This window comes from Heterocephalus glaber, unplaced genomic scaffold (assembly GCF_053883595.1).
Source record: "Heterocephalus glaber isolate CG9 unplaced genomic scaffold, H.glaber_assembly_v1.0 deba00001004, whole genome shotgun sequence".
Lineage (NCBI taxonomy): Eukaryota > Metazoa > Chordata > Mammalia > Rodentia > Bathyergidae > Heterocephalus > Heterocephalus glaber.
The window spans coordinates 9,877,464-10,000,000 of NW_028258179.1; the positions used below are offsets into that span (position 1 = coordinate 9,877,464).

The 122,537-nt window shown below is 52.4% G+C and overlaps 1 protein-coding gene, 2 long non-coding RNA genes and 1 pseudogene across 5 annotated transcripts; 2 read left to right on the forward strand and 2 right to left on the reverse strand.

Moving 5' to 3' along the window:
• Positions 1–31,636: 31,636 nt before the first annotated feature.
• Positions 31,637–48,019, reverse strand: LOC110346417 (uncharacterized). Its single transcript, XR_002390459.2, has 3 exons — positions 47,693–48,019; positions 33,145–33,276; positions 31,637–32,007 (listed from the first exon to the last, which is right to left on the reverse strand). It is a non-coding gene; the product is annotated as an uncharacterized LOC110346417 (long non-coding RNA).
• A 10,695-nt stretch (positions 48,020–58,714) lies between these two features.
• On the reverse strand, positions 58,715–72,144 carry LOC110346420 (uncharacterized). Of its 2 annotated transcripts, none has more exons than XR_002390463.2 (3): positions 65,170–72,144; positions 61,934–62,063; positions 58,715–60,047 (listed from the first exon to the last, which is right to left on the reverse strand). It is a non-coding gene; the product is annotated as an uncharacterized LOC110346420 (long non-coding RNA). The 2 variants fall into 2 exon arrangements; XR_015450620.1 differs by lacking the exon at positions 58,715–60,047 and adding an exon at positions 60,112–61,726.
• A 142-nt stretch (positions 72,145–72,286) lies between these two features.
• Twist2 (twist family bHLH transcription factor 2) lies at positions 72,287–116,511 on the forward strand. 2 transcript variants are annotated; one of them, XM_021247384.2, is made up of 2 exons: positions 72,287–72,762; positions 115,888–116,511. In XM_021247384.2, exons 1-2 carry the CDS (start codon positions 72,428–72,430, stop codon positions 116,153–116,155), a joined length of 603 nt encoding a protein of 200 aa, XP_021103043.1. In that variant the 5' UTR covers positions 72,287–72,427; the 3' UTR covers positions 116,156–116,511. The 2 variants fall into 2 exon arrangements, with proteins under 2 accessions (XP_021103043.1, XP_004868472.1); XM_004868415.3 differs by having other exon boundaries at positions 72,290–72,944.
• Positions 88,040–105,241, forward strand: LOC101702645 (ubiquitin-like modifier-activating enzyme 1 pseudogene; annotated as a pseudogene).
• Positions 116,512–122,537: the final 6,026 nt, after the last annotated feature.

Below are 122,537 nucleotides of genomic sequence, written 5' to 3' on the forward strand. Positions count from 1 at the left end.
GAGTGCTGTCCAGGTTACTCGGGTAAAAGTCCTTACTAAGTCAGCCCCGCATCTGCAGAGTGACGGAGAAGGAGGGAGAAGCCTTCGGCATGGGGTTTTGATTACTGTCCAACAACAAGCAAGGGCATCGTGAGCTAGGAAACTTGTTTTGAACCAAAAGCCCCAAGACGACTGGAAAGAACAGTGAGTGATTTACTATTGATACAGGTCAGCCTTTTGCTGCCAGTAACGTGGCCCTTGTCTGCTCTGAAGAGTGCCACTCCCTGCAGGTCCACCTCCTCTTGCCATGCCCCATTTCCCTTGTACTTTTTACAAATACTCAAGTGTCCAGAGGGAAGTTTTCTTTTTCATCTCTAGGGCTTGAACCCAGCGCCTTCACACTGAGCTATATCTCCTAACCACTTTTTATTTTGCGAGAGGCTCTCACTAAGTTGCTAAGATGCCCAGGCTGGACTTGAACTTATGATCCTCCTGGCTCAGCCTCCCAGAATGCTGGGATTACAATCCTGTGCGCTCTGAGCCTTCTCCTGCCTAGGTTGCTGCTGGTATGAAAATACGCAGAAACGTCTTAACCTGTTCTGGGTGTTTCCTTCAGATCGCTACAGCAGAAAGCATGGGCATTATGGGCCCAGGGGGCTCCTGTACCTGCCAGGGGTTTGCTGGTGGAGGCCCGCCGTGTCCTCGGAGGGTGAGGCGTGTCAGCCACAGACTTCTGTCCCAGCTGTGGATGAGTGTCCTGGGCTCCATCAGACTCTCTCGCCAGCTGGAGGGCATCCTGGCTTCCGCCCGCCTTTGTGTCCACGTACCAGCGATGTGGGGAGTGGCTCTGGGACGCGTGACAGCCCCACAGCAGCAACACTCAGTTTCCCTGTGTCCTCATCCTCACCTTCTTGGTACTCAGTGGACGGCAGAGCGTCTGGCTGACCAGCTCCTTCTCCTCAGCTGAGAGGCACCAGCGAGGTGACTTCCGGGTGAATTGGCACACGTTGAGGTGTCTGTGGCAGCAACACCTGGCTGTGACCTGATTTCCGGAGATAAAAAACAATGCTCCCTGGAGACCTGAAAAACCCATATCTGATACGAAAATTTCTCTGGATCCGGCCAAGAGCAGACGGGAGTTGGTCTGTGAACCTGAAGCTGGACACAAAATATTCAACCTAAAGAATGTGAAAAAAATAGAAAGCAGTGAACAGAGTCCGGACCTTGGGCAATAAATCTGTGAACCACCGTTCCCAGGAACTACGCTGGCTTCCCATCGCACGCGTCCCTGTGGCCTGTGGGCTCCAAGCACAGCACAGTGTGTGGCCTTGTCTCTGCAGACGCGGCAGAGAGGTGCAGCTCGGGCGCCATTTGCAGAATTGCTTATCAGGGTGAAGCTGTCTGAATTCCCCAACCCAGGGAAATGGTCACATGACTCCTGGACATCCATGTGGTGGAACAGATTACAACTATTTTTATTTTTGGTGAATAATTAATGACACTAGAAAATTCTTCTGACATAGTACAGTGGTCCCTTGACTTACACACTCAATTTATTCCCGAGGGCTGGCTGTCACTCAGGTTGGTCAGTGAGGGCTCAGGCTCCTCTACAGCCTTCAAAGTCTGCTGTACATGGGCAGATCTCAGTGTCCTTAGAGAGACCCTGGCCCAGGATTTCTCAGTGAACCCCACACAGGAGAGGATGCTGTCATGTTCCATCCAGAACTCTGTAAGGGTTAGATCTGTCTGTATCTGAGACCATCTGGAAGCACAAGCGGCTGGCATTCAGTCATAACTCAAGACTGTTCATAAGTTAAAACTGAAATTCTGATCATAACCCAGGTTGTTTGTATGTCAGGTCGGTCATAATTCGAGAGTCCACTGTACTAAGATAGGAAAATCTTATAATTATATACAACATGATCTCACCTTTTCTTATATTTTATGCTTTCATTCACTCATTCATTCAACCAAAGATGATTATTAATGGGTGTTGCTGTCAAGATCACTGCTGAAGCTGCTGGATGAGTGTGTGTCCATGCAGCACGCATCTCTGCCCCAGGACTTACATTATAGACAAGGGAGATGGAAAACAGAATTAAGAAGTTGAGTGTTGTGTTAGCTGACAAGTACTCTGGGTAAGAGAGGACAAAGGCAAGGGATGTGAGTAGCGTCTTAGTTTGTTCCTGCTGCTATAATGAAATACTGGACTGGTGGCTTACCAGCAGCAGACATTTCTTACGGTTCTGGGGGCTGGGAAGAGCAAGCTCGAGGTGGCAGCATCTGGTGTCTGTGAGGGGTTCTTGCTGTGCCCTCATCTGGCAGAGGGCAGAGGGCAGAGGGCAGAGGCCAGCCTCGTTCCCTGAGCTCTTTTACAAGGCACGAGTCCTCCTTGGGGACAGAGCCTGCGGCCTGATCGCCACCTAAAGATGCATCTCTCAACGCTGCTGCCCTGGGAGAAAGTCTTAACACGGGTTTCAGAGGGACACAAATATTCAGACCATGGCAGACAGTTTCCAGGGGGACTTTCAATAGGATTATTATGAGGTTCATGGAAATATTGAGCAAAGATTTAAATGGCGTGAGAGACCAAGCCATGTGGATATTTGAGGGAACGAAGATCATTTTAGAAAGAACAGGAGCCCAAAGGGTGCTGAGCCCAGAGCGAGACCGCTGTCTGAAGACCAGCAAGGAGACCAGCGGCCTGCGGCAGGGAATGAGGCAAACATGGTGGGATGGAGGCCTGGGGACCCGGCACAGGCAGGGCTTGTTATCGGCAGGGAGGTCACCTGATGACCTTGGATGACCTTGACCTTCACTCTCACGCAGCGTGGTTTTGACACAGCCGTGACATGACCTGACTCAGGTTTTAAAGAATCTCCCTGGCGGCTGTGTTAAGACCAGTGGGGCAAGACTGCACAGTGCGTGTGTGCGCGTGGTGCACCTGCCTGTCTGCCATGTGACTAGGCCAGGGACAAAGCAGTCACCCTCATGAGGAGCCTCGGACCTCTGCATGAAATGAGCACTTCGCTGATTATTTTAGACGGTGTGGGCATTGGTGCTGAGAAACCCCACGACCAATTATGAAGCAGTGGAAACCTTGAGGGTCCAGAGTCTGCAGAACTCGATACTTGACAGGATACATAAAATTTCAGTGTTTTAATCTTTAAATTAAGACCCTGTTGTAGGGGAGAAGGCAGCGGGGAGAGGTTTCTGGCCCTCGTGGGAGGATGCGGACCGTGGTTACCCGCAGGCAGCCGTTCTGTCTCCGGCTCACAGCCCTGTCGCCGGCCTCAAGTGAGGGCAGAGTGAGCTGCTCCAGTCTGGCACAGGGTGGAAGCCCTACGTTTTCACCGGGGTGGCCTCGTTGTTGAGGGGAGCAGCATGCGAGAACAGTCTCCCTGCTTCTCATGGCGTGTCAGCCACACAGTTTCCTAGCTGAAGCAAACTGTGGCTCTTATCACTCCACGGGGTTCGGAATTGAAGTTAATCTCTTCCAGGCTCCCTAACCTAACACATACACCCGTGAGAGTCTGCACCAAGTCCTCCCTGTGAGTTTGAACCTGAGGAAGAGGTGGGGAAAGACCTCAGGATCCCCCAGGGAAGGCGGAATAAAGCTCAGTCCTTTGCTGTGGCCACCGCCGCCCTTCCTGTGTTCACTGCTGAGGATGCGAGGCAGGTCTTCCCAGCCTCACATGAGCTCGTCCGTGCCTCAGTGGCCCCTGTGGCCCGTAGGCCCAGCCTCCCGGGCCGTGTGTCCTGTGGTTCCAGGGCTCTGCCCACGACAGCCGGCTCAGGCCAACCACAGCGGCAGGCTGTCCAGCAGGCGCCCAGTGGACTTGCACCCGGAGGACCCTCAGAGGCCATTTGAGTGGCAGGTCACAAACTGAGTTTTACTTACAAGTCAGCACCAATTATAGATGATCCACCTGTGATTCTGAGCAAGACACTTTGTTTGATTTTCATTTCTGGGACCAGGACTCAAAGGCCACCCAGGGGCCTCATCAGGAGCCAGGTGAACGTTGATTGCCCTCCTGGTGTGGCCAGCTGGGCCCTGGGGCTTCGAAGCCTCACCAGCCCCTCGGGCTGAAGGCCAGGCGGCATGCTGCAGTGTGGGTGCCCGGCCTCGCCGTGGAGCGCAGTGCTGAAGAGGACATTGCCCCAGGGCCTCCGTAGGTGGCAGCCAGAGGGGGGCTACCCACCCCCCACCAGCGGCCAGCGTCAGGCCGGGAAGCCACGGCAGGAGCTCCTCCTCCTCAGTGCTGATCGCCCAAGATTTCACCTCCGCTCAGCACCTGCCTGTGTCGCCGTATGAGGGACACTGTCTGCTTGGTGCTGACCCCAGGCCACCATGGGCGAATGCACAGAGCAGGCCCATGTGTGGGAAGGTGTGCTCTGTCCAGGAGGGCAGCACGCCGTGCTCAGGGACTGCTGGGGCACAGGTGGTTCACACAGCAGCCACACCAGGCACGACACTGCTCTGCGAAAACGGAAGCTCCAAGCCTTCCAGGCGGGGTGGCTCCCCCGCCGCTTCACGGGTCAGTGTGCCAACCAGTAGCGTCAAACAGAGGCATACATCCCACGTCCTGTACATTACCATGAGAACAGTCGAAGTTCATTAATTCAGTGATGGCTACTCCTCCACCAAAGTGTATTTAAACATTGGGAACTTTAAGCTATGTAGCAGATGACAGTTCTAAGTATGAGAGACAGTCTTTGGTAATTATTATTTAGGGCCACTCAGAGTCACAACAAATTTGTTAAACAACCTGACTTTAAAAAGAGAGTGAGATGCTGGGCACTCGCCTGTAATCCCAGAACTCAAGAGGCTGAGGCAGGAGAATTGCCTCAAGTTCTAGGTCAGCCTGGGGGTGGGTACTGAACTTCTGCTCTCGATGCTGGGTAATAACTGCTGGGTGCAGCCTGCATGGAGACGACACGGGCACATTTCCTTCCTGCCGTGCTTCTGGGGGTGCTCCGCTGCCTTGTGCCGTGACCACAGAAGCCCATGTAAACAAAGCCACTTCGTCTCTGCTCTGTTTGGAAGACCCCACGCCATTTCTCCCCAAATGTCGTCCTTGTGCCGATCTGACATCTGCCCATGCTGACACAGAGGGGTTAAAGGAGCTGGCCCGATGGTGGCAGGGTGGCTGCCGCATGGCCCGGGCTCTGCTGAGAACCCTGCCCCTTTCCTAGTCACCTACATTTCTGATCCTCTCCCTATGTCTATATGGCTCTGGATTTGTAGGCAAAACTTGGCTGGGCTTCTCTGTCCACGCTACCTCGGAGCGATGCTGAAGACAGGTGCTCAAAGCTTATTTTGCAGGAGCTGGGCGCTCATGTCACCCCCAAGTCATGGCGGATTTTCCCTCCAGGTTTTGTGTTTTATTAGCCCATAATGATTGCATTCCTCACGGGAGTTGGTGCTATTTGCATATGATCTATCTCCCTACTTGGGAAACACTGTATCACATTCCAGTGACCCCACACACCCATGTTTACCGCAGCACAACCTGCAATAGTAAGTCTTGGAAGCAGCCTCTATGTCCATCAGCAGATGAATGGACAAGGCAAATGTGCTATTTACACACAGTGGAGCACTACTCTGCCATAAAGAAGGATGACCTTGAGGCATGTGTAGGAAAATGGCTGCACCTTGCGACCATAATGTTAAATGAAGCAAATCAGGCATGCGAGCTTAAATATCGCATGGCTCCTCTTATATGAGAAACATAAATTATAAGTAAAGAGTGAAATAAGAGATAACAGGAAGCAGGGAGACAGATCTTTCTCAGTGGAAAAGGAGATGAGGCGAAGGGAGGGCGGAAGGAGGAAAAGGGGATGAAAAGGAGTGAAGACGTTATGTGCATGGCCAACTCCACTCAAGGCAGGCAGGTGGACATTGTCTGCTGCAAGCCTGTGCTAATAAAAATTAAGAAATGTGAACGGAACAACAGAAAAGGGGCTGGGGCTGCAGTTCAGCGGGAAGCCTGGGTTCCGTCCCCACGGCCACATGCACAAAAGACCCCCTGGCCCCACCCCGAGCGGGCCAGGACCTGCCTGCAGGCCCGGCGGGGATTCTTCCGGGTCTCACTGCCTTGGCCTCCGCAGGCTCCCAGCTCCAGCGGTCACCTCCTCTCACTGGGCGGCACAGCGCCCAGGTGCGAGCTGCTGCCTGGGCCTTGGCAGGGAGGGAGCCGCTCTGGCCCTTGCTTCCGGCGGGTGTCTGTGTGTCTCGTCCTCTCTCTGGCTGAGCCTGAGTCGCTTCTTCCCAGGTGTAGGCAATTTGTACTCCTGTCTCCTGCGCTTGCAGTCACCGGGCTTCCTGCCCCTCTACACTTCTAGTTTTCAGGGAATTTGCAGAACCTGCCATTGTTTTTTCCTTGCCGAATCTCTCTTCTGCTGGGCAGGCCCGATGCTGCCTGGCTCGGCCAAGCCTGCTCGTCCCGCTGCCCCGGCTTCGAGCCACATGGCTGGTGCTCCAGCTGGCCTCCCCTCTCAAGTCTCCTTGCTCTTCATCCCTCCCAGTGTCTGCTTCATCTCTGATTTGCAGTCTTCATTTCTATAAGTTCATTTTTTATCTTTTCTATCTTGTCCATCCTCTACTTAACACAATCTTTCCTTTGTTTCTCGAACGAAGGGAACACAGCTCTGGTAACCATTACCATCCCTGTCTACTACCTGCACAAGCCCTGTTACTTCCGAGTCCGTTTTGAGCCGTTGCGTTTCCCCCGTCGCTGGGAGGAAATCTGCAGTGCGGCGCGGCATCTCTGATGGATGCCACCCACCATGAATGATGAGCAAATGCCACCAGGAAAAGCAGTAGCACTGTGAGTCCAGAGGAGGGAGGACGCCAGGCCAGGCGCAGGGAGCCCTTGGGCGCCGAGTGGGAGTGGGAAGCTGCACAACGCCAGGGGCCCCTCCCCAGCGCGGTCTGGCCTGGGGATGAGTTAGGCCAGGATGGCCTAGATTTCCTAAGGCACGCCGGGCACAGGAAGCCTCGTGGACACGGAGACACCGAGACGCTGCTGAACGGAGATGTGGATCTGAGTGGGATCAGCACAAGGCAGGAGGCGACCTCAGGAAGGGGCTCCAGGTGGTGGATCTGTCCCAGGGCTGCCGTGGTGCAGTTCGGCAGAGGGTGGCTTCAGCAGGAAGGGATTGTCTCCATCCTGGAAGCTGGCGGTCAAAGGGCAAGGGTCAGGGCTGGCTCCTGCGCCCCACAGCGTCGCCTGTCTCTGCCTTGGCCATCATGTGGCTCCTCCCTGCGCCTGTCTCCACACAGTCGTACATGGACACTTGTCACGTGGGATGAAGACCCACCCCACTCCAGGGCGATGTGGTCCTCACTAATGACATCTGCAAAGACCCGGTTTTCAAACAAGGTCACGGTCTGAGAGCCCATGGTCAGGGCTTCAGCAATGAGTTGGGGGCACGTGGGTGGGGTCCATGCCCCGGCCTCCCCCGGGCTGCCCTGTGGATCCCCCGCCTTGAGGGAGCCACCCACTGCAGGGGTCAGGCGGAGACAGAGGGGACAGAGGCGGTATTGTGCAGGGTAGGGGTCGCGGGGCTGCTGTCCCCCTCCACCGCTGAACCCGCATGGGCACAGGCCTCCTTCTGCAGCAAACAGCTCTGGGTGTGAGGTTTCCGCCCTGACCTCCGTCCTGCTCCTAATCCCTCTAAGAGAGGCCAAGGACGTGGGGATTTTCACAGGTTTTACAAATAGACCCTTTGGCTTCCACAAGCCACTTCCTTCTCCCGAGCAAATGAGACAGCATGATGAATGGCCTCGCACCTTGCTCCAGAAAGACGACCACAGCTCAGCCACCGACCACCGGGTGCACATAATGCTGCTCATTCACCTCTGCGCCCGCCCGAGCTGCCAGCTTCTCAGGTGACACAGCCCGGCCTGACCACTTCATTAGCGCTCATTACAGGCAAGAGGAATTTCACCTCTGACCTCCAGCTCCACCCACCAGGGCTGTGCTGCCAAATTCTAACTTCAGCCCTGGAAACTGCTAACCACCGCCAAAGGGAGCCACACCCAGCCCTTTTGCAATTACGAATTCTTTAAAAGACCCCAAAAAGGGCCAGGGATTTAGCTCAGTGGTTTTGCCACCTGCTGCGCAAGCGCAAGGACCTGAGTTCGATCCCCAGTAACAAAAACTAAACTAAAATAAAAGACCTTGAATAGTTTCAGGAGAATCACAGCCAATCAAGCAGGGGTATGCGGGGCCTTTGGGCTAAAAAGCATCAAACTCGGTGACCACAGCTGCAGTGCACCCTCCTGACCCATCCCAGCAGCCTCCCACTGCCCCCAGGGCTTGGCTTTGTGTCTTGGGCCCTTCGTCCTCTGTGTCCAGTCTGTGTCTTGGGAGTTTCACAGCACAGTGACCAAGTTAGCCATGGCCTAGAAAGGTCTGTGCCTCCCCTACTGCCACCCTGGCCTGCAGGGTCTGGGAAGCCAGGGGAGAGGGGTCTCCAGTGTCTCCTAGGAAAGGCCAAGAGTTCCCATTTCCGGGGTACAAAAAGGAGCAGGGAGAGTGATGTCGGAGAGCAAAAGGTGACCAGGGGAGATTCGGGAAGATTTCCCAGAGGAGGTGACCTTGAGAATAATTGCAGTGATCAGGGACTTATGGGAAGAAATTGGATAAACATGAGCCAGACCACTAGTCTAGAGGTACTCAGGCTGAGGATTTGCCCAGGGGCTCAGCGGGCTTCATGCACACCTAGGGCATGCAAGGCGGAGTGTGGGTCTGGCCCTGGCCTTGTGGGCCCTGAGATGGAGGAAGATGGTAAGCACCTAGGGGTGACGAGCAGTTTTGTGGCTCACCAAGAGCAGTGGGGTGCAGACCCCCTCCCCAGGCCGGGGCCAGGAGGGCACCTTCAGAGGAAAGGGGAGCAGATGCAGGAGGCAGAGGGGAGACCCGGCGGAGCGAGGCTGGGACAGGCAAGGCCAGGGCGGCCCTCTCCTGCACCGTGCTCAGCGGCGTCGGGCGCTGGGACTCTGCAGGGCAGCAGCGTTGCCACCTGTCCCCAGCTGAGGTCGCCCTGGTGGTGAGGACAAAGGCCAGCAGGGACAGCCGGCACTGGGCTTGTCCATGCTCCGTGGACTGCAGGACCTGCAGTGAGAGGGCCGGGCACTGGGAGGAGCAGCCGGATACACCCGGAAGCATCCAGAAGATCTTGGGGAGGCTGACAGGACCGGAAGTGACTGGGTGTAGAGCAAGCAGAAGTCGAGGTGCTTCCCGGTTTCCGCTCAGGTAGCTGGGACACCTGCATCGTTGGAGTCACCAGAGCCATGGGCTCCGGGGGTGCGAGATACCTTCATCCACCTGGTCCTAGTGGAGAAGCCACGTTGATGGAGGGGCAGAGTGCAGGACACCCGTTCTGATGGCCCGGACTTTACAGGACTGAGGTGGGTGGCAGGTGAGGGAGGAGCGGCTGTGGCCACCAGAACTCACTCCTGGCTTGGCTTCCGACTCCTGGAAACCCGGGAGAAATCAGACCCAGAGGAAAGGCACTGACCAGCGGGCAAGAGCGTGTGTGGGAGTGAGGGGAGGTTGCCCTACCTGTCGGCCTCGGAGCCCCGAGGCTGCTGTCAAAGGCTGGCTGCGCTGAGGTCACCATTTGTGCCTGAGAAGCCAGCTCGCCCAGGGCCTGCACCCTGGGTCTGCACCTGCAGCTCTCACTTGCTCTGTTCCAAGCCCCCAGCGGAAGTCCTGAGGCTCCGACACCTGGATGTGAGCCTGAGCCCTGGCTCCAGCTCCATGCTGGGGCTGGGACCAAGTCCTTGCTGCCTGCCTGCCGGGAGCTGGGCCCGCCCCCACCAGGCACCCGGGGAGCCATCCTGAAGTCAGCACCCGCCTCCCGGCATGGGGGACAGGTGCCTACCCACTGGGGAGGTCGTCACCCCTTTTTGTGCCCTCTTAGGCAATGTGTTTCTCCAGTGGCCTCCTGCAGGAGCAGGCGAGAAGGCGGGGAAGGGGTGTGGCAGGCCAGGGAAGCCTTCGGTTCCCAACCAAGGCTTCACTTCCCTGAGGCCAGCACACCCAGCCTTGGGGTCCCTGAAGCGGAAGGCCCCGCCTAGTCTCTGGCTGACCCCGGGACCATGCCGGGGCTCCTCTGTAGCCAGCGGTTCTGCTCCACACCCAATCTGCATTTTGCTGAATGGATTGGGAGTTGAGGGGGCTCCTGTTTGGGTGCCAGGCCTCTGAGTACCCCTCTGAAGTGCTAGGGCAAGGAAGAACCCGGGAGGAGAGAGGGGTTAGGGCGGGACACGGGCCCAGGAGCAGGGGCCATGTGGACATAGTGGGACTCGGAAGGGCAAGGCTCCACCCTCACTGTGTGGCCGGAGACCCTTAGATGGGTGCAGAGACTCGCTGGCCACTTGCAGGCTCCCATGCTGCAGCAGAGCAGGGGCCTGTGGTCCCAGATTCTTATGAGCTCCAGTTTGGAGGCTCAGGCCTTGGGACGAGGAAGGGGTCTTTGGGTTCCCTTCATGGCCCATTTCAGGAATTGGAGGCTCAGCATTATCGTGGCTGTACCCTAGGACCCCTGAAATCATGCAGCTCTAATTTTACCCAGAGTCCCAGGCCCACTCGAGCCTGTGCCCCGCTTTGCAAACCCTGATTCAGCACCTGCTGCCGTGCCATGAAGGGACCGGGTCAGGCGGGCTGGAGACGGAAGGCGACACAGTGTGGCCTGTTGCTTGTGGAGGGCACAAGCCCAGAGAGCATCTGTTCATGGACCTTGCTGGTGACAGGGGCAGGGTGTAGCTCGGGCTGCAGACCAGGCAGATGGCCTGAGCTGGGACCTGGGCCCATGGAGCTGTGTGGCCTGAGGTGGCTCCCAGACTTAGTCACCATCTGGAAATGTGGACCTGATTGTGGGGCAGGAGCTACGAGGACAAACCAGCGGGATGTGGTCCATGGTATCCTCCTGGGTCTTTCAGAAGATGCATCCTGCCGTAAATAGTTTCCAAAAGCACACTTTCTCCACACCCCAAGCAACCTTCATCCTTCTGGTCCACTGGTGCATCTTTTCCGAGCCTTCAGGATGCAGAGCTCTGTGGTTTCCCATCCACTGGTCTTGGGTCAGAAATGTGGGCTGGCAGGTGCGTGCTCGGTCTCCCCGAAGAGTGGGGAGGGTTTGACCTCAAAGCATTTCCAGGCAGCACAGAGTGAAGACTTCGTTTCTGCTGCTTGCTTCTTTCACTTTGTAGAAGGAACTCATTTGAGGCTAATCTGAATGCGTGTTATCTGTGTTCCTTTTCCAGAGAGAGTAAAGGAGAAGCTACAGAATCCAGGACATGCTCCTGCCTCTACAAATGCAGAGAAGCATTTCTTGTAGAACACCAGCTGTCTTTGTTGCCGGAAAAAGAATTCCCGAGGGAGTTTTAACAGTTTGTGTCTTTAAAGGAATTGGTCCATTTCATCTAAGATGCTGATTTCTTGGCGTATTTTCATGATATTCCTGCATTCTCGTCTTATCTTTACACCGCGTGGATCCGGGTTGGTTTCAGGACTCGCGGTGGTATTGTTTCGTGTGTATCTCACAACAGTGCGTATTCTGTGGATGCACTGAGAATGCAGTGGAGTTGAGGCGATCGCAGTGTTGTTCTGTCCTCCCCATCACTGCTGATTCTGGGCCATGTAAGTCCTCTCAGTTGCTGACCAGGGCACTGAAATCTCTTTGGTCATCTTGGATTTGGCTATTTCTCTTTGCAGGTTTATATGCTTTGGCTTCTGGTGTCTTGAAGCTCTGTAAGATGCATAGACATTTAGGATTTTGTCCTTTTGATGAAAATACCCTTTTATCAATATGAAGTGACGTCGTTGATAATCTGTGCTTTAGAATCTGCTTTGTCTGGTGTTGATGTTACCATTCCAGCATTAGGGCTGATCAGTAAGCACGGGATACCTTTTCCTGAGAATTCGCCATTCATGTATTTGTGTCTTTATACATACAAGGCCTTATTGTAAGCAACACAGACTTTTTTATTTTCTTGTGGTACTGGGGGTCAAGTCCAGGGGTGTTGTACCACTGAGCTACAACCCTGGCCCTGTTTTGAGAGAGTTTATTGTTAAGTTGTTAACCCAGGCTGACCTCGAACTGAACATCCCCCTGCCTCATGGGCTCACTCTTTATCCAGTCTGATCACATTTTCTTTTTAGTTGAAGAATTTGAGCAGTTTATATCTAATGTGACTCCTGATATAGTTGTTTTCCTGTCATCCTGAGTTTTTTTTCCTGTTTGTTCTACCAGTTCTTTAACCCACAACTAGGTTAATTGAATAGTTCTTGTGATTCAGTTTTATTCCCTCACAGGGCTTATAAGCTATAACTGTCTTGTTATCTTAGTAGTTGCCTTAGTGTTGAATGCCTTAAATACCAGGAAGGGGCTGCAGTTTACCTTCAGATGGCATTGTGGAAACCTGGGTACAGCCTAAAACCTTCTAATGGCACGCTTCCATTTCTTCATTCCTGGTCTTGGTGCTGATGCTCATTCACTTTACTTACACGTATGTTGCAAATCTTATACTGTTGCTATTTTATTTACACAGTCCATTCTATTTTAAGTATATATGTGATACAAAATTTCATATATTTATCCACATGGTTACCGTTTCTAGTGCTTTCTATTCCCTTGTGAGGATCCGTATTTCCCTTTGGTGTCAGTTTTCTTCTGATGGATTCCCTTAGACGTTGCTTGTTGTGTGAGTTTATTGGTGATAAATCCAGCTTTTACTTTTCTACCTTATTTGGGGAAGATATCATCATTGGAGGCAAACTTTAAGGTTGGCAGCTTTTTGGGGTTTGTAATTTGAACACGTGCTACCGTCTTCTTGCCTGGATTGTTTCTGATGAGAAACGCTCTCACGTCATTGCTGCTCTGGCTGTAGACTGTGGCTTCGCTCAGCCATGTTGAAGGTTTTCCTGCCTGGCTCTGCAGTGAGTGCCTTGATTGCTCCGGGCCGCAACAGCCTTCTCTTCTGCAGGACTGAGACCCACTGAGCTTCTCGGGGTGGCCGTTCACAGTTTTCATCAAGTTTGGGAAGTTTCTGACCATTATATAAAATATTTTAAAGTATATTTTTATATATTTTCAAATACATTATTATATTTGTACATAATAGTATACACCTAACACTCCTCTGTCCTTTCTTTCAAGAACTCCAATTGCACATGTGTTAGGCCATTATATCAGACTCACTGGTCCTCTTCAAATTCTCTTTTCCTCTGTGTTTTATTTGAATAGTTTCTATTACTACGTATTCACTGTCATTAATGTTTCCTTCTACAATATGTAATGTGCTATTAATCCAACTTGGGTGTTTTGGGTTTCAGACATTCTAGTTTTCATCTCTAGAAGTTCACTTCGTCCTTTTGCTATTTTCCACATCTTTGCTTAACTTTCGAACATATGGAATACAGTTATGGTAACTTTTAATTTCTTTGTCTGCTAATTCTAACATCTGCTCGAGCTCTGGCTCCATTTGATTGATTGACTTTTCTCCTTGTTACAGGCCACATTTTTCTGTTTCTTTGCCTGCCTGGTGACTTTGATTGGACGCCAGACACTGTGAACTTCGTCCTGGCTGGTGCTGGTGTCTTTACATTCCTGCAAATATCCTTGAGCTTTGCTCTGGGATGTCCCTGAGAATCAAGCGTGCCTTGAGTCTGCTCTGTGATTTGTTAGGCAGGAACAGAGCCTCGTGGGGCCTAGGGGTACTTACTCCCCACTGCTGAGGCAAATACTGAGCCCTGCATGTGGTGCCCATGGCATCCAGTTTCCTGGTGAGAGCAGTGGTCTTTTCAAGGCCCCTGGGCACTGCTCCCTCTGGTCCTTTAAGGTGATTCTCTCCTTGGTCTTGGGCAGATTCCGCACAAGTGGTGTGAGCATCTGCACACCTCCGAGGTCCTTTCTCCCCTGGGCTCTGCCCTACAGCTGCAGCTTCATTGGTGTCCCCAGACTTCAGCTCTCTTCCCTACTCCAGGGGCTGGGGCTCAGCCTGGGCTCCCCTCCTGGTGTTGTGTCCCCAAAGCTCCAGGCAGTAGTGGGGCCACTCTGGGGCTTTCCCTGCTTCTTTACCATCTCACAGGGATCACTTCCTTCAGGTCCTGATCCAGCGATTTAACACCTGGTTTCATGCTTTTGGGTCTGCTTTTTGTTTGTTTCCATCTCAAGAGGAAGGGTAAAACTGGTCCCTTTTATTCCATCTTGGCCAGAAGGAAGGTGACAAGTCCAAGATCTTTAGTTGTGTTTAGATTTTTCTTGGTCCCCCTGGATCTTTCTGGTTTTTATTTGTTTGTTCTTTGTTTTTGAGACAGGGTCTTGCTGTATGATTCAGGCTGGCCTTGAACTCACTAGGTAGCCAAAGATGGCTTCCAACTCTCGGCGATCCTCCTGCCTCTGCCTTCTAAGTGCTGGGATTACAGGTATGCACCACCACGCCTGGCTAGGTCTATCTTTCTCACTTCAAGCGAAGTGCCTGAGACAGTACTAAGCACTCAGTGGGTGCTGAATGTAGGTAAATTACATGAACCTAGGGGTTTTTTTTGTGGAGTAACAGTGGAAGTAGAAGAATTTTTACAGCATAAGGAACGTGATTGTATCTTCTACACTCATTTATACAGGGCTCTTGTTTTTCATAGTTGATAATCTTTTATTTATTTGATACTAGGTATTGAACCCAGGGCCTTCACCCTGAGCTACATCTGCAGACCTTTTTATTTTGAGACAGGGTCTCACTAAGTTACCCAGGCAGAACTCAAATTTGTGGTAATCCTGCCTCAGCCTCCAGAGTGCTGGGATTATATGTGTATGGCACCATGCCTGACTCCCTGATAATTTTAAGGCAAAGGAACCTGCTGAATCCAATCTCACAGCACTCTTAAAGTTTTACAACTTTGCCTTGCATAACTACATCGATGGTGAACCTTTTAGAGCTTTCCATTATATAAATAGCCTGTGGCGGCACGTGTGCCATAGGTTTGCCACCCCAGTGTCTAGGCGTTTAAAAAGTGTTTGCTTGAGGAATAATTCAGCAGACATTTACGCAAGTCTGTGATAAACTTGGGTTGACGCATGAACACAGCGAGCTTGTCTTTGGTCTCGGCAGCATTCTGCTTTCCTCCTCTACTCCAGCGTGGTGTCAGGAGCTGCCCACAGGACAGGAGCTGTTGAACTTCGCAGCAGGCACGGCAGCAGTAGCTTTCCCATGGCACGTCGAGGTCTTGTTCAAGAAAAGGTAAGGGACAGGAAAATTAAAGCAGAAATGTGAGCTACCATTGAAAATCATGCACAAATAAAATTATAGCGCCAGTCAATTGGAGAACAGAATTAAGTCATTGGAAAACAGACTCAAGTCTCCTCAGTTGCAAACCTAGTGTCCTGAGGACGCCCCTCTGCTCACTATGTCATCCTAATTCATGACAGTGGGGCCACTGGTGCAGCATGCGTGGAAGGTGCCCAGCCTGCAGGTCAGCTTGCTGTGTCCAAAGCCCACAGCCCACAGCTGCCACCGCCTGGTGGCCAGGGCTTCAGAGCAGCTCGGGTCTAGGAGGTCAGGGGCCAGGGAAGCAGGTCTCGGCCTGGCGGGTTGCACCTGCCAGAGGATACAGCAGCTCATTTCTGGCCAGAGGACGGCCAGATGACTCCCTGGCTGGACAAGGCAGAGACACCAAGACAGAGGTGTGGACGGCCCGGGGGAGACGCCGTTCCACTCTTGTCCTCTTTCGTGGTAATTTCGAGTAACAGAATCTGCTCACCAGCACAGCATCTTGGTCACCTGCAGACTGCTCTCGGTGATATGAAGTGCCAGAAAGCCCCGGCAATGGGGCTTTTAGGTGATTTTAGGCAAAGGACTTCTGCATCTCCTTGGAGCTACCTTTAAATAAATCCTTTTTTCCTTGTTACCAAAATAAATGGCCTCCTTTGATTTGGTGGGCAGTGAGCAATGAACCTTCGGGGCCAGGAAGGGTTTCAGAGCCTCCCTCTGGGTCTGGGAGTGTGGCAGCCCCAAGTGTGGCCTCCGGCCCCTTTGATTTCGAAGCCCTGGAGCTTCCTGACCCACATTCCTTTGCAGGTAATCGGTACCTGACCCGAAAATAGCTCAGTCACTTTCTTTGCTCAGTGATCCCACTTCTGGTTTTGCTCTCCGAGCAGGGGGGAGGTGCTGAGCCCCAGAGAGAGGCCTCCCTCAACTCAGGCCAGAGCGAGCCAAGCTGGAAGGGAAGGTCCTGGGCTGACCCTGCATGCCAGAGATCCGCTGTGCGCATTGCCCTCTTGTGGTCACCACAGCAGATGCGCGACTTCAAAGGCCAGTGGCGGGGATCAGAGCGGAGCAGGGTGGAAATGTGTTCTCCATTAGGAAAACCAGGGCAGACCCGCTCTCCTCCTCCCGGGCGCACTCACGCTACCACGAGCAATCAGCGTGCTCGCCTCTGTTGTATGGAAATGATGGAGACACTAGATGTATTTTTTAATTTCAAAACTACAGATCTTGATTCCAAAATTACAAGACACCCACGCTGCAGAGTCTCTGAGGTCATCTTACTCAAATCTCTCTTTTGTAAAAATTAGAAGACTGGAACCCAGAGAGGTGGAGGGACTTGCCGAAGATCACACAGCAAATTGCTGGTGAGCTCTGGGTAACCAGCTCTGTCGCATGCTGCTGGAAGAGGTCTTGGCAGCAGGCGGCTTTGCCATACAGTGGACATATCAGGGGACTGAAGGGCACTGGGGGGAGGGACCAGGGCCACGTGGGCGCTCGGAGCTGGGCTCTGGTGGCCCTGCAGTCCACATGCCACTGCGTGTCTGTGCCCTCTTTCTGTCTCCTGCCACAGTGCAGGGTCGGACCCTGGTGGGAGAGATGAGGGTACAGCCAGGCAGCAACAGCGGGGTTGTTGACAGCTGGGCTCTGTCCTTCTCCCGGGGCCAGCGCAGGCTGCTCTGCGGGCCCCGGGGCCAGCGCATGAGTTTCCCTCGTTATTCACTTTGGAGTAAGAATGTTATTTAGATTTATTCTGGTGAAGTGTATAGAACAGGAAGTTTGCCTTCGCAGCCTGGTTCTGGAGCCTCTCTTCAGTGGCATTGGGCACACTCTGCCATCGCCACTGCCTGCCTGAGAACCCTTCTGAAGCCTTCCCAGAGGGAAACGGTCCCCGTCAGCACTCACTCCCCATGCCCACCCTGGCACCCACCATGCCGCCTCATCTTTCTGTGCTGGGCTTATTTCCCTGAGAGCAGGGTCCTCGTCCATGTTACAGCACGGGCCAGGATGGCCCTCCTTTTTAAGGCCAGGTAATATTTCATCACAGGGACAGAGTGCATCTTGTCTGTCCTGCATCCGTGCTGGATGCTGGGTTGTTCAGAAAGCACACTTGGTTCCACTGAGTCCTGGCAGCCCACACCGGGCACCTGGGTCCCAGCGAGCCCCTCTCCATAATGGTTCAACAGCAGAGTCTGCCACTTTGCCACAGGTGGCCTGGTGTCCTGGGGAGCCAGGCTTCCAGTGAGTTCGGGCTCCTTCAGCAGCCAGTGGCTGTCACCAGGGTCCCCAGGGATCCCTTCCTCCCGACTCAAGCTGCTCAAGCTGCAGCCCCGAGTCATGCTGTTGGAAATTAGGGGTTGAATTCAGAAGGCTCAACAACATGCAAAGCAACATCTTTCCAGTTGATCTGAAAACAGAAAATGTGCTGGTTTCCCAGAAAGAAAGCTGTGAAGTTAGCAGTTACCCAATGCAGTGGACAGAAACACCCATGGGGGAGTGTGTGACCCCAAGTGGTTCCTGGGAAGCTGTCATGCAGGTCCGGACCCTGAGTGGCCACAGGAGCTGCATGGTCCCTGCTCTCATGGCTCTCTGGTCTTTAAAGCTCTGTAAAAAAAGCAAAACCCCAGCTATCCCCTTGCTGGGTATCTTCTGCAAACAGCTACAGTCATCATACTACTGAAAGACTTGCATACCAATGTTTATAGCAGCATAATTCGTAATAGCTAAATCCTGGAGGCAGCCTGTATACTCATCAAGAGATGATTGGATAAACAAAATGTGGTAGCTATATATAGTGGAATATTACTTGGCTACAAAGAAGGACAAATCTGGGAAATTTGTGGGAAATGGATGCACCTGGAACACATGATGTTGAGTGAAATAGATCAGACATGAAGGCTTAAGTGCCGTATGGTATCCCTCATTCGAGTGAGGTGAAGTACAAACAAAGAAAGGATAAAATAGAAAGGGGCAGGGGGACAGATCTCGTCCAGTAGGGAAAGGGTCCAAGGAGACAAGGAGGGGGTGAAGGGAGAGGAGGGAATGAGAGGAACAGAGATCGGCCACAGACAGGAGCCTCATAACCCAAGTCGACGTGAACACTGTAAGCCATAACTTATGCTAGAACAGTCAGTACCAACAGATATGCGGGAGGCGGTTGGGAGCCAGGGAAGGGAAGGGAGAGGGGATAAAACCCCTGTAATATGTACCTGTGACTACTCCCCAAGATGACCGAGCTGCGTGAATTACAAACGTACTAGTAAAGTAAAATAAGCTTAAAAAAAGCACACAGAACCCACTGTGTGTTACCACGCGCTTACTTCACTGGTCTCCAAAGCCCCTCACCTTTCACCTCCCGCTTCCTCCCAGTGAGGAGCCTGGTGCCAAAGTGCGGACTTTAAAGACTAAAGTTAATCATTAGGTGCAATGAAGGCCAAGGACGGGGCTTTTAAGCATCACGAATGTCAGTTGTTTGCTTCAGCTTTTGCTCCAAATCCCTGGAATCCAGAGGCAGACACTGACACCTACGTGTGCTTCCGGCAATAGCCTCAGGCCACCGTGGCCTCCTCTTCTAATCCAGAAGACAGAGGACACGGCCTGAGCCCCCTGCACCCTTTCACACTCCCTTGGCCTTAGGGCACAGCCCCTAGGTAGAGGCTTCCCCGGCTCTGATCTTATCCAGAAGCTGCCAGGCCCTGTGCCGCTGAGTGCAGCTGGCGGTGGTAGGACGTCCACACCGCTGTCCGGCCTGCGACCCGAACCAGCAGCTTCAGGTCCCCGACATCCAGCAGGCAAAGCCCCAGAAGGTTACCTAACGTTCAGTCCAGTGCCTCAAATAGCAAACAAGGGAGATGAGAAAAAGTCACCCGAAGTCAAATCCTCAACAATGAAACCCGAAGCCGCTATTTTCTTTTTATGAACTCCAGCAACTTACTTCGGAAAATGAAAGTGCCATAAAGGAAATGTTTCCACCGGGAACTGGGGCGTCCTGGTGGAAGCGGACACAGAAACCCTCTGGCTGGAGAGGCTTAAGGTTTTCAGTATGGTTTACGCTACGTGTGGCTTAATTAAGGTGGGACTTTTTTTTTCAAATCAATGTATAGTTTTTCTGCCTAAGTGGTATTCTGCTTAAGTATTTTAAAACTAATTTTAAAACTTTTAAAATGTGCTCTGGTAGCAGTGCCGTAATTTCTAATAAACTTGATATAGACCATTTTGTAGTTAATGGAATTCTTTTTTAAAATTACTTTTTAATTTTCACTTTTTAATAATTGCAGATTGCTAAACAGATGCTTAAATGAATTTCTTCTTTGTAGGCGCTAAGAAGGTACCAAAGCCTCACCAAGCAATTTCACATTTAATTAAAAAATAAAAAGTAATTTGAAGCTATGCAGGAAAAGATACCACTTAACTCGTATAGCTCTCTTTTTTGGTGTGGTAACTGAGTAAAGTTTAAGTATTCCAAACTCTTAAATGAAAATTTTAAAATAAATAAAACTTATGAGAAAATTGGCATCTGAAATCAACATCAGTACAATTTTGTTTTCATTATCTTGCCTTAAAAATAAAACCAAACCCAACCTCTGGGTTTATTGAAAGCTCTTTTTACCCCTTGTATTTTGGTAGAAATATTGGTAATTCCATGCGTAGCTTCCTGAAAAGATTTCCTACGAGACAAAGGAGGTGGTTAGGAATTCAATCTTTTCATTTTTCAGAGTGGCATTTCTGACACAGCGTGGTGGTATTTTTGATGAAAATGACTATCTTAGGCCTCTGAATGTCCCTGAATTTGTTCTAGATAAAGGAAAAGGACAAAAATCTTTTCCATCTGTAGTTTTCTTAAATTGTAAGACCTTTTTATAAGTCTGCATTCAGTTGGCAACAGAAATAGTATTCTCTAAACATTTCTAGAATTGAGGTTTTTTTCTGTAATTATGAAAAAAGTATAATTTTTACACATCTGTATACCCATATTTACACAGAGACACAAACACAAGCTTCATAAAAGTAGAGCATTGTTCTAAAATACATGTCCACAGTGTTTAAACAATGAATTTGTTTGGCCTATTAACTTGTTATATAAAAAAAGCTTCATAAAAAATTGGGCTCGGTATTTTTGCTTCTTTCCTAAGCCACATGACTGGAAGTATATTGTATAATTAGAAAACAATAAAGTGGAAAGTGGGAAGAGCTAATTTGAGTCAATAGTCCACATTTACTGTTTAAGTGAAGAAACTTACAAATCCCACCTCTTTTTTTCTAGAGGTGGGGGCAGATTGAGACAGGCCCTCCATATGTGGTCCAGGCTGGCCTTGAACTCACTGTGTAGCCCAAGCTGGCCTCGAACTTGCAATGATCCTCCTGCCTCGGCCTCCTGGCTGCTGGGATTACAGGTGTGCACAGCATGCCCAGCTACCCAGCCTTTCCCAGCCTCAATCTTGCAGGTGCGTGGCCTGGACACTTGGAGGAGGGTTGGTGTCCATCGCCAGGCCCCTGAAGGCCGGGAGGCCTGCTCAGGCCCTGGGTGTTATCTCTCCGCTCTGTGATTTCCTGGAGCTGCAGAGAGAAGCAGGCTGTGCAGTCTTTGGCTCCATCGTACGCGCACACCCAACAGATTCGACAGGGCCACACCTGGCCACCCCTGCCCCAGATGCATCTGGAAATCCCTCCCGGCGTCTGCTCTGTGTTTGCAGGGCCGCGAGCCTGTGCAGGTCTCTATGTGTCATGACCTGAGCAGCCTGCACTGCCCTGACAGCAGAGCCGCAGGGGTGTAGGGTCCCCCAGCCAGGGGCAGGACCCAGGACCAAGGCCACAGCTTCTGGGCCATTAGCGGGTGCCCTCACTCCTGTGACCCCTGCTGACACCTCCTCACTGCTGGACGTCACAGCGAGCTTCCTGAGGGCCGATGAAGGGTGTGCTCTTGAAATAATTAAGGAAAAAAGTCCCTGCTTAGTAACAAACAAAATCCATCATTATTCAATGCAGAGGAATTTCGTGTTGCTATAACAAAACACCAGTCATAATCGCAAGGCTTTATTCTGGTTGTGGGAAATTTTTTTTGGACGAAGCAATTTCTCTGTACAAGGAAACATTGTATCTTTGTTTATTTTCATCCATCCTATCGGAGACAAAATACACAACAATCTTTTCCCCAACAGCAATCGGACCTGCTCTTTTTTTTTTTTCAAATGGTTGAACATATAGACTCAGAAGAACCATTCCTTCCAAAATGACTAACCATTAAGTCGTAAACACGACTGAGAGGTTATTTTCCTTCGGCAAATAACCATCATTTTCCTGAAATGTAGTTCTTTACCTAATTAAAGTTACGTATTTATTTGAGGACTTAAATGTACTTTAACATTTGAAATGCCCTTAGTACCTGTGCAAAACCCGGGCTCTGGAGCCTGGCACCCCACTCTGCTCTACGTGTAATTTTCCTGGTTTTCTTGGGGTAACAGCTTAAAACGCCGGTGCGCCCAGGGATGTCGAGGGGCATCTGAGCTTCACCCGGGTGGGGCTTTTGTTTCCTGGACCTGCCCAGCAGCCCGAGCCAGTGTCAGAGTGGCCCGGAGTGTGTTTATTGATACAGAATGTTGGAGCTGACAGACAGGCCTTTGCGTATGATCAAGCGACTTTCTGTGCGAATCTGATGGAATGTGGCATTCCAGACTTTAAAGGGAAGGGGAGGTTGCCATGGCAACAGCACATGGGGGCTGGCAATGGGGGGCCCCCCTTGGGAGCTCAAAGGCCGGCCGAATTTTAAGCATTTGCAACTTAGAAAAGAAGAGGAGGAAATCTCCACAACTCTGCCAGATACATCTACAGCCATGGAATATGATTAGAAGTTCTTCAGAGAGATCCAAACAAACACGGTTTGGAGCTCACACGACAGAGGCTGCAGGGCAAACACGCAGGGTCTGGCCTGCTCCGAGGAGGACAGAGACACAGCCACTGCCCACAGTCTAAGGAGAGGAGAGTTTGGGAAAGGGGCCAGAACCAGCCAGCAAGTGTCACAGGGTCCACCTTGACCCCTAGGCTCTGCTGTCTCCTGAGGGAAAAGGCCCTGCGACCCCAGCCAAGAGCCACTCAGACCCTGCGGACCCCCCCAGACCCATGACAGCTGGTTCACAGCCTCCACCGCGGCTCACCCCATGCCCGTAGGAGCAGAAAGGGCACGGGCAGTCCTGGGCATCTCCCAACTTGCAAAAATTAAACCAGAGGATCAAGTATAAAAGTGACTGGAAATGGATGTGATTCCTGGTTGCAGTGTCTGCAAGAGGGAAAAAGCTAACAGCGTTATTAGTGGGGGTGATTCAAGCTCTGAGAGGGTGGACGGAGGGAGAGCACTGGCCTTGGGTGGCCATGTGTCCCTCAGGAGCTGGACAGTGGCCTTGCCAAGATTCAGGGGACCCAGCTCAGGGTGGCAGACGTCTGGGGCTCAGAAACAACCAGCATCTCCCTGGAAGAGAGCCCAGTGGTGTGGGTGCGTCTCTGAGCCCCCACTCCAGCCGTGTCAAAGCCAGCAGGGATGGTGACAGAGGCCGTGGCCTGCTGGGTTGGGGGTGGGGTCATGAGGACCCGGCCTTCCGGTGCCGTCATGCACGGACGCCCCAGGCCTGGCCACCCTGGGGCACTTTGGAGCTTAGCAGGCCATGCTCCAGCTACTTGAAACCCAAGTGTTTCTGCAGGAGGGGCTGCCAGGACTCAGGCCCGTACAGAGCCCACCCCCCGCCGAAGGCCGGGAGGATGCTGTGGAGGCCGCGCCTGACTCCCCCACCCCAACCTGCTGTGACCTTGGGGCTTTGTCTCACGCCTCAGAGTCTCCACTTATGCTCTGCAAGCAGCTTCCTCACTCGGGACCCGGGGACTGGGAGCCCAGGGCCCAGACATCCGTGCAGCAGAGGGGGAGGCCGGAAGGGAGGGAGCTCAGTTAGGGATCTCCATTCTGTCTCTGATTGTAAAGCCTGAAGTTCTATAGGCCAGGTGGTTGTCGTGAAGGTGCTTAAGAGCATGGGGAAATGTGTGAAGGAGAAAATAAGGTAATTCCCACTGGAGCAGAACCCGGAGAGTCTGACGGCCACCTTGTCATCCCCCGCCCCGGCTTGGGATGGGCTCCCACTGCAGGGCGTCTGTGTTGTGTGGAACGGCGCAGTGTCAGCGCACCAGCCGCTTCACAGACCCAGTCCATCATGCCCACTACTGAGCCTGCGTCTTGGGAACTAAGCCAGTTCCCATCGAGCACCCCTGCCCTCCCCAGCCCTGGCACCCGCTCTACTCCCTGTCTCTAGGGGTCTGACTTCCCTGGGGACCTCGTGTAGCTGGAACCATAGTGCTTGCTGTTTTGTGATCATCTTACTTCTTTCAGCATAATGTCCTTAAGTTGTAGTGTGGGTCAGAATCTTTTTCTTTCTTTTTTATTAGTACATGTTTACAATTCATGATGACTATATCCATCATGCGGCGTTGGTACATATACATATCACACCTCAATCCTTTTTTGTTTTTTGTTTTTCTCTTTTTTTGGTACTGGGGATTGAACTCGGGTCCTTCCACTGGGGAGGCAGGCGGCAGCACCACTGAGCTAAATCCCTGGCCCACCTCAATCCTTTTTCCCTCCCCTTCCTGCCCTGTCTCCCACCTGCAGATCCCCTTCCCATCTCCACAAAGCCTATTTTCCTGCTTCCTATTGCCTTTCTTTTTCAAGGCTGAGTAATACTCCACATTCATTTGTCGCTGGATACTTGGGTTGTTTCCACCTCTTGGCTTTGTGACCAATGCTGCTGTGACCATGAGTGTCAAGAATCCATTACAGTTCCTGCTGTCAATTCTCTTGGTTATTTACCCCGAAGGGAGTTTGTGGATTGTATGGTGAGTCTGTGTTTAGTTTTTAAGGAGCTGCTGCACTGTTTTGCTTTCCCAGCAGCAGTGCCGAGGGCCCTGATTTCTTGCATCCTCACCAACTCCCTTGGGTTCGAGGCAGCCTCTCCTCCTGGCTTTGGGTTGCATTTCCCCAGTCAGCAGTGACACGGGGCCTCTCCTCACCTGCTAAGTGGATGTCTGGGCACCTTTGAGCCGTGCACACTCACGTCCCCACCCGAGTTTGAATTGGGCTGTTTTGGGATTGTTTATGTGCAGCCTCCTAAGCTCCTCTTCCTTTCCTCCGAGGAGAACATCTTTCTCTGCGAATAAACGAAGGTCCACATTCGTGTTTTCCAATCTTTTTCTGCCTTCCCCCATGCTCTGTCCCTGGGATGAGGGACCCTGGCTTGGACCAGGCTGGCAACCAGCATTACGGGGTGAGTTACCTGACGTGGGCCCTTGGAGCCGCCTGGACCACAGGGTGTCCTGTGACAGCTGCACTGCTGTTGCCATGGGGTCCCTGAGGCCACACAGCTAGTGTGGTCCAGGTGGACGGCTGTGTTGAATGGGGGTGTGGCTCTGGATATGCTGACTCGGGAGCCTGAGACACCCCTGTGACGCCGGGATGCTCGTGGCACCCCAGGCAACTGGCAGGCAGCCCCGGGTCTCCTCAACTTTAAAACACAGCCTGCTTTGAGAATCACAGACTTGTCATCAGATCCTGGCTCAGTTTAACCCCCGAGCCTGCCGGGCACTGCAACCAAGGCTGTGCTCTGAGATCGCGCCTGGTTGGCAGTGTGGAAGGGAGGTGTGAGCAGAGGAGAGCACTCGAGCCATCACACGTGTGTGTCAGAGGAAAGGCAAGGGCAGACAGCTTTGCTGGTGGCCCTGCTGCTCCAGGACGCCCGCCCTACCCAGTGCTCGCCTCTGTGCCCACCGATGCGCTGTCTCCTGCAGGTCCCCTCCACCTCCTGTGCTGCCTTCTCCACCTGCACTGGCATCCTCTGCCCAAGCCCTGTCTGCCCAGCCTGGTCCTGCCCAGACTCGGTGCGTCCCATCCTGGCCTGTCCCTCCGACAGCAGCTCCCTCTCCACTCTGCAGCTCTGGAGAGCTGCTCTGACTCAACCTGGGTGGGCTCCCCAGGCCGGGCTGGGCCGAGAGGGGCTGTGGGAAGCTCTCTGGCAGGAGGCAGAGCACTTGGGTGGCTTGCGAAGGCAATTTTGCTGAATTAGTGCTGCTGGCACTCCACACACATGCATTCTTTCTGCTGTTCCCACATCTGAGCAGACTCAATGTGAACGGACAGAGGTGGCCGGGGGAAGCTCTTTCCGTGCAAACGTCATCAAACCTAAATTGATTTCTGATGAGCAGCTCTCCAAGTCTTCCTGGTTCAAAGGCTGGGATAGGGGAGGAATTTCAGCTCAGGAAGGTGACAGAGTTACCCCGTGTCCTGAGGAGCTGGTGGTCGGACAACTGTGCACGTTTGTCCCATCTAAAATGATGAATTCTACCAAGTGAAAACTTTGTCAGAATAAAAAATGCAAAAACAACAGGCTATAACAGGAAGGGCTCAACAGACGCAGGTGTTTAAGCCCCAATGGCACAGCAGCCCCAGCAGCTCACTGGCCATCTTTTCCTTTAATTAGGTGATTCCGCGGATTGGTGAGGATGCGGTGCCCACGTCAGATTTAGACTGTGCTGGGGTGCATTCCTGCTGTCTGTCTTCAAGTCCTACTGCCTGCTGCTGGGGACCCGCACCCTCCTCAGGAGCCCACGCAGGGCTCTGATTGGAGCAGTGGGTGGGCTGAGTGCATCTGCTGGGGGTGCTGAACCCCCTGCTGCCGATCAGGTCCCTGTCCAGGAGGCCCCTGTGCCCAGCCCCACCCCATGAACGCCAATGTGCTGATGAGGGGCCAGAGCAGAGGCCTTAGGTCCCTCAGCTGTCAGGCACCTCCTGACTGCACCCTGTCCCCAGCCCTTGGTGCATCCTGAGCTGGGCGTCAGTCCTTCCTGTTTGGGAGCAATACTGGTTTTTAAAGTCCACTTACAACCTGGTAATATTTTAGAAAGCCTAGAGTCATGAGCTTTAATCAGCCCTCTTCTGAAACATGACCCTAAGGAAATGACTGTGAGTGTGTGCACAGATGTGCCTGGGCAGATGTTCCTGGCTGCTTTGTTTATAAGAGGCAAAAGCAAGCAATCTGCGAAGGGTGAATAGCAGCAATATGCACACAGCCTCACACACAGGGATGCCACCCTGGGCTGGTGTTCCAGAGGAGCTCTGATAAAGTGTGAAGATGTTAACAGTGCGACCAGACTGACAAAGCAGCTGGGAAGAAAGCTGCTGCGGCAGGGTGAGCTCAGGGTGAGCATGGGGCACGTGCCTGGTCTATTTGGGGTCCCCAGGTTAATCAGCGGCACCGAAAACAAAAGGAAAGAGAGTCCCATGGATGCTAGGGCAGGGTGGGGCCCCCATCCAGCTACAGATCCGGACCTGTTTGCTTTGCCCAGTATGATAGGGGGGCGTTTACCTAATTCTGACTACAGTTGATCGTTACAGTTGTATTTTATTATTAGCTATTGTTTCAAACCTCTCACTGTACCTGATTCATAAATTAAAGGGTATCATAGGCTTGCATGTACAGGAAGAAACATAGTACCTACCTAGGGTGTGACACTCCACAGTCTCAGACGTCTCCTGGGTCTTGGGTCCCCAATGTCCCCGCAGGGAAGGGAGCTGCTCTCTGAGGCTCACAGGGGAAGGTGGGTGCCCAGATGTGGGCAGTGGACACCTCTGGAGCTGAGACTCTGAGGGGTCTTCTTGAAAGAGAAGTAATCTGTATTTCCTCAACAGCTACACATTGCTTTTGTAGTAGAGAGATGACAAATTTGTAGTGTAGGAGAAGTAAATCAAAATGATAGATGAAACCAAATATTATGCCCCTTGCCTTCTATTATTCACTGTTGTTTTCCCTAAAAATCTCACTGTGGCTCCACAGCAGTGTACCTGCCAAATATGCACATGATCCTCGGTTCTAACAAACGTACAGAAATCTCGCTGTGCAGAGGAGAAAACCAAGTGACAGAGATGCTGCCCAGCAGGACCGTAGGAGCTGACCGGTCCAGCTCCTGCAAGGACTCAGGGCCAAGGGGTGCCTGGGAGCAGCCACCCTGAGCCTATTTTACTTCTTCCTTTCTAATGTGGGTGTTATTTATTCATCTATTTATGCCTATTTTTTTTCTGGCCACGACGTTCAGCCCTATGCTGAGGAGGAGGGACAAATGCTGGAGTCCTTGCTTTGTCCTGATCCTGAGCAGAAGTGTCCAGTGTTCAGCATGGAGTATTAGGCAAACTGTGTGTTGATGCAGTTTCAAGTTGAGGATGCAGAATAAATGAAACAGGAAAAAGATCCACACTCCATGCAGTCATGTAAGAGCTTATGTGATTGACCCTCTGTATTCCAGGGCTCTATGTTCACAGAGTCTACTAAGTGTGAGTTAAAATATTCAGAAAACCCCAACTGAGTCTGTGTTGAACATCTACTGACACTGCTTTTGTCACTGCCTCTGAACAGTAGTAGCAACTGTGAACATCACATTGGCAGCATATTGGGTTCTGCAGGGCACACCATTGGATAGAAGCTGCTGGAGCCTGGCCAGTTTGGAGTCTGATGCTTCCTGGAACCCTGCGCTGCCCGATACCGGGTCCAGTTCCAGTTCCAGTGTGGCACGACGCCCCCGGCTCAGAGCAGGTGCTCAGAACCCTTGAGCTCTGCTGAAGGGACTTTATAGCAACTCGCCAAAGGCGCCAGGGAATCCGTGGTGTTTTACTTGTTTGCTTGTCTTGCAATTTGGGTGGGAAATGAGCGCCCACTCGAAGGTGGTGGGTGTGCCTGGGAAATCCCAAGGCCGGGTTTGTTCTGTGTCTGCAGACCTCAGTCAGGCCTCTGCTGTGCCTACCCCTCCTTGGGCTTGGAGGAAGCCAGCTGCTGCCAGGGCACCACTCATCCCTGCTTGTCTCGGCAGTGCCCATGCGCCTTCCCGCCAGGGGCCGCTGCACTAGGGTTGCAGTGTGAGACAGCCGGCCCTGCAGGTAAATGGGGACTGTTTCCTGTGTGCCTTAAAGTGGAGATGGTTACTGCTCCTGAGCCCAGCAAGACACAGACAACTACAGGTGGCCAGTGCAGCCAGCAGGGGAGTTGATCCAGGGAGTGGGATCCCGAGGCCTGGAGCTAATGATGTCCTCAGTTACATCCCTTCCTTCCCTGTAACATGAGCCCCTGAAGATTTCTGGGTGCAATCGAAGAGAGACAGCAACACCCCAGCGAGCCCATCACTCGAAGGGAGCAGGCCTGTTCCTCTGTCCTCTCCTAAGTAACACACCGAGCCCCTTCCCTGGATAATGTTCAGAAAACTCAAGTTAGCCACAGTTTTGGCCTGTGTTCCAATGACGGGCTTCTTACCTCCCTTTCTACGGGGAGCAAGAACAAAGGTGTGAGCCCAGGAGTGGGGAAGGAGCACCAGGGAGAAGGGCAGCCCGAGGGCTGTGGGGCAGCAGGGTGCGGGATGAAGAGCCAAGGGTGTCACCTTCAAGGGCCCAGCTCCCGTGAGGGATGCGATCACCATGAGCTGCAGACACTGACTAGGAAACATGTGCAGATTAATAAGAAATAAAAGTGATGACGATTACTGAGGAAGAAAACCCAAACAAAAGTGAGATGCCTGAACAAGAGAGGACAGAACTGCTTCTCACCACCCTCCAGCAGACGCCAGGTGCAGAGACACTTGTGTGGCCAGACTGCTGTCCTGAGGCTGGGTCACGCTGCGGCCTCTGGACACCGAGGTGGGCAGGGGCTGATGGAGGAGACACGGGGCTTGTGACAGCCTGGTGCCAAAGGAGGGACTGGACACTGCGATGGGGGCCTGATGTGCTGCCCCCCAGGTGAGAGGGGCTGTGAGGGAACAGGTGGAGGCCGGGCCAGCGCCTGCTCCCGCCCACTTCTGTGGGCTCGGGGTCAGACAGGGCAGCGTGGAGGGAGGCGAGGGGACCCCGTGGGCCTGCAGGCTCAGCGTCTGCCGAGGTGGTGAAGCCGAATTCCTTACGCAGAAAACAGAATTTATGGTGCAGAAACCCAGCTTTGAATCATCATCTCAAAATGCAGAATGAAAATAAGAAAGATGATGAGAGTGAGAGAGAACGTTAGATCAAGAGGAAGAGGATGATGAGCAGACCCAGGAAAAATGGTAACTTCTAAAAAAAAGAAGACAGAACCCCCCCAGGCTCCATGAAGACACCTGGGTTTGCAGCCAGGAGGACTCAGCACCTGTTACCCAGAGTGTTGGTCAATTCTGATGGCAGGAGGGGAGAAGGGAGAGGGAGAAGCAGCATGGAGGAGACGACAAAGGAGCGAGCATGAAACCTATGGTTACGTCCTGTTCCCAGACAAGAAAACTATTGTAAAAATGCAAATTCCCTCTAAATTCACTCACATTAAAATTCCTATGAGACTTCTCTAACTTCACAAATGTATGTGCATTTGGAAGAAGTTGTGTGAAAATGGGTTCAACAAATGAGGAAAGAAAAGGAATGTATGGAGAGGCAGGGGCAGGAAAAGAAAGAATGGGAGAGAAGAGGAGAAAGGACCGGCCCAGGCGGGCACTGCAGCACACTGTGGACCCACGGTTGGTGGACGTACGGTCAGAGCAGAGACTGGAGTCCTGCGTTCTGCCTGGGTCTGCTCCGGACACTTGGAACGAGCCCTGTACACATGACATACGGAGCCAAGACACAAGCGAGGAGGGAAATCCCGACCCGCGGGCGCTGCGGAGGAGGAAGCCCAGGCGCAAGCAGTGGTCGTGTTGCCTACACCGGGTTGGAGGTTCATAGCAGCAGAGGTACCAGGTGATGAAGAGCAGAAGAACCTGGAATTCCTCCTCGTGTCTGAGTGTAGGAAGTGAGTCCGGGAAGCTCTGCACAGTGCAGGAACACACACAGAAAAGTCTTGGCTCCACGTTATGGCCTGGAAACAAACCCCCTTAAAAGAACCGGAAGCTAGATATGAAGCCCAAGCTCATCGCAGGTCTGCTCTCGGCTGGGAGACACCAGGGTGGAGGGGCGGCTGCTGAGAGGACCCAGCCACAGCGCAGTACAAAGCCCACTGGTCCAGGTGGAGGGGCTCCTGCCGAGGGGCTGGCACTGTGGGATAACCTGGATGGAACTCCACCCTGAAAATACCTAAACATCCAAAGAGCGAAGGGAAGGGCAGAGTCCTTGTCTTGGTCCCTTCCTCCTGTGTCCTCCAGGAGGCAGAAGCTCTGTGTTCTCACTCAGCAGAGGGCAGAAGGCTGTGCCCTTGCGCGCTGCAGAGAGGGAGCAAGGGCAGTTCTCTGGGGCACAGGACCCCACTGCTTCCCATCATCACCTCCGGTGAGTTTGACATGTGGATCTCAGAAGGATGTGTTCATTCATGTCATAAAAATCCTTAAAACAAGAGCAAGCAGCTATGAAACAAGAATAAGATGTGAAAAGTTCCAAATGAAAAAAACAAACTCCAGTAGTAGATAAGATTCAGCTAAAGAGAGAAATAGTGCACTGGAAAACAATTTGAAAACTCATCAGCATACAGCACAGACATACAGAAGCTGAAATACAAACCAGAGGTTAAGGGACAGAACAAAAAAGACGCGCATGTACACTTCTAACAGGTCTAGAAAGAGAGCAATAGGGAATAGTGAGGCAGGGAATAGGCAGCATCTGTAGTGATAATGCCCAAAACTTTCCCAGAATTGAAGATGGATACACGAGTACTCTGATTTAGAAATACCCTCAAGTCCTTGCAGGATAAAGTAAAGCAAATTCATGGGAAGTCAGAACATAGCAAAATGCAAAATATCAAGGGCAAGGAGAAAATCTTAAAAGCTTCAAGAGATAAGAAAAAAGACCAGAAATAAAGGAAAGGCGGGGGACAGAGAGCATCTCACTGGCGAGGCCAGAATGCTGTCCACTGTCGCTGTGCTGGTCCATACCGGTCGGAGGATGGCCAGGACAGAAGAGAACGGATAAGCCAGAGAGGGGGAGAGGGGCAGGGATCCCATTAGCATCTCAAGGCAGTGGGCCTGGGGGCCGTAGAAGTACATGGAGTTCATGTATTGGTTAGTTATTTAGAAAAACCTACTGTCTACTTTATTACTAAGATTAATGAGTTAATTCAAAAATAATAATAGCACAAATGCAGTATGAGTAAACTATGAGTAAATTTGAAATAGTGATGTTATTCGTGGTCAAGGAAATTTGGATCCAAGTCATGAGAGGTAGTTTTTAAAATGTTAATTCCCAGGGCGGGTCAGCAGGGGAGCCATAAGTGCTGCCGCAGACGAGGAGTAGGACGGGCTGTACACCGGCAGGCTGCCTCAGGAGCCAACTACTAAAACGGTCAAACGCCCAGCACCTTTGCCTGGAATCACCTCGCTGACTCACCCACTTCGAGGAAATGATAAAAAATGAGACAATGATGTATGTGAGGAGATGTTCACCTCATTTATAACAATGAAATCGGGAAATAACCACCACACCCGTCATCAAACATTTGTCTTCAAACAAATAATGGAAAATCAAGTGATGAAATCTTACACCACCAGTATAAACTATTTCCTAAGACTTTTAGAAACATCGGAAAATGTGCATGGGGCAATGTTAAGTAAGAACACCAGTTAGGTTCCAGCCTTCTGGAGAGGGTCAGGGCTTCTAAACGGTGTGGTGTGTGGGGTGGTCGTCTCCGAGTGGTGGATTTCGGGGCACTTCCATCATCTCCTTGACATTTTTGTTGTATTTCCCAAGTTTTTTATCCTACATGTGACTGCTTCATAAGCACAAAGTGATGAATGATTGCCTGAAAAACACAAAACACCTGATAGGAAGGGAATCCTTTGACTCCAAGGATGCCTCTGCCGGCTGTCCCAGGTCAGGAGTGGCCTCCAGGAGACAGCCGGGGAGCGGCTTTGGGCACGGTCTGTGCCCTGGACAGCTGTTTGGTATAAGGTTCTGAAGAACAAACGCAAGGCGAATCCCTGAGCTCTGCGCCTTGCCCAGGCTGTCTGCCACCTTCTCCCCTTTCCCCAGAGGACCCAGTGGCAACTCAGGCACTTTTGACCACACGCTGAGGCTGCCAAGGAGGCCCAATTAGTCCAAAGTAAATATTTCTCCACCGGGAGAGTGGCTGGAGGCCACCACCCCACTTCCCCGATGGCAGAAAACACAACAAGGTTTCTGTGCCTGGCCAGCCACTTCCCAGATGAAAGGGGCCAGAGAATGGGCCGGCTGGGCAATTAGAGCTCGCATTTATTTATGGAGCTAATTTAGTGTGCGTGGCTCCTATTTCCATCTGTAGATAAAAAGCAGAGATAATGGGCTGCTTTGAGATCCATGAGGGGCCCACTTGAAAGCGGGAGGACTCCGCGGGACTGCTCTGCATTGGGGTGGGGGAATTCCACTCCACCGCAGACCACCGCTCACCACTGTGTCTTCCTCCCACAATTATGGAGGGATATTTATAGGGTTGCACCATTTAGGGGCGGCACATCTGAAAGGAGAAATCAGGTGGGACCGCGTGCCTGCCTAGTAAAACCTGATGGTTGTCATCATTTGTCCTCCCTGTTCCCGTGTCCTCTCTGCTAGAGACCTCTCCCCAAATCCTGCTGGCTCAGGGGTGATGCGCAATGGACGAGAAACCATGTCCTGCGTTCCCTGTGCAGGCAGCTGGGTGCCCACTGTCTTGAACATCTACCACGATTGTTCTCAGGAAATCCCCTCACCTGCCTCTGGACCTGCCATTATTAACGTCAGGATAAAAACTTTTTAAAAAAATGCACACTATCAAAACCAGTGTGGAAGTAGGTGATAAAACAAGTAATTGTAAAATTAAAGTACTTGTGACCTAATTGAAAGGGGATGGTCTATTTTTCCTCCTCAGAAACAACTGCTGGCTCTTCAACATGACACTAAAATACCAGAGAGACAAACAGATTACCTAATATGTTGTGAGGTTTGAAGTTAATTTTGTTGTTTGAAGAATTTAGAAGTTTTTCCTGCTCAAAACAATCATACCAGCTTCCTCCAGAAGTTCCTAAAAGGCTCCTTCCACCCATGTTATTGCTCTTACCTATGAAAAGACATTTAGGACAAAATCAAACGATTAGTTAATTCAAAGTACTCTGTCAGTCAGGGCACCAAGAGGACTATTAACATGGAGGGGACAGTGCCCTGTGTGTGATGAGCAGAGGGTCCCCTGGCTGCATCTTTCAGGGCATTGGAGCAGACCCAGTAACTCGAGGAATAAATATGGTAATTCTATGGACCTCGAGAGTGGACCTGTTAGCTTTGTTGCATAATGAAAATGAAAGAGCCTTCAAACAGATAGCAGTCTTGCTATTTGAAACAGATAAGAACAATCTAGAAACCTGGAAGAATAAACAAGAATGGCGAACAAGTCGGTATTTGACTTGTTTTAGAGAGACAAATCCATGTGTCTAGGTAATCAAGGGTAACCTGGCCTTGTATCGGTGCGTGTGGGTCCCAAGTCACATCACTGTGCAGGGCCCACTGTTGTCTCTGCCTCTTGTCCAATGGACCTTCTGAACTGCAGTGATGCCTGGCTCGTTCTCACAGGCGTGGCATCTCTGAGCAGTGGCTGACCGTCTAGGTGGCTCTTGTAAGAGGAATATTATCTGCAAGATGCCAAAGGGACCAAAGGGAAAGGCGGCTGGACACTGTGGTCAGGGATGTTTGGTAGGGCAGAAGGTCCCGGTTGGAAGTAGTCCTCCAAGGCTCTCTCACTGCTGAGGGGAGGAGGAGGAGCCACCTGTGTGTGGGGGGGGGGGAGTGGGTGTGTCTGTATTTAAGCCCTGTCCCTGTGGCTGTGGACCTCTAAAGCCCCACAGTGCTCTGTGCACTCTGAACCCACCCTCTCAGGGCCTGGACCCGGGGCTTCCTTGGAATGCCCTGCTGGGGCCAGGCGAGCTGCTAGGTGGCAGCATCAGCAAGACTTGATGACTTAACCTGCTCAGAGCCGCAGATTTCTGGAGCTGGGAGTGACCTCTGAGCTGGAGTGAGAAAACGCTCCCTGGGAGATGCCAGCGGCATCAGATATGTACCTACCCTTGTCCTGGAGTTATCATTTTGGTGGCACAGGACATGTCCATCCACTTCCATGTTCCAACAAAACTTTCCCCAAACCATTCGAGTCCAGGGCAGTGGGATTACTCATGCAGGAGTAAGTGCCACGTGTCAGATAAGGGCTGATGCCCCCCAGGGGTGGGAGCCCACACAAATCTCACCACCAAGGCTCAGAGTGGACCCCCAGTCAAAAGGTAAGGGAGCAAGGAAGAGGATATCAGCAGTGTAGCAAGTCCACAGTGCAGCTGGCTAAGCTGAGAGCTTGGGCCATTCCCCTTAGGCTTTTGGATTTAAATGTTGGCTCCAGAGTTCACCAATTCTGAAGATTTGGGGTAAGGCAGAGATGCTGCTATGGGCACTGCTTCAGGAGAGGTGGACATTCCTGGGCTCTGCTCTTTCTCCCACTTGCAAACTCCAGCAGAGCATTCAGGTGGCTCTCAGAATAGGGGGAAGCCAGGCAGGGGCTGTGCTCAGAGTCCAGGAAAGAGGCTGGCATGCTCCGCCCCTTCTGGACCAAGGCAGTACACCCTTTCCCACAGTCCCTTTCCTCACTCTGCCCTGGGAGTCCTACCTGGCAACAAAAATGCCATGACGGTACAACCTGGTTCACAGGTTGATGGTTCACCTGGCCCTTCCTTGAGGAAGGTGGAGTTAATGTTAATGGTGCATTCTTTCCTGGAAGATGAGTCTCCATCCAGGCTGTCAGAGCAACAAGATTCAACAGCAAATCAAAACTGTTCATCTAAGTACATTTTAATTTTCATTTCAGTTTTAAAGGACTTTGCTAACTGTGGAATTCAAGGCCGACATCGCCTGCAGCATTGGGAAAGCGTTGTTCCACTTCCTCCCAAAAGCCATAGTTTTGTCGAGATAGCTGCTGGCACTCTCGTTGCTTTCCCTGGGCAAGGCCTGGTTTCTTGTCGCTGATTTCTAGATTTTTACTTTGTCTTTTAATTCCTGGAGTTTTATTGTAATGCGTTTTGGGAAGGGGTTCTTGAGTTTATCCTATTTTTGGTTTATTCAGTTTCCTTGGTTTATATCCTTTGCCAACATGGGAAATTTCTAGCTATTATTTCTCTGGACACTTTTTTAGAAGTTTCCTTTATTTTTCTCTGAGACTTTGAGGACGTAACTGTTGGATCTTTGCTTATAATTTCATATATCCCTGCTTGTTTTTTCTTCTATTTTCTCTCTTTTGTTCAGATTGATTCATTTCTATTATTCTAAGTTCATTGCTTGTTTCACTTGCATTCCCCACTGAGCTCATCTATGGAGGATTTTAAAAAATCTAACAGTCATATTTTCCAATCATCATTTGATTTAGACCCTATCCTTATTTTAAAAGACCAAGTGTGCTTTTTATACTGGTGTATGTCTTACCATGTTCTTCTAGTCCATATTACAAACTATACCTAATCCAGAAACACTTTTCAGTGACCATTAAAGCTATGAACTCAAACCTCCAGAACTACTGTGATTCAGACAGGTGGGTTCCACCCTTTACCCCACTGACTCCCCACTGTGGGACTCAGGGCCTCTGCTGAAGGCACAAGTCTTCTAGCGTCAGGTGCCTGCCTGCTGATTGGATCAGGCATGAGATCTTCCTCCTGCTAGGAGGGTGGTCCTCCTTAGAGATCCTTAGAGTTCTAGCAAACCCTCTGATAGGACCAGGATATCTCCCCCAACTTTTTTTAGTTGCTGGATTCCTCATGCTGTTAAAGGTAAAATGGCTGAGACAGGAGCTTGAATTCACGTTCACATACTTAAGTTTGAAATGCAAGACTGCAGTCAACCTTTAGTTATGTATTTTAGTATATGTGCTGCCAAAGCAAGCACCTTTAGTTATGTATTTTTAAAGGGGCTGTAGGTCATCTGTGCCCAGGAGCAGCTCAGAAGTCTCAGATTTCCTGGCCAGGAGTCCAGATCCTAAATTCTGGGATGTTAAAGTGAGCAAGCCTGTGTTCTGCTCTCTGGGGCAGCTGACATCCTGGGCCCCTGTCTGGACCATGAAGGGGGCCTCCTCCAAGCCTCCCTGTTGGAGGTGTTTGTCCTCGCCATCAAAGTGAGCAGGGCAGACCATCAGGATGACAGCCCTGGTAGACAGCCCTGAATGCTCCTTGGCAAGGGGCCTGCTGTCCTCTAGCCCTCCCACCTCTCCCTCCAGGCCTGAAGGGCCTTAGAAGGTGACACAGGCTCTTTTCACCTTATCCACCTGTGTTCTCTGTGCAGGATATATGCTGAGTTCCCAGCTTCCGTGACACTTAGTGGCTTCAGACAACAGAAATGTATTGTTCCACAGTTCTGGAGGCCAGGAGTCCCAGCTAAGGTACTGCAGGTCTCTGCTCCCTCTGATGTGCTGGAGAGCATCTTCCCTTGCCCCTCGAGCTTCCGGTGGCTCCAGACACTCCTTGGCCCATGGGTAAATATCCTTGTTTCATCTGCTTGTGGCCTTCTCCGCATCTCTCTGGTTTCTCCTCTCTGCTCTTGCTAAGACATTTGTACTTGGAGTTAGGTCCCACCTGAATAACCCAGGATAATCTCAACTTGAGATCCTTAACACATCTGCAAAGACACGGTTTCCAATAGGGTCACACTCACAGGTTCTGGGTGCTAAGATGTGACATGTCTTTTCAGGCCATCACTCGGTGTCCCCAGTACCTGTTGCTCTGAAGGGCAAGAACCAGCACATCCGATCCTCACCAGCCCCTCTGGACCTGCCCTCTCTTCTCTGCACTTTCAGGCTCATGGTTCAGTTTGTGGCAGCCCCATCCCGAAGGCTCATGAGTTGGGTGATGGCCATTTCCCTTCGACACAGCCCCACCCATGCGGCAGGAGCCTCTGATCTGTCCAAGAACAGCAGCAACACTCCAGTGATAAAGATGCTGGTGTTTTGAGTCATCTGGAAGTCACAACAAGAAGGTTCTGGGTTAACATTGCCACATCTGGGCTCGGACAATTTGTGAAGACGCAGCCTCGTTCTGGTTTTCGTTCTGGGTGATGTTTACAAGGAGTTGAAGTGGTTGTTTCTCCAAGAGTGTTCTTTACTATACGGCCACTTGCTTCTCACAGGGCCTGCTTCTCCATTTAAAAGCAGAATAACATTTTCCACAACCATATCTTAGGAAACATTGAAAGAATTAACAAATTCCTATTTGCAAATCAATTTCAGACCTACTGGTGTGCAAGTATAAGATGTTGTTATTTCATTTGCTAATTAGAACCATTTCCCTAAAATTTTGCTTTCCTCCCTAATTTAAATAACAAAGAGAAGCAGAGATAGAACCACATCTGTTGAATCTTCTCAAATATTTCTGCATTTGGGGTGGAGGGAAAACTTGAGACACGAAATGCATGACGCACAGACACTAAGGAAGCCATGGACATGCTGACTGGCAGACAGTCAAAGCCAAATGAACAAATGTGTTTCTATTTCTGCTCTCAATTAAGCCCAGCCCTCCAAACTCAAGTGCAGAGTGGGACCTTCCATTCACTTTTCCTTCTTTATGACAGAGTTGAACCCGGTTATCCTGGTCTACGGCTACTTTTAAATATACCTTCTTCTTTCTCTCCCTCCTCCACTTCAGTTTTCAACTCAAAAATGTTGATTGCATTTGAACATCCAGCGGTCAAGAAGCTGAGGAGGTAGATGGAGGTGCAGGAGATGAGTATAAAGCTTTCTGAGGTTAAATCAAAATACGTAAATGGTCTTGACATCATCATTTTCAAAATGCTTTTGATTCAAACAATCCAATTTGTGACTCCATGTTGCCACATAAGCTAAGGAAAGTATTTCTTCTGCTTGTCATTTGAGCTGTTTGGCATCCTACATACCAATGTCCTGTCTGACTCTCTGGGTCTCCCCTTGGTTGTCCTGTACTAGTAAAGATGGAAAATGAGGGGCTGCAGTCTCTCGGATGAAAAGGACATGTCTTGCACATGGGGATCACTTCCGCAGCCAGGAGCCCTGGAGGGACAGCCTGGCCCAGCTCCAGACTCACTGTGTGTGTGACAGCCTGAATAAGGATTCAGAGAGGGGGCGCATCTCTGCAGCAGCGGCTTCCTCCGTTTCAGAGGAGCTGAGGCAGAAAGGGCTGCAGATGGCATTTGGGGGATAGGGTGGGAGTATTGGGGGCCATGCAAGTTCGTGTGGCCCTGGCAGATGCTGGCTGACCCCTGTCTTCAGCAGGGCAATGTGTCTGTCCCTGCCCCAGCCTCGGTTTCAGTAACCCTGACTTGCACCCCAATTGTCACCAGGGCCCCGGAGACCCCTGAGTCCCGACAGTATGCTCATCACCACTAGGTTGTTTGTGGCCACATGCTGGCTGCTGCCCTGGACCCTCTGCTCAAATGTGCTCACCAAGTCCTCAGAGCTCTGCACAGTGGGACAAGAACAGTCCCCGTTGTAAAGGCCAGAATGCAGGAGCTCACAGAGGGGGGCTCACACTCAAGAGTGGGGCCAGTGTCTGGCCTGTCCTTCCACCTCTGCTCCTACACAACTTTTCCTTCTTCCCTGGCTCTGCCCCGGACTCATCTGGGGCATGGCTCTCGCTTCCCCCAGGCTGGCACGGTGCCCTCCTGGACATTTCCTGTTCGCAGCATCTCTTTGTCTAAGTCTGCTGTCCGCCATCACCAAAAAAAAAAAATTCCTTTTCAAAATCTCAAGCAACAAGGCTCAAAGTCCCTGGCCCAGCACCCATCCGGCCCCAGCCTGACCCTGCCGCCCCTTTGGCCACCCCTGCAGCTCCCACCCCATCCCTGGGACAGCTCCACCACCACTTCCGCCATGCCCTGGCCTCCTCTGGGGGACCGTGGCCTGTGGACTTCCTGTGCCCTCTCTGCTCTGGACCCAGGCATTGCCACCTCCCCTCCCCAGGGACAGCCACATCCCTAGGGCTCTGGAGGTGTCTTGTTTGTGATGTTCTCTCTTTTCTCCCCAAGCAGATGGAGTACTCGCTGAGGTCAGAGCCTGCGCCTCCTCCTGGCGGAGCCTGTGTGATTTCTCGGCCTTCCTTCCCTGGGTGCACCCTTTTCTCCTTGTTACGTCCGGGTCCTTAGCACTCAGTGCAGAGGTACCTCTCTGATGTAAGGGGACACACCGGCTGGCTGCCGGGATGCTCATCTCCCTTTCTAACTATCCTAGGAATTCTTGACTGTGCTTCCAGAGTCTTCTACACTCTCTGGGGTCCCCTGAGCAGGAGGGCAGGGCCTGGGCTGATGGGATCCCCATCCGCACCCCCTGCCCCACCAAAGCACTGAGCAGCTGTTGGCTCCCCGGCAGTTGGCTCTGGCTCCATCTCCCAGCTGGTTCTGGTTCCTGTTCTGTGCCCTCCCTGAAAGATGCTGTGCAGTTGGAAGGAGGCAGTGCTCAAGGAGCTGGGCCTAGAGGGTGGACAAGGCACCAGAGCCCAGCCCTGGTGTCTCCCATCCCTCCTGCTCCTGGGGCTCCAGATCTCTCAGAGGTTACAGCACGTCCTTGGCAGGAGTTCTGAGCCAGCTGCAAGCCAAGTCGGCGCGTTTCCTCCTCCTCCCTCTCCTGGGCTCTGATGCTGCATACCCTGTCCCCTCGGAGTCCAGAGTTGCCCCTCCCACTGGGGCCTGCAGTGAGTAAGTACTGAGTGTGTGCTCTGGGCCGGGCTGGTGCTGCCCCAAGCCAGCCAGGCACCACCTCTGAGCCAGGTGGCCCAGAGCCACGGTCTCTGTCTTTGCTGAAGCTGCGGGCCACCAACACAGTGCTGGCATCAAGTGTCTCCCTTCTAACCTCTCTAGCTGCTGCCAGGTCCTGTCTGGGTCACCACCTCCAGCTAGACAGGGTTTCCCTGCTGGAAAGGTGACCCAGAGGCGTCCGCGTGCCCTAGGCCCCAGGAATCAGGTGAAGTGGGGATATAGTTGGACACATACGTGGGCAGAGGGAGTGAGGACCCAGGCCAGCACCACAGGAAGAGTCAGACTTGAGTGCAGCTCAGGGGTGAAGTCAGCAAGGCGCAGGAGGATCATGTGACCACCTCTGACCAAGCATCCTGGCCACACGGTCACCTTCGGGGGCAGAGCAGGTGCCCCTTCCCGCAGTCTCACCCAGGAGGTCGGGAGGCATCTTGTCCCTTTGGTTTGCTTACTTGCTTCCTTATTCTACTTCCTCAAAAACACTTTTTATTTAATTTCCCAAGTACTCTGATGGAAATTATTTATCCCAGCAGTCATGGGCTGTTACTGTTCCTGGACTGAGCTTGACCGCAGGTGATCGCGACTGGAGAGCTGGAAGGAGACAGGACTTGGAGGGACGCAGCGTCTGTGGCAGATCTGGGGTCTAGCGCAGAGGCAAACTGAACTGGGCTGCAGTGGCTGGGACTGAACAAGGCTGGCCTGGGCCCCATCACACTGAATGGAGTGCAGGGACCTTGTGTTTTGAGTGGACTTTCCTGGTGTGGCCACCACCAAAATGCACCCAGTCCCAGCCCTGCCCTCGGGGACCCTGAGGGCACCTTGTGCCCGGGCCACATGTGAGCACAGTACTGGGAAGTGCTGTCTGTGCAGGTGCCTGTCCGAGTACCCAGTCTACTGTGCCCAAGGCGGAGAACTGTGCGGACAGACTGACCCAGAGAGGGAAGCAGAGGAGAGGAGTTCAGTGGAGAGGGCGAGGCACAGGGGATCTGCAACTCCAGCATTCAGGGACCTGAGATACAAAGCCCGAGGATCAGAGAGTGGTGCAGTCCGGACAGACAGACAATAGACAGACAGACACATCAAACGTACAGACACATCATTTTCCGTGCAGATCATGGAAGGAGCCTGGTGGTTGGGAGACTTTGGCTTAACCTGATTCCAGCTCTCATTGAGTACGTGGGGCTGGGAAAGGGGCTCCAGGGCAGCATGGCTGCTCCTGCCTGTGCAGATGCTCATGGTGACTGAGGAGCCACAGTATGAGCTGGGCGGGCCGCGTGCCTGCCTCAACACCCGGATTTTTTTTTTAAATTAATTTTATTGGTACATTTTATTGGTACACTTTAGGTATACAATTCCTTTACATTTATCATTGGGTGTTTGTACCTGTACCTGATATATCTTGGTTCTTATTTTTTCCCCATTACCTGTGCGTCCTTCACCCCCTCCACCCTTCCCTATTTACATAGATTTCATTTCCATTTTTTTTCTTTTCTCATAGTTTTTCCTTTCCCTCTTTTCCTTTCCACTTCCCCTCCCTTCAGTCCTTCGTCTTTGGACTTTTTTTCTATTTCAAATTATCAATTATTCATTTTAATCATTTTAACTCTTGTTTACACTTTCAGTTTCTCACACTAGTGAAACTATTCGGTATTTACACATGTGTGTCCTATTTATTTCACTTAAGCGTATGGCCTCAATATGCATCCATTTAGCTATAAATGACTCTAGTCTTTCGTTCTTTATGGCTGAGTAGTACTCCATTTTATAAAAAACCCCGCATTTTCTTTATCCATTTTCCAGTTGATGGGCACTTGGGCTACTTCCAAGCTTTAGCTATTACAAACTGTGCCGCTATGAACATGGGTGCACATATATCGCTGTGGTATGATTCTTTTAATTCTTTTGGAAAGATACCCAGCAGGGGAATAGCTGGGTCAAATGGGACCTCTAGTCCTAGTTCTTTGACGGATCTCCATACTGATTTCCACAGTGGTTGCACCAGTCTGCACTCCCACCAACAATGGAGAAGGGTTCCTTTCTCCCCACAACCCCGCCAGCATTTGTTATTGGTTGATTTCTTGATAGCAGCCATTCTTTCTGGGGTGAGGTGGAATCTCAGTGTTGTTTTCGTCTGGATCTCTCGAATGATGAGTGATGTTGAACATTTTTTCATATATTTACTTGCTGCTTTTACTTCCTTGTCTGAGAAATATCTGTTCATTTCAGATGCCCATTTTTGAATTGGGTCTTAGAATTTGAGGGGTCTGATTTTTTTCAATTCTTTATATATTCTAGATAGTAGTCCTTTGTCTGAGGTACAGCTGCTAAAAATTTTTTCCCATATTGTAGGTTGTCTGTTAGCTCTGTTGGTGGTTTCTTTTGCAGTGCAGAAGCTTTTTAATACGATGAGATCGAAGTTGTTGATTCTTTGTGCTAGTTCCGATGCTGCTGAGGTTTTGTTCATGAAGTCTTTTCCTATCCCAATGTCTTCAAGAGTTCTACCTAACTTATTTTCCAGCAAGTTTAGTGTTTCTGTCTTAATATTTATATCTTTAATCCACTTCGATCTTAGTTTAGTGCATGGTGATAGGTATGGGTCTAGTTTCAATCTTTGGCAGGTCAAAATTCAGTTTTTCCAGCACCATTTATTAAATAGGCTGTCTTCCCTCCAGTGTTGGTGGTTGGCTCCTTTATCAAAGATGAGGTGGCTGATCATGTCTGGAGTTGTTTCTGCATCTTCTAATCTATTCCATTGATCCTCAGGTCTGTTCCTTTGCCAGTACCATGCTGATTTTATCACAGTAGCTTTGTAGTATAGTTTCAAGTTGGGAATTGTGATACCCCCAGCCATGTCTCTGTTGCTTAGAATTGCTTTAGCTATTCTAGATCTCTTATGGTTCCAAATGAATTTTTGGATTGTTTTCTCTAGTTCTGTGATGTATATTGTTGGAATTTCAATTGGCATTGCATTGCATTGAATCTATATAGTAGTTTTGGAACTATGGCCATTTTCACTATATTGGTTCTTTCTACCCAGGAGCAAGGGATGTCTTTCCATTTTCTTGTATCCTCTTCAATCTCTTTTTTCAGAGTGCTGTGGTTTTCAGTGTAGAGGCCTTTTGCTTCCTTTGTTAGATTGATTCCTAGATATTTCATTTTTTTTCTATTCTATTGTAGAAGGAAGTGTTTCCCTAATTTCTCTCTCAGTGAGTCTGTTATTTGTGTACAAGAAGGCTATTGTTTTTTGAGTGTTGACCTTGTATCCAGCTACTCTACTGAATCTGTCAATTAAGTCTAGAAGTCTTTTGGTGGAGTTTTTTGAGTCTTCTATGTAAAGTATCATATGGTCAGCAAATTATGACAGTTTAACTTCTTCTTTTCCTATCTTTATTCCTTTTATTTCTTTCTCTTTTCTAATTGCTGTGGCTAATGTTTCCAGAACTATATTGAATAGGAGTGGTGATAGTGGGCATCCTTATCTTGTTCCTGATTTTAGCGTGAAAGTTTTCAGTTTTTGACCATTTAGTATGATGTTGGCTGTTGGTTTTTCATAGATAGCCTTAATCAGGTTAAGATAAAGACCTTCTATTCCAATTTTCTGTAGGGTTTTTATCATGAATCAGTGCTGGGTTTTGTCAAATGCTTTTTCTGCATCTATTGAGATGATCATATGGTTTTTGTCCTTGACTCTGTTAATATGGTGTATTACATTTATTGATTTATGAATGTTGAACCATCCTTGCATCCCTGGGATAAATCTGACTTGGTCAGGTTGTATGATCTTCTTGATGACCCTCTGTATTCTGTTTGCCAGTATCTTGTTGAGGATTTTTGCATCTATGTTCATTTGGGAGATTGGCCTGTAGTTCTCTTTTTGGGTTGGGTCTTTCCCTGGTTTTGGAATCAAAGTAATACTTGCTTCCAGGAATGAATTTGGAAGTATTGCTTCCCTTTCAATTTCCCTGATGAGTTTAAAGAGTAATGACATTATTTCTTCTTTAAATGTCTTGTAAAATTCAGCAGTGAAGCCATCCGGACCTGGGCTTTTCTTTGTTGGTAAATATTTCATTACATTTTCAATTTCACTCATTGTAATTGGGGTGTTTAGATTTGTATATCTTCTTCATTTAACTTTGGCAATTTGTATGTATCTAGGAATCTGCCCATTTCTTCTGTGTTTTCCATTTTATTGGAGTAGAGGTTCTTGTAGTAGGTATTGATGATCCTCTGGATTTCTGTTGGATCTGTTGTGACTTCACCTTTTTCATTCTTAATTGTATGTATTTGTGCCTTTTTTTCCTTTTTTTGATAAGGTGGGCTAAAGGTTTATCGATTTCATTTATTCTTTCAAAAAACCAACTCTTTGATTCATTGATTTTTTTGTATTGTTCTCTTAGTCTCCATTGCATTGATTTCTGCCCTAATCTTTATAATTTCCTCTCTTGTATGAGCTTTGGGTTTGCTATGCTCTTCTTTTTCTAGGAGCTTGAGGTTCTGCATTAGGTTATTTATCTGAGTTTTCTGTTTTCCTAATATGGGCATTCATTGCTATGAATTTCTTGGGTAGAACTGCTTTCATTGTGTCCCATAGATTCCTGTATGTTGTACTGGCATTATCATTTACTTGTAGAAACTGTTTAATTTCTTCTTTAATTACTTCTGTGACCCATTGATTGTTCAAGAGGGTGTTATTCAGTTTCCATGTGTTTGTTGGGGTTTTGTGGTTTCTTATGTTATTGATCTCCAATTTTATTGCACTATGGTCTGATAACATACAGGAGATAACTTCAATTCTTTTACATTTACTTATGTATGTCCTATGAGCTAGCATGTGGTCTATTCTGGAGAATGACCTGTGTGCAGCCAAAAAGAATGTGTTTTCTGATTTTGTGGGGTGGAACACTCTGTAAACATCTATTAAGTCCATTTGTTCAATAGCTTGGTTCAGTTCTAGAATTTCATTGTTAATTTTTTTTCCTAGATGATCTGTCTATTTGTGATAGTGGGTATTGAGTTCCCCCCACTACAATTGTGTTAGTGTTTATTTGGTTTTTCATGTCTATTAATATTTGTTTTGTATAATTGGGGGCATTTGTATTTGGTGCATATATATTTAGGATTGTCATCTCTTCTTCTTGGATTATTCCCTTCACAAGGATGTAGTGACCATCTTTGTCTCTCTTAATTAGTTTTGGTTTGAAATCTACTTTGTCTGCAAATAAGATTGCTACCCCTGCTTTCTTCTGGGTTCCTGTGGTGTGGAGAACTATTTTCCATTCTTTTACTTTCAGTTTATGACTTTCTTTTTGAGTTAGGTGTGTTTCTTGTACACAGCATATTGTTGCATTTTCCTTTTTAATCCATTCTGCCATTCTGTTTCTTTTGATTGGTAAATTGAGGCCATTAACATTGATGGTTATAATTGATAGATATTGACTTATCCTTGTCATGATGTTTTACTTTTGTTGGCTCTTTTATTCCTTACTTTTTCCCCCTTTCCCTTTAGTGTCTTGCCTTGCCTGGTGGCTTCCCTCTGTTGGTCCTCATGGAGTTGTGACCTTCATTGCTTTTTTCTAGGATATTGTTTAGAATTGCTTGTAGTGCTGGTTTCGTGTTCATGAAATTTCTCAGGTGTTCTTTGTCATGGAAGTATCTAATTTCTCCAACAATTTTTGAAAGATAATTTTGTAGGATATAACAGTCTAGGTTGGAAGTTATTTTCTTTTAGGGCTTGAAATACCTCACTCCAGGCTCTCCTTGATTTGAGGGTTTGTGTTGAGAAATCTGCTGTGATTCTGATGGGCTTTCCTTTGTAGGTGATTTGTTTCTTTTCTCCAACTGCTTGTAGGATTTTGTTTTTCTGTTGGGTTTCTGGGATCTTGACTATTATATGTCTAGATGTAGAATTTTTTTTTTTGGTACCAGGGATCGAACTCGGGACCCTATGCTTGTGAGGCCAGCTCCAGAACCACTGAGCTAAATCCCCGGCCCTAGATGTAGGTTTTTTTTGATCATGGCTAGTTGGAGTTCTGTATGCCTCACTTATCTGTATGTCCAATTCTCTACCTCTGTCTGGGAAGTTTTCCACTATTACTTCTGTGAACAGATTTTTTATGTCAGTTGTGCTTTCTCCTGTTTTTTCATGGACTCCTATCAGTCTTATGTTATTCTTCTTTTCACCGTCTAGCAGTTGTTGGATTGATTTTTTTCGTGGTCCCTTACTATTTTTACGAAATCTCTATTTTCATGGTCTCTAACCACAATCCTGTCTTCTATATCTGATATTCTATCTTCAGATTCCCTTAATCTGCTGTGGATACTTTCAATGGAGTTTTTGATCTCCTGAATATCTGTTTGAATCTGTTTCATGGATGCCATTTCTTTCTTATGTTGGCCGATCATGGTTTCCGTTTCTTTCTTATGCTGGGTATTCATGGCTTCCAGCATGTTTCTGAGCTCATCTATTTTTTTTTATCTGTTTCTGTTCTAGATCCTCTAATCATGTCTTTCACTCTGCTCACCATCTCTGCGGATATCTGGGAGATTATTTGTGCTTTGAATTTTTCTAGAGCCTCATTCATCTGTTTTGTTACTTCCTGTGCTATCAGTTCAGGGTATCCAGGTGGTTAGTTTTGGGACTTTTCCATCTCATTTCCCCCAGGATTTACCCTTGGTGGGGTGGAAGTCTGAGTTTGTGCCTTGCTTATGTGTCTTCTCATTTTTGTTTTTGGTACTGTCCTTGGTTTAACTCCTGGGTTGATAGTTTGAAATTGCTTATTGTAGGTATCTTTGTTGCTTGTAATTAGAACTCTCATGGAATGATTGCTTCTCAGAGGTGTTTTCCTGATATAGCTGGTCTTTAAGTTTTGAGTCTCTAATGACTCTAAGGCTATCTCATTTTCCTTATACTGGGAAGGTTCATTGACTAGATCAATAACAACACCTTATCCCAAGTGATACAATCAGCAACACCATTGCATCAAGTACATCTTTGAAAATGACATTTTGTGGTAGTTATTAATCTATCACCTTTAGCTGTGTGAATTAAATCAAGATTGAGGACCAACCCAACATATAGTGAATAAACTCTTCAATAGAACAACTTTAACCTTTGGGATGGGGAGTTAGAAGGGGTTGGGGAGGGAGGGCTAGATGGGAAGAAGGATAGGGGAAGGTTAGCAGTGTGGTCAGAGGACACAGGTGAGAAGGAAAAAGAGAATACTAGGAAAATAAAGAAGAACTCTGAATGAGGACCAAAACAGGGACAAAAAGGGAAGACGAACAATGTGGGAGAGCAAGAGAGTGAGTATAAGAGAGAGAGAAAGGAAAGAGAAAAGAAAGAAGAAAAGAAAAGAAAAAAAGGAGAGCAAAACAAATATTTGCAAAGAGTAGGGGAAAATATTAAAGATAAGAGGAGCAAAAGAAAAGAGAAAAAAAACAAAATAATAAAACTAATTTTGGGAATAAAAAATAACCATGAAGATGAAGGGTCTCTTTCGGGGCATGTCTCTGCTGTCACAATAGACAACGTGGGTAGCAGTGTGCAGATATAAGTCAATGAGTCTCAGCAAGCTAGTCACAGACCCGTGAGATTCAGGCAGATTTCTGGCTGCGAGTCCCAAGTTGAGCTCCCTGTCCTCCTGCAGGGTTGAACTCTGCAGAGTTGTCTTGCAGGTTCCAGCTGCCTTTCCCCTGAAGATAGTCCCAGTCCTGAATGGGAGGTGAAGATGACTCCAACTTACCCAGTATAGTGGTCTGATGGTCCAGTGTCCTCTGCGTCTTTGTAGTGTGGACTCGCGACGTTGCTACGGCATCTGCAGGCCTAACACCCAGATTTTACTCCCAGGGACTCAGTCTTTCTACAACCAGGTGTCACCTTAGGAGCCAAGACTTCCAGAGCAGAGGCTGGCGGGCATCGAAAGAGGGCTGGTGGGGCGCAGTTGGCTTTGGGGTCCATCCCTACCTGCTGTCCACCTCTCTCATTGGCTCTTCAAGGAGAAGAGAATGTTTCTGGAAAAGTGGAAAGAGTGATCTCATAGACCGGGCTGTGATTTCATTTCAGCTTCAGCGGGAAGAATCAACTGACTCCTTGGTAACAAAGCTGTAAACACACACCGTCGCTCGCTAACTTGCTCGTGACACAGGGACTTAGGCAGAGCCTCAGTCCCCAGCTCCACAGTCCATCCTGCAGACACACAAAGAATGTGTGCTGGACTCCACTCAGTGAGCACCTGCACGTGCTGTTTGGTCCCTTTTGTTAGGGCTTGAAAATACACACATGTAGCACATGTGTCCGTGTGTGTGTGAGTCCCCTTTAGGGAGCTTCCAGTCCTCTTGAGGAGACAGGTCTACTTCCCATTTGATCGTCAGTATAGTCAGGATAATCTAATAAAGACCGTATCTGGCACTTACCGGGCACTCACTACATACCAGGCTGTGTCTTGGCGCATGCCAAGGACTCAGCCAGAGAAGCCAGTCACTGTCACATCAGATGATGCAACTGCCTCCTGTCCTGAGAAGGAGCCCATCCTGATTTGACAAGGGACCAGAAAACCCTAAAATATCGCCTACACCTGGGGCAGGGGAGAAGCACCTCCCAGGTGGGGACTCAGGCCGGTTCAGCACTCCCTTCTCAGCAAGCTTGACCCCCTGAATGGTCAGCTCCCTAGAGTGGGGATGGCCTGAGAGCCCCCAAACAGACCTCTGCATCCTATCCTGTTCCCTCTGCCAAGCTGCAGAGGAAAGGGCGATAGAGCCGTCTGAGCTCCCGGAAGCCCGCGTGGTGGGTTTGCAGAATGCTGGCAGGCGCAGACACCCACTGGCTTTGGCAAGACCCATCCCTCTGGAGCCCAGGCCACAGGGCGGCCGTGTCCTCCGTGCCTCGGCCCCCACTGTTACTCTGAATTGCCAGCTGCTCCTGAGGTAGGGAGGCTCATTCTTCAACTTTCACACCAGACAGCCCACGCCAAGGGCAGAGCTGGAGCAACTCAAAGCGATTTTCCAATTAACAGTCACCCAGCTAGACGTCTCTGTGGCAGGAAATGTCACAGCTTCCTCTACCCCAGGTCCTGAGATGCCCTTGTCAAAGTTCCCTGTCTCATTACCATCCAGGCCTGGAGGTGCTGCCCTAGGAAAGGGCCGCAGTGAATATGTCAGCAGGATACGGGGCTGAGTGGTTCCCCGCAGCCCTCGAAGCTCCAAGGCACCATTCCCAGCCCCGGTGTATCTTTTTAGGGTTGGTTTTGTGGGTGAGGGAATAATTCGCAATCTTAAGGAAGCTCTCCACACATCCATAAGAACTGTCCTCACATTTGGTCAGAAACTTTCCATGGGGACCGACTTGGGAGAGGTTTAGAAAGAAAATTAGGGAATACAACAATTACACAAAACAAGCAATTAAGCAAGTCCCGCTGCCTGGAGGCACAGGGCGCTGCAGACCGGGCTGCAGCCAGAGAGGGAAGGAGCAGGAAGGAGCCCTCGAAGCCTGCACAGCCCTGAGCCGACCCTGTCAGCCACCCCTGGCGCACGCGGAGGTGAGCAGCCCTCAGTGGTTCTGGGAATGTAGCTGGGGCGTCCACTGAGCTGCCTCCTCCGGGTGGCTCCAAGGAGCATCTGCCTCTTGCCTTTCCAGCTTCCAGAGTCCGTCCGTGTCCCCGGGGCACGGCCACCTCTCTCAACTCCGGCTTCTTTCGTTCCATTTCCACCTCGCTGACCCGACCCCGATCCTCTGCCTCCCAAGCGTGAGGATCCTCCGGATGCCATTGGGCTCAACTGCTTCACGCAGGGCAACGTCCCCCTCTCAGGACCCCGAGTTAATCATATCTGCCGAGGAGTCCTTTCTGACCCCCGAGGCCGGACAGTCACGGGTGCTGGGTCAGCGCGCGGAGCCCTCGTCTGAGTCAGGACAGCAGCACTTCTCCAAGGCTGGGAACGGCGGAAGGGGAGCTCTGCCAGCCACAGAGCACCCCGGGGCCGTGGGAGGGAGGACACCAGTACATTAGCAGAAGCCAGGAAGCAGTAGAAGAGACGTGAGAATGGCTGACACTGACAGCAGCACCGCCCCGGCAGCTCCGGACACTGACATCCGCCCGCCTGTGACACCACGGTTACCCATGTAGAGACGAGGCCCAGAAACGGGGTGCTGCTTGCCCGAGAGCACAGCTCATGGAATCTGCGGCAGAGGTGGGGTCTGAGCACAGGCGGGAATCAAGGCCTACTGTCTCTTTCACAGTGAGTTCCGATGTTTCCAGACACGAATGCCTCCCGTGGGAAAGCGCACTGTCCCTACCACTTTCCAGCTGCAGGAGATGAGGGCAAGAGCCTGGGGTGTGGAATGAGGCTTTCTGCTGGTCCCTGGTTCCTGCGGCCTCCTGCGGGTCCCCGCCCGTACCGCTCCTTTACCCCAGGGCGCCTCCTCAGCTTCCTTTGCCCTGCAGCCCTGGCCTCCTCTGGGGACCTGCTCTGGGGCGAGTGTGGAAGGTGTGATCAGTGCGCGTGTCATGGTGCCATGTTCCCCGGGGCCAGGGGCTGCAGGCTTCCTTCTCTGTAGACAGCAAGGTGGGACAAGACGTGGCTGGGGAAAAGGGGAAGGCAAAGAGGGATTGACTTTGTGCGAAGCATTGTTATGTGTGTTGGAATGGAACGAGGGGAGGGGTCAGGGGACTCGCGGGGCTGCAGGTGACCAGCGTGGTCTCCCTCTGTCCCCACTTGCAGGGAAGTGGCCCCGCCACGGCCCCAGTGCAGAGCTGCCCTCTGCCTCTGTGTTTGACCCGAAATGGGTGGGCCTGTGGGGCTGCAATCTCAGTGTGCGGCACGTGTAGGGACTCTGTCTCTGGGCTAGGTTGACAGGGCTGCCCATGTCAGGGTCTGGAACACCCAGGCCAGGGAAGGCTCTGCAGACTGGGCAGCCAGAGGAGGGTCCCCAGGGCTGCAGCCAGCAGAGATCTGCCCGGGGGTGGGGTGGGAGTGGGAGCATTGTTGCCCAAGGACCCGAGCTGCACTGCTCCAGGGGTGAGGGCAACATGCAAGAGGTCAGGGCAAGAGAGCACAGGAGCGTTCTGGAAGCGAGACAGCCTCATGGCTCTGGCCATGAGGGTACCAGAGCCCTAGGGTAGGGTGCCTAAGTTATTGTCCCAAACGGGACACCTGAGTGAAGGGGGGCTACAGTACTCACACCAGAATGCGTGGTTCACTGCCTTGTGTTGATGGCGTGGGTGGAAGGGCCCAGCCAGCACCCCCAAGGGACCTCTGCCACACCCCTGCATCGCACCACTGCACAGAGGGACATACACACTGCCCTGTCCCCAGGGGCCCTAGGTGAGTAGCACACAGACAGGATACGCTCTGGTAGTGGATTTTACATGGGAAGGTTCACACCTGGGACACCCCAGGGGTGTCACCTGTGAGAAGGCTTGAGAGATGAGCAAAATCCCTCTGACAGAGGCTGGTCAGCTGTGAGTTGCCGTGATCTGAAATCCTGAGAGCTCTAAAGACAATTTAAATCCTCTGCTGAGCATAGGTGTTCTCAGCTGTGGAGGCAGCCGTGGTACATGGCCTCACAGGTCCAAAACAGTGCCCCGCCAGGTCAATACAGCAGAGCAGCCACGGGAAAGGCATCCGCGCCTAGGAGGGTCTGTTTCTGTATGGGCTACATAAAGTGCGAGAGAGCCCAGCTCCCCACTCTGACCACGAGGAGAAGCCAGATACTCTACATGATCAGAATTTTTCTTGAGTCCCATAGAATGTTGAGGTCACAAAGCAAATAGGTGAACTGAATTACAAAGAGCATCATGACACATGGATTATTTCTTTGGCAAAGCCTGAAGGAGAAGTAGTTACCATAAATGCAACAGAAAACCCACTGCTGGCATCAAGTGATTTCTTAGGTGTGGAGGGCGAGGGCTTGGGGTTGAATGGTGGCCCCCAAAACCAGATTCACCTCTTAACCCTCACTTGCTTTATTTGAAAAAAGGGTCTTCGTGAATGTGAGTAAACTATAGCTTTTGAATCATCTCTGATGATTCAAGTTGGCCCTAAATTTGATAAGTGCCCTTAGATGGGACTCACAGAGGAAACACATAGGAGGAAAGGTAGTATAAAAACAGAGCTGGAAATTAGACGGACTCGGCCACATGCCACAGAGGTCAGGAGCCTCTAGAGGCCAGAAGAGGCAAGGACAGCACTCTGCCCAGAGTCTACAGCAAGCATGGCCCTCTGGACACTGACACTCCAATTCCAGACCTCTGGAACAGCACCCTCAATAAACTACAGGGCGGGATGGCATGGCCACTTGGAATCTTGGGATTCTAGACCCAAGGGAGCCTGCACTCACCATGGTTTTCTACGAGTCTTTACCAAGCATATTCAAGAAAGACGTGACAGAGAAGGGAGCCTGAGGGAGTCCACCTCCATGGTGCAGACATGAAACTGGCTGCTTTGTGACCCTTCACCGTGGAGCAAAAGCCATGTGGAGAGAAAGTAGCCCTCAAGGGCCCAGGAAGATGCTCTGCTTCTTGGGGAGGAGAGAAGCAAAGGCCACCTCTCCTGCAGAAGGGCTGAAACCTGGCTCAAGCACAGGCCCCTGCATGGATTCAAAGCAGAAGTCTGCAGCTCGGTGCTCGGGGACGCGTGGGGAGCTCTCCACCTACAGCCCTCACTTGCTGATAAAGCAGTTTGGCTGTTGTGGGCAAAAAGCAGGAACACTAAGAAAACCCATCCCTGAGTCCCAGACACACACCTAAGACAGAGCTTGAGTAAGAGAACTAGGAAATCATTCCTGACACTACCACAAGGCAGGCACCAAGCAACAAGAAATAGGCCTGCTGGTAAAGGGCCCAGTGTGGAGAAGGCCTCTTGCTCTGGTGCTGCATGCAGGGCACATAGAGAGCTGAGGGTGCTGCAGGACCATAGAGGAAAGCTGCAGCAGTCCAGGTCCAAAGTAAACACCAGAGAGAGCATCAGACTTCCAGGTGGAAATCTGGTCACTAAAGGCAACTCTAGCAACAGAAACTTTCACCCTGCTCAACTGAGCAGATTGATTCAACTCCCACACCAGCAGCCTGTCAGAAGATGCCTGTCCATTTCCAGGCATACACACTGTTCATGTCAATCTCTACTGTCATTTTACATACAGTAGCCTACATTCAATTAATGCATTGTGAGATATGCAGAATCTCTAAAAGACAACCCACTGTCAAGAGGTAAAGCAGTCAGTAGAGTCAGATCCTGAGATGATCCAGGTGTCAGAACTATTTCAAAGGGATCCAAAAGACCTGTAATCAACACGATATATAGAGTATGAGCCAAATAAAAAAGTATGAACAAAGATGTTCTAATGGCAAAGTAAATACCATGTAAAACAAAGTGAAATGGAAGCACTAGATTTGTTTTTAATCAAAAGTGAAGAACTCCTTCAACAGGTTTATCAGAAGTTTGAACACAGTAGACAAAAAAAGTCACTGACCTTAAAATTGGGTCAATGGAAATAATTCAAACTGAGATAGAAAGAAGAACAGAGGAGTAGGAAAAAAATTAAAGCAGAACAAAGCCTGTAAACTGTGGGGCAACATGGAACGTGCAAATCCATGCGATTGTGGTCCCAAGAGGAGAAGGCAGATGGAAGAAAAGGGGTGGGAGGAAGATTTGTGCAGCTGTAGCTGATGATCAACCAAAATTAAAGAAAAACAACAAACCAAAGACCAAAGGTACGCAGAGTACCTTAAGGAGTTTAAATATAAATAAAAACACTCAAACACATCATAGACAAATATTGGAAATTAAGATAAAGATCAGTCTTAAAAGAAACTTGAGAAAAATACGTATTACCTACAAAGGAAAAAAGGCAAGCATTATAGCAGAAACTCTGTAAGCCAAATGGCAATGAAATGACATCTTTGAAGCACTAAAAGAAAAAATTTGCTGTCCACTCAGGATTCTGTAGCCTATGAAAATTCAAAAATGAAAGCAAAATAGAGACTTTTTGAGATAAACAAAAGCTAGATTAATTCATTTGCCACGTTGCAATATTATAAAAATTAAAATTATTCAGGCAGGAAAAGTATCTTACCAAGTATAACAAATGCACACAAATAAAGGAGGAGTGATTTGCTAGAAGAAAAATCTCAGAGATTTTCATAAGAGCTCCTAAAACAATTGGAAGTAATGTGGTCACAAGATACAAGATCACCATACAAAATCTATTCTCTCCATACTATGAAAAAATAATGAAAATTAAACAGTACTATTTACAATAGCCTCACACCAAAACCACAAATTAAATGTGTAGGCCCAGCAGTGTGTGTGCAAGATCAAGTGTGACTGCTAAAATCTGTAAATCACGAGTGAAACAAATTAAATAAAACCTAAGTAATTGCACATACACCAGTGCATGGATTCCAAGATCCAGTGTGGCTCAGGTCACCACTCTCTCCAAACTGATCAACGGATTCAACACAATCTCAATCAAAATATCAGCAGGCACATTTTTTGGTAGAAATTTAGAATCTAAGATCTATACGGAAATACTAAAGTTCTACAATACCCAAAGCGATTTGGAAAAAGAATAGTTGGAAGACTCTCATTATCTTATTTCAAGACTTTCTATAAAACTACAGAAATCTAGAAAGTGATTTTGAAATAAGGGAAGACCTTATAAGTTAATGGAATAGAATAGAAAACCCAGAAATAGTCCTAGACATACATGGTCAGTTCATTTTGGGCAAATTTTCAAAGAAAATTAAATAACAATATGCAACAGAAATGGACCTCAACTATGACCTTATACTATACACAGAAATTAACTAGAAATTATTCACAAGTAAATGTCGGAGCAAAGTAGTAAAGGTTTTAGAAGAAAATATAGGAAATCCTTTTGGTGGTGAATTAACATGATCTTAGATAAGAAACCCCAAATACAAATAAAGAGCAAAATAAAGGGTAGATAATAGGAAGTAGGGAGACCTTTTTTTATTTTTATTTTATTTTATTTATTTTTTTGGTACCGGGGATTGAACTCAGGACCTTGCGCTTACGAGGCAGGCGCCAGAACCACTGAGCTAAATCCCTGGCCCGGGAGATCTTTTTTTAAATGGGGAGGGGAACAAGAGTCGGACAGAGCAGAAAGGGGTGGAAGGGGAAGGGGCCAAAAAAGAATTAATGGGCCGGGGATTTAGCTCCATGACACTGTGCCTGCCTTGCAAGTGCAAGGTCCTGAGTTTGATCCCCAGTACCGAAAAAAAAAAAAAAAAGAATTAAGATGTGTTATGTACTTGTTCAGATTCCCCACAATAAATGTAATCATCATGTACTGCAAACATGGACTAATACAAAAAGCAAAAAATCTCATATTCTAAGGGGAGAGAAAGTTATCTTAGACATGACATACAAAGTACAGCTGCAAAAGAACAAGTGATAAATTTGATTTTATCAAAATCAAAAGCTTTGGTTCTTCTAAAGATACTTGAGAAAATGAAGCAATAAGCTGGAAAGTGAAAGAAAATATTTGCAAAATACGTATTGGTATCAGTCACTTTCCTATCACTGAGACAAAATAGCCAACACCTACAACTTAAAAGAGGAGAGGTTTGATTTGGCTCATGTTATTGGGGAGTTCTGTCCATGGATCCAAGACAGGAACTCATCATGGTGGAAGGATTTGATGGAGCAGAGAGGCTTACTTCATGGGGCCAGGAAGTAGAGCAGGGGAAAACAATGAAGGGGCCAGGGATCAGACATAGACTTCTGGGTCATGTCTCTACGACCCACCCAGACACACAAAGAAGTGTGCTTTATTAATTCCCTGAGCTTTTCTTAATCCCATTGAGTTGGCATGTCATGATTAGGTCACAAATAACCCTTGTCACCTTAACACCCAAACACATTTCCTTAAACCATACTTATTCTTTAAATAAACACAAGAATAAGTTAAGAATTCTGCTAAACTTATTGCAGTTGTCCTGTGTACCATGAGAACATAATAACCCCTTTCCCCAAAGCCTCAACAGTTCCAGTATTTTTCAGTGATCCAACCCCAAGTCTCTAGGTTAACATTAGCTGTTAACCTCTGTAAAAATGAAAAAAAACCCCACAATTTTATAATCCCAATATACACTAGCACAGGGTAAGCATTTCCATTCCCAAATGGAGAAATAGAGGGATGGAAAAGAATGAGATCAAAGTAAATCTGAAACCCAGCAGGACCACCATTAAATCCTGCACCTCTATATCCACCCTACGGGGCCCATGGTGGTGAGATATGCGTTCCAAGGGCCCACGCAGTCTCCCTTTTGAACTGGTTCCATTCACAGCCTGCACATTTCCTTGGCAGATGTTCCACATTCCTGGCATCTCTAATTTCCTTGGATCTCTACTACTCCTTTGGCTTCATTTGCACAGCTTCATACACCTATTTATCAGGGGCTCCTTGCCTAGACTCCTAGGCCTTCCTTTGAAATTTGAGATTTGAAAGCTTCCCTAAGTCCACAACTCTTGCATCCTGTATGCTAGTTAGTACAACCAGAATCACATGGATGACATCAAGGTCTACTGTCATTGGAAGCAGTAGTTGGGCCCCTTGGACCATGGCTGCAGCAGCCTCTGAGTATCTGAATGGCTGAGCACAGTGAAATGAATCCAAGGGAACCAATTCTCTGGAAGCCCCTTCTTGAACAGGGGTTCTAGGGGATCTCTCCTCAAATGAAAGGTTGACATGTTTGCACCCTGTCATGGGTAGGTTATTACTGTGATGGGTAGAGTTTTGCTGGTTCTTGAGATGCCCTTGGGGCATTTTTCTCTTATCCCTTTTCAAAATACTTTGTTGCTTTTTGATGGCACTAATCTCTTCAGCAACCCCATCTTCTTTGGCCCCCACTTTACATATGATTCCCTTTGGGAAAAACTTGAAGTTTTTCAAATTTTTCTGCTCTGCTTTTTGCCTTCAATTCTCACTATAAATCTATCTGAAAGAAGCTGTCAGTACCCATGCTGTAGGCTAAAGATTGGACTGCCTTGAAAATTTCTCTTCCAGTTCAATTAGTCCAAGCCCTTAAACTTAGTCTCCTGCAAAGACTCAAGGCATGTGCAAAATGAAGACAATTTTTTTTTGCCAGGGCGTAATACACATGTCCTCTAGTCCAGGTGCCAATGGGGCCCTGGTTCCCAACAGATACCTGTTGAGCCTGGGTTTTACTCTTGCATGCCTATCAATATTCTACTGAGTACTGACAAGAATCTCCCAGCAAGCTCTGCTTACAGCATTCCAGCCTGCTTCTCCAAACTTTTCTAAACACCTTCTGTAGACCAGTTCCAAAGGCTTCTAAACAGCATGGTCAGGTACAGTCACAGCAACAACCCATTTCTCTAGTACCAATTTTCTATATTAGTCACTTTTCTGTTGCTCACAACTTAAATGAGGAGGGGTTTAAGTTGGCTCGCAGTTTCAGAGGTTTTCAGTCCACGGTCAGCTGGCTGCAGGACAGGAACACCATGGTGGGAGGGTCTGGTGGGGAAAAGATGCTCAGTTCATGGGGCTGGGAACAAGGGCAGGGGAACAGTGCCAGAGAGAAAGGAGCCAGGGATCAGACACAGTACCCAGGTCAGTTCCCATGACCCACCCAGATACACCAAAAAGTGTGCTTTAGAATCCCCTGGACTTCTCCTAATGCAATTAAGTTGATCTCATGATTAATAGTCACAAATATTAACTAAAGGACTTTTATACAGAATTTATAAAGACCCCTATAATTTAGTAATAAGAAGACAATAATCCAATTAAATAGACAAATATTTGACCAGACATTTCACCCAGGAAGACAAACAAATAGCAAATAAGTGCAATGAAGGATGTCAGCAAGTCTGGGAATTCTTTTAACATCAAGGAGTAAGGAAATATTAAAAAAGTAATGGAAGGCACATTAAAAGGACACAAGGGCCCCCAAAGACCAAAGCTGGGTCAATTAGAGCAATAAAGCAAATATAGTAGTATTGGATTATAACCCACTGTGTAAAATAAATATTCTGAAGTAAACATTGATACAAACAAGTAAATGGAAGAGGAAGAACTGCTCTTTCTTGCAGTAAAATTCTAATGAGCAAATGTAGAAGTAATAAAGGAAACAGGAAGCCACCATTAGGTAAATGCTGCAGTAATAGTTGCTGAAGCTAAGGTGAGAAAAGATCTTGAAATGACTGACTGAAGTAATGGTGAAACAGGCTTTGGTTTAGTCTCAAAGTATCTCTCCATAAAACTTTTATTAACACAGGCATTGAGGGCCCATCTTAAAAATAACTGAACGGTATTCATCAAAAGAGTATATGTCTTCAGAGGCAAAGAAAGATTAAAGAACTGTTGAGGAAATTTGACAATTAGTGCAATCTGATGTCTGGGGTTAGATCCTGGACCAGAAAAACAAACGAGTGGGGAGTGGGTAAAATTCAATTTGTTGTATAATTAGTCTGCCATATGTATCTACACTAATTTCCTGGTTTCTACCTTGTTCTGTGGCTTTTTAAGATTAGGGAAAACAGAATGAGGGGTGCATCAGAGCTCTCTGTGTCACTTATGCAACCTGCATGTCAATCTCAAATCATTTCAGAATAAAAATGACATTTGGTAGCAAAAAAATCAGCATCCTTCATTGTTAGTGAAACAAAAATTAACCTCACAGTGAGGTAATACATACCTACCAGAATGCTTAGAATTAGTGAGGAACCGCAGCAATGAAGTGACTGCTAACGAAGACTCGGAAAAATCTAATTTTAACATCGTCTTTATTGTGGTAAAATACACATAACATGGGAGACACATTCAGCACACTCACTGTGTTGTACAACCACATCTCTATCCAGTTCCAGAGCACTTTTCTCACCCCATGTGGAAGCCATGCACACTGAACTTTGTCCTGTTTCAAAGCATATCCCAGATCTCTTTTAATCAGGAGCAGGAAGACACACAAGCATGGACAGGACCATCATGATGGAAGAGGCTTTATGGTCCCAGGCCCCTAAATTCAGGAGGCCCAGACCTGGCTGGGCCACTCAGGGAGGTGCGGAGGTGGGGGATCAGAAGCAGAAGAAAGCTTGCATGGTTTTCGGGGATGGGCAGGTCGAGGGGAGGCGCACCAATGATCAGATTAGGACTCTGATAGTGTGAGCGCTTTCAGCAGGCTCTAGGCTCTTACACGGGTCCTGGTTTAGTGCTCTGGGCTGTGGGGTGCTGCTAAGATAAGTGGGCTTGCAGTTGGTTCACACATCAAGGCCCATGCTTGGGAGAGTCTTGAGATCTCCAGGAAGTAGCCAGGTCCCCCAAGGGCTCTTCCTGGGTCTGCATTGCATCAAGAGGTTACAGCATCATGAAATACAGAAAATAGGAGACACAATTAATACACTCCTTCCGACAGCTGGCAGCCACTAATCTGCTTTCTGTCCCTCCAGATTGGCCTATTCTGGATATTTCATATAAATGGAACCATACAAGCATGTGGCCTTGGTTTCTGTCTTCTTTCACAGAACCTGTGTTTTTCAAGGTTCATCCATGTCAGCATGTCAGGGCCTCACTCCTCTGGTGGCTGAGTAATATTCCACTGTATGGCTGTAGCACATTTTGTTCATCCATTCATGCATCCATGAGCATATGGGTAGTTTTTGTAAGCAGTGATTTGTGTAATGAATATTCATGTGCATGTTTTTGTTTGAACACTTCTTTTCAATTCTTTCATGTAATGCTCACAAGTATAAACATCCTACCCTAAGGAAAGAATTCTAAAGGTCTTTCCAAATGAAAAATGCAAATACTCAGATTCTAGATCATTCCAGTGCTAGGCAGGAGCAACTTAACTTGCAGGACCTGTCACACACAGGGGCTGCACCATTTCACATTCTCACTAGCAGAATGTGAAGACTCCAAATACTCCACATGGGTCCCAACTCTTGGTACTTTTTTGTCCGGGGGACTTGTTTGTTTGTTGTTTGTTAGAGCCGTTCACAGCTGGGCTTTGTGCAGTGCTGGCAGGAAAGCATAATGATTTACTAATTTTGGAAAACAGTTCCGCAGGATCTTAGAAAGTTTTGCACACACTTTCATAGGGCCCAGCCATCCTATTCCTAGAGAGACAAGAGATAAAAAAAGTTTTTCTGAAAAATCCTAAAAGAGTATAAATATGTGTCTATACAAAGTCCAAAACTACCCTATCTTAGTTTTCTTGTTTCTGAGAGAAAATACCAAATACCCAAAGCTAAAGAGAAAAGATTTATTTTCGCTCAGAGTTCATAGCAGTTTCAGTCCATAGTCCACTGGCTCCGAGGCAGGGGGTCACAGCAGAGGAAAAACAGTCCATGGCAGGGCAGACAGAAAGCAGCAAGAAACCAGCAGTGAAGTGACCGCCCCCCCCCTTTCTCTTTTATCTCCTCCAGGCTATGAGCCTTTTGGGTGGTGCCACCCACACCCAGAGTGGGCCTTCCCATATTCACACCCAGAAATACTGCTAAACCCATCAGTTGACTAATTTAGTACCACACACCCTTAATCCAGTACCACACGGTCTAGATCTAGCCACCTTCATAAAGCCCCGTCTATGAGTGCACGAGGCTTTGGGGGGGACATCTAGATACAGGCCTAACACACCCCAGATTGCAAATTAGTAAATGTTCATCAGCCAATGAATGGATGCCAAATGGCAGCGATCTATAATAGAATACTGGGCAATAGAACAAAGCAAGCTACAGAGATGAGTCTCAGGAACATTATTCTAAATGTGACAAGGGGACATAAAAGGCAGTGTCCTGCATGACATTTTGGAAAAGACAAGATAGGAACAGAGATGAGGTCAGTGATTGCTGGGCTGGGAGGGGAGGTGAAAGGCTGCAAAGGGTCTCAAGAGAACTTTCTGGAGCAATGAGAATTTCATGGTGGTGGCAGTGGTTCCACATTTGTCAAAAATGTATAAAATCTTAAAATGGATGAATTTTATTGCATGTAACTCTATCTTTGACAGTGGTAGATCCCAGTGCTCCAACAAGCTGAGGCAGGAGGATTGCAAGTCTTGAGCCCACCCATGTTGGGCAACTCAGTGACTTGGTAAGACTCTGCCTCAAAATAGAAATAATAATTAAAAAAGTGGAGGATAGAGCTCATTGGGAAGGCCCTGGGTTCAAATCCCCAGTATCAAAAAATAAAAATAAAAAGAGTTTTATGAGACCCAGTTCACGACATGCGGCATGTCAGAGGGCTCGGCGTTCCTGACATAGTATAGGGAGTATGGACACTGGCTGGCTGAGGGTCTCACAAGTCAAGACCAAGGAAGTGAGAGGAAGATGTGGACCTTGGGAAAACTGAGTCAGTTTCCCGTCTCATGTCTACAGCAAATACTAGCAAGGCAGGTTTTCTTTAGCTAGATATTAGCTCCTTCTCCATTGCCTTCTCTTTCACCTTCTTCTCTTCCTTCCTCTCCATGGAACTGACCATTTCCTTAAACCTGAGCCTAAAGAAAAAAAATCTAGTTATTTGAAGATTCCCAATATTTGGGCTGTTATTGATTATTTGGCAAAGTATTACTTGTGGAATCATCTTAGAAGAAAATACAATAATATTCCAGATTCCTTCCACAAAGAATTCTTTAAAAAGAAAAGCAGTGCAAACATCTTCTTCCTTACCTATTCCAAACCTCTAGAGATGTCTTTGCATCTCTTGCCATGGGCAGGGCTGGGTCAAGGGCTACTCCAAGCCGCTGGGTCAGGCTGGCCATGGGTGTGGAGTGGCCTGAGGCTGGGGGAGCCCAGCCCACCTGCAGCGCCAGAGACAGAAACACATCATGCTGGAAACAGCCCTGCGTGTCCCCGAGCTCAGGGTGACTGTCATCTCTGGAGCTGGGGCCCATGACGTTTCCTCCAGGGAAAATATCTCAGGCTGCTTCACTTCATTCTCAGAGGTGAGAGGGCACCTCCCAGGGGCATGCGAGAGGGGCTTTTGGAAGAGGAAGAAAGAGGCTCACCTGGGCAGAAGAGGAAAGAGGACTGGAGAGGAAGCCTAGTGCAGGCAGGCGTGGTCCCCCAGGGCTGTGTAGAGCAAAACCAGTGCCCACAGGTCCTCAGGTGCTTGGGGTCACTGTTGCTTTCTCTTCCCTGGGTGAGATAATGAAATAAAGTAGACAGCCAGAGTCGAGTGAAATAAAATCATTAAAAAATGCGTAGCCTAGGGCTCTTGAAAGTGCAGCTCAGTGGTACAGGGCATTCTTAGCATGCAGAAGGCCCTGGGTCCCACCCTTAGTGCCAGAAAGCAATGAAGTGAAATGAAATAATGAAGAAAATCTATCGCCCTAGATGCTTACACACAAACACATGTGTATAAACACGCATCCCCATGCACACATAAATGAGCATGTAAATGAACACAATCGCACATACACATACATGCACACACACACATGAATCCACACACAAACTTACACATGAATACACCCACACTTCTCTCAGGCAGGATGATCTCTCTCTCTCTGCCTCTCTGCCAGTCACTCTGTGACCTTCATAATGGAGAAATTTTCCATCTCCCCAGAAGGGTTCCAGGGCAGATGTCTTTGACGTGTTTTTATATTCAAGATACAATCAGAGTTTAACACATGTGTAATCCAAGTTTATTGCTTTTAACATGTTAGGTTAAACCTGTGTCTTTATTCAGATATGTGCTAGGGCTTGTCACATCGAATTTTTAACTCAGGGATTCAAAGTTTTCCAAAGAACGTTGTGAAACATGTACACAATTTTAACAGAGGTCTGCTAAGGCTCAGAAGTGTTCTGGGAAGAAAGACCATAATTTGTAAGTTTGAAGTACTGGGGACAATAAATTCCTATGACCTCCCAGGGCAGTTTACGGCCTGGCCACGGAGGACAGGGGCTTTCTGAGGGTCAGGCTTGTGCCACGGAGGCTGCACACACTCAGACAGAGCTGGCCCGCTCCTTCTGAAATGTCACCTGGAGTCAGAATGCGACAGGGAAGCCCACGTCCCGTTAGGGATCATCCTGGGGAGGGGAGCAGGGGGACCATTCACCCAGGGGAAACTGAGGCCCCAGGTGGGGAGGGGACTGACGCAAGGTCACCCCTGGCAGTGACAGAGACTGGACCGACTCCTGCCACCTGGCCTTTGTCTTTCCTGCTCCTCTTCACAGCCTGCTGGTGTGGTTGGGTCCTGTGAACTCTTTCCCTCTGTTGATAAAGCAGTGTTTATGTGGTACGCCTGCCTGTTCCCAACTCATATAACTAAGGAAAAACACCGTTGATGCTCGGGCAGGTCGAAGTGACCTCCTTGTTAACCCAAGCGGAGCGTTGGAGCATTCATGGCACAAAGGGAGGAGTCCAGCCTCAAGCTCCTCTCCCCAGCTGCCCGCTCCCCGGTACAAGCACATGCACACACACATGTGCACACTACACAATGCACACTCACGCATGTGTGCACATGCTGTCCTTCCCTTCCCACTCCCATATGCACTCACACGGCCTCCCATTGGCTGCCATGTTCTCCCCACCCTCAAAATCACCCCTGGCCTCCACGTCCTTCCCCAGCACCCTCCTTGGGTTCCCAGGGCCTGCAGAAGGAACCCAAACTCCGTTAACTGATCTGCAGCCCTTCAGGAGCCCAACCCTGTCCTCCTTGGTGCCTGAACCCCCACCCTCCCCACCCGGGGCACCAGCCTGCCCTCTTGTCACCAGGGTCCCCTGCTGGGCTCCTGTGCTGGAGAATCGGACCAGAGTGCTATGCTGTGGAGGGCAGGTTAGACAGGAGGTGGCCATAGCATCCCCGAAACACCTGGATCCAGCTAAGCCTGAGGCCAGCCCTTCCTGGAGCTTCCTATGGAGCAAGCTAATTCCATTCAGCAGCTTTGGGTTGTATTTCTGTCACTTGCAACCATAAGGGTACTGACCACTGACTGTGGGGCCTCTCCACTGCAGGGACGTGAATCCTCTCTTGCACCTTTGGGTCCCAGCACCTTTCCTCACCCAAGTGCCCCACCCCTCCTGTGCGGGGTGATGCGCCCACACTCTATGGGTGTCTTTCCCAGGCCCCACCTGCTGTCCCCTGCTCCTCTCCTTCAACCCCCACATGCTGTGTTGTGAGTGCGTCTGCTTCTGTGGCTTCTACCTCACTTAGAACCTCATTAAACACAGAGTAAGTGACAATTAATTGAAGGCACTGTGTGGATAATTTGCCGGGAGAACTTAATTTCCTCCTGAATTTGTGCAGCAGCATGTGCATCTTGTTAGCGTAATAGCTGTGCATGGTGGGCGGGGTGCCGGCCCAAGGCCCCTCACCTCCCAGTGGCCTCCCTGGAGAGGGCAAAGTGTGCAGAAGGTGGAGGAGCAGGTGCGGGAGGCTAGGGGAGATGTGAGAGACAGTGGGGACAGAGGACAGCACAGTGACAGCTCAGAGCGGCCACCTGAGCAACCTTTATGCAGACTGTGTGGTGTGGGCAGTGGGGTTTCCGTGGGGCCATCCGGACTTGCATCTCTGGCCTGTCTGGCGGGGCAAAATCTAGTCTTCCTAATTCTCCTAATTCGAGATTTGAAGCCCAGCTGCTCCTAGAGCATGCTGGATGGGAGCCCAGAAACCCCCTGCAATGAGGGAGCTCTGGCATGCTGAGGTCTGCCCCCCAAGAGCAGGCTCTCAGGGAGCCCCTAAACTGGGCAGGCCGATGCTTGGCAGAGAAGTGGTAACGAGGGGAGCCCCTGCTTCTGCAGTCTTGGTTTCCCCATCCTCTGCTGGCCACTGGGATCCCCCACCCCGAGCGTCTTCAATGAGCAGCTGCCCGAGGACAGTGGCATGGAGGTCTCCGGTGCCCTGGCTCTGTGCCTCCCCTGTTTGAAGCCCTCCGAGGAATGCAGGGGGACCTCAAACCTCCCAGCCTGCCGCTTCTAACTTGCATTTTAGCTTTTAAAAATAATTGCAGTCAACTTCCAAGTAAAAACGATGGTGTGCTCCAGTGTCTGCTCCTTCCCTGTCAAACTGAACAAAAGAAACAACTAAAAAGCAGAGAGAAGGGGGAGTGGACAGCAGAGATATCTGGGAAGGGGACTGAGCCAGGAGGAGGGAGGACAGAAGCCAGAGCCTGGGAGCGAGTCCGCAGCTGGGCTGCCCCAGTGCCCCGCCTGCTCTCCAAGCAGGAAAGCTGAAGGGGAGAGCGGCAGCCTCAGACACCCCCTGCCGCCAGAAAGTTCTGGAAGGAGCTGGAAAGTTACCTGGAGAATGTGAGCCACAGAGGGTCCAGGCGGGAGAGCCCAGCAGCACAGGAAAACAGAAGGTCTGTATGGAAAACAGGGCAGATGTGTGCGAATCCACATTCTCAGTGGCGAGAACCCGCCCAGGCCCCTTTCCTTTCAGAACCCCAGGACCCGGGGCCTCCAGCTGGTGTCCAGGGCAGGAGGTGGAAGACGTCCTCTCTGGGGACAGTGGCTGCCTTGCTCTGTTTTTTGTTGCTGTAAAAAATACCCACTGCCGCGTAAAGCAAAGAGTCTCAAAAAAAAAAGAACAAAAAAAAGAGTCCCGTTTGGCTCTTGATTTGGGGTTGGCGGTGCTCAGGGCTCCTGCTGCACCACAGCAAGCCAGGTGATGTCACTCAGGCGGGAGCAGGTGAGTGAGGAAGCGTAGGTGCAAGAAGGAGCGAGACAGGTGTGGCCAGGCTGGCTCTTCCAAGGCCCACCTGCTCTGCAGCCAGCGACCACCCTCCACTGTGTGACGCCGCACGGCCTGATTAAATCCCTGAAGGGCCGCCTTCCTGTCACCCTGGGGATTTAGGTCTCAACCTGAGCATTGGTGGGGATGGACCTTGTGAGAACACTGCGGTGGCCAGTGACACAGAAAAGACTAACAAACGCCAATGACTAGGACTCCCTGAGCTGTGACTGGGTCCAAGGCGACCATCCTCATCTGGGGCGAGGGGACCTCGGGGCCAGCACACACACACACACACACACACACACACATCCTCTCAGTGGCCAATACACTTTCAAACAACAAACTGTTCAATCTGGGCAAGGCCCTGTGGCTGACACTGGCCCAGGGTACATTAACGAATATGCTGCAATGCACAGTGCATGGGCTGTGGTTGGAGTCCAGAGCCCGCCTTGAGGAGCCCGCCAGGTGGAGGACAGCAGGTGCACTAGCTGGCAGCCCATCTACCTCCAGGCTGCAACTAAGGCCAGCTCAGCCCTGAACCAGGAGATGACCACACACACGGTGGCACCAAGCAGGACTGCCAAAAACATAAAACCAACCCCAAACCAGCCATCTGAGTCCAGACTGCCAGCCTACAAAATTGTGAGAAAATTAAATGGTTAGTGTTTTAACCACTAAATTAGAGGGGTGGTTTGTTAAATGACAATAGATATCCCCGACAGACTTGAAGGCCCAGAGGAAGTTAGCTTCATGGCTATCTGTGGGCAGGCAGAGCTTCCAGACTGGCTCTCATGTGGGGACAGGTACCCACATAGGACAGGAAGAGGCTGCTGTCAGACCTTGTGACGGGGTGAGCAGAGCCATAGAACGCATGGTCTGAGAGGTCATGGGCTGTAACCACAGCTGGGCTGGGGACCTCACAAACTGTGGTACCCGAGGTTTTCATGCAGAAAGAAAAGGACCCTCCCAGGCCCAGCAGAGGATGGCAAGATGGGACAGACACCCATGAACCACTGGACCTGGCAGATTTGCCCTGCATATCCTGGCACTGGTTTCAGCCAGTGCTGGGAAACTTGGCCTGCCAGCCCTCCAGGTGCTGGGGCTAGCCCTGGGGAGGGAGGTGTGCCTGGGATGGTGGTTAGAGGGACCAACCATCCTGTGACCAGGGGTTCAAAAAGCAGTGCCATTGTGACCCAGCCTCTGTCTGCAGCACTATCTGAAAGCTTCTGGGGAAAATGTTCTCTTGGCAGCTCCTACACTACTTTGAAGCAGCCTTTGATTTTTTTAAAAAAGGGCTGGCTCCATGCTTAGCTTATTCCTTTCATTTGCCAGTTCTCAGAATCATGAGTCAATTTCCTAACAGCAGCCAAAAGTGACTGTTAAGATTTAATTTGACTGACATTGTGAACTCATGGATCTTACCATATTAGATGCACTGCCACCCATGGCAGGCATTCTGCTGGGGCTACCCATCACACCCAGTTGGCCTGTGGATGCACTGCCAAGGTCTTTCCTGATCCCTCTGACCTGACCCCAGTGGCACTGGTGGCTTAATAAGTTCCAGGCTTGTCTGCCACAGGTTTGGCCCAAGACCTTAGATCAGCCACCTCCTCTAGGGTTGACAGTGGCAGAGCTCGTTATCACCATGAGGCAGTCGCTATCACAGCTCACATCCTTGCCGTGGGACAGGACAACAGTCCTTGGTCTTTTCAGGAGTCAGGACCAGGAAGTACCTTGTTTAAGCGAAAATACATCTTGAGTCCATGCTGGTGATGCCAATGACTTTAGAATTACATTTCACTAATTTCTTCCATTTTATATTTGTATCTCTTTTTGAGGTTAGAAATCTTGATTCTCAAAGATGTGAACTTAATCCTTTTTAGCTTATGATATAGTATCAGAAGTGCAGCGGCAATGTTATGACTAGAAATAAGAAAAATGAAACATTTAAGTCTTTTTTTCAGTTCTTTTTGCTTTGGAATATATCTCACTAGGAATGTACACGTAAATTATCATGCTTTGAAGCTATCATAAATTATTCCCATCTGCATGGCTAAGTCACTAATATGATACAAAATTAGGTACATTTGTTTGATTTTGCTTTTGACATTTTAGGATTCTGTTTTTAAATTTTGACTTAATTTGTTGTAACTATGTCAACTATTTCTATGATTCCAAAGTCAAATCTACAAAGTAAAGTGTATTCAGGGAAGCTGGCTTCTATGCCAATTTCCTATACCTTATTCTTTCTCCCATTCCTTTATGTCTGATTTGATCTCTTCATTGTTATTAGAATTCAAATTTAGTATATATTCCAAGTAAAAAATATCATATGAGTTTTTTAAAGAAAAACTTTGGTTGACTCTTTGACTATGTGTCGAAGGCCACTGTTCACCCCACACTGCAAGCCCATGTTACCAATGTTGAGAATCAGCACTGTGTGTGAGGTGAGGGTGTGCTGGTGCCCCCTGCTGGCCAACTCTAGGGTGTGGGTACCCCATCAGGGTATCAGAGTTTCCTTAGAGGACAGTCCGAGCTGGCTAGTTCTGCAGAAGACAACTTGTTAGAGATGACAGCACCATTTGCAGAGAGTTAAGCAGGCTCAGACAGAATGCCACCTCCAGCCCCACCATGGAATGGAGGCAACTGCCTCTTAGCACGAGGAAGACAGAGATTCCAGGCCCGTCTGGGATGGAAGAGCTGCTGCTTCTGCTGGCTCACCAGCCATACCCACCTGCTATGCCACTCTCCAGGGAGCAGGTATCCTTCCGTGCCCCTAGAATCTACTGCCCAGGCCCTGGGCTGTCAGAAATGCAAACATTCCCACCTGGGCTTCCTTTCCATGTCCCCAGGAGTGCATCCCGAAGACCAGGCTGTAGGGGCTGAGAATGGTCGTGCTGCTCTTCCTACCTGCTGCAACTCAGGAAGAAAGGGTAGAAGGGTGGAAATGAGGACGGGATGGTGGTGGTGGCAGCATTAGACACAGCGACAGAAACTTCATGATGGAATCTGTCTCGTGTCCTCCTGAATTCCAAGGGGAAACGTTTCTTTCTCTTTTTGTGGGGGGAGAGGAGTCTCACCCTGGAGTCTCACAAGGTCTCACCCTGTCATCCAGGCTGGCCTGAACTATGTAGCCCAGGCTGGCATCGAACTTGCAGTGCTTCTCCTGCCTCAGGCTCCCGAGTGCTGGTATAACAGGCGTGCACCACCATGCCTAGCCCAGGTGATTTAAAGGGGACTCTTGCCCATGTAAGTATGACTCCACCCTACTGGTGTCATGGCTGTAATTTAGGCAGATGATTGGATTGGCTCTTGTATTTGACTTCCAGAAAAGGTCTGGAGGATCGTCACCAGGACTATATTGTATTTTGTTAGGAGATCTGAGAGCATCTTCATTCCTAAACCCTGGGTTTTAGGACTGAAAATAAATGCTTTTTCAGCTGCTCCACCCCTATCAGCTGCTATTTCACCGGGAAACTATTTTGTGATTGAAAGCCAGGTGGGAGGGGGTAGTGAGGAGGTATAAAGCATGCTAAAAATAAAGTCCATAGCATATGGTCCAAGAGTAGTTTTTCCCCCTACAACATGTTTCTAACATTCAGCAAAGCAATGCCAAAGACCCCTATAATTTATCCAGACATGCTATAACTTTGTCACAGAACTCTCAGGAGCCCATCTCTGGAATTTGGGGCTCCTGAGAATAATGGGCCACATACATTGCCATCTCCAAGAGAGAATAAATAAAATGAAGAGGCCAAAACTCTTTCACTATGCTTGTGGTTGTGGGGCCTGTGTCTGCACAAGACTGCTCCTAATAATAACGCAGAAGAAAGTGCTTTGTGAACAGGAAGGCGCTGTCTGGGAGACGTGATGCACCTCTCGGTAAATACTGGTGACACATTCATCTCTTGGAATAATTCCGTCACACAAATACAGGCTTCTGCCCTCTGCCAAAGCTTTGCAAATTCACTAAATGCAAGTAGAGGGAATGCACCAAATCATTAGAAATGCACACCGGAGCCTTTAGAAACACTTGATTTCAGCCTCCATCAAGAATGTCCCAGAGTTAAACTGTGATGGGGTCTTTGGAGGGACAATGGCTCACCTGTGTGGGCATCTGCACAAAAGCAGCAATCCCATCGTCATTACAAATTACCATTTTATATAGCACTGGGGGTTCATTAAGCACACATTTTATTATCCCAGTAAATCCCAGGAGTGGTGGGAGGAGTCCTAGTACTGAAGAACATCCAGAGGTGGCAGCCCCAGCAGTGTGACATTCAACTGCAGCAAGATTAATGCCAAGCTAACAGCCATGGAGTTCACAGTGAAAATGCATCACTCCTCTTACTTGTGGCTGGAGGAAAACAGGCAATAGAGGAATCTTTTGGAACAGCAGCTCATTTTTTAGAAAACAAAGTCTCATGGAAAAAAGAGCACTTTTAAAAAAACATATATGAAAAGCAGCATTGTCATGATTTTTCCTACCCAGTAATGAATAAAAATACTGGGAACTATATTTGCTCCCTTGAACCCTACTGCAGATATTTCCTATAAGTCTGAGGGAGTCTGGGTGGTCCAGCCACGGATATTCACACACAAATATATTTTGTGGCTCATGCTATTAATACATCAGTTTTATTAGCCTTATCCGTGACTTGATTTAGAAAGAAATGATTCAAACTACATCAATAACCAGGGTATTGTTTCCTAGATCGATTACCTTTTCACTTAGGTTCCAATTCAGCCAGGACCCTGAAGATCCACCCAGACTGGTCCGCTGGGTCCCACACTGTGAAGCCACAGGTGCTCTGCATCCATCTCCCTAGCCAAAGGGGGGCCCCCACCCCGAGTCCCCTGGGGCTCAGCTCCTCAGGGCTGCTCCGCTCAAGACCAGCCTTCTGGGCTGGGCAGTTTTCCTTCCCAGTGGGGCTATTTACTCTGCCTGGTCCAGGTGGGAGAGAGAGACAGAGAGAGAGGTAGACAAAGGAGAACACACGGGAGAAACAGAGAAGGGAAAAGGGGTGAGCCAGCTATAAGGAGGTCCCTCTCTTAATGAATGTCTCTCCGTTTGGAGGGAGAAAGCTGTCACCTGTGTCTAAGCTGGGCAAAGTCGCCTGGGATCTGGGACTCCCCAGCTTGGAGCCCAGCAGGCAGAGGAAGACCGAGCGGGAGGAGCGGGCCTCTTCCATCACACACAGCCCAGCTAGCGGCACGGGACTGTTCGGGCCCTGGCCGCTCTCCGTTTTGTTCTTTAAATTTCTGCTTGAACATTTTAAAGAAAGAGACAAGGAAACATCTTTGCGAAGCAGGATAAACCTCCCGCCTTCCCAGAATGCAGGAAGGAAGCCCAGAGGTGCAGGAGGGGACCCTTTACCCATCTGCTTGGGACTCCAGCTATGTTGCCTACACAGCGCTGCCCTCCTTCAGTGACCCTTGGGGAAAATGTCCCCCAAGAGAGGCCCCGTGCCTCTGGTGCCCACGAGTTCCCTAAGGCGGTGTTCACAGCCTACGTGCTCCACCTCGAGGCCAGCCCTGCGCCCCCAGGAACAGGCTAAGCCAAGGTCTCCAGGCCCAGGTTCAACTTCAATAAAAAGGCCCAGCCCGCCCTTGATCGAGCTTTTGGCCCGACGGCCCCGCTCACAGGCCCGGCTCAGGCCCGGCCTAATTGAGCCCGGGTCACCTGGGAATAGGTTCAAAGGCATCAAAGCCGCAAACCACCTCCAGGCCCCGAGAGCCAGAGAGGCCTGGTGAACAAAGAGGCCCCAACCACTTCAAAGCGCTGGCGCTTGGTGTCCGGATGGCGCGGGGCCCAGGGTCTGCGGCGTTGCCCACCGAGGCTGAGCCCCTCGTTCGGCTGCCCTGCACACGCAGGCCTCCCCAGGGGAGGCTGGGCCGGAGCGGTGCCGAAGACCCCAGAGCATCCTCCAGCGACGCGGGAGCGCAGAGGCCGGGCTGCGGCAGTGCAGGCCCGGTGGGGACCCAGGCTGCGCCCAGTACCCAGGGCAGTGCCAGGCAGGGGATCGCTCCATGAAGGCTCGCAGTAGCTCAAAGTTTTCAAGCATTTAGGGAAAGGTTTTGGGAAGGCGTTGGCCGGCGCTTCCCCAGCAAACCGGAGCAAGAAACGGAGCCCTTCACCGGCCGGGCCCGCGCGGGAAGCTGATCCACGGATCCGGAGGTGCGTCCGTGGCGTGGGCTCCGCGCCGCATCGGAGGGTCCGCGCGGCCCAGTACGCGGCGCCCCAACGCCCAGCTCCGCTTGGCCCTGGCCGGTGCCGTGCGCTCTCTGAAGGGCAACTGGGGCGCACAGGGGTGTAGGCGCCCCCAGAAGCTCGGCTCCTCACCTCCCCGGAGTGCATCTGGGGTCGGCTGCCTTCCCGCTCGCCTCGCAGAGACCCTTGGTCAGGCAGGGCCCGATGTCCACGTTGCAGCGCAGACAAAACCAGACCCGACCCGGCCCAGAGCTCCGCACGGCCGGTCGTGGCCCGCGCCGGGGATGGGGGCGCGCGAGGCCGGGCTCCGGGGTGGCCGCGGCGGCCTCGGCCCGGGCGCAGCCAAAACTGAAAGCGCCGCGCAGGGGGGCGGGGGCGGCCGGCAAAGGCCCCGAGCTCGCCCTGCCCCCGGCCGGCCCCGGCGGCCAATCAGCGCGCCGCCCTCGCTCCTGACAGCTATTTAGCGACCCAGGCCGGCTAGGGTTTCCAAAAAAGTTAGAATAACTTCCTCTCTCGGAGACCTCGGTTTTGCACGAGCCGGCCTCGAAAGAGCCCCGAGCCCGCGAGCGGCTCCAGAGCGCGCCCCGGCCCCACGCGCCCGGGCGGGCGCCATGGAGGAGGGCTCGAGCTCGCCCGTGTCCCCCGTGGACAGCCTGGGCACCAGCGAGGAGGAGCTCGAGCGGCGGCCGAAGCGCTTCGGCAGGAAGCGGCGCTACAGCAAGAAGTCGAGCGAAGATGGCAGCCCGACCCCGGGCAAGCGCGGCAAGAAGCCCAGCCCGAGCGCGCAGTCCTTCGAGGAGCTGCAGAGCCAGCGCATCCTGGCCAACGTGCGCGAGCGCCAGCGCACGCAGTCGCTCAACGAGGCCTTCGCCGCGCTGCGCAAGATCATCCCCACGCTGCCCTCGGACAAGCTCAGCAAGATCCAGACGCTGAAGCTGGCTGCCAGGTACATAGACTTCCTCTACCAGGTCCTGCAGAGCGACGAGATGGACAATAAGATGACCAGCTGCAGCTACGTGGCCCACGAGCGCCTCAGCTATGCCTTCTCCGTGTGGCGCATGGAGGGCGCGTGGTCCATGTCCGCCTCGCACTAGCGCCGCGCGCCACGTCCGGCCGGGACCGCGCAGGGTAGGTGCCGCGCGGGCGGCGCGGGTGGGTGCGCGCTGCCTCCCCCGGGGCCCGCGGGCCGGGGCGGTCAGTTCACCCGCAGGCTCGCGCGGGCATCTGCGGCGAGCGGGTGGGGAGCGGGTGGAAGCCCGGCGCCGGCGGGCAGGGACTTGGCGCCACGCTGCTCGGCGTCCGAGCGGCACTCGTGGCCTCGCCTCCCGCGGGGACCCTGCCCGGCGTTGGCGGCCCAGCCGCGCGGAGGAGCAGAGGCGCGGCCGGTGGCGCCCGGCTTTACCTGAGGAGCGCGGGAGACGCGGGACAGGCTGCTCCCCAGGTCCGCTTCGGCGAGCGCCCGAAGGCGCGGAGACCCGGTGCGCGGGGCAGGAAGCGCGCGCGGAGGATGAGGCCCGGCCGCTGCCCGCAGGCGCGTGGAGCGGGCTCCACGCTGGGAAAAGGGTCCGGGCACAGCTGCGACCCAGCTGGAAGGTCTGGTTTCCCGGGAGGAGCTCTCAGGGCGTCCTGCGACGGCTCCCTCGCACCGGACACCTCCAAGTCCGGCATACAGGTTGCAGCAGGGCGCCAGTCCCGCTGCCCTCTTCCCCCGCATCCCGGGCAGCAAGGAAACCAGAAACTCTCTCCCTTGGTGGGGGGGGAGTGTAAAAATCCTACGCAGTATGTTTTAGTCTTCCATACATCTTGTGAAGCTTTTTATTAAAAAATAAAAATAAACAAGTCTGCTTCCCTCAAAAAGGTTTAAGCGCCCGCAGCCGCCATCTAGGCTCAGAAATGTACCTGTGTGTTTTTCATGTAGGTCGATAGTACCTGTGAGTGTGGTGTGTAGGCTGATCTAGCCCAGGTGAGGTTTCTTTCTTCTTCCTGATTTAATCTTTTATTCCTGGGTCACTGAAAATTCTTTTGATAAAATAGTCCCCTGAGATACTGATTGTTTTATAGTTTTAAAAAGAATTTTTAGCAGAGAATAACTTGGGGAATCTTCTCTTGTCTTTGTCAAAAAACAGATGGAAAGTATCTCAGTCGCGTACTTCTCCAGGAAAGAGTTTGGGTTGGCTGAGTACTAAATGCTACAGCAGGACAATACATTTATTCTGTTTTTTGCTGCCTAAATTATGAGCCTCCATTAGTTACTTCCATTTACACTCTAAGTATCTGTGGTTTATACCACGTCTGAAGTAGGGACAGGCAGATGAGGAATGTCATCTTTTTAAAACACGCACATAGAGCTTTGTTTAAGAAAAATGTCAACAGAATTACTGCTAAGACTGCCCTCCAGAAAATGATTGGAAACAAACACCAGGAGTTATTACTCTGATGCAGAAATTTAGCAGAAACACTTAAAGTTCACTTTAAAATGATTGCACCCTTTAAAACTGAAGAGAATCAATTGTAGGTCACAATTAAATGTTATATAAAATAGAAATGCAATACCGCTAATAAACAAAAACTGTAAGCTTGTTTGGATTAAGTAGTCCTTAAAATATTAGATAACAGATGTATCAGTAATTGTAGAACAAATGATCTGTATATGGACTTACTTATTTTTATATAATTGAATATAATGGCTAGCTTAGATAAACTAGTTTCTTTGAATAAATATCCTCTACAAGAAAATAAATATGGAAGTGTTTGATGCTCTACTGATTCTGGACATACCTTGGTTTTATTAATCAGACAATGTTAGGCAAACATCTTTGTATTCTCTTTGTTTTTAACCCATTAGTCTGTTTGAGCATAAGTACAATCCTAATTAATTTAGGGTTTCCTAGAAATATTTGTAAACGGTGTTTATTTATTTGTAACATTTCCAAGAAGGATTACTTATATATACCAGCAAAAGCCATCTGGACATTTCAGTAAGTTTTAGATCCTTTTAGTGTCTAATGCGAAATATTTTCACATGTGTGAAAAGGCTGTGTCCAGACGAATGGCAAGAACAAAACAATACCTAAGCTGCCTTTTGACGTAAAGACAGAGCGGGAGCAGAGGAGCGGGCTGGTGCCGGTCTTTTCCCTGGTCTTCTTTTTGGCCTGGTGTTTAATTAGGTAGAGGTCTGGTGTCTGCACAGTCAGCTGGATTTGTCTAATTGAAAACTCTAGAAGGGAGGGGCAAGGTCAGAGCCCCCTGGTTTGAGGTTGAGGAAGGCGACTGCTTCCTGCTAGATGTTTGTCCTCCTTGCTTCACAGTTGAAGAAAACATCTAACCTCGCTAAGCATGTGCAGAGTTCCTGTGTGTTGCTGCACTTGACAAACTCACCCTCTTTCCTTTCGGAGAACTTCTGGCTCCTTTGGAGAAAGTGCATGTTCCGTCACCATCAGACACCCGTGGACCTTTCCTTGCCCCTGAACGCTTTACTTCTCGGAGGCGCACCCTGATTGCTATACTTGGGATGGCCTCAAAAGAAAATTAGTTCTTCCTGGAGAAGAATGGAAATGCAGAATGTCAGTGGAGCTTTGACTGATGCGTGCGAAGTGGAATGAAAAGCCGAACCACCTGAAATACTGAAAATGTTTTGCTGTAAAATAGCAGTCACCGAGATGTATGGAGGGAGCTGACTTCCGCTCTAGGGTTAGCGTCCTCCTGAATATCAGTCCTTACTCTCCCAAGCTCGAATAAAGGAAGTCGTGGTCCCAATCTGTCGGGTGGGCCTGTGGTGGAGGCTGGGACTTTGTGGTCCGCCTTTTGAAGTCATTAGAAATATAGTCCTTCACTGAGGTCTTCTGGAAATGCCCATTTTCCAGGCAGGTCGTGAGCCTGAAAGAATTGCGTTTTCATCACCCTAGCCTGCCTGTACCCTGAATAGTCGGCTTGCATGCCAGATTCCTTTTGCCTGGCAAAAAAGATCATAAAGTAAACTCATTCTGTGCAGAGCCCTATAACTCATAACTTGAGTTTAAATCTGGGCTTTAAAAAAAACAAATATTTTAATAAGCCAATTTTAAAGGCTGAACTTTTATGACAGTTTTTAAGCTCAGTATTTATACTGGTGTATTCTCACTGGTGTCTTTAAGAAGCCTGTGAATGCAGGCTGGAATGTCTGTTTATGTTTGCGTCTTTTCCTGGGAAAGGATGAATGTACTGCAAAAAGAAAACCAAATACAGTGCTCTCCACTAGCAAAGGGTTCACGAAGGAGGCCATAAAATTCAGAGAAGAGATGGATAAGTTACTGTAGCCAAGAAATGGAAAGCTATAAAGAGAAACAGGATCTAAGAGATACACACATGGATGTTTTCAAAAGTGAAGCCAAGATGAAACATTAAAATGAGAAACTGCTTGAAAAGATACTCCACGTGGTCACCTGAGCTTACACATGTGGTAAAAATCCAAGGAACTAAACGCACACATGCATGCGCCTGCGCGCGCGCGTGCACACACACATGCACAGGGGCACATGTCGTGCTGGTGACTCTGAGGAAGTCCTGCTGCCGGCTCCACGGCAGGTTCCTGGTTATGATGTGGTTTTCACATTTGCCGGGAGAAGATCCTTAGGGGAAGTGAGTGAGGAGGGGAAGGGAACCTTTGTATTTTATTTCCTAACAACTTCATGAGACTCTACAATTATGTCAAAATTAAAAATTTTTAAAACGGATATCCCACAATAATTTTAAATCTCTAAATGAGAAAATTTCATAAGGAATTATGACTAATTTTATCTCAGAATAATAAACTAAAAGTCTACTTTGAGCAGAATCCATACTTTTCTTTTTCCTGATGCCCCTTGCATGATTGTACTTCTCGGAATGTGAGGAATCTCAACATATAATTAATCAGGACTGAGTCTTTATAGTGATTAAACAGAGTAGCATTTCAAAAATATGAGGGCAGAAACACCGATTCCAGTAGAAATACATATATTCCTTTACTACTAGAGAAGATACATCTTGAATAAATTTGGGGAAATATTCACCCAAAACATAAACATTTACATTTAGGATATTAAGTCTCTATTGACTTTTATCAAATAAACCCTAAAATTCTAACCCCAGTGATTTATGGAATCGTTCACTGAGCAGTATAGAGACTGAAGTTTTAGGGTTTGGAGTCATCGACTGTGAGAAGGAAAAATACGGCAGGACCGACTCAAACCCTAAACTTTGTCTCATGCACACATTTTGTTTCATGCAATAGCAAACTTTTCATGTGATTCAGTTATGTTAAACAGTGCCTTCACTGAATGTTTATTTTAGAATGAGAAACGTTCTAGATCCCACTGTACCTCAGTTTACCCCAGCAGCAGCACATAGGTATGTTTTCATGCTGATGTAACCTGGCTGCTTATGATCGTTGCATCAAGGAGAGACTTGGACCTGAAATTGGAAAAGACAGCACATAACTGTATTCCAACATGAGGGGAACTTTTAGTGGTTAGGGGAGAAGAGAGTCATTTTGAACCCAGTGTTTGACATGCTTCCGATGTCTGTATTATTCTCCCACAAGTCCATTGCTTAGAAGGCTGTGTGGACCCTGTGATTATGACTGAGACTCGGCTTTGGGAGCTCAGAGTGCAGTGCTGCTGAGTGTGTTCCTCAAGGCCTGGCTTCTGGCCTTATGTTCTTCCCTGAGTTATGTGACCAGGGCAGATCAGATACCCTCGCTTCTCCCAAAGCCCCAGGCAGCAATGTCTGTGTAACGGGGCAAATTCTTCCCCTCTTCAGCTTTCCTGCCTATCACTGAAGTGAAGGACAGAGGTAAACTTGGGGAGCTTTCTGTTCTCAGAGTCAGTGATTCTGAAAAACATCTTGATTAAACTCACATCCAGCCTTAAAAAATAGCCACCAGCATCTTCAGGGGAACTGGTGCAAATAACTGTGTTGACCAGTGTTAGATTCCCATTTGTCCGGGTTCGATCTAATGGAGCGTTTGTTCCTTTTGGCTGCAGCTCTGGGGTGTGAGTGATGGCGAAGATATGGACAAACACCTGGGTTTTTATTAACCCTCTGACAGTACCCAACATCCAGCCACAGCCTGCGGCTGGGCCTTTCTGGAGCTGGCGAGGGCAGAGCCGGGGACTCTGCTGCTATCTTCCAGGGAGAAGAGGTGCGGTGTTTGCTGTTGGTACCGTTTTCTTGCTGCACAGACGGATGCCACCCTTGCCTTTCTGTGGCCTTCTTCATTCTCTGTGACCTCTGTGGTTCCAGAGAGTTCTGCCTGCTCCAGGGCAGGTGGGGGCTCTGGGGAGGAGGGGAGCTCACAACGTAAACAAACTCTGGAAGCAAGCAGCTTGCAGGCTCCGGCTGTGCTGCCAGGGTGGCTTTCTTTGTGTTCCACTTTGCTTTCGAGTTTTGAAAGTCAGAACGCAAGCAGGCAGCATTTTCTTCCTGTCCCAGAACCTAGACAGAACATTCTCTGTTCTCTGGGTAGATTGCCTCTGATGGGTGTGCAGAAGGGTCCGATGTCAAAGCTGGTTGCCCTTGGACTGTTGGGGCTTGGGGAGGAGAGTGTCTCCTGCCTGTCATTTACTCCTAAGTCAGACAAATCCATGACAGGGATGAGCCAGGTCCCTTAACCTTCAGGGTTTGTGAAATCTGTACCTCCTGGGCCACTCCTGGGAAGCCTGGATCTTTCAGTGTCATTCTTAAGGAGATTGTTTTGTCTTGATAAATAAATAATAAGGCCATTGTTATTTCTTTGGGAAGTGCCTAAATTGCTACAAATTGGGAGGGAAAGGCGGGACAAAAGGCATTATTTTCTTTCTCAAATTGAGCATCACTGTGTCTCTGTTTACATAATTGGGGCTGATACACGGATAGGGTCTTTGCTGAGGGTTAATTTCTCTGAAATTAAACAATTCCAAGCTGCAGACTCCATGCCTGCTCCAGCTCTTCCAGACCCTGACAAGAGGCCCAGCCCAACATTTGATTTTCCTCTTCCTGCTCATCTGTGTGTGTGTAGAGGAACTCAAGAGCAAAAGATTTTATCATTTCAGTCTTTTTCTATCTGCGGAGCAGTTCTCCTCTAGCAACTCCCTCCTGCCCCTCCCCAGCCCGGCACTCCCTCTTGTATTTACTGTTCTTCTGCTTGGATGTCATTTTTTAAAACAATGATTAGCTGAAGTGTAAGTGAGGCCTCCCCTAATCAGTAGGAGTCGAGGAAGAGCCAGGAGCCCGTGGCCAGAGCCCACCACAGCAGCCAGGCAGGGAATGAGCCCGGCCCCAGGCATCCTCCCTGGCAGGAACTCCGAGGTGTGAGTCCCTTGGCCCACCTGCATGCCTGCATGCCGTGCCCCTTTTCTGCGTCAGCTGTCTCTTCTGTTTTCTAGAGAAACAGATTCATTGCTCCCAGGGAAAAAAACACCTTGAGCTGATGTCTATGTATTGAGTCCCAGCGTGTCTGTTTTTGATTTCTCTCTTGCAAAATGACTCGCTCCTCCTGGTCCACAACTGCAGGGGCCCAGTGTGGCCCACCAGATGGTGCGTTGGGGCTGGGGTGTTAGGGTCCTTGTGGCCGGGATGAGAGTTATGCGGACCCTTCTGGTGTGGTTCCTAAGGGGCAGCACAGAGCTGCCGGCCCACGGGAGCAAATGAGACTTTAAGGGTAGCATTAAGGGTATTTTGCTGGACATTACATTATTGCCAATTCCCAAACTCTCTTGTAGACTGTTTTCTGAGAATAGAGATTGTTCTCTGATTAAGCATCAATCAGAAGATGAGCACCATTACTCATTTCTCAGTTCATTTCAGAGATGGATGCTATGTCATATTCTTTCTTGTTTGATTGCATTTCAGAAATGGACAATTTCATGAAATTTCAGTGTTTTGTGCAGTTTTACTTCCTCATGTGTCTTTGGCAACTCTGTGTACATTCATCTGCCATTTATAGTTTCTAGTATGAAAAGTTGGCTTTTTCGGGAATGACAAGATAAAAGAGAAAATTGGGTTGTGAGCAGGAAAAGTGACACAGAGAGAATTTCACAAGGAACTGGGGATAGGAGGGGATTTGGGCCTCAGTAAGAAAACTGAAGATTTCAGGCTTCTGTGGGCACCGGCCACCTCTCTGGGCCTCTGTGTGGATTGCAGGAGCCCTGTCACTTCTGCCCTCAGTGACCTCAGAGCCCTTCAGTGATGTTGCAGGTCATGCCTGGGCTGTGGCTGCTGCTGCTCCTGGGACCAGCCCTGCCCGGCGAGTCCCCCAATCAGGGTCCTGCCTCCACAGTCACAGCGCTTCAGAGGGCAGCGAGGGCTGGTGGGGCGGCTACCTGCAGTGGAAGCAGGGGCCTCAGAGGAGGGTGCAGGGCTGGGGCTCCTCACCCTGTGTGACTGCAGGGACCCTCTCTGGACGGTGGAGGGAGGAGGACGTAGGACACTGGGGCCCATTTGCAAGTGCCTTTCTTCTGCCCGGTGCTTCCCAGGCCTGGAGCCCCTGGGGACAGTCACCTTCATGGGGGCACAGCGTCCCTTGAGCTGGAGATGCAACCACTGTGAAAGCCCCATGCACCCCAAGTCTTCCGGGAGCTGACCACCGTATGGTGTCTGCAGAGCACTGGGCCAGGCAGCAGAGCCCAGAGCAGATGAGAGGACACCCAAGCTGCAGGAGCGGCCTGCTGTGTCCTCTGGGCCTCTCCTGGACGGCAGGCTTGTGCTGCATGTTTCTGAAGTCTCTGATGAGTATTGTCGAATGCTAATTACACAGATTCACTCTTTCTGGCCAGAAGGAGGGAAAGGGAGAGGGAAGAGACAAAGCAGGGTTGTGCTCGTCATGCACTGGCCCTGCAGGTCCTCACAGCCTGGACTGTCACTCACCACCCCGAGGACGCCGGGTCGCTTGTGACCGCGTGGAGCAGTGTGACTCCCCACAATGGGTTGTGCAATTAACTTAAGTCACTGTTTCCAGAATAAATCGTGTGCGATTCTTTCCCTTAGTGAACTTCTCTGACGTGCTGTTTTTCTAATTCAGGAAATTTTAATTAGAGAGAAACCAAAAACCCATGCTTTGTAGGAGGCCCGAGGGCTCCCGGGAGACTCTGGGGCGAAGCCCATTGTCCGAGTCTTTGGCTCCCATCTGGAGCAGGACTTAACTGCAGTCCCACAGAGTGGAAATCGCCTTCCTGAGCTCAGCCTGCAGTGCCCTGTGTGGTCCTACGCAGGCCAGGCCTCTGGGCCTCAGTTTCCCCATCTGTAAAGTGCTAGTGCGAGCTTCTACTGGCCTCTCAGCTACCAAAGTTCCAAGACCCAGTGTGGCCCAGCAGTTGGGCTGCTAGGTGCACCTTTCCCAGAGAGCAGAAAGGGGTGATCAAAGGAAAGTGCATATGCAGCTTCAGGCAGCATCGTTCACACAGCCAGAGGCAGAAACACCACCCGTGTCTATCCATCGAGAGGAAGGGAGGAGCCAGGAATGCGATGCTGCCGTGAAGAGGACTGGGGGGTGGATCTGCCCTTCGTGTGCTGGGATCTTGAAAACGTATCGCTGAGTTCAAGAAGCTGGATGAAAAAGATGGCCCCGTGCGTTCCATTTATAGGAAGCGTCTGTCGTGGCCAAATCCACGGGGCCTGGAGGAGGCCGGGTGGTGGCAGGGGAGTGGGAGGGACACCTAGCAGGCACGGGTCACTGGGTGGAGTGAGACGACGCTCTGAAACTGGAGAGAGCTGGTGTTGTCATGGCAGTGTGCTTTCAAATGGTCCACGCGGTATATTTCATAATGTGTGTGTGTTACCGACACCACACGCACATGCGCACACATGCACGCACCACTCTGACTCAAGCCCCAGGTCTCTGGAGACTGCTGAGATTGGGGTGCAGGGAGCTAAGCCTCCGCCTTTGTGCCACCTCTGTCATCAGCCAGTTCTTCCTTGCTGTGCGACACTTACGGAGCAGTTGTCAAGAGCTCAAGCCGCATCTCAGAGTACTTGCTGTGCAAATGCGCAGGCACAGGGCCAGCTCCTCAGGAATGCACGCTGCTCCCCTTCCTGCCCTGATGCGTGGCATGGGGTCACCTCGAAGCCTGACAGAGTGCTCGTGCTGGGGGGATAGGGCCAGAGGCGGGGACTAAGCTGCCTGCGATCACCCAGTAGAGGAGGGTGGGGAGTATCTTCCACATCGCTGATGGGGAGGCTCATGCCTGCCCTGCCCCCTCCACGACAGAGAGGGCCCTCGGGGTGCTGTGCGCCCACACCTGGCACATCGGACAGTGGGCCCTGCACGGCCCAGGCCCGCCCCCCGCTGATCTGGCCTCTCAGGCAGCTCCAGGGTCAGAGACCCGCGCAGGCTTGGGGCCACCCCAGGCCCAGACATGGCTGCTGCTCCTGTGCGTGGGCACTGTCCCCGGAAGTGAGCCACCAGGAGCCTGGTGCCGACTCTCTCAGGGCCAGCTGCATGGGAATTTTCTCTACTCTCATGTGTCTTTCCTTCCCTGGCGCGTTAGCCCTTCACGTGCTCCACATCCCCCGGTGTCCTCAGGACGAGGCTGCAGCAGTCCCGTCTCTTGTTAAACACTGTCACCGTGGTGGCGTCTCGTGGCCAGAGGTCGGGCTGTCTCTGGAAACCCGAGATGGCTTTGGGCTGGAGGGTTGTGTGGATGTGGAGAATCCGGACGGGGAGCTGAGAAGACCTCAGAGCCATCCCCAAAGAATCTCCCCAAGGAGCGCATCGCTGACAGCAAGAGAAAACCGTCCGGTCTGACACTGCTGTCCCCTACGCCTGGTGCTCTGCACCTTAGCCAGGCGGGAAGCAACTCGGGAGGGAGAAACGGGGAGACAGAGACAGAAGGCCTGGGCCTGGCCCCTGCCTCACTAAGGAGAACCACACCGCTCCACAGGTCAGCTCTGGCCTTGGCCCAGTCTGTCCTACTGGGCGGGCTCCCTCCGCTGCAGAGTGACAGCCGCCACCCCGCACAGGACGCTGCTCTTCGCACCGGCCGCTTCTGCCTCAGAGCACAGGAGCGGTAGCTCTGCGTGTCCACCCCGTGTCTGCCCGCCCACCAGGAGAGGGGGCAGGGATGGGGTCTCCATCCTGCCCTGACAGAGTGTTGTGGGCACCTCTGGACTCAGGGTATGGAGTCTCCCTGTGCTCTCCCTCATGTCTCCGTCTCCAAAGCCACTCGCTCAGCTCCTGCCTTAGCACAGGAACTGAAGGAAGAGCCGGGCTCCCGGGGACCTCTGGGGGCCGCATTATCTGTGTCCCTTTGAGGCCCCATGGCCCTGTCCAGCAAAGACCGTCCCCTATGACTGAGGCCACCCTGTGAGTGCAGCAGTGGCGTCCGGGGCCCATGGGGCGCAATTCGAGAACTGAGGTGACGTCTCTCAGTTCTTTGGGCGCTTCTGGTTCCTCAGGCTGGTCATTCTAAGACCGGCAAGCACGAGCCATAAGGGAAAACGATATCTTCAACTGAATTAGAATGTTAAGCTTGTCTGTACTAAAAAAAATGATAAAATTTTCTTTGCATGAACCAGGAAGAAAGTGTTTACAGCCTGTTTTCAGTGGGTCAATATTCTTGCAAGACAAAGCGTCTTGAAAAGATTCTTTTAAAAAGATAATCAGTAGAAAACATGGGGGGAAAAGCAGAATTCACAAAGGAAATTCAGTTGGCCAATAAACAAATGAAAACCTAACTTGAGCAACAATTCAAAAATTTAGAAATTCAACAAGAGGCTACCATTGTTACCCAGTCCTGAGAACACTGGGGCGGAGAGAACCATGTTCTCCTCCTGGTAGCTGAGGAGCTATCATTCTCCTGCAGTGATTTTGATGATAGGTAAGAGAACTTTCCACTGGAAAGCCCGCAAAGGGAGCAGTCTCTCTGCTGGGAATTCTCTTCCGTGCACTGTGGCCCATGTGCCTGGCAGCCCTGGAATTCATTTCCGCCTCCCTGACGTTGACGTTGTGAGAAGGCTGAGTGTCCTGAGAAGGAGACTGACCCCACTGCTGTCACCCGCATATGGATGGGTGTGTACCACCCATTCAGCAAGCCACGTACTCTGAGAGGAGAGGGGACGGCACGGAGCACACAATTCCAGGCTGGAAAATCTACGCCTGGTGCCTTGGCGCACACCTGTGATCCCGGCACTCAGGAGGCTGAGGCAGGAGGATCGCTGTGAGTTCCAGGTCAGCCTGGGCTACATAGTGAGTTCAAGGCCAGCCTGAACCACGTAGTGAGACCCTGTCTCAAAAAAAGGAGGCAAGAAAGAAAGAAAATGAAATTGTGCCCAAGAACGAGTGTGTAGCCTGGAGAACGCAGCCAGCATGAGTGTCTGAAGGCAGAAATGTGTAGAAAGGGCTTGCTTTCTGTTACATCCCAAACCCAACCCGACCCCAGCATGCTGGCAGCCGCAGACAGCACTGAGCTGCTCTGTGTTTTTCCAGTGCATAGGATCAAGTTTAATTGGGCACAGTAAGTTATTAACTACAATAACTGATGATAAAAAGAGAACAGGTATAACACTATATTGCAATGAAAGTTATGTGATATGGGTTCTCTCTCTCTCTCTTGCTTTCTCTTCCTCCCTCCCTCTCTTCCCACCCTACAGAGTATGAGTGTCTTTGGAGTGTGGTGGGCTGCAGAAAACAAGACCCTTGAAAGAGAAACCTGGAACATGGGGAATAGTGTATTTTCTATGTTTTTTTCTACAGACGCCTTGCATTGCTTTTGCAATTTGGGGAATCAAAGGCAGAGGTTGCTGGTGTGTTTTAAGGCAGGGAGGATGCACACAGCCAGCCCTCCCTGCAGAGGAGGCAGCCCCAGGACCCTCCCCAGAGGTGTGTCCTCCCTCACCTTCCACTCCGTGCCACCGCGCTACTGAAGTCGTGCAGGAAGCAGCCTGGTGGTCGTGCACTCATGCAGGCATCTGAAGCCCCCCACAAGACCCCCTTCCTTCTTCTGTCCATCCAAAAGAAAGTGCTTTACGGAGTCCGCTTTCCTGTCCTCTGCAAGGCTCAGCCCGGGCCTCACTCCTCTCCTCTGAGTCAGGATAATCATTTCCTCTCAAAGCCCAGCCTGGCCCCTTGGGTGCCTGTGGCGTCCTTGGGCCTTGAACTTGGTCATGTGCGAAGCTGCTCTGCACCTGGGGCTCCCTCGCAGGGCCGCGGTCCCCATCGCTCCCCATCTGCTCGTCAGCACACTGCAGGTTTCAGCCTCCTCACTGGTCTTTTTTCTAATCCTCTCTCTGTATTTGGGAATCCACAGTCTTCACTTTGATTTATGGGAGCAAGTGGGAAAAGTGCAGCTGACTCACTAATCATCCCCAGCTCACAGGAGAAGAGGCCTCGACTCAGTCCTGGAAATGGGAGTCACCTCCCCTCTGTGGGTGTCGGTGCTGGCTTCTCCCCAACCCAGAGCTGGTGTCTCTCAGCACCCTACGTGAGCAGGGTGCTGGCGACTCCACGGGCTCAGGCCCCGCGGCTGCCTGTGCCCCCATTCCTGAGGACCCAGGACCTGGCGCTTCACAGCCCCTGTTGGGGAAGATCACCGGCCAGTGGCCAGCCCACCCAGCCCTACCCTCGGATTCTTAGCCTCATCCAGTTCTTGTCAGCCCCACCTTCTCTCTGTCTCTCTCTGGGATACACTGGACTTGAACTTCTGACAAACCCAGCCACCCTTGCTGACCGCCACGTCGTCCTTGAATGAGGACTGAGATCTTCCCTCGGTAGGCGGGGGGTGGCCTGGAGCGCTGGGTCCCCTTCTCGGGGTCCTGCTACAGCCTCGCCGTGCTCCCGCTGATCTGCAGTCGTAAACCACAGATGCCTTTTGCTGTGCAGACATCGAGAAAGCAGAGGTCGGTCCCTGCTGCGGGCCTCCTGCCCGCCTGAATCAGAGCTGAATGCCAGCCCCGTGACGCCGAGCAGGGCTTTTTGTCTCTGGCTGTGCAAATAAACAAAGCTTGAATAGCCGCCTTTGGGCCAGGTCCTCTGGGAGGGAGAACGGGAAGGCTGGACTTGGGAGTCTGCTCTAGGCTTTGGGGTGCTCTGGGGAGCACCCCCGGGGTGAGTCTTGCCAATCCAGGATGTCCCTTCCTGTGTGCTGGTGTGGGCTCATCGGGGTCTCTCTCCGCCGGACCCTCTGCAAGGGGGCCGGCTGGCAGGTGAGACGTTAGATGCTGCCGGCTCCACATGCAGCATTAGGGGCTCCTGACGGGTGAGCCTAGGGCCAGACCCAGCGCAGTCTCTGCTGGCCTTTCCTACATGCTTGCCAAGTACTTCCGAGTGGCTGAATCGTCTGCTGTGGTCCCGCCTCCTGGTATCTGGGTTGGGATTCACCTTGGCAGACTGGGCACCGAGCCCCAGGTCCAGAAATGGGCAGATTTCTGCCCCAGCCCCTGCCCCAGGTGCCTGCCTGGACATCTCTTGGCCCTGGGAGATCCACCCAAGCCCATGCCTGTAGATTAAGCCTTTAAAGATCCAGGGACCAGGAGGAGGCAGATCGGGGAGGAGCATGCGGCCCACTCCCCTGAGTTGTATGAGGAATGCGCCCCCATGGAGAATCTTGTTCCATGATCGCCCAGAGGTGCGGAACACTTCCCACCGTCTACATCACGTCATCTTTGTGAGCAAAGTGTCACTCGCAGTAGTGGAACATTCCCAGACCCTCAGCTTGCAGTGCCCAGCAGGGGACAGTCCAGGCCCTCCTCCCTGGACCCCTCTGCAGCCCAGGGGCACCGGTCACAGGGTCACCCAGGGGCGCCTGTCCAGGTACCAATCGACTGTGGGTGGGATAATGTGCACATGCACACATTGGAGGGCAGAGGGCTGCAAAATTGGAGGGGTCACAACTCCGAAACTGTGGGCGTGGGGGAGAGAGATCAGATCCAGATCCTCCAGCCTTGCAGGGGAGACACCAGAAAGAGAGGGGCTGTGAGGGAGAACAGGGCAGCAAGCCCCCTTCCACAGGCGTAGAGAGTGCCTGTCCGGATGCCCTGCACACGCCTGGCAGCACAGGAGCCCCTGAGGACTGACGTGCGCCTGGGGGCAGCTGTGTGCCTGCAGGCTGGGGGCCAGGTGTGCGCTGTGTGTGACGCTGCACTGTGCGTTACTGCCTGGTGCCCATCAGGAACAGCGGTCGGGGTAGGAAGGCGGCCGCGAGGAGGATGTCAGTGCCGGCAAACCTGCGGGCACAGAGCTGGCTCAGGACAGTGCGGCGAGGGCCTTGGGAGGAGAGATGTCACAGCGCAGCGGCTGCAGCTCCCTTCCGCCACAGAGACTGGGGCTGTGCCTTTCAAAAAGCACGACCGAGGAGTCTCACGAAATGTTCAGGAGTCAGGCAGCAAAAGCAAATCAGACAGGCGGGAGGGCCTGGACTGAGCCGGCCTTGCGGTTTCTGCATCCAGGCACAGTCGCCCGAGAGGCAGCCCGCCGGCGGGAGACAATCCCGCAAGCCGCGCATCTGAAAGGTCGATCAGTGTCCAGATGTCTAGAGCACCCCGGCAACTGAACCCAAATCAGAGCACCAGACAAAAACCACAGCCCGCGGCAGGAAGAGACATTTCGCCTGTGGAGATGCGCGGACGGACAACGGACGTGTGGAGGGGTGTGGAGGGGTGTGGAGGGTCGGCACCCCGGCTCTTCAGGGAAGTGGGGTCAGGACCACAGAGGGCCACGCCTCACGCTCGCTCGGGGGGGCGGCTGGGGACGGCTCCCTGGGCTCCGGGGAACTTCAGGAAGACAGCTGTGGCTGCTGGGCCGAAGAGGAGGAGGGCCAGTGCCCCGGAGGGAGGGAGGGAGGGAGGGCGTCCCCAGCCACGGCACTTCCCGCCCAGGTCTGTCCCACCGCCTCCGCCTCCGCCTGTAACGCTGATTTCTGTTCTTTGGCAAAAGAACACGAAGTAACTAAATTGGACATTTTAAGACCCAATAATGTGGAACAAAAGAAGAATAGTGCCTGTGAAATTAAGATGCCCAGGGCAGAAAGTCCAGTTGGAAGAGATTAGGTTTTTCTTTTCTGAGCTTGGTAGTGCACGAGGACCGAGCCCAGGCGTCTGGGTAGCAGTGGCCCCGGCTGGCCGCTGAGCTCCCGAGCGACCGGCCCTGCCGGGAGGGCGGCCCTCATCTCCCGGTTACAGAGACAGCCCCGCCCCAGCCCCGCCCTCAGCCCCTGCCTTCCCAGCCGGGGAGACCTTCCAGAGGGCCACCTTCTCCCGGGTGACGCCCGGGCCCTGGGTTACCCGCAGGTGGGGCCACTGCACAGCGGTGTCCCTGTTCCCAGGCTGGGTCTGGCACAGGGGCGGCCGGAGAGGGGAACAGCGGCTTCTGCAGAGTGAGGTGGGAGCCCCACGGCCGTTATCTGGACGTGTGCTGAGCTGTCCCAGACCATCCTGGCAGACCACGCCTCACACCTCCTGCAGCCAGCCAGCAGCCAGAGCAGTGTCTGTCCCCGTGTCCCCAGCTTGGGCCTCCAGGCTGGGGCCCCCCAGGGGTGCAGAGGTGCGTGCTCGGCGCAGACCACGCCCTCCAGGTAGTGTCCCCCAGGACGCTGGCATCGGGATGTGCCCTGGAGGACAGCCAGCGTCCCCACAGCTCCCGCTGCTGCTCCGCACCCGCCTCCTGTGTGCCCTCGGACTCCACGCTGGCCCGGGCCCCAGTCCTTCTGGCAGGGCCTGCTCTCCATTTAGCTCTCAGCTCATGTCCCTCCTCAGAGATGCCCCAGGTGGTCAGCGTCGCACACACCGACCTTCCCCTTGCCGGCACCAAGATTTCTATTCCCGTTCTTCCCTCCCCACCCACAGGCGCCCGTGGTGACGGCAGCTGCTGGTCTTGCTCCCCTCTGGTCCCCGCCTCTTATTTGGAGCCCAGCACATGAAAGTGCTCGACACATTTGTCAGGTGAATGAGGAATCCACCAGCGAAGGGCGGAGGTCAGACTGGCGTCCTCGGGGCGTCCGGGAGGAGGGGTCGTCTCTCTGCAGACCTCTGTCGTATCAGGCTTACGTGCAGCACCCTCACCTCCCATACCTGCCTCCGGGTGGACGGTGTCCCCCTCCCAGGAGAGACCACATCGAAGTCGTCTACGTCTCAGCGCCGAGCCATGGGGACTCAGCATCCGCAGGGCGGTAGCTCCACCCTGTGCCCGCATTGCCAAGCCGTTCCCCAGCTGCGTGCTCCAGGCCTGTGTCCATGACCTCCAGACCGCTGCGGAAACAGGGACATTCGTAGGATGGGCCCAGCAAACCGTCCGGCTGCAAAGACCTGGCGGGCATCTGCTGGGAAGCCCACGTGCCTGTCCCTCACTTCCTGGCCCTGGGCTCCCTTGGCACTCATCTCACCCGCCCTCCAGGCGAGACGGAGCCCGTGCCTGAGGTCTGGGCTCGGGATGTCCCTCTGCCACGCGTGACCCTCCCTACGGGTCACTGTCCTCATCCACGGGACGCTGCTAATGCCCCATAGAATGCAGAAGGAGCAGAAACGCACGCAGCTGGTCGAGGAAGAAGCTGACCAGAGGATTGGGAAGGAGGACAGAGCAAGCCCTTCCTGAAGGGGCCTCTTTCTCTTACCACCAGAAGGCTCAGGAAATGATGCAGAAAGGATGCCGGGCACCCTGGGCTCTCCCATGTCTTAGAGGGGCTGACCCCACCTGGCCAAGGCCTAGGAGGTGGCCGTGTGGGGGCTGTCACTGTCTCGGGCCACACTGGACCCAGCTTTTGTGCTTTTCGCTCTGGGCTTGGACATGGTGAACATTTTTCCCTTCAGGAAGCCCTGACTGCAGAAAAAAGGAAGGTCCAGCCACAGGTCTTAGCCAAGGGTAAGGCTGCTTCCGAGACCTCAGACTGGGGTGCCCTCGGGGACAGGTGGGTTCCTGGCCTCCAGAGCCTTCCTGTTTGGGGAGAGGGATGCAGTGAAAGACCGAAGTGGAAACTTGGACGTGGATGTGACACTGGCCAAGCAGCCCAGGGAAGGGACCCACTGCTTGATCCTCGTGCGGCTGGGCATGGCTCGTTGTCTGGGAGCCAGAGCTGCTGACCGCCTAGAACAGGTCAACTTCCAGTGGCCTGAACTTTACAAACAGATGGGAGCCGAGGAAGAGCCAGCAACCCCAGCACCCCGTCAGGGTCACGGCAGTGCGTAAGTCAGGCCAGGTCGGGTCCCCTGGTGTTGGGTCACCTGGCCGAGTTCCGGAGGTCACAGGTTTCTGCATGTTTCTCCTCTGGAAGAGCTGCCTCAGATCCCTGGTAAACCCCCTGGACAAGTCCATCCCTGTCCTCAGGGAAAGCTGACTTCAGAAGAATCTGAGGCAGTAGGGACAGGACAAGGGAGGTGGTTGCTTGCGGGGCATCCCTGGGATGGGGGACTGGGGTACAGGGCAGGCTCCTCAGGTTCCAGGCCAGGGTTCAAGTCCTTAACCCATCCATGCAGCCAGAGGTGAGCCGTGCTCATCAGAGGCCACTGGCTCACTGCCACTGCATCCTGGGGTGGCTGAGCACGAGGACGGCCAGAGCCCCCACTCTGGGGTGCAGTGACAGCCAGACCTCCAGGATGAGTGCAGTCGGCACCAGGCTGTCTGATGGCAGCAGAGGACCCTCGCAGCTGTCATGCTCCTTACGCTGGAGAAATTCAATGCTGGGAAGCATGGAGCCCGGAGAAATGGTGACAGCATGTTCCAGGAAAGGCCTTGGACAGGGACGGCAGCTCGGAGTTTGCATCTGGCGAATCCCTCTCCTTTCCAGCATGGTGGCCCCAAGATGAGGCACCACTGGGGTGAGCTGAGGATGCAGCAAGGGCAACGAGACTGTGTCCTCATCTTGGATGTGCGCGCCAGGACAGGAGCCAGGTCAGAGGGAAAGTGTGCAGACCTGCCGGAGGCTGTCATGGCATGCCACCAAAACCTGCCACCCACGTGTCTGACTGGGAGCTCAGGGTAAACTCTAGGTAACACAGGAACGATACACCCAGCAGTGCTTCAAAAGAGTATGGCACTGGGTACAAAAGGCACGTATTTATGAAAAATGGGGTAGTTGAAAATGTAGACAGCTTTGCTGGATTTCAGACACACTTTGGCAATATATGTTAAAAGCATTTAAATTGTGTTCTTTCACTCATTTATGCAAGTCAGATGTCTGACATCGATAGTCAAAAAGCAAAATAAATACTCATCTCACTGGACACCGAAAATGCATTTGAGAAAAATCCTTCTGATGTTAAACTCTCTTAGGGATATTTGAAATCTCCACAAGTTATAACAGACTCCCCCTTTCCTCCGCAGATGGCGTCCCCTTCCAAACCGAGTGGGCCGTCCGGCATCTGTGTCAAAGTCAGGACAATTGCTTTGAACTTTTAAAGTATTCTATAAAACAAGAAAAAGAAACAGACAGGACTGTTGGAAAGCAAAAGATAAAAAATGTTACCAGTAGATGATATGACTGTCAATCAGGAAGAACTCTACTCTGACCCATCACCAAAATAGATAATTTTTAAATCACTGGACTAATGAACCAAATTAAGATGGGGGCCAGTTCCAAAGACTAAAAAGTTTTAAATCAAAGTGGACCCGTGATTTACACACTCAATTCATCCTGAGGGCTGGTTGTAACTCAAGTTGGTCAGTGAGGGCTCAGGCTCCTCTACAGCCCTCAGAGTCTCTCTTCTGTACACAGGCAGATCTCAGTGTCCTTAGAGAGACCCTGGCCCAGGATTTCTCAGTGAACCCCACGCAGGAGAGGACGCTGTCATGTTCCGTCCAGAACTCTGTAAGGGTTAGATCTGTATCTGAGACCATCTGGAAGCACAAGCAGCCAGCATTTGGGTTGTAATGTAGACTTTGGTCGTAAGTTAAAACTGAAATTCCGGTCATAACACAAGTTGTATATCAGGCCAGTCGTAACTTGGGGGTTCACTGTAGTTCGTGTTTGCTGTATGTAGCAATCACAGTCTTGAAGGGAGGGGGACATGGACCTAATACATCTTCATTCTTCTCATGCCTCCGTGTCTTCCAGTTCCTACGTGAAGGTAAAATTTTAAACACACTCTTCTGCGCAATAGCAGTAACTGACTGGATCCTGTAATGAGACAAAAAGATGCATTCACAAAAACAAAGGAATGGTTACTACCTCACCTGTGCTGAATGAGAAGCGTGAGACACTGGTGGCAGGAAAACTCTCAGCTGGGGACTCCAGCAGGGTATGGTTTTAAACGAGTCGCTCTGATTACAAAGAGGCTGTTTGGAAATACGTATCGCTGTGGATGTGTGCTTTCCTTCCCAAATCATTTATTTAACGAAATCTTTAATTCAACAAGGTTACGCTCAGGTGTGCCTAGGAGTCGGGGATGGCAGGCATAGCCGGGAATGTTATGAAGAGGAGATGGGGCGGGGGAGTGCAGCAGACTCTGTGTTTTGGAGCACCGAGGAAAACTGGGGGTGTCAGGGAGCAGACAAAGCTGGGATAAAGGAGCCCTCGGGAGCAGGATGACATTTGTCACACTCAGGTCCGGGAGAGGGACAGTGATGTGAGGGCACAGGTGGGCCAGGCACGGTGATGCCCGGGCCTGCTAAGGAGTCGCCCTCGCCGCCCTCGCCCTCAGGCGGTCGGCACACGGCCCCAGGACCCCTCCCCAGCTGCACCCTTCCTGCAGTGACCCCACTGTCACCGGCACCCAGATCCCCCCCAGGCCCGTTTGTCAGCGAGCATCTTGCCTCCCAGAGTCCCTGTCCCTCTTTCCTTCTTCCTGCAGTTCTCCAATCTGGAGCTAAATGGCAGCCGAGGAGTAGAAACAGAAAGGCAAGCAGCGACTCCGTGCCCCAGCACAGCAGGCCTGGGAGCTTATTGAGGCCATGGAATGGGCAGAGCCGCTCCCGTCCGGTCCCAGTGAGTGTCAGGGACCGGGCAGGGACGCAGGTCTCGTCTCTCTGCGGCTGTGGGCGCTGACACAGTGCAGGTAACTGCAACAGTTTGCTGTTCTCCCAGGTGGGGTTGGCTCTCCTCTAATTCGGAGTCTGTTTTTCAGGAGATAATGCCAAGGGCACACATTTCACCAAGACCGATAGTGACCGCACAGGTTTCATTCTGTTTAATTCTGTGACCTTGGGCCAAGCTGAGAGCAGGGGATGCGGCCTCGGGGGCCTGAGCGCTGTGACAAAACGGTGGTGCCCCGCAACCCGTCTTAGAGCGCATGCGATCGTGCTGTCAAAGGGCTGGAACTCCACTAGGGAAAAGTGAGGCTACAATTCTTTAACATCTAGTTGCATAATAGCAAGTTGCAGTATATCCTTAAGATGGAGGAAGACTCCACAGGCACGAACTGGCTAGAAGTGGTTTTGCTTCTGTCTCAGAGGACACAGAATCTTCCTGGCTCTCCCCGAAGTACCTGTAGGGATCTGACCTTGCCTGAGCTGGACTCGAACATCCTGAGAGGCCCAAGGACACCCAGGGTCAGGGCTCTGTTGGCCTCAGTGGGGGCGGAGGGGCAGGTGCTCCGTCAGTGAGGGGCGGCCTGGCCACATCCCAGGCTGTCCCTCTTGCTCTGCAAACGTGATCACCACAAGTGCCCCCCTGCCCTTCCCAGAATCACCTCACGTGATGCCGTGAGCTGTCCGATCGCCCTGTCCAAGGAATATCAGGTGCCTTCTCTGGCCAGCGCCCTGGCCCCTCTGCCAGGCCTGCTGCTCCTGGGGAAGGAGTGCATTAGGTGGCTTGCAGAGTTCTCTCATGCCCCTTCCTCCCATGCCCACCCCTATTCCAGTGGGGCTGGCCAGGCAGTCGGGTGCTGAAGGCCAAGCCAGCAAGACCAGCACTCGGCTCAGGTCTGTGGTCAGCACACTTGCTGGCTGTCCGAAGCTGCTCTGGAGTCCCCTTTGGTGAGGGTCTTTAGTTGAGCTGTCCTGGCTGCCTCGATGTCCTGAACTGATTCAGATCCTTTCCCTTTCCTGGTCATTGTGACTTTGGGGAAGAGCCGGTTGCACGGTGCCCGGTCTGGAGAATACGGTGGGTGAGGGCTCTGTCGTGTTTTTCCAAGCCAGCCTTTCCGCTGATTGGAACTAGGAGCAGCTTTCACCATATTTTTGATCCCTCCTCATAAAGACACTTGCGAAAGAGGACACCAGCGCTGCTTCGGAAAGGGTCAAGGACAGTGGGACGAGCATGTTCTGCGCAGGGCAGGGCTGTGAAGGGGGCGTGTGGCAGTGTGTCTTCGACTGTAACCAGTGTCCCGTGTGAACGTCCCCTGGGAGCATGACGTCTCCCTGCCGAGCTCTCAGAACCTCCCAGGGTGCTAAGCACGACGGTGCCTGGAAAACAGCTCAGCCCGTTTTCCCACTTTTATGCAGTGGCCCCAACAGCAGTGACAAGCCTGGTGTCCTTCACCATGCCAGGGTGCCCTGGCCTGCAGGACGGGGCCCCGGGAAGCATGGGCGGACTCTGTCGGGGACACGGCCGTGCTGTCCACTGAGCCCTGTCCCCATCTCCGGTCAGGCTCCGAGGCACAGCCCAGCTCCGGCACCCAGCCTCCCGGACCGGAGCCAGTGGTCTGCACCAACGCCTAAGCCCCCGAGCGCAGTGTCTTCTTGGAGGAGCGGCTTTGTTTGCAACTCAGAGATCCATTTGTGCTGGGTTTTGGGGGCAGATTTGTTTGCAGGCCTGGGAAGTGAGCATCAATTTTAAGTTTTCCAAGAGCACAGCCCCTCTTAACCACATAAAATGGTGCTTCCTGAGAAGCTCCTCCAGAGGGCTGGGCCCGGGGGACAGGTGTCCTGTCCAGGTGTGCATCTCAGTGGGGCAGGCCCGGTGAGCCCTGAGCCCCTGGAGTTTGTCGTCAAGTCCCTTCTGGCTCTGAGTGAGGTGGGCAGGCTTGTTCCTTCTGTGGTTCTTTCTCCTGGGTTCCTTTTTCTGCTACTTATCCTAGAAGGTAAGCTAAGCTTTCTTGGTTTTGAGCCTCCAGTTTCTATTTTTCTTTTTATCACAGTGCTGGCCACAGAGCCCAGGCCCTGGGCATGCCGAGCACCCGCCATGCCACTCCGTGCTCTCCTACTCTGCGCCCCATGGGGCAGTTCAGCACCTTGAAGCTGCCGCCTGTTGCGGGAACGGGGTGCTGTCTCTGCCCCTGTGGGCTGCACTGCCTCCCGAGGAGTGTGGGGTGCATGTTCACGGAGGAGCCGGCTGGATCCCAGCTTTGCACACGGTGTCTTTTACTACACGACTCCTTTCTAAAATTCTCTGCTGATTTAAAATCCACTCGCACTCACTTCTACAGCTGTGCACCGTCCAGGCCCTGGGCTAGCTGACGTGAAGCAGGAGAAACAAGGAGAGGAAAAGCAGGAAGGGAAGGGCAGAGGGACCGGCCAGGCCACACAGCCAGGCAGGGACACTGAGCCCAGACTTTATCGCTCCCCGTCCTCTCATTCCAAGAGAATGAGAAGGCTTGAGATTTCAAAGACAGACCAGGGAAAACATCTAGCATTTGAGCAAACAGATTTTCTAGAAGCTTGGCCAGGCAGGAGCCCCGCAGGAGGGAGCAGGAGGAGCCCCATTCCCAGATCCAGGGCATCTGAGAGGACCTGGGGCTCGCTGCCTTGTGGGGAGCAGGGTGCTTCGGGGAAGGAGAAGCAGATGGGGCTGTTTGTCCTGGTTTCCCAGCTGCAAATGTGCACACCCGCGGCGGCTGTCCTCTCGCTTTGCATCTCTGCGACATCTCACTAACGGCTGCTAAGACTCACTGGGGCACCGCCCTCGGTGCTCTGCTTTCAGGCTGTCTGGGTGGCATTTGGTGGCCTCAGCCTTCCCGCTGGTGTTGTCTGATTCCCTGCAGCCTCCCCTCCCCTTGGAGCTCTTCCCCAAAGGCCAGCCCTGACTTGAAGTCCCCATCAGTGCCCAGGGGCTAAACTTCTGGGGCCTTGAGGGCCGGGGATGTAGCTCAGTGGCGCCGCACCTGCCTCGAAAGTGCAAGGTCCTGAGTTTGATCCCTGGTATGGGAAAAAAAAAACTTCTGGGGCTTTGACCCTAGCAAGCCATTCCTAAAACCCACTTAGTGCCCCTGGGTGCAGGCTGCTTGTGTGGGGTGAGTCCAGGCCAGGGTCCCCAGACAGGGAGTGCGAAGGTGAGACAGGAGAGCTCTGCTGGCTGGAGCTCCTCAGCACGTGGCCTTGGGCCCATGGCCAGCTCCAGAGCTGGCTTCTGAAACTGCTTCCCAGCTGTGCCAGCGACGTCCAGGGTTCAGGCCCAGAAGAAGACGCTAGGCCTGGTAGAATTCCAGAGCAGGGTCAAGGATGTGGTTCCCTGGCCCAGGCTGCTCAGCAGGGCTGCGTGCAAGGAGTGGATGGCTCCTTCTGCCTGCCTGGGTGCGGAGGTGCGTGATAGAGGTGCCCCCGCAGCACTGATAGAGACTGGCACAGGGGACCCGCAGCCTCGCCCTGTGCTGGCAGAGCTGCATGGAGTGGGGTCCCCCCTGCCACCAGCTTCCTCTACCAGAGGGAGAGGCCAGCAGCTGAGCAGCGAAACCGTCCGTCACTCTTCCCAAACCCACGGCCAGCCAGGCCATGCCAGCCGCTGGGGATGGCACGGGTAGCAGCAGAGGGAGGCTGGACACTCAGTGGTGAGTCCTCCCCTGGAAGAAAGTGCATGTGGCACGGAGCCCCTGCTGACCACTTGCCCCCCGGAAGCTCAGGGCAGCTGGGCGCAGTGTGGAGTCGGAGCCCTCGTCCCCTGCCCTGCCTCTCAGCCCTCTTGAGTCACGTAGACGATCAGAGGCCTCATGAGGGCAGTGGGGCTGCAGATCCAGCTCCTTCCAGGGCCCCGAGGTGCCGAAGCCCTGATGACCGTGCTGGCTCAGGTGGCTGCATTCAGTCCTGGACACGCTGAGAGCTGCCCTTAGGGCTGTGTGGTTCCTCGGCGACCCCTGCCTGCCACCCACAATGGGTGTCTGAGACTGCGTGGTGCGCCTCACAGGTGTCTGGGGCACCGAGTGGTCCTCAGTGTGGAGAGTAGCAGTGGGGCCTCATCACTGAGATCCCCGAGAATAAACCCCCTGGCCTTGGGGAGGCGAGGGCTCATCTGCGTCATATTCTAAATGGAGCCAATTTCTCTACATTTGAAAAGTGTATTTAAAATGCACGTTAAGATGCGCGGTGGACTTTATTCTAAAATCTGTCAGCGTCTCAGGCTGCCAGTGACGTGAGCCTCTCACTCCCTGTAAATAAAGGGCCTGGCTCTGTCAGCATGAGTCGTGTCTTCAGCTCAGCAACTGAAGTACCCAAGATTAAGGTAGACGGTGTGTGGGGTAAATGGTTTCTTTCCATATCCTTTTGGTTCACTAAAAAGTTTCGGTGATGCTCTCTCCTGTGTGAAGAAAGATGTGAGGAGAAGTCAAAGCTCTTCTCCAGAGGTGCTAGCAGGGTTGCCAGAGCTTTAAAGAGGAGCACACACATATGTGATCTTCAACTACAGAGTCTCCACACCCCCAATCTGAGGAGCTGCCCCTCTGGGCTGTCTTCCGGACGCTCAGGGTGTTCAGGGTCTGTGTGACTCCTGGACGCCATCTTGTGTGACATGCATCCAGCCTGCTGTCCCATGGGCAACAGACTGAGGGGACGCAGGGCTGGGTGGAGGGCAGGCAGGTGTGACAAGGGAAGAGCCATGCGTGTGGTCCGTGGGGCTCTGCTCTCAGATTCCCATAAGCAGAGGATCTTCCCCTGGAGAGACTTCCAAAGCCGCATAGCCACATCTCTCACCTGGCAGGAGCTCCACCAGCCAGGACGATGAGGAGGAGGAGGCGATGGCAGCACACCCTGCAAGACAAACGAGGCCATGCTCATGTGGCTTTGTCACAGTTGCAGTACTGTCCCCGCTGGAAGCCCTGGGAAGCAATAGAAACAACGACTGCTGTGATCGGAAAGAGCAGAGTGGAGGTCTAGAGATCCTGAGCAAGACCTGGAATCAGCCAAGCTGAGGTGCTGTCTCCAGATGTGGGTACAAAACAGCTACAAAACCCGGTAGCTTATGTCGGGTAAAAGAGCCAAAAACCAAGACCAAACCAGGCCACAACAAGCCTTTATTGCAGGGACGATCTGCCAGGCTGCCTCTGAACAAAGGAGAGACAAAAGCAATATGGCCTGGACGGGGAGCGCTTCTTATGGGAGCTGGGGTGGGGTTGAGTGAGGTAGTGGCTAGGGACTGGAGGAGCCTGTGACGTCACTAGTTGTTAGGAGGAGAGCAAGTATTAGGTTACTCTCTTGGCAGGAATGGGGGCATGCTGCCAAGAAGAAGGTTGTTTTTTGGTGGGCGAAGCCATATTTTTAAGTGGGAAGCAGGGTATTATGGGAAGGAGAAGGCTGCCATTTTATGTAGCAGCCATCTTAAGGCGAGGGAAATCTAATATCGTAGTGCGCGGGCAGAAGTGGATACTGAGCGATGTTTGAGAACCCACAGAGCACTTTGCTGTAACCTGGGACAGAGAAGCCTCAGGGTGTCTGTGGGGTTTGCTTCTTCCAGAGAGCCTCAGGCCACCAGCAACTCAGCCTCGCCCCACCACAGGAGCCAGCTGGACACAGGCTCGGCACCTTCACAGGGCCATGGACAGCGTCGTGTCCTGGAGGAGGAATGGGACACACAGGGCACACTTCTGGCCGAGGGTTTGCTCTTGTGATTTTAATGAACATTTTAAATAAGTTAACTTCTCTTCCAGGATGATCCTCTAATACGTGGATTCCCCCAGCCATGACCTTGCTGCACTAATTTTCAGGAACAGAGTCCTGGCATTTGGCAGAGATTATTTACATTATTAGACCGTCTCCCAAAAATCTGTGTATAGATTACTATTTTGTTTGGAACACTTACTTTGGCAGTTGAAGCACACTTTGTAACACACTCACAAGTTGAGTCTCTTCTTCCCACTTCTCCTAATCCCTGTGGGTAGGTGGGGCCATGAGACTAATTCTAGCCGATGAGCTTTGAGAGGAAGTGACATCAGTACTTCCTGGTTAAGTATGGAAGAACCAACATGCACCACTGTGTTCTCTCTTCTGTCATCCTGAGAGCCTAAAGCCATGGGTTCCAGACGGTTCAGTTCTGTGACCATCAGGACTCGGGCCAGCCTGTGTCCCTTCATGACCCTGTGGAACAGTGTGCTTGCATACCGGAATGATGAGCAGGGACGACCGTGACTTAACCACTGAGATCCAGGCCTTGCTTGTTGCAGCAGAGCCTGACTTGGCCTTACCAGAGGAGAACAACCCTGTAACTCACAATCCCTTTCCTGTTGTCTTGAAAACCGTATATAGGTGTGCTTTGCCTTGGGAAAGCTGTGTGAAGTGAGTCATTTAAAATTCACACCCCCAAACTCTAGTCCTTCTTGCAAGACCGAGGTGGTTTGCTCTCCTGTTGGCCTGTGGCTTCAGCTCATCTCCAGCAGGAAGGTGAGGGTTCCGCCAGGCACAGGGGATGTCCAGCTCACCACTGTCCAAGAAACGTCGGGTGTCCGGTCCTGATCCAAAGTCAGGTTCTAACTGCTCCCCTGCCCGGTCCATATTGTCTGAAGTGCCCTCAGTGCCAACCAACGGAATGGCGAAGAACAGCAATGAAGGAGACATAGATGAGGGCCTTTACTCCCGGCAGCTGTATGTGTTGGGCCGTGAGGCAGTGAAGCGAATCAGACATCCAGTGTCTTGGTCTCAGGCCTGTGCGGCCTGGGCGTGGAGATCACTAAGGACATCATCCTTGGTGGGGTCAAGGCTGTCACCCTACATGACCAGGGCACGGCCCAGTGGGCTGACCTTTCCTCTCAGTTCTACCTGCGAGAGGAAGACATCGGTAAAGCTCTGAGGTGACACAGCCCTGCCCTGCTGAGCCCAACAGCCATGTGCCGGTCATTGCCTACACTGGGCCCTCATTGAGGACTTTCTTAGTGGCTTCCAGGTGGTGGTCCTCACCAGTAGCCCTCTGGAGGACCAGCTGTGAGGGGAGAGTTCTGTCACAGCCATGGCATTGAGCTGGTGGTAGCAGACACTTAAGGGTTATTGGGCAGCTTTTCCGTGACTTTGGAGAAGAAATGGTTCTCACAGCCACTCAGAGCTGAGGTTGCTGTGGTCACCAAGGACAACCCCGCTGTGGTCACCTGTCTGGATGAGGCCCAACATGGGTCTGAGAGTGGCGACTTCGTGTCCTTTTCCAAAGTACAGGGCATGACTGAGCGCAACAGAAATCAGCCCGTAGAGATCAAAGTGCTGGGTCCTTATACCTTTAGCATCTGTGACACCTCCAACTCTCCAACTACATCTGTGGAGGCATTGCCAGTCAGGTCAAGGTGCCTGAGCAGTTTAGCTTTAGATCCTTGCCAGCCTCACCGTCAGAGCCTGAGTTTGTGATGACAGACTTCACCAAGTATTCTCGCCCTGCCCAGCCGCACATGGGCTTCCAGACCCTACACCAGTCCTGTGCTCAGCACAGCCAGCCCCCTCGGCCCCCCAGTGAGGAGGAAGCGACCGAACTGGTGGCCCTAGCCCAGGCTGTGAATGCGAGAGCCCTGCCAGCAGTGTAGCAGGACAGCCTGGATGAGGACTCATCTGGAACCCAGCCCATGTGGCTGCTGGGAGTCTGGCACCCACAAATGCATTCAGTGGGGGCCTGGCTGCCCAGGAGGTCATGAAGGCCTGCTTGGGGAGTTCATGCCTATCATGCAGTGGCTGTATTTTGACGCTCTTGAATGTCTGCCAGAGGACAAAGAGGAGCTCACAGGGGAGAAGTGCCTCCCTTGTCAGAACCGTTATGGTGGGCAGGTGGCTGTGTTTGGCTCAGATCTGCAAGTGAAGCTGAGCAAGCAGAAGCACTTCCTGGTAGGTGCAGGGTCCCTTGGCTGTGAGCTGCTCAAGAACTTTGCCATGATTGGGCTGGGCTGCGGGGAAGGCAGAGAAGTTATTGTCACAGACATGGACACCACTGAGAAATCAAATCTGAACCGACAGTTTCTGTTGTGGCCTGGATGTCACGAAGTTAAAGTCAGACACAGCCACTGCCACCGTGTGCCAGATGAATCTGCACGTCCGGGTGACAAGCCACCAGAACCGTGTGGCCCCTGACACAGAGCGCATCTACGATGATGATTTTTTCCAAAACCTAAATAGTGTGGCCAGTGCCCTGGACAGTGTAGATGCCTGCATGTACATGGACAGATGCTGTGTTTACTACCGGAAGCCACTGCTGGAGTCAGGCACGCTGGGGACCAAGGGCATTGTACAGGTGGTGACCCCTTCCTAACAGTCATGCAGCTCCAGCCAGGGTCCACCAGAGAAGTCTATTCCCATCTGTACCCTGACAAACTTTATCATTGCCACTGAGCATACCCTTCACGGGCTCGTGATGAGTTTGGAGGTCTCTTTAAGCAGCCAGCAGAAAACGCCAACCAGTACCGCACAGACCCCAAGTCTGTGCAGCGCTTTTTGGCTGGCGGGTACCTGGCCATTGGAAGTGCTGGAGGCTGTTCAACGCAGCCTGGTGCTACAGCGACCACAGACCTGGGCCGACTTCGTGACCTGGAGCTGCCACCACTGGCACACCCAATACTCCAACAACTTCCGGCAGCTCCTGGACAACCTCCCTCCTGACCAGCTCACAAGCTCAGGGCTCCATTCTGGTCTGGGCCCAAATGCTGTCCCCACCCACTGACCTTTGATGTCACCAATCCTCTGGATCTGAACTGTGTGATGGCTGCTGCCAGCCTGTTTGCCCAGACCTATGGGCTGAGGGGCTCTCAGGACTGAGCTGCCATGGCCACACTCCTGCAGTCTGTGCAGGTCCCTGAGTCTGGCGTCAAGATCCATGTTTCTGACCAGGAGCTGCAGAGCGCCAAGGCCTCTGTTGATGACGGCTGCCTAGAGGAGCTCAAGGCCACGCTGCCTCGCCCTGACAAGCTGCCTGGATTCAAGGTGTACCCCATTGACTTTGAGAAGGATGATGACAGCAACTTCCATATGGATTTCATTGTGGCTGCATCCAGCCTCTGGGCAGAACACTGTGGCATTCCCCCTGAAGACCAGCACAAAAGCAAGCTGATTGATTGCAGGGAAGACCCTCCCAGCCATTGCCAGGACCACAGCCGCTGTGGTTGGCCTGGTGTGTCCAGAGCTGTACAGGGTAGTACAGGGGCACCGAAAACCTGGCTCTTACAAGAACTGGTTCCTCATCTTGGCATTACCCTTCTTCAGCTTTTCCGAACCCCTGGCAGCATCACGGCACCAGTACTGTGACCAAGAATGGATGTTGTGGGATCGTTTCGAGGTTTGGGGGCTGCAGCTGATGGGGAGGAGATGGCCCTCAAACAGTTCCTTGACGACTTTAAAGACAGAGCACAAAGTAGAGGTCACCATGCTGTGTCAGGGTGTGTCCATGCTCTGTTCCTTCTTCATGCCAGCCGCTAAGCTCAAGGAATGGTCGGATCAGCCGATGACAGAAATCGTAACCCTAACCCTAAGCAGAAGCTGGGCCACCGTGTGCGGGCGGGCGCTGGTGCTTGAGCTAAGCTGCAACGCCAGGAGCGGCGAGGACGCGGAGGAGCCCTGTGTTCCACCCGCCATCTGCTGGCCCCTGTGCACCCCCGAGGCTGGCCCCACCCTTCCTCAGCTTCCCACTTGGCCTCTGGGGATGGCCCAGCCAAGCCTGGTGTTCCCTTATCAGCCCTACCGAATCCCCTCTTGCCGCTGCTTTCTACCTTATTTGGGACCTGGATCCTAATAAAAACGTATTAACCCAGAAAAAATAAATAAATAAAATAAAATTCACACCTGAAGAGCCTCCTTTCTAAAGGCACTTTTCACCAAAGTTTTTACAATTGTTAGACTTTCCTTTCAAACTGTAAAGTATAACCCTGGCTTCATTGGTTTGCTTACTACATGTGGGTCTCTGTGTTCCATTTTCTTAAAGTAACTCAGAAAGTTGAGAAGGACTAAGCATTTTGCACTTTTCCTAAGCATGATTGGAAGTTTCTTTGGTTCAGGGTCTATGAGCTGATTTTCAGAGTCTTGCCCCCACTTAGGTTTTGGTGAGATTTCCCTCAGTCAGCTGACTTTTGTCCTTTTTACTTGATTGCAGGATAGTGTTTTGTTTTGAAATGAATTCAACCTGAATTCTTTAAAGCTACACAGAACATCTGCATTACATCTATTTATTGACCAAACTTGATTAAAGAGGACCTTAAAGAGAAGGTGGATTTTGGGATCAAGGATTTAAAGTAGAAGGCTGATTTCACTTATGAACATTGGTGCTGAAGCCATTTTGCATATTCAAGGGTCCATCCTGACGAAAGAACTCACTATAGGATGTTCAGATGGAGACCAAATCTTAATCAAACACATAATGGGTGTTAATGGAAGGATGATTCCCACATAAGGAGTTCTAGCCCTGACTTTGTAGAATTTTGTGCAAACATTGGAGTCTTTGGCTAGCTTCCTAGCTTTGCTAATTTCAAGGTTTTGTTCGGTATCTCTAGATCTTTCCAATAAAAGTCATCATTTCTGGCTTTCAAACTCAGAAATATTGTTAGTATCAATGAAAAATGGATAGGAATATTTGAGAAATATACAGCTATGTGTATGTGACTCCCACAAATAACTGCCAAGGCTGATTCTGCCAGAGACAAGGGAACCCAAGGTGCCCTCCGACACTCCCGTGCCCCACTGCCCTCTGAGGATGATCCGATGTCCTCCTTGGCCACAGCTTCACCACCCACTTCCAGGGCTGCACTGGCTCCTTCTCCCCCCGGCCTTGGCCTGTGGCCCCCCTAGACTGCTGGATCCCGCAGAGGAGCCATGGGAGCCCACTGAGAAGAGTGGGCAGGTCTGACTGGGCTGGTTCTGGGCTGTGGGCCAGTTGGGAGCATGTGCGTAAACCCTCAAACCGTGGGTTCAGGAAGTAAAGACCTGAGCAAACTCGGGGCATAGGTGGCCCTTCTTAGAGAAGAAATGTGTCTTGTGTTTATATGGGGTGTGTTCTACAGCTGCACATTCTGCCAAGGTAGAATTGAAATTTTTCAAAAACTAATTTTTGTCTGTCCTGAACACATACAGATTTTTCTTGTCATCATTCTCTCTAAAGAGTGCAGGATACCAAATATTTCCAGAGCATTTACATTGCATTAGGAGTGAGGAGGAATCTGGAGATGATTCCAAGTCTGCGGGAGCACGTGTGTGGGTTACATGTGAGAGCCCCTCTGTTTCATGTAAGGGACTTGAGTGCACGAGACTGTGGCATCCTCAGGGTCCTGGAACCTGTCACCATGGATACCCAAGGGCGGCCCTCTGTACCAGTTGTCTCTCTGGTCCCTTTGCCCATGCAGCTCTGTGGTTGCCTGAATTACGTAGCCTGCAGTGAGTGGCCACCCAGAGTCCCCGTGAGTTGGCCCTGGTGACGTGGTATCCTGTCCCTCCCTGCCATGGCCTCAGTTGCCAGTGACTGCTCTGAAACGCATGTGCTCATTACAGACTTCCTAACACCAGCTGAGCACCTGCCGTGGGCTGGCGTCTTCCACTGCAGGGCAGCTGGTATGGGCCGTGGTACAGATGAGAGAAGGATGCAGAGGGAGGCTGGGCTGTCATGAGAACAGCTGGATGCTCAGGAGAGGGGAGCCTGTCAGGCCCAGCTGGAGCCTCCCTGGAGTCCTGGGGGAGGGCAAACAGGCCACAGGGGTGAAGGCCACATGAGGAGGAACTCTGAAGAGGGGTGGGGAGCGAGGCTGACCCTCCTGGGCCAGCGAGGCGAGCCCAGGGTGCCATGCAGGCCCCGGGGCCCTCTGAGTCCCTGGCCACCCTCTTGCCTGCTCCAGGCTGCACCCCACAGGTTCGACCCCTGCTCCAGCCCCCTGGGCAGGGCAGAGGCCCGCACTTCCTCTAGGACATGAAGGAAGCTTTTTCGGGGGCGGGGTTCAAGCCCATTGTGCTGATGGCCCTCAGCTTAGGGGGAGGATACTGAGTGACTTCAGAGGACTTGCAGAAACAAAGAAGGAATGCGTGGTACATGCCACGTGACCCAGGAAATGGTTTCCCACTTAGGGCTTTTTCCAGAAATGTGACCAGAGACGTGTATATATGCACAGTCATTTCTCATTCATGTTATTTTCTTGTTCTGGAAAAATTCACTGTTTAGAAAATACAGGAAAGTTTAGGTTTGTATTTTCTTACTCAAAACAAAAAAAAAGACTTTGAAAATAAAAGAAATACTGCAGGGCATACTTGAATATGCCACAATTTATAAACGTGGCATTTCAATCCAGGAACATCAACGTCTTTCATCAGGCAGTAGGGAGCATATTTCTGGATCCCGTAGGGCCTTGGCGTCGCCCGGGCGGGTGGGGAGAGGACCTGAGCTGAGCGTGTGGGCCAGAGCCTGAGCGCTGTCAGGGTCAGGCTGCTCCCCAGAGCCTGCCCTTCCCCTCCTGGGCGGGGCTGACGCTGAGGCTCCCCGAGCCCCGTGTCCTCTCACCTGGCAAAGGCGACAAGGTACCAGTGTGTGGGCTGCTAGCAGCCTGCAGCCCTGCTCCGCAGAGCCTTGCTGAGTGGGGCCGGGCCCTCCGGAGCACGGAGCCTCGGCCCTGGGTGGGCCGTGATGGAGGGGCCTCCAGCAGCCACTGCGGAGGACGCGCCCTCGGCTTGAGCCCCCCCCAGTGACCGCATGACCCTTGTGGCCTTCGGCCCAGGGCACAGCCTGGTGCTGGCTGTGACCACCTGTAGCTCCAGGCCCAGCAGCATCCTCACGGTGCTGCAGCTTCTCCCTCCTGCCAGCTGCCCCTGTCCTTGACTTTGGCCCGGAGGCCCCCGGCTCTCGGGTGTCCGGAATGCCCAGTGTCAGGCATCCCTGCTTGGCAGATCTGCAAGGTGTGGCAGGCAGGGGCCACAGCTGAGACCCAGGGGGAGGAGGCTCCGGCCAGGAAAGGCGTGTGGAGGCCCTGAGGGCGGAGGCGAGGAAGGTGAAAGCCCAGAGGCCAGGGCCACCCTTGAGGCAGGGCTCCTCACTCCGGGTGCCTTGGCAGGTAGGATCTCACACCCGAAGAGCGGGTTGCTCTTGTGCCTGTGGGGCTCTCTGCCTCTCTGCCTCTCTGCCTTCTGTCCTGTGGTGCTCAGCATGATGTCCTTCCATCCCCAGAGAAGCCACTGGCTCAGGGGAACCGGGCCATGCAGGTGTAGCTGTGCTTCATGCACTGCACAAGGCAGGATGGCTGAGCTGCACACTGGCACTCTGTCAGGGACTGGTGGCCAAGTTTCCAGCCTTCGTGCTGTGCCCTTGCAGTGCATGTTGGCCAGAACGCACCCTCCAGAGGGCGCTCTCACCTGTTCTTGTGGCCCTGGGGCCTCAGCTGCCGCCCAGGCGCCCATAGGGACCGAGGGCTCCTCCTTATTCACCCATCCTGCATGGGTTGTACACGGTGCACTCACCGGCTTCTGCCTTCAAAACTGACCCCCCCAGTAAGTTATTTCCCACCAGCATCAGAGGCTGCTGGAGCAGAGGGCGCGCCTTCCCCAGCGTGTGCAGGCCCTTCCTTCTCCGAGGGGTGCGTTTCTCTGCAGGCAGATGCGGTGCAGGGCGCGGAGGGTGTGAAGTGGGCTGAAAGTCACTGGCCACGGACTCGACGCTTGGGAGGCCAAAGGGTGGCCCTGCTGCAGAAAAGACTGCTGGCTGAGTGGACCACGCCCTGCGAGCTGGGGGAGACTTCCGAGGTACCCCAAAGCACCACCACACCTACCTGTCTGAGGGCCTGGGTACCCAGAGCTGGGCAGGACCAGGGCTGGATCGGGGTATGGTTCTTGCCATCCCTTGAAGGTGTCTGCATTGTACTGAGTGTAGGAGAATAGATGCATAAAATTTCAAAAATAACTGATTTTTATCTCGGTCGTTTGGAAAAAGGCTGCTCAGTGAAATAGATGTAGAACAGTGATTTCTGTAAACAGTTTGATGTTTTAAAAATAGACTGGTTGGTTCTTGCTTTTGTGTAGCACTGAGCCGCATCCTCAGCTCCTCTTTTATTTTTTTACTTTGAGACAGAGTCTTTCCTAGGTCACTAAGTTGCCCAGGCTGGGCTTGAACCTGTGATCCTCCTGCCTCAGCCTACCTAGTTTTTTAAGGCAGGAGAACTACAGAATGAAAGCTGGCACTGGTGACATTGTCATCACTCCCTTGCTAGTCAAGTCATTATTCAAAGCTCTTTGATGCCTCCCTCTAAACTGTCCAAGCGAGGTGACCTCAGAGCCTTCCCCACTGTCCTGACGCAGTGCCTCAGGCACCGTGGGAGGTGTTCTGGATGCCTGCTTGGCGTCTCACAGAGCCTGCATGCATTTGTGTTGCGGTGTGGACCCCAGGACACCTGTGTCGTGCCAGGTATGGGCCACCGTGGCCCGTGGCTCTGGACACATGCGGTGTGCACCCAGTGTGTGGACCCTGTTCCTAGGGGGCCTTCCCTCCTCCCGCACTCCCTTCCTGCCCAGGCCCTGGGTCCTGGACCCCCCAGCATGCCTGGTCCTCCAGCCAGCAGGGGGCACTGCCCTCCGGCCTCCCTCACACACCCTGCCCTCACCTGACTGCCCATTCCCAGACCTCAGCCCACTGCTCCCCCTAAATATCGGTATCCTCCAGTTCCTGAGCCCATCTTTGGAGTCCAGGACCTGGGTTCAGATCCTAGCAGATCAGCTCCCTAGCCTTTGAGGGGAGGGTCGCATTGTTCCAAGCCCAAGAACCTGCTGGGGAGCCCGCCTGCCCTGCCCATGTGCACCCCTTGCTCAATGACCTTAAAGCTGTGTGCGCTCCCTCCCATGGGCCCTGTTTAGTTCCTGGGTCATGACCCTCCCACTGCCCAGGCTCTGCCCTCCATCACCCCTCACCACCTGAACATTCAGCTGATCAGCTGGGCCTTTTGCGGACCCTTAGCTGTCTCTGAGTCCTCACTTCCTTCCTCTGGGGGCCCCCATAGGGGTCTCCCCCTTCCCAGCCAGAGTCACCCCCGAAGTGCAGATCCCAGCGTGCCTGTGGTCCCCACACTTGGCACTGGCTCCCTGGAGTCCTGGCAAGCTCTGGGGCCCCCAGAGTGACTGCTCTCCCACCCCCAAGTCCTCACTTGCTCTGCTCCCCTGGCTCACCTCACCTTTCTGCACCTCCTGCACTGGGGCCAGACAGCCTTAGAGATCAGCTCCGGCCCTGAATTCTGTGAGGTGCCCCTCACACCCCGGAAATGAAATTCCCATCCTCTCAGTACCTCTTTTAGATTTTTATTTTTATTAATATGTGTTTGGAGCACTACTCTGCTATACAGAAGGTTAAATTTGAGCCATTTGTAGGAAAACGAATGCACATTGAGATGATAATGTTAAATGAAATAAATGCACAAGCTTAACTGTCACATGGTTTCTCTTATATGAGAAAGCCAGAGCACTGTACAAATACATTAGGGAGCACAATGACAGGTAGACATCAGGAACCAGAGAGATAGATCTTGAAAATGGGAAGGAGACCGAAAGCGAGAGAGAAGTCGAAGAAGGGAAGGGCACAGGGCGAGGAAGGAAGGAAGTGTGTTTTGCACATTACCAGTTCCCCACGGTGAGTGAATCATGATAAACTTCTATCCTGTCGCTTTTTATAGCTTCGTTAGATTGCTTACTACACTTTCATTACATCACTTATTTGTTTATGTTTATAATACATATCTCATTGCAAAAGAGCTGTGGTCCTGTCCATGCTTTTATTATACTGTTATTGGGACACTTACTACGTGCTTGCTAGAATCATCTTTATCGGACAACTTTCCCAGCGCTGGGGTAAAATACCCGACATCTGCAGCTTAGAGGAGGCTGTGCTCACTCCTCCTGCCACGTCCTCTGCGTGCCCGGCTGGGCTCCTGTGTTGGCGTGGTGGCTGCAGGTGGACTGAGCGCTGGCCCCTGCTCTGCCCACCCGGTGGCCTGTGACTGCTTGGTCCCTGCACCTCTGAGGTGACACCATCAGCTGATGGTCTCGCAAGGGGCTTCTGTCATCACTAGCCTGAAGTCGGGCTCGGCAGGGTGACCTTCTGTTCTGCCTTCATCACCCCTGCATTTTATTGGGAGCAGATTTGGGGACATCTGAGAAAGTCATAGTTCACTGGTGACGCAGCCCTGGGTCTAGAGGCCCCAGGTGCCGGAAGAGGCGAGATCCCCCTCTGTCGCCTGGCTCCTCCCTCCTTGCCAGCTCTGGAACCCAGAGCGCTCCCTGTGGCATTCCTGTGACTCGGGCAGCACTGGGAAAGTTCCCAGGCGGGAGACCCCGTGGGGTGGTCGGAGCCAGCACCTGGGGCCCTGGGGACTCTGCAGGCAGAGTAGAGCTCGGCTTGCCCTCTGCCCCGGCTGCTGTGGGCCGACTTCTCCTCAGATGGCCATGACTGCCAGCCAGAGTCCCAAGGCCACGCCCAGCTGGCTCCCGGTTGGTTCGAGGCCTGGCTGACCCCCTGCTGCAGGCCGCTCAGGAACTGGAAAAAGAGCCACAGGATTCCTCTTCCTCATGCCTGCAGGAGAGCTGGGGACCCGGCGTGAGTCCCGCAGGGGGAGGGACGGAGGACCAGGCCACCGCTGTCCTCGCCCAGCTTCCCCCAACCCCATGCAGAGGTCCCTTGTGAGCCTGGTGCCCCAAAGCATGCTGGGGCGGGGGGGGGGACACAGGACATGGGAGATGGCCGTAGCTCGGGGTGTACACAGGCTGCTGTCCCCAGGAGCACCCAGGGTCAGCAGCCCCACCACAGGACCTTGTCCCCAAGCCCCTGGTTCTGGAAATCCTCGAGGGCAAAGGGATTGTGAGAGGTGGCACTGGGCATTCTCTGCATGGCAGGAGACGCCCTGGTCACCGGGGTCCTGGGAACTCTGGGTGTGGGGGCTTCTCCCCCACCTGTCCTTCCTGGGAGGAGGCTCTCCAGTGGGGAAGGGGCAGCCCCCCATACACACCCAGAAAGACCCCCGAGCCTCCGGGCCTCCTGGCCTCTTGCTGGCCTAATGTGAAGCATGTGGCTGTGGCTCCCAGTCCACTCTCAATAGAGGGCCCGGGAGCCCACAGAGGGGCCCCAGGAGGGGCTGCCCCCAGTTGCTGCTTCAGGTGAGAGTGCTCCACATAGCTCTTTAGAGGGTCGGGACCCCCGGCGCGGCAGGAAGGGCACAGGGCCCACCGCGGAACCCTGTAAAGAGGTTAATCTCAGAAGTCCTGCTGCTTCTCGGTGTGCGTTTGCCCAGGGAGGGAACAGCCTGCCTCTTGCCCTTCCTCCTGGCCTTCAGTGGTCAGCAGAAGAGGCCCACACCTCACCCGCCACCTGCAAGCCCCGGCAAGTGCTCCTCATGGCTCCTTTGCCTCAGTTTCCTCATTTTGGAGACATTTCTGACCTCCTCCTCATTGTGGGGCTGGGCTGGAGTCCACACTGGTTACATTGTGATTTCCTGTCCCTCCAGGCATCCTGGACGATTCGGAGCTGGGGGAGGCCAGGAGGGGACACCGCCCTGCCCTGAGTGGACTCCACTCGCCCTCTGCACGCAGCACCCAGCAGCCCCACTGGCCGGGGCCTGAGGAGCCAAGGGAGCCTGGCACGTGCTCCTCATGGGCCCTGCTCACCCAGGGCCGGCTCTCTTCACAGATCAGCCCCCCTGCAGACCTGCCCTGGCAGAGGCTTTGAATGCTCTGTCCTCGGAACTGAACGCTGCTTCCTCTCTGTCTCTGCCCCAGGCATTTGTCGAAACGACAGCCTGGTGCTGGGGAAGGTGGCTCTGGGGTGGGTGCCTTGGGCTGGCAGTGGGCTGGAAGGCTACCCCAAACTGGTAGCCCAAGGGTCCCTTTGTTTTGTCTTGTTTTGTTTTGTTGGTTTGTGGCTGGGTCTTGCTATGTAGTCCAGGCTGGCCTTGAACTCACTGCGCAGCTCAGATTGGCCTTGAACTCATGACAGTCTTCCTGCCTCTGTCTCCTGAGTGCTGGGATCCAGTGGTCCCTTTGAAGGCCCTACCTGGGTGGCACAGAAAGCCCTCCCAGCTGAGCGGGGTGATGTCTCCAAGCCCTGTCCCTGGTACCTGGTGCCTGCCCCTTTGCTCAGGTGGCTGGTCACTGAGGCGTGGCCAGCAGCGTCCACTATGCGTCCCTCCAGCCCCAGGCCTGCCTAGCTGCAGCCTGCGTGGTGGGGCTCCTTGGTGGGGGCCTGAGGGACACGTCGTGGACCCACAGCCTCAGTTTACCTCCCTCGCATGACGGTTGTCACAGCGGGTGTGAGGCTGGGCATGCTCAGATAGCATCGAAGGAGAGCTGAGGTTTCGCCCCCCCAGACGCTGGTCCTGGGGTCGGTGGAGGCGGGAGGATGTGGTTCTCGCAGACTTCTGGGTCATGCTGCCCCTGCTGGAGTCCAAGGGTCACCTTCTGGGCAGCAGGAACGCGTACCCAGTGAGCACCTGGAGAGTGAGCCCGGCCACCCGGCCGGCATGGTGTGCTGAGCCAGGTGCCCGGGGCCCGAGGCTGGTGAGGCTCCTGGAGGACTGGGTGTGCCCCGGCCCTGCACGCTTTCTCCTTCTCTCCATCAGTGGGGTGAGTGCTGCGACCGCAGGAGGGGCGTGGGGCCACCCCGCAGGACTGCTCTGGGCTTGGGCCTCAGAGGTTCCCTCTGCGGTGGGGTGGGGGCGGAGCAGCAGAGCCCCACGGGCACAGGGCAGGGAGTCGCATGGGCCTGGGCCCTGCCTCTGCTGGCAGGCATGGGCAGCCCCTCCTCTGCCGCTGTGTCCCCTCCTTCAGGCCCTGGACAGTGGCTGCCTCAGCCAAGCAGTGAGTGCCTGGTCAGAAGGGGGCTCGGCTGTCTCCGCGGTCACTCCTCTAAGTCCCTCCATGGCACCCGCAGGGCCACATTGCCCACGGGCAGCAGGAGGCCCCGCTTCACCAAGGTCACCCGTGTCTCCCTGGCGTCTTCATCAGAGGCCCCGTCCCAGCCAATAGTGGCCGAGCACATACTGTTCACTGCAGCTGTCACGGACCCTGCCTGCTGGACCCTCCTTGATTGCTTTGCAAATGGGGAAACTGAGGTCTGAAGAAGCTCCCCACTTTCCCAAGGCTTCCTGGACCCTAGGCAGCAGCTGGGATTGAGCCCAAGCCCCACCCTTCCCCCCTTCTGTCCTAGAGCAGGGGAGGCACCTTTAGGTGCCTGCTGAGCATCGTGTCCAGCAGTGTCCTTTACTAGCTCTCTGGTGGCCACTGCTTCACGTCTCTGTGCTAACGCTTCTGGGGCACACAGAGTGGGTTCTCTAGCAGGGAACTTGATTTGTGGGCACCTTGGGTCCTGCGTTTGGATCCCTGGGTGGGCATGCCCTGCCTCGCCCCGATGCCCTGCAGGTGTTGCCGCAGTTTCGGTGCTGGGCAGAGGAGGTTGTGGCCCTGTGCCTGGCCACACGGAAAATCTCCGTACCTTCCTCTCCACTTAGCTGTGACCCTGGTTTGTTTTCTTTGTGGGGTGCAGTAGACCTTTGGGGAGCTGGTCAGGAGGCCCAACAGTTAGCAATACACGGGGGTCCCCAGCCCAGTGAGTAGGAGAACAAGCTCAGAGGCGGCACTGCCCAGGCCGTGCTCGGGTCTTGCTGGTGTCTCGTCCTCCTTGGGTGACTCTGGGCCGACAGCAGCTTGGGTTCCTGGGGACCCACGGATGCACCTGCCTCCCCCTCACATGTGGCCTCTGCAGCACTTTCTCTCTGCCACGTCCTCATTGCCTGCTGGGTAGACGACCTCTCCTTCCCCCCAGAGCGAGGGGCTGAGTCCTTGCCTCGGGAGGGCCGTGTCTTGGGGCTCCCCCAAAGGTCACCTGGCATGCATGAACTTAGGGGTGGGCATGGAGGGCTGGGAGGAGCTCGTCCCCCTCTTTTCCGTCAGAGCTCTGGCCATTCTGGCGTTGTCACTTGGCAGGTGGCAGACACACTGGGGGCCACCCTGACTCTACTTGTTTTCTTTCTGTCTGGAAGCAGTGGGAGGCTCACCTCCTCCTGGAAGTTTCTTTGCGACCCGGTCGGTTGGTCTTCCCCACGTTCCTCCCAGAACCCGGAGCTCCTTTTAGCAGGAAGACGTTGGTCTTTCTGGATGATTCCTCTTGAACACAAGCAGGGTTGCGGGATCCCGGCTGCCCCTGAGGGCTGAACTTCTCCATGAGCAGCTCTGATGGTTCGACCGCTTATTGGTGACTCACTGTTCATGACTTCTGGAGAACTGGACAGCCTTTGTCCCCCTGGGCAGAGGCTCCCTCTCTTAGCGGGCTGGGGTTGAGGAGAGGTGGCTAAAGATGAGGCTGTCTGCTGGACGTCTGTCTGCTGCTTGCTGGAGATGACGCCCCTACATTTCATTTCCGTTGTCTGTTCCTGGCCTCCTGATCTTTCCCTTTCTCCCCTGCAGTTCAGGTGTGCGTGTGTGTGTGTGTGTGTGTGTGTGTGTGTGTGCGTGTGTGCGGGCACAAGCTGTCTGGCTAAAGGAGGTTCCACATCTAGGCTCTCCCTGTCCCCTGCCTCACGCCCTGCTCTTTCTGGTAGTCCAGCCAAACCCAGGCTACTTGGCCCTTTTGCTCTTCTCTGCAGTCTTACCTGCTTTTCCCAGTGTCTGCACTGCATTCACGTTGTCTTTACATTTCCTCTTCTCCCAGGTTTCTCTGATTCGTCTTGGCTTTTTCAGCAACTAGCAGCATCCCTCACATAAATAGGTGCTCAGTACATGCTGGAGAGATGGATGGATGGGCGGTTTCCTGATGGTGGGTGGATGGATGGTTATACGTACATGTGGATGGATGGATGGGTGGATGCACAGACAGATAGATGACTGTATGTGCATATGTATGGACAGATGGACGAACAGCTGCATGGATGTGTGGATGGAAGTTTGCAAGGATGGATTCCTGTATATAGACGTATTGTGGATGGATGGAGGGTTGCATGGATGAAAGGATGGATGGATGGATGGGATGTTTAGATGGATGGGTTGATGGAAGGAATGAAGAAAGAAAGGGAGAGGGAAGGAGGGATGGAACAAAGGGAGATTTAAAGCACAGATGGAGCATGGATGGCCTTATAACAAAACTCCTCCTCCTCGAGCCCAGCCCACCTCCCTTCTAGAGACTTCACTGATGTCTGTGCTTTTGTTTGGCCTGGGGACGTGGAGTTGTCTGCTTCTTGGTGCCCTGTGGTCTGGTGTGGGGGAGACAACTGATGTCCTCTGGTGCCTTCTGGGCCAGGCAGGCAGGTGCAGAGGGCCAGCCGCAGACAGGGCGCAGGCCTGGCTTCAGGTGGTTCTGGTGCACAGAGCGGTCTGCAGCCCCAGACGTTTCACATCTGCTGCCTGTGTCAGCAGACACGGCCGGGGTCAGGGCGACATCAAGGGGGCCAGGCTGGAAGGCCCTGGACAGGAAGACTAATGAACCTGCCGCTCACTCCGCCCCGGCCCCAGGCCCCTGCAGGCACACGAAGCAAACCCTGAAACCCACCCCGGCTGGAGATGGCTTTTCATGGATGATACTGTGTTTCCCCTTGGAGGCTGGCTCAGCTCATATATCAAAAACTGTTGTAATTATTTCCTCCCACTGAGGAAGGCTTCCATTTAGCTTTCGCTGGCCACCCCCTTATTAATTATCTAATTACAACCACATTCTCCAAAAGAGCAGCCTTTGACTTTCTGCCCAGCACCACTTAAAAAGACTTAACTATTTGGAATGCTCTGAGCTGAGACAGGGAGAGGGAGAGGGAGGATTTCCGTGCACATGAGTTTTAGGGAAACCTGTCTGGGTCTTGTCTGACCTTTGTCTTGATTCAGCAAGGGAAATGGCACCCTGGAGCCCTTCTGAGTCCCTGACAGAGCCCCTCGGGTCCTGGGGCGGTGTTGCTGTCACGGTGCACTGGCCCATGCCATGTGCAGCCTGGGGCGAGTGTGCTGCTGGTCCCTACAGCCCCGAGTGGCCAGCGACGGGCCAGCCTGGCCCTCAGAGCACTGCTGCCCGCTCTCCGGACATGGCCAGCACTTGCTGTCCCCGGAAGCAGCTCACAGCAGCTGCTGCACCCTGGGCCTCAGGCTCTGGCCTCTGCCCGCTTCTCAGAGCCTCCTCTTCTGTGGGCGTGGGGGGCACAGGCAATGGTGTGTGAGGACCTGGATGTCCTGTTCTCCCCATCATGTCACCGTGTCACCTGTTCCAGGCCACCATGTGAGCCCAAACCCAACTTTCACCCTGGGAGGGCAGGCCCTTCCGAGTAGAGGGTGTGTGTGTGCGGGCGGTACTGTGAGCACACAGGTGTGTAGCACAGGAGCACGGCCTCTGCCCATGCTGTGAGCTGCTGGTGCTCCCAGGAGTCGCACACAGGCACCTGCAGCACGCCCGGCCCCGCAGTGCTACCTGGCCTTCATGTGTTTTTAAAAATCAGTGTCCTGGCATGAGGGGACCTCACGGTGGCAGGAAGGTTGTATATCTTGGTCACAGTTGCAGGTGCCAAAATCCACACGATGACATTGCCTTAAACACACACGATGCACCACTCACGCGCCCGCGCCACTCCGTGTGTCCTGCAGAAGGCACCGAGCTGTGCTGACGCCGCTAGCCCAGGGGTGATGTTGCTCTCAGATTGCTTGAGAGCCTGCACTACTGGGGAAACGGGGTGAATGCACTGGAATCTTTCTTACACTTTTTTGCAACTTCCTATGAATCTGTAATTATTTCAGAAGTATCATTTTTTATCCACCCCTGACTGCCCCTCCCGGCAGCTGTCCCATTTCTCCGTGTCTTTGTTCCCTGCCCCCTGCCACCCTGGACAGCCCGTGACCCTGGAAACCCCACCGCTTCCTCCACACTCTCCTCCCAGTGGCTCTGTCCCATGGGGAGCCCGCTGGGCGTGGCAGTAGCCTGGGGAGGGGTGGAGAGCCATCCTCAGGGCCCTGAGAGCTGGGGGTGGCCTGGGGCCTGGGGACAGTCACCTGGATGGTCCGGGCTCTGTGGAGGGAGGGAGGGAGGGTCCCTGGGGAGGTGCAGGGTGACGCTTGTGTGCAGCCACCCGTCCCGTCCAGGCTCGGCCCCTCTGTGGGAGGCCACACCCTGCAGGATGGGGCAGCGGGCAGAGCTGAGCCCTCTTCCTTGTCTTTCAGACTGACCCACACGTCTGAAGAACTGGCTCACCCACACGCCTCTGAACCTGGACCTCGCCAAGGCCCTGTGCACTCCGGCAGGTGCCCAGCGGGCCAGCGCGGGCTCCTCCCCAGAGACAGTCCCCATGCTGGAGCGGCTCCTGGGCCTCTTGGCCAGCGACCTGCGCATTGTCATCTCGTCACCATCTGGATTTTTCTTCTGGGTTTTTTTAACGGGGTAGATTTTATTGTTTCTGAAAAATCTCTAGATCCAGGAATGCATTTATGAGCATTTGGATTTGGAGTTGTACTTCCCTCTGAGTGCCTTCTTTGACGTGCATTTTTTTAATAAAACAGAAATGTGTTCTTGTACAACCTGCTCCAACTGGACCAAGGCTATCAGAACAGGACCCCAGTTCCCGCCCACCCCGACCTCCGCATGATGGTCTCAAGGAAGCCTGGAACCCCTCCTCACAGCCCTGTTTTGCCCCGATTCTCCCAGCTCGCTCTTTTATATTCCCCGTGTCCATGTATATGTTGCTTATTTGTTTATTTATTGAGATATTTTTACAAGCCAAGTGCGCACCCCATGGCTGTGTATCCCACCCTGCCCAGAACAATAAAGACACCCACATGGCCCTGGTCTCCATGCGTCTGTTCTCATCTCTGCGTCGCAGCCCAAGCCCTGGCTTGGGGAAGCAGAACCTGGAACGGGTTGCAGAGAGGACCGTTGGCCCACCCTAAAGGACAGGGAAGGATGAGAGACATTATGCTGGGCACGACTGTAGGAACTTCTAGAAGCTCCCATGGTTATGAAAGTTAACAGACCCAGGCCTAAGAGAGCATAGCAGGAATGTGAGTCACATTTCCATCGCTGAGAAAAATAACCTGAGATAAGCAATTTACAAAATAGGAAAGTTTAGCCCAGTGTGGTGGGGCATGCCTGTAATCTTAGCATTCTGGGAGGCTGAGTCAAGAGGATTGTAAGTTTGAGTCCTGTCTGGGTAACTTAGAGAGATGATGTCTCAAAAATAAATACATGAAAAAGGGTGAGGATAGAGCAAAGGCCCTGGGTTCAATTCCCAGTGCCCCCTCTCATAAGTAAGGAAATGTTTACTTGGGCTCACGGCTCCTGAGGTTCAGTCCATGGTCCATTGGTGCTGTTGCTCTGGGCTCATGGTGAGGCTGAACATCGTCGGGAGGAGGTAGAGGGGCACCGCTGCTCACCTCATGGCAGCCAGGAAGCAGAGAGAAAGGGGGCCCGGGCCCCAGGCCCCCATCAGGGGTGCAGCCCCACTGACCTGACTTCCACCTGCTGGGCCGCTCCTCCTAGAGACTCCAGTCCCTCACAGAACCATGGGCCAGGGACCAAGCCGCCATTGCAGACAGGGTGGCCTCAGCAGCAAGGCCTGTTCCCTGCTGGACTTTGGCAGCCTCAGCTGGAAGTCATCTCTCTGTCTGGGCCTTCCTGCTCTCCCTGTCAGAGCCTCCGGGACCTCCCGGCAGTCCTGGCACACTCTCAACAGTGCAGCCCGTGTTGACTCCGTGGGGTGCACCTGTCTGCCCTCCAGACAGGGGTCTGGCTGAGGTGAAGATGGAGCCCCACCCGGTAAGCCCTCGGGACCGCGGTCTGCAGCCATTGGAGTATGCGACCAGGGGACACTTCTGTTGGAGGAGAGGCAGTCCCTCACCCTGCCGGCTGGCCTGGCTACCATGTCTACTCCTGTGAACACTAGTGGGGTGCAGGTGGCCTTCAGGTGGGGGCTTCCAGCTTGGGGATTGCAAATGGCCAGGGCACCTCCTGAGCACCGGAGGCCTCTCCTCTGGGACACCAGGTGCCCTGGTCGGCTGGGTGGACACAGACTCTGCCCAGCTCTCAGGCAGCAGCCCCAGGGGGGCAGGGGTCCCAGGCAGGACTGTGGAGGTCTAGGAGCCCTCACTCCCCTCTCTCACACTGGGTGTGCAGGAAGGCGGGACTCAGAAAGGCCACTGTGACCTCAATTCCTGTTACTTGCTGGCTCCTAGAAGTGACCACAATGCTTACCCTGGGGGGCCTGGGCCCTGGCTGAGGGGTCCCTGCAGCACAAGCCCTAGTACCTACCTCACTGTAACCCACAAGCACTCAGCCATGCACACAGATGCACTGCACAGGCACACTCCCACACCACGCACACCCACGCATGCACACGCATGCACACGTGTACATCACACATGCACAGTGCATACACATGTGTATGTGCCTAGACCCCCTGAGGAGACTCTGGGGAGACAAAACAGAGGGTCCAGTGCTGCAGGTCCCACGGAGGCTGAGGGGCCAGGAAGTCAGAAAGGTCAGGGTGCCTCGCCCTGAAGTGACTCTAAATATAAACAGCACAGGTAAGCCTTAAAAATGGGAGCCAAGACAGGCTCTTCCACTGTTCCCAAAATGCAAATGCGTTCTTCCTATGCCCAGGCCCTGAGCCAAGGCCTGCTTGGCCTGCCAAGTGACGGTGACCACTGGACCACCTAGGGCCATGTTTCCACCGTGGGGAGCCAGGCACCGTGGATGATAGGGTGGCTGTGCTAAAGAGTGGACGCCCTGGGCCCACCCAGGAGGTCAGGGGCCTCAAAGTGGCCCCGAAGCTCCTGTCCTGGGACCGCGGCACCCTCCCCTTTGCCCCGTCCTGCATAGGCACGCATGCAGCCAGTTGGTCCCTGGCACCCTACAGCCACTAGCTGGTGCCTGCTCCCCACCCCTGCTGCCCGCCCAGGTCCACACAGCAGGGTCGCACCCCGCCGTCACCTCTCCCAGGGTCCCCTGAGGATTCACCTGCCAACCCTGGGCATTCCTCAGCCAGGCTCCGCCCCGGGTCACCTGGATCCCCTTTCTCCCTGCCCCATTCTGAGCTGAGGACCCTGTGGGGCTCGGTTGTGCTGGGATGCACGTGTGGATGTGAGTGTCCATGCATGGACTCACACTCACCTGTGTCTGCATGCACACACATGGACACTCTCTCGTCACAAGCTGTCGGGACCAGTGATGGGACTTGGTTCCCTGTGTGTCGTGCGGCCACTTCTGTGTGGTGGCTCCTGCCTCAGGCTCCCAGCTGCTCCCCGGGCAGATAGAGCAGGGGGACAGAGCTGGGCGCAGCTGCAGTGCAGACTCACCCAGAACATGCATCTGAGGTAACCTGAGTGTCCCCAGGACAGGTGCTGTGCTGAGAAAATCCAGCAGAGCCACTGGCTGTGCTGGGGGGTGCAGCGGGGCCCTCCAGGGAGAAAGCAACCAGCCCTAGGCAGACTCGGGCAGGCACAGACCAGAGGGGCAGTCCCAGGACAGATGGGGCCTGGGGTCTGGAATTCAGCCCAGGAGCAGGACCGCATGGGTGGCAGTGGGGTCCTGTGGGCTCCTGGCCTCCAGGCTCCAGCATTGCCTTGGGATGGGGCAGAAGCCAAAAGCAACAGCATTAACTGTGAATTCCTGCTGTCTGCTTTTGAAAGCAACTGCAGAGGCAGGTGGGGCCAGCCAGGGTTCGGTGCCCCAGGGCCTGGAGAGCAGAGACGCAACTGAAAACCAGCGCATCCTCCGAGTAGGGCCGGGTGTGAGCCAGTGCAGGAGCCCCGTCCACGGGACGGTGTGGCTCCTGGGGACACGTCTGAGGGGGACGTTGGCACCTTCGGAGAGGAGGCAGGCAGCCAGGTGAGTGAGTGGACAGAGGGAGGACCGGGGCCCGGCCCATCGGGTCAGCTGGCTTCTAGGGGCAGGGAGGCCACGCAGACCCACAAGCAGCCTGCACGGAGTTCGCTCCTCTGCCCCATGGTCTCCTGGGAAAGGACACACTGGTCACCGCCACAGCGCTGGGCACTGTGCATGCCACGGTGTGAACATACCCGCGGTGCCACGGGCAGAGGCTCGGACCCGGGCTTCACCCCCACCTTCAACCCACACGATGGCGATGGTGCCACGCTGAGGGGAGGGGCCGAGCAGCCCTGGGGAGGAGAAATGGGCCCTGGCATCCGCCAGGCCCCTTACCTGCTTTCCTCCTTGCTGAGACAAACACTAGATACCCGAAACCTAAAGCTGGAGAGGTTCCTTCTGGCTCACGTTTCAGTCCGGGCGGGGCCGGCCCCAGAGAAGGGAAGCATGGGAGAAGGGCCTGGCAGAGGAGAGCTGCTCATGGCCCAGCAGACAGACAGCAGAGAGGAAAAGGAGGAGCCTGGAGAGAGATGACCCTCAGGGCCCGCCTCCTCAGGTAGCTCAGCTACGGTGCCCACGATCCAGACTGCTTCCAAAGCCGCACACGAACATGTGAGGCTCTCCGGACAGCTAGACCTAAACCCTAACACACCTTCCCTGCACCCTATGCTCCGGCCCTCTGCGAAGATGCCACTGTCCCAGTGCAAGGGCCGTGGGGTCCCTGACGGAGCCCCCCTCTGCCCACGCGGGACAGCCCCCAGAGCTGCACAGACCATGCTGACCCCACTGCGCTGAGTGCGGGTACCAGGTGCAGAGAAGCCCTGCTGGGAGCCGGCCTCAGGACAGAGGCCTCGCTGACCCAGCCACAGGAGACTCCTGTGTCCTCAGCCTTGAGGAGCAAAGGGCAGTCTGGGTCCGGGGTCCACTGTACCTGACGGTGTTTCCCCAGGTCTGAGCCTTTGGCCGCCATGTCCACACCACTTGCTCCTTGGGCCCTGTGTCCCTGGGACTGAGCCCCAGCATCTGCCTCACTCCTTGCCCTGCACATGGCCCGGCTGGACCAGCAGACCTCTCCTGCTCCCCTGAGACTCCGTCCCCTCCATGTGGTTCATTCAGGTCTGCAGGCCACTCACCACCTGCAGCTCAGCTCAGGAAACAGGACCTGGGGAGAGAAGGAGGGGAAGAGAGGGAGGGAAGGGGTGGGCAGAGGGAGGGAGACCCTGCTTGGCTTGGAGGCCACTGGATGCCTTGGCCAGAACATGACCAGGCTCAGTGGGTCCCAGGAGTGGTCCAGGAATCAGGCGAGGAGGAAGAGGGAGGCAGAAGCGGTCCATGCACACGACAGGGGGACACCACGCAGGCGCTGGTCGGTGTCTCCCCTGGAGCCCTCTCTGCTAGGTGGGGAGACTTGTCCACATCTGGACCTAGAACGGGTGACAGGCTAAGGTTTTAGAGTCTTTGCAGATATAGCTGACTGAGGACCTCCAGGCGAGGAAGCTGGCTGTCCAGGAGGCAGGAGAGAGGGGCCAGGAGGACACCGGGGCCTAGCAGAGGCTGCCGTGACCCTGCTGCCACCAGGAACAGAGGGAGGGCCAGGGACAGACTCCACCTAGCCCTCGTGGTGACTGGCCGGCCCCCTGGCCTGGGGCTCAGGGTCCCCACCACAGGAGAGGAGCTTTCCGTGGGCTCAAGTGGCCGGGCTAGGCTGGAGCCTCGTGAAGCTTCCTGCTATGGCCTCGGGGCCATGATGAGAACTGTGCTGCAGGAGAGGTGGGGCCCAGAGAGGAAGCCCAGGGGCTGAGAGGCGGAGCCGCAGGGCCTGGACAGGCGGGCTGATGGTGGGCAGGGCTGTGCGTGACCCCTCTCCCAGCCTGCAGAGCCTCGGAGCCAGCGGAGCCTTCAAAGTTCAGGTCCTCCCAGGCCCCTCGCCTCCCCCAAGCCTGGGCACCGTGGAGAACGGGCTGCACAGAGGAGGGCGGAGAACTCCAAGAGCTCCTGCCCCACAGCAGCCTTGAGACAGGGAGGACTGCAGGAGGCTGAGACGCAAACAGACCTCTTGTAAACGCAGGAGTAGAGTATTTATACACAACGGGGCACTGCTCCCTCACAGACAAGGGTAAACCTGAGTGCTCTGGAGGAAGATGGCTGCACTTGAGACCATAGTGTGAAGGGAAAGTATCGGAGGTCCAAGCTGAAATCTTGCATGGTTTCTCTTAAATGAGAACTAGAAGTATAAAGAGCAAAATGAAGACAGGATACACCATAGGGACAGGGAGCTAGCACCCGTGCTGGGGGCCCAGGAGTTAGGGGATGGAAGCAGAGTGAAGTACTCTGTCCACGCACTCTGTCCACGCACCGACTCCCCGCTGAGAATGCAACCAGTACCTACTGCAAACACGTGCTCATGAAACTTAAACAATTTTTTAAAAGAACACACTTTCTTGAATGAAAAATTTAATTGTTGAGCCAGGTGTGCTGGCATACACTGTAATTTCAGCACTTGGGAGGCTGAAGCAGGAGGCTCTCCATGAGTTCAAGGCCAGCCTGGGCTACATAGTGAGACCTTGTCTCAAAAAAAAAAAAAAATTTATAGTTGTTTTGGAAGATAAAATGGAGGAGTATTGTGCAAGAGAATAAAAAGCGGGTGGATAATAGGAGAAAAGAGAGTATTTAAGCCACAATCCAGGAATCAGTGAAGGTGTAGACGGCAGCCATGCAGGCTGAGGCACAGGGGCCTGCGTGGCCCACCCAGTCCCAAGATCCCCAGTCCTTGGAGGCCATGGGGATCTGGCTTCCTGGCTGGGGACTTCATACAGAGCTGCGCCTAGGTCTCCCTTGGGCAACCTCAGACCCAAAGGGATACCCTGGACCCCAGGGTGAGCAGCTGGGCGGCCATTGTGTCAGTGACAGAGAGAGCCCTTGAAGCTGTGTGCCCCAGACTGGGCTGCTTGAGGGTCCCCAGCCCAGGGGCAGCAGGCATGGAAGGATTCTGCGA

Coding starts and splice junctions, on each gene's coding strand:
- Twist2 (XM_021247384.2), top strand. CDS start 72,428: ATGGAGGAGGGCTCGAGCTCGCCCGTGTCCCCCGTGGACAGCCTGGGC. Junction 72,763..115,887: donor ACGCTGAAGCTGGCTGCCAG/GTACATAGACTT, acceptor CTTGTCTTTCAG/ACTGACCCACACGTCTGAAG.